The 144179-nt window shown below is 41.1% G+C and overlaps 6 protein-coding genes and 1 long non-coding RNA gene across 7 annotated transcripts; 2 read left to right on the forward strand and 5 right to left on the reverse strand.

Annotated features, from left to right (window-relative positions):
* Window positions 1–863: 863 nt before the first annotated feature.
* On the reverse strand, window positions 864–23085 carry reps2 (RALBP1 associated Eps domain containing 2). Its single transcript, XM_062395192.1, has 19 exons — window positions 21054–23085; window positions 14107–14230; window positions 13462–13631; window positions 12621–12726; window positions 12359–12465; window positions 12122–12263; window positions 11941–12004; window positions 11318–11486; window positions 11180–11233; window positions 10938–11016; window positions 10326–10400; window positions 9193–9241; window positions 8923–9059; window positions 8548–8609; window positions 8359–8448; window positions 5194–5280; window positions 4945–5078; window positions 3671–3764; window positions 864–2011 (listed from the first exon to the last, which is right to left on the reverse strand). The coding sequence occupies exons 1-19, from the start codon at window positions 21231–21233 to the stop codon at window positions 1943–1945; spliced, it is 1992 nt and encodes a 663-aa protein (XP_062251176.1). The 5' UTR covers window positions 21234–23085; the 3' UTR covers window positions 864–1942.
* Window positions 21311–27839, forward strand: cltrn (collectrin, amino acid transport regulator). Its single transcript, XM_062395193.1, has 7 exons — window positions 21311–21327; window positions 23300–23517; window positions 23977–24035; window positions 24229–24314; window positions 24493–24609; window positions 26099–26293; window positions 26389–27839. Exons 2-7 carry the CDS (start codon window positions 23451–23453, stop codon window positions 26510–26512), a joined length of 648 nt encoding a protein of 215 aa, XP_062251177.1. The 5' UTR covers window positions 21311–21327; window positions 23300–23450; the 3' UTR covers window positions 26513–27839.
* Window positions 27840–28677: 838 nt separating this feature from the next.
* On the reverse strand, window positions 28678–44621 carry LOC133960842 (cadherin-24). Its single transcript, XM_062395685.1, has 13 exons — window positions 44037–44621; window positions 39325–39619; window positions 38077–38196; window positions 37539–37706; window positions 35439–35620; window positions 34595–34851; window positions 34369–34505; window positions 34100–34221; window positions 32952–33069; window positions 32536–32844; window positions 32201–32390; window positions 31672–32074; window positions 28678–30250 (listed from the first exon to the last, which is right to left on the reverse strand). Exons 1-13 carry the CDS (start codon window positions 44619–44621, stop codon window positions 29381–29383), a joined length of 3756 nt encoding a protein of 1251 aa, XP_062251669.1. The 3' UTR covers window positions 28678–29380.
* A 6943-nt stretch (window positions 44622–51564) lies between these two features.
* On the reverse strand, window positions 51565–52731 carry LOC133960843 (uncharacterized). Its single transcript, XM_062395686.1, has one exon. The coding sequence runs from the start codon at window positions 52729–52731 to the stop codon at window positions 51565–51567; it is 1167 nt and encodes a 388-aa protein (XP_062251670.1).
* A 636-nt stretch (window positions 52732–53367) lies between these two features.
* LOC133961314 (protein sel-1 homolog 3) lies at window positions 53368–65012 on the forward strand. Its single transcript, XM_062396410.1, has 24 exons — window positions 53368–53521; window positions 54410–54935; window positions 55036–55162; window positions 55568–55689; window positions 55869–55984; window positions 56286–56335; window positions 56515–56638; window positions 56731–56866; window positions 57029–57169; window positions 57250–57455; window positions 57557–57736; window positions 59763–59885; window positions 60053–60193; window positions 60336–60398; window positions 60480–60656; window positions 60744–60871; window positions 61228–61311; window positions 61423–61504; window positions 61728–61803; window positions 61893–62011; window positions 62196–62317; window positions 63597–63711; window positions 63948–64011; window positions 64183–65012. The coding sequence occupies exons 1-24, from the start codon at window positions 53465–53467 to the stop codon at window positions 64428–64430; spliced, it is 3327 nt and encodes a 1108-aa protein (XP_062252394.1). The 5' UTR covers window positions 53368–53464; the 3' UTR covers window positions 64431–65012.
* A 5988-nt stretch (window positions 65013–71000) lies between these two features.
* slc34a2b (solute carrier family 34 member 2b) lies at window positions 71001–77403 on the reverse strand. The gene is made up of 13 exons (XM_062396379.1): window positions 77371–77403; window positions 76914–76961; window positions 76695–76823; window positions 76484–76612; window positions 76053–76196; window positions 75624–75735; window positions 75317–75512; window positions 74712–74807; window positions 74283–74394; window positions 72954–73121; window positions 72571–72687; window positions 72352–72476; window positions 71001–71982 (listed from the first exon to the last, which is right to left on the reverse strand). The coding sequence occupies exons 2-13, from the start codon at window positions 76957–76959 to the stop codon at window positions 71446–71448; spliced, it is 1911 nt and encodes a 636-aa protein (XP_062252363.1). The 5' UTR covers window positions 76960–76961; window positions 77371–77403; the 3' UTR covers window positions 71001–71445.
* A 10896-nt stretch (window positions 77404–88299) lies between these two features.
* Window positions 88300–95128, reverse strand: LOC133960328 (uncharacterized). Its single transcript, XR_009921911.1, has 3 exons — window positions 94987–95128; window positions 93957–94061; window positions 88300–88592 (listed from the first exon to the last, which is right to left on the reverse strand). It is a non-coding gene; the product is annotated as an uncharacterized LOC133960328 (long non-coding RNA).
* Window positions 95129–144179: the final 49051 nt, after the last annotated feature.

Below are 144179 nucleotides of genomic sequence, written 5' to 3' on the forward strand. Positions count from 1 at the left end.
TGATCATGCCCTCTGATACATGGTTAATGCATCCACACTACAATGTCACTGTCTTTTTGAGAGGTCTTGAAGATAATGTTTGTGGGAATTTTTCAGTAATTTAATTGAAATTTTGTCTGTAAATCTGTATCCATAAGCCTGTCAGTGTGAGTAAGCTTCATCCACAATGATATGTTTTTTTGATTTAAAACACATCATCTCTGCATCTGATACCCCTGGCATCGACACTACTTCTGAGTTGTGCAGCTGCTAAAACTGAAAAGTGCAAAAAAAACGCTGCTGGTCCCGTTCTAGTTTGAAAACTCTGTGGCTGCGTCTTAGTCAGGAGGGGCAGACACTGAGATGTATGGAAACATAGACGCTCACACCCGCTTGCTGATTGGATCTTTTCGGTATTGACGTCAGCTTGGCTGAATCGACAGGCTACTGTCACATGATCGCCTCCAGTAACAAACAACCAGCTTTTGCCTCAGCTACCAGTGTAGAACGCAACATGGGTGACTACGTGTTGCTGACCCTGTTCTCTTTTCTAACAGCTGTTGTGCAGTTACATTTTTACAGTGATACAACAATGATACAACTGTTTGCAAGCCGTTATTCACGCAATATGCACCAATTCTGCAACTGAAACCCATATGTCTCCTGTTCACACCGGCACACGTATGCCTAGTACACGAGATCCACATATGAATGGGGATTAAAACTGATGCAGAACAAAAATGCTCATGTGGACAGAGATAGTTGTGCATGCAAACACTTTTCAAACAGAAACTATGGATGTAGCCTGACATACAAGTAAAAGGGTAAAACAATGTAGATGGAGTCCTCTTGCACAGTCGTAGAAATAAGATGACAACAAGCGATAAAAATAGACAATTTTATTGATTCGTTCGATTATTGTCTTCAGCCCAGAGCTCAGTTGTGCATGATTTTCAGTTTCATTTACAGTACAATGCTGACATCGCTTTAGTAAAACATGCAGTTTCAAGCATGCCATCATTTAATTCAACCACTTCATTCATCATCATTAACAATCCACATGTTTGGGTGACCAATGGTCTAAAGCAAGCTTCAACAGAACCACATCTTTGCATAGATAAAATCAAAAGCACATCTGCTTCTACAGACATTCGCTGATATCTATCTATCTTGCAAAACATGAGAGGAATGTTGAGGAATATTGTGCTTTTTTATCAGTTAGACTAATATACTTTGTTGAGATTTTTATTTTAATAATTACCTTGATACTGTGGATGCAGGAATTTAGAAATCCAGCAGTTTATTTTTCTAACAGACAGGGAATAAATGAAAGATAGAGCCACGAGGGTCAGTGCTACAATCTGAAAACAGACTTCAAGTTTTGTTTGCAGGCTGGAAATGTGTAGCTAACTCAGCTCTAATGAGGTACTTGCTACCATACAGCCCCACCAATGTTTAGTTAAACAAATTTAAGTGCAAAAATTAAACAAATTCATGATGTAATCTGTAGTCACTTGCTTTAGATCATTAAATAGACAGTGCACAAAAGAACTTTAGTTCCCATTATTAACACAGAACACAATAAAAGTCGTGAAAATATGTGCACAAAACTGTTACATGATTTATAAGTAGGGAACATTTGATGGGGATAAAGTAATGTGAACTCAAAGGAGAAAAATAAGTTATAATGTCACAGTGAATAAACAGGATATTTTACATGTGCATGTCACAGAATGATTTAAAGAATGCATGGATTAATCCTGCAAAACTGCACTAAAAATAATACAAAGGAAGCTTTGGGCGTGGAGCATAATCAGATCCCTATGGGTCCACAATGCACCGTTGTTTCCACCGTCAGCCCTTTCACATTCACTCAGTATACATCACATGGCTCAAACATTGAGACATTGATGTACCTTAGTGAAACACTGGGATCGTGGTTCTAACCAGACTTGTGGCCCAGTCACGTCGAGGCCAGAGGACGCAGAAGCTCAAGCTGGGACTCCAAGGTGACCCTGTCCTGGTGAACCACCTACAGACAAACAAGGGAAACATGACCTATGATCACTGCGAGCCCAACAACACCTTCAACGGGAAGAAATAACATTTGTGCTGTGGTAACAATGGTCTAAATAAGAATAAATCCCTGCCTACTGAAAAGATGTATTTCTCATTTCACCCAAAAATATGATAGTGTTGGACATAATAAAGTGGAAAGTCGTGAAAAAAATGACATTTTGACATGAGGGCAGCGTAAAACGACTGGAACACTCACAACCAAGTGTTTTAAGGGATATATATTTGCTAGATTAAGTGACAAAATGACTTAAAGTAGTGGTCAGATTTCTGAGGAGCACAAAAATTATAAATCATTTGTTGGGGATCAGAGCTTATAGTAAACCATGTTAACCCTTTAAACAGGTACCCCACTTTAAAGCCATTAAGAAGAGCCTTCAATAAGATGCTGTTTACACTGAACCAAACAAAGCTGGAACTGTGCCGCCCCCGCTTTCGGGCTTAGGTTTCTGAATGCTGCTGTTCCAATATCAGTGGTGCAATGTGTGCCACCATCCTGGCTCTACCTTTTACACAGGTGTTAGAGAACAGTGAGGTGGAATAAATCACATTTTAACCTTGAACCGTCTGTGTTAAAGAGGCTTTTAACAAACATCTTCATGCTGAGCAAAAAGGGATCAAAAGCCTTTATGCAAAATAACATTCATGTCTTTGTATGTTCATGAGAATATTGACATTAGATAACCACCAATGTTGTATTAAAGGGAATAAATGTTATGATGTCGTTATCTACATTTTCAATTTTTTTCATTATGACTTGCATGTCAGTGAGGAGTCATCCAGCCTCCTCTCCCTTCTCACACACCCTGCTGTAGTTGGACTCTTGACCGGCCTAAACTCTATTTCGAACAAGACAGTTGTGAATGCCAGTGGCTGTTTGGTCTTTCAACAAGGCAGGAGTCTATATAAAGATACATATGCCTTTCTCTGCAGAATTCCTAAGATGCTTTGAGGAGCTAGCAGAACTAGAGTGAATAAATATCAGCCTAGAATACACCGTGCTCATGGAAGAAGAATGATAATAAATAAAGTCTTAGGACTTAAAAAACCCTCTACCTATTTGGACTTTCGCTCTTTTTTTACTCCCACGTCTCTGTATTATTAAAACTATAAAAGCGCTGCTTGTGCGTGTGTGTGAAAGATTCACTACTGGATCATTTACAGGGGGAATGACAGGCATGCAGCATGTGTTCCGAATGTGAGTGCGTGTGCCACAGGCAGATCCCCAATGCAAACATCCAAGTCTGTGCCATTAGTTATGCTATGAGTGATGGGTAGGGGAGCAAACAGTTGATCTCTGCCCTTTTCACCACTTGGGACGAGCAGAACCTCTGACGATCCAGGAGATACCGTCTAAACAGTATTAACCGTGCTCTCTTGGTTGTGGTTAAATGTCGTGTACAAACTCCCAGCCCTTTGATTAAGCAGCCTTAACATGTGTTTTCTGGGAGCTGCAGGGCTGGTTTTCCCCTTTTCAGTGTCCCGGAGGAGCCGGGGGGCAGGGAGGGTCACGCAGCTCACATGGATGGACATGCAAAAAATACAACGTACCAAGTGGTATGGTTGCATTTAGAAAAAATGCTTTGTGCTCTGAAAAAATAGAGGACGGGCTGACCTTGAGTTGTTGTTGGAGCTCACTGTTGAGGCGTGTCAGCACCGCGTTGGTTTCTTTATTCTTACGGATCGCCATCTGGATCTCCCTCTTCTGTCTGGAAAGTCGTTTGAGAGAAACTTTTATCAGGTATATATATTTAATATAATACAAGCCTAAGGCTACATCCATACTACTTAATTTTTGTCAGCTACAGATACGTCTGCTGTCCACATTACTCCTGGGCTTAGAAACGCTGCTGGTCCCGTTTTAGGTTGAAAACTGTGGTGATACATTTTAGTCTGGACGGGCAGAAACACTGATGTTTGGAAATGATGACGTAGACACAGCTCACTGATTGGGTCTTTTCGGACATTATATAGCCTTCGTTGATTCGTCAGGCTCCTATCACATGACTCCCCTCCATAAGGAAACAACCAGCGTTGGACTTTGCTATCAGTGTAGAACACAACACAAATAATCGATTACAAGTTGTGTTTCCCAAAAGCTGTTGGGAAACACAACTTGTAATCACTTGTGTGGAAACTTGTAATCACTTGTGTGGAAAGAGAGTTTTGGTTTGAAAGGGGCCATTTTTAAATGAAAACATGCTAGTATGGACTTAGCAGTAGATCAGTGTACAAGGCCCAAAGAGTCCCTTTATGAAAAAACATTTAAATTCACTAGATCTGGATTCTTAAAATGGATGGTGAATCCTTTGCCCAGAGCCAGACAAAAACTGGTCCTTTCTCCCCCCCCGTTCAATATTTTTTGTGTAATCCAAACAAGCAACCAAACAAACAAACAGCCAAACAAGCAGATAGGGATAAAACATAACCTTCCTTGGCGGAGGTAAAAATAAGCCGCATTTAGAGATGGAATAAAAATATCTGAGATAAATTGAGAGAGCTCTGAAACAATGAGTCACTGTGCTCAGAGACAGTGGACACTAAAAGGATCAGACCGAGGCTTTTAGGAGCTTTACATCACTCAAGCAGCCACTGCCAGCAGTCGCCGCTATTATTGATGGCCGCCCTCTCCTGCACTAACCGACAGATTCACTGAGCTGTCTGGTCAATACGGAGACAGAAGCACACATGTTAGAGTCATTATGGTAGGTTAGGGTGTGCCTGGACGTCCTCTGAATTTCCCCTTTCTAGATGGCTGTCAGAGGTTTATGATCACCGCACAGTGGATACTTTTGCAGCACAGATAGTAAATCTAGATAGTCAATAAAACTTTACCAGGTTTAACTGAAATGTGGAATTTTGGATGAAAGAGTCAAATGTTTGACTGACTTTTGAGAAGGTTTGGCTGGGTGAGGAAACGACACAGCGGTTAAAGATGTGGCCTCTGGGTTCTGGCTCTCTGGGTGGTACTTCCTTCGAACTGGTTTCTGTGGAGCATGACTGGGACAAACAGCCATAACGTCCTGAAGGAAAAGTAACGGAAACAAACGTCAACCTCCTCACTGCGGCAAAGACAAACAGACACTAGCAAAAATAAAACGAGCATGACCCTCCCAAATCTATGGGATGGGTTCTGACCTGCTTTGGAGCATTTGTCAAGTCTTCAGTATTTGGACCAAATCTGGATCGTAAACTCTGCTCCTGCGGTTTTACTCTGCTCTCTTCCTGCAACACAGAAGAACACATGACAACAACAGAACAAAAGAGCTCCAGAGCGTCGATGACATTATGAGGTGGAATGATATTAGGGGAACGCTAAAGAGGCAGGATGAAATATGTCTGCTCTGACCGTAGCTACATCAACAGCTTCCCTACAGGGAGTAAGATGTAGTGCTCTGCAGCCATGATGGATTAACCTGCGTTTATTGCATCTCCTTCCTGCATTTCAGCCATTACTCTCCACTAGATAAAATGTATAATGTACCACCACCTGTTTTTATTCAGCAGAGAGGTTAAAAGTGCAAGAGTGTGAAGACTGGCCCTCTACTTCTTAATTCTAGATCATAGCAAATGCTGTAAGATTCATTAATTGGAAAGTTTAAGGCATTTCTTAGTAGGCATCCCTTCGGGTACCTTTTGCCCTACAGCATTTCCCATCTGTTAATGTTGGACTTGGTGAATTTGATCCACTAATTTCTATGGGCCGCTGTCTCCGTTGTGGTGGCAGCTGAAATGCCTGGGCTCTCCTGATGATTTAAACAGGCTCAAGCTGCTCCTGTGCCCAGGAAACCTAAAAAACGCATTACGCTGAGCAATGCGACTGAGTCGCGAGCAGACACAAATAAACGGCCCAAAGATTTACTTCACCGTCCAATGTGAAACACAACCACAGCATGGAAACATTAAAAAGTTACTGTAGTAGCTGCAACAGTGGCAATAAACCACAGGAGCTCTATTAGCAGTACGTGTGGTCACATCAGCCGTGGGACATGGCTGTTTCACTCCAGAAATGTAAGGGCTGAAGAAGTAACGTCACTCTCTCAAGAGGGAGAGATTTTCTCAACTGGTTTAACTTAAATGATTTAAATTAGAGCAAAGCAGCAAGAATTATATCCAAACTTGAGCTGTTTTTACAATCCAACAGTCTGAATGTGTTAACTTGTCCGGTGGTTCGATGCTGCCAGAGGGCAGATACAGGGACTCTAGGCTCAGCTGTGACCACCCAATCAGCCGACTGGACCATTAAACTATCTGGTCCAGTCTGTTTCTTTCCTTCAGAGAGTTCTCCTAATGGTTTCCTGCAGAGGCTTCACTTGTATCAAGTACTCCCCTTTAACTTCGACATATTTTACAAGTATGAGCTATTTTTAACTTTGCTTACAGTTCCCTCATCTCGAAAATATTTCTCTCGGGGGTTTGGGCTGGTGTAGGTTTCAGTTTGTCTTACTAAGTGAAAAACATACACACAGGGTTTATCCACCTTTGGGATCGTCCAGTCTGCTTGCTTTTAATCAAGCCTAGGTAAAACATCTTGTGGGAAGGCAGAGAAATGGTGATACTGCACAAACAACTGTGGAAGGACTTCAGAAGAGTTACACACACAAGACCAGAGCCAGTATGGAGAGGGCACTTTAACTCTAATAGTAAATGACACCATACTGAAAAGACAGCATGGTAGGATTTGAGTGACTCTTCAACATTAAAGAGGAGATGGGTGGTCTTATGTTATTGAGGATTGGAAACACTATGATCACAAAATTCAGGTGCTGCTGTGCCCTTTGACCTGAAAACGACATCACATGTGTCAAATTAGATCCAGAGAGGTCGATGTCAAAAAAGACAAAACCCCTGAACCCTTCTCTCTGTCTCCCAGGACAACAGACAAATAAACATAAAGCTTTTAGAAAGATTCCACACTCAATTCCACTAAATTAAGCCAAATTAATACATTATTTTAAAAAGTACATATCCTATACATCAATACTGAATACACACTCACTAATGAAGTGCAGTAGAATATGTCCATCTGTGTTTTGTTTAAGTTTTTGAGGTTTAGTCATACTGCTACAGCTTAAATAGTGGGACAAAGTACACTGTGGAAAAAACCTCCCCCTCAACATCAGATTAGCAGAATCAGTGCCGGCATGGCATTTGAAGCTTGTTATAGATTTTATATTGTTTATTGTTTTGATATTGTTCTTTTATTCAATTCAATCTTATTTGTACAGTGCAAAATCTCAATGTGCATTATCTCAAGGCATTTTACATAGTAGGTCGACACCTTAAAAATGATAGAGAAACCAAACTGTTCCTAGTTCTGTTTTTGTTTTTGCATTGCTGGATCCTACTTTTCGATGATTTGCTATAGATATAAGGTTTATTGTTGGTATTATTATCATTGTTATAATTACTATTATTAAATATACAGCATGTGTTGGATACGCTTTATTCATCTATTCATAAATTAAGCTAACCCAAGACATGAATTGGAACTTGATAGGATCTGGAGTAAAATCAGACGATAGTCCAAAGTTAGCGGCTGAGTCACGGAAAGTTGGCTTCTGGCGGTTATCATGCAGTAAACGTTTACGTATTTCAGGGGCGTAGCTTTGACGAGAGGGCCGATGGGAGGGGCTGGGATGTCTCTGTTGTACCTGCTCTTGCTAGCTTTTCCAAGATTACAAACCCCAGCTTTAAATGTTGGGTTTCACTGAGAAGCTGCTAATATAGAATAGTGAGTTTTATCTAAAAACTAATCTGGGACCAACAGGGAGCGTCGCCTCGAAACTGCACCAAATATTAGGCAGACACATTTCCATTTCAGCTTTAAATGTCAACTCATGAACATGAACTCGATTGTTGTGTAGTGTATCAGAACACAAGTATCCCCACTTGATATCATAGTGTCAGGAATAACAAATGAAGGACAAAGAGAATGAGGTTGAAAAGGCCTCGGACTAAATGCATGACCTGACACTTGAGCCATAAATAAATCTCTGATGCATTCGCTCCCTTGCCGTCCACAGGAGAGCAGCCTTTGATTAATTCCCACTGTTATAACCTTCCAGTCTATTTGTGTCTTGAAATAGAGGATCGTATATTTGACAAACACGACCCTGGTGATACATTTATGGGGCTGTGTATGAGATGGGAGGTGGAAAAAAGGAAAGTGGAAGACACAGAATCTTGGATGGAAATTTATCTGCTAAATTTTCTTCCCATTTAAATGGAGATTATATGCTCCTTTAAACATTTCCATAACCCAGGGACAGATAAAAATAAGGAATGAGTTTTTATGTTTACCTCTTTCTTAAAGTGACTGAAGTCTGCAAAGTTTGGCTGCTGCACTTTACTCGAGGGAGGTTTCTCTGAAGCGTTGATAAAATGAGGAACCTGAGAGATGATACATACTGATTTATCAACTAATCACATTAATTTATGTTAATCTGTGAGAACACATTAGCTTGATTGCCATAATTTAAAAAATCTTACCTGTGAGGTCAGTGGTCGTGGAGGGAGGGCCGGAGGAGGCATCAGCCATCCACTTTTTATACCTAAACTCCAGAAAAACCTTCAGCTGTAAGTTACTGTGGCTATATTTCTTTGTTCTTAGCAAACATCATACTTCACTAATATACTTTGACATGACCGTAACCTTTCAGACTGAACAACTCAACCCTACCTAGCTCCATTTCCTCCTTTTGTTATCTCTTGAAAGAGGAACTGTCGTAAACAAAACACAAAAACTCGGATGCAAGAGGCACCGTAGCCACAGGCAGTTCACACTTTCAGGATCGGTGTTAGAAAACTTAATACTGTGAGAAGAGCTGTGAGAAGACGGGAGCAGTCGGTGGAAGTGACTTCTACCTGGAGCGCCCTGCTGGAAGAGCTTGTTGAGGTCCAGCGAGGAGGCTCTGGAGTGGGTCTTCTGGGGTCGAGGTGGGGGGGTCGGAGGGTCCTCTGCCTTCTTCATTGCATCTTCAAAGGAATTGCTAGAGTAGGACCTGTTGATGAGGTCACATGGGTGGGTGGACACAAAAAACAAACATTTTAATGAGCAAGAGATAATTGGCAATTTAGGATATTATTAATTTAATGTCTATGTGGTAATGAATGTGTTGCGATTGTGATTTTCACCTCGGCCTAGTTTTGGTCCTCATTTGTGGATCTAGGTCCTGAGGCAGCTCTGTGAGGAAAGATAAGTTCGATTAGCAAAAGCAGTTCAGTCTTGTCGGAGTTGTTGTAAATGAGAAGCAGAGACTTCCCTTTGGAACCATTGTAATTAGACTAAAACAACTGCTCGAGTGGCAGCAGAAAACATGCCCTTGTTTTTATGTCGATTTGGTGTTGTGCACTAGATCTCTCGCGCAGCTTCATTGAAAACAAGTCCTTAAAAAGGCGTATAAGATTAACAATGACCCCACACATGTCCTCTATGATGACATGTCAGCAGGAATGCATTTTAGGTTGTATGTCAAACAGGGTGGCAGGGTGGTGCAGTGGTCAACACTGTCGCCTCACAGCAGCAAAAAAGGTTCCTTGTTCAAGTCCTAGTTTGGGATTCTGAGGTCTTTTTGTATAGAGCTCGGATGTTCTCCCAGTGTCCGCAGGGCTTTTCTGCGGGTACTCCGGCTTCCTCCCACAGTCCAAAGACATGCAAGGATTAGGTTGATTGGAGACTCTAAATTCCATTTGTGTAAGTCTCTTTTATCTTGAGTTATTTGCACACATAAATGTACTGCACTTCTGTAAGTCCTGGGGTAGGGATCCCTCACAAGTGGCTCTGTCTGAGGTTTCTAGGTTTTTTCCTTGTTAATAGTGTTTTATTTTTATGTAGTTTTTCCGTACTCTTGCTGAGGGTCAGAGGCAGAGGATGTCGCACCCTGATAAGCCCTATGAGACAAATTGTGATTTGTGAATATAGGCTACACAGATAAAACTGGAGTGGTTGACTGATAAATTCTATGTAGGTGTGAATGCTGTATTTTGCATTGAAGTGTATTCATCAGCACCACACACTATGTAATTTATATGATGTGATATTTTGCAACAATTTTCATGAGTAAAATATATTAAATCTGACATGCCTGGATAATACCATGTAGTATACTGAAACACTGTGATGCAGAACTGCACTCTCAACTAAATCAAAAGTCAATAAACCAAGCAGTTCCACGGCACAGGACAAAAGGGGAAAGAGAACATCCTGTGGGTATTGGGGTCTTTGTATCCTGTTCCATTTTCTCATGATAGAAGAGTTTCATTATCACCTGGCCTCTCAGGAAAAGCACCGAGCTGTAGACCACGTTTCTTTTCAGATATTGTCAGCCGTTTCAAACTCGCTTCTGTAGACAAGATGATAAAGACATCAACAGCAGAACTCACAACCTGACATGAAAACTTGATTAATTCATAAAAACATAAATAAAGTGTCACATATTGACAATATATAATCTTAAGTATAGAATAATTGTGGATTGTGGCATTTCGTTTTATTCTTGCAGTTTGAAGCACTTCTCTCCCTTGTTTCTTTTTTTAGGCTTTGGAGGGATGATGGGTATTGTATATGCTTCGGCATACTTAGATTTTACAATATGTGTATATGCCAAGGCAGCAGCATAAGAAAGTCATACACCGTATGTCTTTATATCGTATGTTGTTATCCTGACTGTGTTGTTGTTTCAAAATAAAAAAGTAAGTGGAAAAATTGCCCGAAAGATGTTTTTGTTCCTGTCCCAGTTAATGCTGTTGTGTTGTTTAGCAGAGCTCCAGATTACATCAGAGGAACTGAATGTGCCTGCGTTTGATCTTTGAATTGAATGTTTTTCACTATTTTGGGGTCAATTAGTCGAGTACATCATGAAAAAAGTATCTTATTTTACCTTTTTTACAGGATTCATCTTTCATGTCTTGTTTTGTTGTAGCTAAACTTGGCTGGATTCTCTCTATAATGCTCAGATCCTGAGAAAACAGAGAAAATAATTAACTGCGAAAACATTTAGAGCACTACAACATACAAGCTTATGCACTTGGGCCACTAGGAGTTGACTCATGCTCAGCTTCCTAGTGCCCTCTACAGGCAACACAGAGGGACTCCATGTTTAAAAGAGTATCTAAGGATTACCATTTGACTGGGCCTTGGTTCAGCATCCTCAAAGACAATGAGAGGCTCTGCACTCTGCAAAACAGTACAAACAACCCTATAAGACATTACACAAGGGATGCATGTTTCAGGTAACAGATTCATGTGTGTTTGCCTCACTTCAGGAGTATCTGGCAGGTCGTCCTCCTGCTGCAGGAACCCTGGCTGCAGCGTGGGGGGAAGGCTCTCTGGGAGAGGGTAGCCATTCTTGCGTGCCACAATCAAGTGAAAGGCTGTGCAGAACTCAGAGAAAGTGAGAGCTCCATCTCTATCCACATCACTCAACTCCCTTTAAAGAAGAGTTAAAAAAGATGACAAATACAAAATGATGGCGCAAACTATAATCCTGATTAGGTTTCAACCTTGGTAGTTAGAAACAGTAAAAAACGTGTCTGTATAGAATTGTGTTACTAATAAAAAAAAAACTGAATTCAAACCCCAGTTTATATATTCATTCTACTCAAAGACTATTGTCTACTTATAATTTGGAGCAAACACATCATTCTTTCTGGGAAACTTCATTGGAAATTACTGAGAAATGACATTTAAAATAAAGTGCCACCACAATTCTTACTTGTGTTATCATGTATCACTTAAATGTATTTTAATAAAAGCAGGTATTCTGTTTGGAAATTAATGTTTGGGGAATAGATATGCTCACAATTATAGAACAGAACCGAACAGAACCGACCAGAACAGAACAGATCAGATCAGATTGGACGACACTGTGAGTCAGCACTCACCAGATGTGGGAGAGTTCTGGTATTGGGAGCTTGGATTTGGTGAAGAAGTTTTTTGCCACAGTTCCTGGAAAATTCAAGAGTGACACTGATGTGAAATAGAGTGAGAGTCATTCTTTAGTGAAGTTAAGTTCTATGTGAAGCAGCAGTGGAGGTGTTTTGGGTGGTTGCGGGTTGTTCATACCCAGGATGAGAGCTCCCAGGTCAGGCTGGAGGTTCCTGAACTGATTTGTATAATACTCCAGCTGTTCCTCTGTGATCCTCCAGGGGTCATCATCAGAATAATCATCTGCAGTCTGCTGGGCCAGCCTCTCCGCTGACACAATCTGGAGTGATACACAGAAATAAAAATAAGTAAAGGGCATAATGTAGACTTGAAGAAAATTAACTTGAGCGTCGGCTACAAAAACTCTGGTTGTACCCGAGCCATCGCAGGATGCTCTACACTTGGTTTGGTCCCGTAGTTACTGGGAGAGAGGTGCTGCTCCAGTTTAACGACCTGCCGTGAGGATGGTTTGCTTTCATAGACTGAAGGATGGGAGAGGAAAACACAGCTTTACTGAAATTTGAATGTTGATGGTTCCTTTTTCTCTTGCCTGTACAGTAAGACTTCACAATAATAATTGTATAATGGTCATTATAACAATTGTAGTGCTTGGTGCTGCTATGAGACTGGAACTTACACATTTGTGAATCAGCTCCATTTTTGTTGGTGTATGTCTGGCTGCGGTAGGTCAGAGGAGAGTGGGGGGGTGAGGTGCACGGGGATCGAGGGGGGGACCGGTGCTCCTTATAAAACAGGGACAAGGTATTGTTATTTCACATACATTTATACAAACACATACACATACAGCTTCACATACACACACAGACATACACATTGACGCGTACACATAAATATATACAACAAACAAAGACACTCCAAGAACTGACAAGTTGCTGAACAGTCTCCCACTAACTAAAATGTCTTTACGACTGGTTTTTGTTCACCTTCAGTGGCATGTCATTAATGTTATGAACAGCCTGTTCCAACATAGCAAATTAGCCCATTACATCCCAATATAGAAAAGTAGGTACATTGAGACTGATATTAACAGGCCGCCATGGTCAGAAATGTTTAAAGTTGTTGATCATGTTCAAGCTCTTCCTTCTCGTTTTAAGCTGATGCAGCACGTGCATCGACGTGGCATCCAAGTTTTTATTAGGTGTGTCTTTGAGAGGCCCCACCATATGAATATGTACATACTTGTGACTGGTCTAGCTTGTCCTTCTTCTCTAATCTCTCATCAATGAGGCATTTGTGCACTGGTGATTACAGCTGACTGGAATGTCTTTGCTCACTGCACCATTCTTGGCCAGCTCTCAACATTTCTTCAGCGTGGCCTCCACTGAATGTATCTTAAAAGTGGTCCATGGTTTATTCTGAGCTCTCTCTATCAGGGAGTCATTTTTACAGTCCTTTGAGCTGACAGAAACCAACACATGATATTTTGGATCTTCAGAAGTTGTTCTTCAGATGCTCACCTTCTTCTCTCCACTGGCCTCCAGGTGTCTCAAGGTGTCACCTGCTGTCCATGACACAGAAGCAGGTGCAGTCCCACACTGAGCCACCTGACCCTCTATACTGGGAGGGACGGCTGAGTATCGCATCTCTGATTCATTCTTCAGCCCAACAAATCTGGGCAGAGGTAGATCTAAAGAGACGTGACAGCATAATTCTTTATGAGTTATACATCTTATTCATCACTGTGTTTTCTTTTTGTGCTTTCCTTGTAAATAAACACAACAGTTTTCATTGTGTCTGATCAGCAGCCTCCTGTGTGATGACTGTTAATACATTAAAATGAAAGTGAGGGAACGAATCATGAAGAGCCTCTGTCTTTCTCTACTGAGGTGAGCTACTACTACTAATGCACAGCATGGTGAATTTGACAATCACATACCTCTTCCCATTAATCCGTCAGATTATCATGTGCTGTGTAGAAATCAGATTTTCTCTTTGGCTGGGGATTGACTGATTTCACGCTCTTATAATAAGGACAAACCCACTTAGCCCTTTCCACACGACTCCCCTTTTATCCAGATTAGACCAAATCCTGCCATGTTAAGATAATCTCCTGATCCCCTTTTGCTCTGATAAGACGCCTCCACCCTGAGCAGTGGACTTACTGGCCGTTACACTCTCCAGCCGAACGGGCAGACCAGACTGGGCGGCGGCGAGCAGCTTCAGGGCTATGTAGAACTGAGGTGTACCAAAGTAGCCCAGTCGCTTCGCCCCACACACCTCGGTCACCTGGAAAAGACAGAAAGATTACAATCATTTTCAAATCAAAGCGGCAGTTATATGCAAAATTAAACCCTAAACCAACCCTGATAAAACTCAACTTTATACTTCCAGTCGCACAGTGCCTTCCTATTTTCAGAAACATAATCTAGCCTTGATCAGAGTATACTTGTACGTGACAATTTTATACCTTGTCAACATAAAAAAATTAAGATAAAGACAACAGTATGTCAGGGATAAGCATCTCGGTGGGATCTGCTTATCCAGTCCTCTTTCGATTAGAGGTACAATGATGGCTTTGGGGGAGCAAAGGAGATTAGGATTATGTGGGTCAGTTCAGAAAGAAATCCTCCAAATATAACTGAAAGCAAATTCAGTTAGAGGCTCGTGAAAACAGTTAACTGTGGTGATGTGAACTGGAGCTCTACTGTGACTCCTAGTTCATCTGGCTCTTAAATACCAGACTGAAACAAAAGGGACCTAGAGTAATTACAATCCCCTTTTGGCCTTTAATGGTATTAAACAATTAATTATCCATCATTTCTGGTAGACCACGCACAAACACATGCTCCATAGATACCAACCATTGTTTCTGCACTGGAATACTCAAGTATAATCATAAAATCAAAAGAAATATTAGATTATCCTCCCCCCAGACATCGAGGCCTGATTAGTGGGTACATGTGCAGAAAGGAATAGGTTCAACATGTTGGGAAAAGCATGCCTGCCAAGAGGAGAAATTCAAACACCAAAATTTGTATGTCAAGCTTTCGTCAGCAGACTGGTAGCTTAACCCCAGAGAACAGAGAAGAACTGCTGGTCTGGCCCAGATTAAAAGTAAATGTCCACCTACAAGTAGCCCTGTTAAATGTGAATGTTATGTTGTAATGTTATAATACTAGAATACTAGTCCTGTGTTAAAGTTCTGCAGCTACTTCAGAATTCTCCATCTTCATTATTGAGTCCTCCTCAAACAGTTCTACAATATACTTGCTGGACGATGAGTGCAGCGTTTTTATAAACAGTCTGTGTTCATCCTACCAGGTTTATAGTCAATGTTTTTTATGAAATTAAACAGAATTTGCCCCCTTTTTTACGTGTATCGTTTATATACAATTTTAAATGATTTATTTAACTGCTGTCATTATTAAGTACATTGCACATCAGCTATTTCAGACGTCTGTCAAGCACATCTTCAGACCCAAACTGTTCAAAATAAAACCTCCATTGTGGCAATAAAATGAGTACAGCGCTTGCCAAATTGCCAAACAGGAAGTAATTCTTTGTATTATGTCATGAGAGAGATCAGCACCTGTCCAGAGTCAGTCCGTCTGTGTCTGTGTCAGGCCGATATGGTGAAAAGAAAAGAAATCGGATTATCATAATAATCTTGCGAGTTTGACAGACCACTGCTCTGCTGAGGACGTAGAGTATGACAGGTTCAACTCGGTCCACAGACTGAAGGCCCTGCCCCACCCCCACCGACTGCGACAGAGCCCTGGTCGCCTGTTTATAAATGTTTTATTAACACATTAACGTTGAACCCATCATTGGTTCAAATGGCTCCAAATTTGACACTCCGACGGACAGACAGACAGACAGACAGACAGACAGACAGACAGACAGACAGACAGACAGACAGACATAAAGACGTTAGTGGAATTAGTGGACAGATTAAGGAGGCTGTTTATGCTAGCTAAGCAAACTGCCAGAAGCTAGTAAGCAGAAAAACTGGTAACAAGGAAACAGTTTCCCTGGCTCCTCTACAGTAATAACTCACACCCACATCTAAAGCTCACTAGTAAACACCAACATGATAGATTGGTTTAATCACAACAAAAAACAAAGCTTCACAGGCTAAACTAATGAGATACTGGTGGTAGCTTCACATATGAAGGGAAAACATTTGTTCTAAATTGGCTATAACTGTGTTCTTAGTTGTACAAAACATAAATTGTGTCCAAGCTCCTCTCGTGAATTGTAACCATGATCATTCCAGCATCTCAGTGGAGGCGACTGCCTTTAATCTGCAAAGGTCCTGACACACATGCTGTGAACAAGACTTGTGATGAGTTTCATTTTATACAAGTCACTTTACCGCATGAAGGTCATCTGGATCGTTTTAGTTTCCCTATGTCTGACAGATGGCACAACATCCATCTTCTTGTGGCAACAATGGATTAACACCAGGCATCAAACACGAACAAGCTATTTCATAAACATTCAACGATCCAAAAGCCAAGTTTGAAATGAGTCATCCGAGTACAGTAAGAGAACAGAGACTCAACCACATGGACGCACATTGACAGTTTTTGTGCCCCTCAATTAACCTTTTTCTGCCAAGTGTTTATAAAATAAATGACTGTTAATGTGTGCTGTTAATACCCATGGTCCAAAGAGGTTGTGGGGCATGTGGAGTGCATGTGGCTCATATCCCCTTTTGAGACATTATTTCTAATTGACCTATACACTGCACTCATTCACCAGCTTTCACTTAGACACGAGATTCCAAAACAACTACGGGCCAGAGAAAGGCTGAGCAGACAGTGAAGGTCAAGTCTGCAGTGTGTGTGTGTGTGTGTGGGTGTGTGTGGGTGAGAGAGACTTTTTCAGAATCACCGGCGAGGGCCTTGAGGAACCAGACTGGCTGCACAGATCTACGGCCTTAAGCAGACAGTCAAGAGGGAACAAAAACATTTTCAGGACATTAATGAATCATATGCCTCGTTGACGATGTGAATGAGAAACTCAAGTCTGGGTATAAGACATGCTGGATATCTGAGGAACATAATTATTTACAGACACATCTTCCTTTTTTTATTTTACAGTAAAATGTTCCATTCAATGCACTACCACAGAAACTACAAACTACTTTGTAAAATAACAACATATAGGTTAAATCAGACCATAGATCTAACACTTCAAAGCACATATTTAGTATATTTCTAACTGATTGTTGAAATTTCTAAAATAAAGAAACTATATGATTCCACCATGGCCAATATGTATTTTTGAGCAATTTCAAGCTGTACTCAAATACTGTTGTTACGAGGGTATAGTATGAGGATAGTACCAACGAAATAGTAAATTAGTCATTCAAGAGCAAAAATACCAAATATTAGAATCAAAATATTAATGTTTTAGACCTGCTCTGAGAAATTGGGAATTGTGTAATTTTTTTTTTAATAATGGTACATTTTCATGACTGAATCGATTGTAGTAGTTGTCACTGTTTCTTTTAAGTGTGTTTTATATTATATATTGAAGTCTGTGATAAGTTACATTAATGTTGCTGCATCAGCCCCTCAAGACACAAGTGGTATTCACTATAGCCACACCACATTTGGGAGTCACAGGTGAACACAGGTTTTCAACCGTCTGTTTGTTTTTTGTCTTAATCCAAATCGTTCTTACAGTGCACCCGCCCTTTTTGTAGGTGTTTTTAAATGTCTCAATTAAAATTTAATCAGAGATAGACGATTGTGTCTCTTTTATGTGATTACAGAAATGACTTAATAACTCAATTGTTTATTTAGTTGTTTGGCTGCCTCTGTAGACACTATATTTCAGAGGAATTATTGCACATTTTATCTGCAGGATACAGTTAGGTGTTGACCCTCAGAATCGATTTTACATTAGAAAAGCCATTAAGAAGCTCATAAGGGACTAGAGATTAAACGAGTGGTTTAAATTTCAAATTTACAAAATGAAAGTGTACTTAAGACCTTGTGTCTCAGTTAAGTTGCTTGTGAGTTGTTAGCTGCTCCAAAAAAAGAAACGTTTGCCCTCTAAACTTCTCAGATGGTTTCATCTAAATAGTTTCAATAAGTTTCAATACTTTTAATTGTTATGGAGTAGGTTTGCTATTACTTTTTAAAGGATCTATAAGTACTTCTTCCACCATGTTACACTGGCTCTAGCAGACATGAGAACTCAGGCCGCACCTTCTTCAGACAAACTGGTTCTGCAACCACCTCAGTCAACACAAAATTCAGTCAAGAACAGCCCTAACCAATGTGTGCACTCTAAGTCCTTGTGATGAGCTTAACAATTGATTTCACTGCACAGTGATGTATGGGAAGGAGTATTTCCCTGAATGACTGCTGACTTCACACACATCAGTGACAGCTCAGCAGGAAGAAGGGTCGCCCTTTTACTACTTATGTGCTTTGAACATATCAACATGCTTCCTCTGTTAATCTGGTCAGTCTATTTCCAGAAACGTCTGTCAACTGAATAAACAGGTCACCAGCACTTTGTAGCAGTCTGTAGACCAAGTTAAGCATGACTTCTTTTACATCTTCAGATATACAACAGCAGAGGTCGCCAACTGCATCTAACCGCTGGACAAAGTCCACACTTGTATTGAGGGAAGTGCAATACTTGGGACACTTGTAGGCACTTAACATTATAGCAAAATGCCTAGAATGTTCTGACCAATCAGAATGAGCAGTACACTTCTAGGCACTTATCATAGTAGAAAAATGCCTAGAAATGTCCCACACTAGTGGTTACGGAAGTGCAAAACTTGGGACACTTCTAGGCACTTAACATTATAGGAAAATGCCTAGAAATGTCCCGACCAATCAAAATGAGACAGACACTATTAGGCACTTATCATTGAGGCAAAATGCCTAGAAATGTCCCAAACTTGTGGTTAGGGAACAGACACAGAGACACAGACACTGAGAAATGAACAGAGCTTTTACTTTGAAATGTTGTGAAGTCTGAACTTGGGTATGAAGATTGTGTTGGTTGTTTAACAGTCCTCTGAGATTACTGACAAGCAATGTATATCAAATTATGTGAACATTAATTCAACGAATTACATTAACTATAAAATCTTCATTGTGGATAAACCAGGTAGGATGAACACAATGTTTTTTAACTTCACTCTGCACCATTGACTGTATATAAAAAGCTCTAAAAACAACGTCCAGCACACAAACAATAAAAAGTGACAGTATATTATGGAACTGTTTGAGGAAGACTCACTAATAACAAGGAATAATTCTTAAGAAGCTCCAGAACTTTGAAACAGGACAAGAGAACAGATAATTTCAGACAGACTGGTTTAGAATGGGCTCTGCATAAGTATAATTAATCAGTAAACACTCCCCTACATACACTCCATAGGGGAAAAACTCCAGAGTATATCTGCAATGGAAGAGTCATAATACAGCTTTCTATATGTCCCATGACGGCATTCTGGTAAATTGGTCTCAGATTGTTGGACCTGCTGTTTATCGTGGAGGAAACACTCTCTTACGACTCTCAGATACCGTGACATAATGACCCAGAAGTCAGCGCTGAGTCCTGCAGCAGGCATCCTGCAGCCGGGCCAAGCACGGTTTAGAAGCCTGTGTGTCAGTCAACCTTGAGTAGTGGCGGAGAGCCAGACCGGACAGGAAAGTAGCTCAATGCCTAACTTCCTGACACCCACACAGACACACAATGGGCCGCGATTGCCGGGAGCCGACCCCAGGGACAGAGAGTGGCGTGAATAGAGGCGGTGACCTGCTGGGTTTTTATCTGAGCTGGAAAAATACTGTTTATATTCCTGTGATGGGTCAGCGAAATGACTGTGACTAAGTAGTTTTACATTGCAGCCAATGAAAACAGACTTACTGGCATTGTTACTCTCAAGCTTGACTTGTGTCATCAATTAAAACAAAATAAATGAAAAAGATAGATCTATTTAAATTCAAGAGCTAATGATTTTCATTTGTAAGAAGAAGATTTCATAATTTCTACTAACAAAAGCTACATAGTCTGTCTTTCACAAGAGTGAACAATTAGATTTTCATTTTGTATAAAATGAATGTACGGCAACAATTTAATGGAACGGTTGGACGACTACAATCATGATTTAACATTGTGTGTTGTAAACCTGAATCGCTTATCAATGAATTGATGAAATTACTGGAATCTATTTTGATATTTGATTAAAAGAACATTTGAGTTATCTTCCTAAACTTCCTAAACATTTCTCGCTTCCAGCCTTAAAAATGTAGAGATTTGTTGCTTTTATCTGTTTTTTAAGTCATGGTACATCCACTAGTTGTTATTTGCTGCCTGGACAAAACAAACTGTGAATATGATCACTTTGAGTCTTTGAAAACTTGGGTGGACATTATTCTCAGATTTGGAGATTCCCTGAGTACAGAATTGATCAATAGAGAAAAAAATGACTTAATAGTAACATGATCATCAATAGTAAAAAAAGTACTTTGCTGTTTGTTCAAATGTTTGGCCCTGTCGAGATTCGGACAAAAACACAAAGTAACTGTTAAACTTCTTAGAAGAGAAATTATTTTTCTCTAGGTTGGACACTGAAATTAAATTTGTTACTCCAATCAAACACAAACCTAGACCTTACTTTAAGCCTAATAATATATTTAATATAAAGCTAAAACTGGATATTTTACACACACACACACACAAAACTAATGCAATCAAATACATTGAGTAATAGAACTGCCTTGCTGAAAGAGAATGCAAATGTGTGAATCCCCCTCACAAACACACACACACACACACACACACACACGTACACACACACAAAATGAGGAGTAAAACGACTGCCTTCCTGTTTGGCAGAGGGGTAAAAGAAAGGTGTATGAAATATTTCTCTCCCTCTCTCTCACACACATACACACACATAAACCATCCATAGCCTTTAATAAAAACCCTAGTATTAGACCCAGATCCCTGACTCCCTGCTCCTCCTGCGGATCGGAGCAGACCCTCCCTGCAGCAGCTCTCCTCTCCTCGCCTCCTCTGACATGTGATGACCCAGGAGGCGCAGACGTGATGCGGCGGACACACTCACTTTGTGCAGGGCTTCAGGGGGGAGCTGAGACGCCTTGAACAGCTCTGCCACTTTGCTGGAGGACAGTGTCCCCGGGGTGTCAGCCTGACACAGGCTGCGCAGACCGGAGTAATACCGCTGCTCGTGCTCGTTCAGGGGGATCGAACTCCCTGCAGACGCCGCACCGCAGTCCGGCTCCATTCCCCGGAGGAAGCGCTACAAGCACACGGATCGATACATCCTGCTCCGGACAGGGGCTCCTCTCTCAGCTCGGAGGTCTGGCTGGAGGAGGACGGTACGAGAGAGAGAGAGACACACACACACAGACAAACACACACACCCACACACACACTGCTGCTGCTCGGCTCATCCACTCCTACTGTCCATTATGACTTAGTATAGCAGTACCGGCCTGTGCCTTTAGGGGGCGGTAGAGCACAGGAAGAAGGGAGGCATTGTCTGCTTTATTTTTCCGACCACTCATTATCTACTCACCACTGGGCCGGTGGAGGGGTGGGTGGAGGGTTTGAGTCCACTAAACACTTTCTGAGTTTCAGGGTTAAACAGTGTTGCAGAAAAATCCAATACAATTGAAGTAAACGGAGACTACTTCTTCAGACAGACAAATACATTAGAAAAAACTATAAAATGCCTCCATACTGCTCCTGTGATAGAGTTTTATTAAAAGAATAAAGGTGGAGTCACCTAAAGATGTTATTCAATTTCAAAAATATGTTGTAAATCAGTCATTTTTTTAAGTGGTTTGAAAGAGATTTATCAATGCGCTTCTTTAAAGTTTCAACAAAATGAAATGTGGATCCTACACTTTCCATCATCACATAATAAATATAAATGAGTAAAGTGGAAGAGTTGATTTGACTCCTGATTGGACCGCAGACTTTTATGTTGTGTTTTAATTGTTGAATTATTTTTTTAAAGTTGTAATGATCACTTCACACTATCTTGCTATGTTGTTGCATTTTGTTTCCACCTGTAATATGACTTCTCTACTGCAGATATACTCTGGAGTTTTTCCACCATGGAGTGTATGTAGAGGAGTGTTTGTTGACGGTGGTGTGTTGTTTCTGCTGTGTCAGGATGAATGGATATATTGTGCTGCCATAAACTGCTGTGCAACACTGGAAAACATGTGCAGGTGCCTGTGCGTCCACCGGACCTCTACTGCCACCGTCTGTTCAGTAAACAGACGTGCAGTCAGTGGTATAATTGATAAGCAATGTAGGTAAATTGAGAAAATACCTGGAAGAATAAGTTATCAAAATAAAACAACAGCTACATTTTCTTTATATCATTTCTCCCCCTCTTATTATGAATGTTACTGGAACTGATCATATACAAAGTGCTGGAGTAAGGGAGGGGTGTGGTTTCACTGGCTTTCAGCTGTGTTGTGCACCTCAGTGAGTAATTCTCATGTTCTTTCAGCATGGGTGTTATCTGTTTTATAGGAAAACAATTATGACTTTTTACGGAAGCAATTTTATTGGAGGCCACAGTTTAATGTGCTCAGCCTTGGTGGGAATTCTGAACGGTAAATACCTGCTTGTGTCACGTGAAACAGACACAAATAGTGAAATTGACAGCAGACTTTGCTTCGGGGCGGCTGTGTCTATTACTTAGTTTCTCATTAAAGCCTTAGTCAGGCGTCCCTCACTACATGTGGTTGAATCATTCACTGAATTGCAGGCATCACTGTCAGGGCAGAATAGATGATTAACCCTGAATATACAGAATGATCCCGGATAGGAGACATTTTCAGTTTGTCTATTTAAGGTTTTCACCACTTTGCCTGATAGAACATGTTTTTTAGAAACTGTGCAGAGAGGGAAAATAATGAGCTTACCAGAGTCTGCCATGTACTGTATGCCAGATCAGGTTTCAAGGAATCCAATTATATTATGCTTATCTTAACTATTGAGTCAACTTTTGCTCACCAGGCTGAGTGATGTCTCTGAGCATTCTTCTTTTCACGGCACAAAATAAGGGTCGAAAATATGGCAACCTAATAAAAAGGTGCTGGTCATTCTGAATGTCAAGGGAACAGACTGTGCTGTGCTGAGTACAGTGCAGACGCACACTGAGCCGTTGTGCTTTTCTCCGTCGGGTCTGCCTCACTATCTGTCTTCTTGCAAGCTTGAACAAACAGTGGCACTTTGGCTGCAGCAGCTCCCACTGAACAGTTTCCATGGTGTGAGCTGAGGGCGAGCTGCCCCTCTGACGGCCATTTTTATCATTTCTTTTTTATGCAGGGGTAAGATGTGTCAGTTCAGGTGTGTCCTGGCTTAACTATTAAACCCGGACTCTATCCAGTGAAGTTCCTCTGCTCACCTCCTCAAACCACTCCACACTGGGACTTTCACCTGCAGCTTTTTACTGTGTGGCTTCTCGTTTCCTGCGAAAATGTTGGAAAAGACCTTTTTCCTGCTCTGTTTATCATCCGCTCTGGGAAATGAACTCTGTACACCAGGTAAGTGATCACAGAGGGACACTTTCATATTTTTTCCCTTATTGACATGTTGTATTTCTACGTTTTAGCTCTCATTGAATATACAATAAGTTAACATTGTTATTGTAAAAGCATCAGTCGGGTTCTGCGGTCAGTGTGGAGTGCAGTTTCTAATCTCTTAACTGAAACTGAGATTGGAAACATAACTCAGGTGTTTTCCTACCACTGGCTTTCATTGGGCAACATTGAAATACATTCTATTTGACAGACTTTTCTAAGAACTTATAAAGAAATCACTGCTGAGGTTTAGTTGAAGTGATGGTAAACAGATCTCACCAGAAATGAATGTCATTGGATACACACATGGCAGCTCTATCAGCAAGACATAGACATATTGAAGCCTTACTCTTTAATTTAAACATAGAAAGACATACATTGATAGGATGTACAGGATCATTGACATATTCTTTATCTTTATAGATGCTTCAGACGGCTACAAAGTTCGACTCAGCATCAACACTGCTCTGGGAGATGAAGCTGTACGTATATATTTTTTTGATTTTCATCTCATAAATATCCGTTTGCAGTTTCACTAGGTCAGAGGCTAGTTCAAGGTATTGCCCTCATGAAAAGCAATACACTAAATATTATCCAGATTTCACCACTCATTTGAGGAAAGGCCCATCAGCTTAATCGTGTTTACTGAAAACATGTCGTGATCCATTGTTGCAGTATCCCTGGAATGCAAATGAGATGTTCCTTTTCCGAGCCTCTTTGGCCTTTGCCATGAGGAATCACATCGCTGGACAGATATTTGAGTAAGTCCACATTGGTGTGTTTTCTTTTGCTGTTTGATTACCAAAATCAATCAAAGGATTTAAAAAAGACCCTAACAGTAATTTAATCTCTTTTCACCATAATGAAATCAGTGACTCACGGTTTATCACCATGTTAGGACACAGATGTGCTTTTTATTGTCTTGTGGAACTTCACCAGGGTGTCAAACATTGTTGTGTGCGATGAGACTCCCAGAGTGTCCTTCTGGTTTGTGGTGACCTCACCGCTGAACCCTTCAGAACTCGTCAATAAAGGAAATGTGGAAGAGGCCGTCAGGTAATCACATGACACAGTGATACTGTCATTGTTTAAAAAACGTTTTCTTTCTCTTGCCCTCTTTATAAAGGAGTCAGTTGTCATATTCAACTCTGAGTCAGTTGTTCAATTTGATGTTTTGTGTATCGTATGCTTAGTTTGGGTGTAATATATTTAGGTTGGTGCAATACTCTTATTGTCTTAATAGATGCAGACTTTTATCTCTTTAGGTATAATATGTACTAAAGGTTACATTTTGTGTTGGCAGTGACAAAATGATAAATAATCGTTTCAAAATAAATAGTCAATAATCTCTCAGCAACACAAACGCAATTCCTTGAGCTGGTAGTGACCCAGATAGTAAACAGATGTGGGTCGCTTCTGTCCATTGAGGCCTTGACAAAATGGATGTGAGCCTTAAAAAAGCGTACTTGTTAAAAAAATAGATAATGTGGCCTAAATATCTGAAAACAAATGCGGGCCACCTATGGTGCCTTTTGGTATTGCTGTGGTTTACTTGTAGCCCAGACCGCCCCAGGTCCATCATCCCACACAGTATGAGGCCAAGGGACAGTGTTCTGTTTGACAATGTGGGCTGGGCCAAAATAATTTTACAGAACATTTAAGTAGCTTGGGTAATATTGGAAATAATAATATGAGTGAACGACAAAGCAATATCAAGTGATGCAAACCAAGCGGGATGGTTCAACAAAATAAAAACAATCGAATTTACTTAGAGAGGGATGCCTGTATTAGGTGTTTATTTATTTTTTTATGAATCTGTTATTTAATTAACATTAGTTAAAATTAGCCGCAAGTAGCTCCCACCAGGTAAAGTTAGCAGCAAACTATATTGAGCCAAGCAAGGGTGTGTTGTTATAGTGTGTTATATGATAATATGTGTGTTTTGTTTTGGTAACTTAATGTAGAACTAACTACAACTAGCTTATAGCAAAACATCTTAAGATTAAGTTCGGCATTAAACATTGACTAAGCAAGGATGTGTTGCTTATGAATCATACTTGTAATTTTAATGAAGAACAGTGTGTTATATGCTGACGTGAATTGGTTGTTTGGTTGATAATGCTCTCATCTCATCATCTCATTTTCATCCGCTTATCCGGGGTCGGGTCGCGGGGGGAGCAGCTCAATGATAATGCTATCGTGTGTAAATGTGTTGGTTTGCCAACATTTGCAAATATTTGCTGCCTTTCCATTCGCAACACAAACCTGCCGCCAAAGGTAAAATTTCAATGTCAAAACTTTGATAACAACAAGGTGGATGCTTGCAAGTTTGTATTAAAGAGCACATGAGCCGTCTTATTAACTAGCACATGTCGTATACATGTACAGTATATTTTACTGTGTTCCTCAAACACAGGTGGAATGGAGGAGGAGTTCAGGTTTTATTGTCTTAGCGGTAAATTACTTTCAAAAACCTTTGGCACTTCCTGAATGTTACTCAGTAGGTGTGGTTTCTTGTTAATGTCCATTTTTATGTGCTCATTAGAAAGTCCAGGAATCGAATCAACAGTGCCTTCCTGCTCTCCGACAACACTCTGGAGTTTGTGGGCATCCCTGCCATCCTAGCAGCACCCGTCAACCCTGACACCCCCCCGTGGCTCATCGTGTTCGGGGTGGTCATGGGTCTTGTGTTTGCCGGCATCATCGCTGTGCTTGTATTGTCTGTGGTCCAAAAGAAACGGTAGGCTGACATCTTCACATGCATTTCCTTCTTTTTAATTTCTTTCTTCTAACATGCGATTTTTGATCAGTTGTGTTTCTGGCTTCTCATTCTAGCAAAAAGAGCGGGAAGATGGACGACGAGGACACTGAAGTGGAGATCCGGCCGAAAGCGATGGAAAATGGTGACGGTGTTTACAACCTGTCTTTCACAGATGATGAGCCGATCACACAGATGTAAAGTGCTTGTGTATAGAAAGTCTTCCATGTAAGCAACAAGGGGGGGAGACGTTATTGAGCTGCTCGATGTGGATTATCAATACTTTCTGTTGGTGATTATAGTTAATGATAAGTTTCAAAAGCAAATATACTTTTTCATTGTTTCCTTTTTTAAGCAAACATGCACGTTGCTTTAATTTTCCAAATTGATGTGTAAATGATTGATAAATCTAATTTGTTAATATTTTGCAGAAGCCTATGTCTGAGGACATTCTACACAATCATTTACTGAACTGTACATTATTGATTTGCTTAGCAAATAACATTTAGACCAAAACTAATTACTAGCTCAATGGCCAAGCAAATGTATGGCTGAGATTTATGGCAAAAATTGTAATCTTGCTATATGCAAATCATTTCAGGATTCAGATACACATGTATCTAAATGTTTATCTAGTTGCGTACTATATCTCACTCTCAAAATGTGACTGAACTTGATCACAGATGAAAATGACAGCCCAGAGGAGATGTCAGCTGTGAGCTCATCCTTCTGCTCTCTATTTGTTTGCCATCAGTCTCCCTTTTTCCCAGATTACACGGTGACAGTGAAAATCCCTCTAAACTCAGTGACGGGTTTAGCTGCAGCAGGCGAGGCAGCCCTCCAGCTCTTTATCACGATGGTTGGCAGAAATGTAGCTCGACACAATTTTCATATTGTTGGCATAGAACAGAGCAGCTTCCTTTGAACACACAGATTTGTGTAAACAATGGATGATTCAAAATAAAAGTCCTGCATTGGGGCCAGTGTAGGTGAACCTTTTCTAATTCTAACCATGGAATTAGAAAAAGGGCTTTTCTAGACATTCCCTAAATAGTTAAATAAAATAAAAATAGTACCCTACCTTCAGCAAGTACAAAAATAACCTCCCTGCTTTATTTACATTGTGTCCCTTCACATAAGTACGAGCCAGAAAGTCTTAGGGAATCTCCTATGGCAGCATCATTCTTTACAAACAACTTTTTGTCATGATTTTATAAAAGCTATGGTCTTTTACTGAAAACTGAACTTCAATTTCCTGTGTATTTTATTTAACATATTGTTCTCCAACTGTGCTGGGATCATTGGATACACTACACGGATACAGTGCATTTATTGACCTTCAGGTGGCACTGTTGCACTGCCAACTTGCCTGAACACGCACTGTAGTCCCCCTATCTAGCTGTCTTCATATTGGCACTATTTTATGTATGTGTTTTTTGAACATTTGAATTTCAAACATATTGTAATTCACTGTTGTTTTATTTTTGTCGCCCTGTCTGAAGTGATAAAAGTGTGTGAGTCCGTCATATTTCATAGTCTATATTTAGGTCATTGTTAAACAATTGTCAGATCCTGATGTGTCTTCTTTAACATTTTGTGCTTTGATATTTCTGCAGCCCTTTGTGTTACGCTAGAGGACATCCACACTATCCTGAAAAATTGTAGCGCGGTCAGGACTAGTTATCATTTGGCTCTTCATGTCATATTCCACTCCTCTTTCCTCTGCGTTTCTTTCTCTCGCCCGAGGAGTCCGGTCTTTAACAACTCATTTTTCTTGTCACGGAGCCAAAGATTTTCTGTCAAATTTAGCCTGTAAGCATTGCAATCTTATAAGACCGGCAGCTGATTAAGACCTAAATTCCCACTGCAGAGGAGAACAGAGCGTGGGAAATAATTGCAGAAAGTCTAAATCATTTCATCATATTGTTGAAAAATAATGTAATTATTTTTAATGACTCCGTCTTATATCTTCTGAATAATAAATGTGTTTTGATGTAGCGAGACAAACGAGCCAAATTACAGATTGCCTGAATAACATTACACAATCTAAAAGTAAATGATTATTTTGCTGTTGCCTGTGTTTTTCTGGACTAGAAAAAAAATACAACAATGCTTGTGTGTACAGCTTCTCATAATGACTTTTGCCTAAGTCTGTCTCTTTATGAGGTGGGAGATAAATAAGGCTGTGGAGATAATTCTAGACTAATTCTATAAATTGTCATCTTTTGCCTGCAACAGTTTCATAACTGCAATCACTTCATTTCCTGCATTTGAGTAAATATCCCCCTCCCAAAAAAAGAATTGTCCACTCTTGAGCAATAACCACTGAAGTCAAGGTCTGATGTATATCTACATATAGACATTATTTACTCACCGTTCACAACAGTGCACAAGTCTTCAACAGTGACATTCTAATCATTTCTGTGTGCAAATTGCATAGTGAGCAGATTCTGCTACAGTAATGGAGAGTACACTCTGGAGTCGTACCCTCGCTACAGAGCTCCAGTATACAAACGTAGAGAGTCATGTTTCCTGGAGAGTCTCGGTGAACACATGGCGGAGTCGACCCACAGAGCTGAGCGCTTGTGTGGTTCTAACACTCTCCCGCTCAGATGCAAATGTTCCATTCAGATTCCAAAGAGGCATCGTGAGTGGGCCCCTAATAAACTATCAATATTAAATTTCACAATTCCACTCCATTTTTAACGAGGCCTATTTTCTAACAATGCAGCTTTCAGGGCTCAGAATCAATATTTAAAAAAAAAAAAGTTAAATTTTCATAACATCCGCTTTGAAAGCCCAAGTGCATTATTAATATCAGTTACACAAGTGTGAAAAGTGACAGATTCCATATGCATCTTCTAAACATAGTGGATGTGAAAACTATACGCTGTGCACTGATTCCACCGCGGCTCCTCGACCTACTGTCAGCCTCATGGATATTTCCTGGCAGGGAGGAAAAACAAGAGGGTTCCCGTCGGAGGACGTGTACTTCTCCCCTCCTGCTGTGTTTAAAATCTATCACTGTCAACAGAGCGCTCCTCTTTCAACCTCTTCCTTTTTTGCAGACTAGAAATCCCATCTCTGTATTTCCTTTTTCTGGTTCTCTGTCTGTTTGTGAGGCTCGCTCAGAGCGGCCTCTGCGGTCTCAGCTTCCTCAGCCGCCCCCATCTCTCCTCTCTCCGCCTCCTTCTCCCTCTCCCTCTCTCGGATGATCTCCACCAGCCTCTGAAACTTCTGGTTCAACTCCTCCATCCCTCCCACCACCTGCCCATCGTCCTTTTCCCTGTCGCTCTCCAGCGAGCTCAGTGACTCAGCTCTTGAATCACGGCCCTCAAACTCATAAGTCTGCAGTGAGTCATAGGGAGGCTGTGACAGGTCAAAGGTGACCTGATTCAGGCGGAAGTTCAGGAGGTCCTCCATACAGAGAGGCTGCGGGTTGGAGGCTTCAGCCGTCGCAGGCTCCGCCCTGAACGGCCAGCCTCTGCTGCTGCCAAACACGCCCCCAGGTAAGGGCAAAGGTTGCGGGGTCAAATCCTTTCTCTGGAGACTGCACGTGTTCAGTAGCTGCACCCCCGCTGGGTACAGGCCGCTGCTGCTCGTCCCATTCATACACGTCCCCCTGCCGTTGGGATTGAGCGAGCCCACGATGCTGTACGTGTCTGATGTCAGGTAAACAGGAGGGTTCACAGAGTGAATCTGACTACCGTTTGAATAATTTCTCTCTGAGACCGAGGGAATGGAGCAATCAGTATCAATGTCATCCAGGGTGCAGCTGGTGGCTCCCGTGCTGATCTGAGTCTGCGATGACCCCGGCCGCCCCTCATGCTGGTTTGATGAGGAGCTGGCTTGACTTTGGAGAGAAGACTCATTTGGGTCGGAGTAGGTCAGATTTGCAGCGTCGTCGGCTGGTGCCAGCACTGCTTCTGTTGGGTCTGTCTGTTACAGGAAAGGAGAAGGGAGAAAATAGACGATTCAAAAAGACACGCAGTGACAAATATATGGAAGCAATTAAAAGTCAAAAACTATTTTCATTATTTTTAGAAACAAGACATTATAAGAATGTTATCACCGCTGAAGTGCCTGCATTGGGATATGTTTTTCTTAACTCATGTGGTTTGAATTTGATCTTTGAAGTTTAGCTATTAGTCAGAAAACCCTTTTTTTGGAGGAGTTGACACATTGATATTTATAATTAAAATGCTTGAGGTTTTCCAGGCGCTCCTGTGAACTTCTCTTTCTTGGATCATGTGAACCTAATGTGTTTGGACAGATTTGATTTCCCTCGGTCAGCTGGATGTTTAAGCCTGAATCTTTTATCTTGAATTTCGGTGTCTTTTTTAATTATAGTTTAATTCTATTCAGAACTAAAACATGTAAACAAAAACACAAGCATGAGATGAAAACACGCTACATGCACGTCAAAAGACCCTGACAGACTTTCTCTGGAGTTCAGAGAATGTGTGAGAGCATCTTAAATTTGACAAGAGAGTTAGATTATTCCAACCGAGCCTTCTGTCAGTTCCCTCAGACAGATTGGGTTACTCATCCCTAACAGACATATGTTCCATTAGATCCTGTGGTGTAGTACCACAATGTAAATAAGGCTTGGCCATATTACCTCCACCAAGGAGGTAACAGCTTCCATGATATTTTGTGCTGGGGCTTAACCTTACTTTTTTCTCTTTCTTTAACAATGTGTGATGTGGTTTTTGTATATTGTCATTGATTTCTCAGATAATAATTGAATGAATCTTTATGAAAACAATCAGAAAGGTTGAGAGGACTGATATTTTGTGCAGATCCAGATATAAAACCATTGTTGGGCCTTGGTGGGAGTATGTGCTACTGAGTGGCATTCTAGTTGTGTTATCATTGACACATTGGCACGTGTAAGCCAGGGCCTCTCTCTCTCTCTCTCTCTCTCTTTCTCTCTCTCTCTCTTTCTCTCTCTCTCTCTCTCTCTCTGTATGATTTAAAGGGCAGTTCAAATATGAAATGATTTGAACTACCTTTTAAATCACACTCATATGCAGCAGCTACACTCAAAGAGGCACATGCATCAACAAACACTGCTGAGATCAAGTCCATTTGCCGACCTTAACCCTGATATCATGAATAGAAGGAAAACAAATCTTCCGTCATTCAGTTTCAGATTCTTTGACCTGATCTGACTTATTAGAGCTGAAAAGATGAATAACGGAGTTGGAACGCTTTACAGGTAAATTAGGACTATTCAATGTTTTGAATTCAGTGGTGCTTGGATCTAAACACAAAGTGTCCTGCTGGGACCCCAATTTTCAATATTCATAAGATGGTTTATACGATGCTTATAGAAATGTTTGCTTTGTTTTTCTGACCTTGGCCTGATCCAGATTCTCTTTTGTATCTGCTTCTTCATTCGCTTCACTGCTTTCATTTCTGTCGGTAATATTGCTCTTCGCCAGAATGTGTTCTGCTTCATAACTAGCAGGGCTCGTCTCAGGAGACTGCAGCAGCGGCTCAAAGGTGCTCTGGTTCTGGATGACAAGGGAACTGCCAATATGACCTCCGGTGAGCCCGTGGGTCAGCTGTGTTAACTGCAGCCCTGCCTCCAGTGGCCCAGCTGGATAATCTCGGAGAACAGGCAGCGTGTGGATGCCGTAGCAGAGGCGCCCGTAGAGCGGGGCAGAGCCCGGCCTCTGCTGAGGGGCCAGGCCGGGGCGCGGGTTACGGCTCCAGCTGTACGCCCTGGCCCTCGGCGGATTCTGCTGGGTGTACCATCTGTGCCAAGAGATAAATGTCAGAGAAGCACACAATCACACACAAACACGCACACTCTCCCATAAGCCACCACGGCAAGATAAACTTTTCCCCCTTTTTTATCTTAATTATTTGGGCACAGCTCACATGTTTCTGTTGTGCATGTGCTGCATTCTGTGCATGCTCTGCAGGGCTGTAATGTCAAAAGCTGCGGTGTCCGCTTCCCCTCCCCCCTCGTCATCATAGGATATGATGTTCTCCCTGACATCATCCTCCTCGAAGGGTGAGTGGGAGTCTCGCTTCTGATGGCGCAATGACAGCGAGAGTGCACACACCACTAAAGGGCAAAACAGAGACACACAAACACATTCTCTTTAGACATTACAGGAGCGACCTGACACAAGTGCTCAGCGTCTTTCACAAAATCACAAACAACATATTTATAGGGCCTTGGAGGGAACCACAGAACCGACCCAACCTACCCAGCAGAGTGGTGGCACAAGCCAGCATGGCGAGCAAGGTGACCAAACTGAATATGAGAGACGGAGAGGCGGACGGCATGGGCAGACAAACCATGTGCCTCTCCCATCGCCTGTCCCTCTGTCTCCCCCTATCCTCCGTCTGCATGCCCCCTCGCAAACAGGGGCAAATGGTCACAGTGACGGTGCCAGTGTTGGTCAGACCCGAGGCGCCGTCACGTAGCACGACCGGCACGTAGAGGGTGAGTAAGGATGAGGAGAAGCCAGGGAGGGGATCCAAAGCTGACTGGAGCACCAGGCTGGCTGTCACACCTGATAACGTGGCAAAAAAACACACACATCCAACATGGTCACTGCACAAAAATCATGCCCCGATTTCTGTTGGTGGTATGTTTTAAATGAAAAGAAACAGTTGCCACCTCCAGATTCCCTGATGGTGAGATTGAGTGCAGAGCTGGACTCTGGGGGGATGTTGAAGTGGATCGGCGTGTCCTGTCCTCCCTGGTCCCTGTCGATGGCTCGCAGAACCTGAACTACCTGCAGAACAGGATGCTCTATTGTGATGGTTCATATGGGCATATAAACAAAGCTGTGGTGGAACTGCTGACACATGCAACACATGACTGGAAGAAATTGTTTTAAAACAGTTGGGATAAACACCTCTATTTGACTGCAGCCACAAACTTAGTTTACAACCCTTTTGATTTTCATGAAATCCACCCCAGTTTCTTTTCCATCAATTTTATGGCTGGGATTTTCTCAGTAGAAACCATTCAATGTAATTTTCATTCTATAATTACCTCTGCGATGGAGTCCACCACAGGGGATTTAAGGGAAACAATGAATCGTGTAATCCAGCGTTACTGTTTTTAATTTCACCGTTCATGGTTCAGTCTCCTCATGCTGCGTCAGAGCTGCACTTAGGTGCCGCTCATGCAAACCCGACGTCAGTGTCTGCTTCACTGTAAAAGCATTCAGCTGGCAAAAAGACACGTTGGCTTTTATTGTGAAGGAGTTACAGAAGATGCGCCGAATTAGTCACTGAATTTGTGAATCTGTTTATCAAAAATGTGTCAACAAAACAAGTAAAGGTTATTTGGGGAAATTTGATTAGTCTTTTAATTCTCCAAAGAGTGATGGAACCAGAAAAAGCACACAATTAGAACGTGGTTGTAATTATTTTTGACCGACTTCTCCTTTAGAACAGTTTGAGTTTGCTTGGCTGCGTCGTCGCAGCTTACGAGTGTTTGCTATGGTGTTAAAATGCACTTGCTGTTACCAAGGCAGCCACATCAGCCTGGAGTGAAATCTTAAGGATTAGTGTAACAGGAATAGTAGTAGTGGGTAGTTTATTTCAATGATCCTGACAGGACTTTCTTACAATCCTCCCTGACTGATGGTACAGAGCTACCTCTCTATTCCGTGACATAATATTTGGAAATGTAAAGCTGGGGTCATTTTGTCTCCACTGAACCAGTTTGTCGAAAAGGTTTTAACAAAAGGAGGAGAAGAAAACACAAGAACAAAAATACAATATAAGACAAAAACAACAACAACAAGAACGGACCTGACCGGGGCCACTGGAGTCACACACAGATGTGGAGTACTGCCTGTCCAGCTCTGGGGCATTGTCATTCTGGTCTAGTGTCTCTATGGCCACCACAACCCTTGACACAAGATTGGGATTGTCTGAAAGAGAACAGGGCACTAATGTTGAAATCATCACTGAATTTCTATCATTCACACGCCGCGCACTGTGCCGCCGACCCCGGGCGGTTTCACTTTCTGTGAAATATGACTCTGATGAGCTCTGCGCCCCCGAGGGCAGAGACGTACCCCTCTGTGTGGCGATGACGGTGATGTTGTGCCACTGCTCCAGCTCGCGGTCCAGCTCCATCACCGTGTTGATGGAGCCCGTGTCAGAGGCGATGCGGAACAGAGCCTCGGGGTCCGACTGTGGATCAATGGAGTACCTGGGATATGGAAAGAGCATATGAGCAAAAATAAAGAAAAATCATAGCGGGAGCCAGAGAGACAGAATGAGTGATGGTGTATTAACCACCTGATGTTGGAGCTTTGTCCCGTGTCCGGGTCGACGGCAGAGACCCGGCCCACAGAGCAGATAGGGGGGCAGTTCTCAGACACGTCCAGATGGTACCGAGTCTGGGAGAACTGCGGGGGCTCATCAGCGTTGAGGATCATGACCCGGACCGTCGCCTGGTCCTTAAAGGGACCTTTCCGTAGGTACCGGGCGTCCACTATAGGGTTGGCAACTTCCACGGAGAAAGTATAGGAGTTGCGGGTCTCGTAATCCAGCAGCTGTTGGGCGAGGGATAAAGCCTCTTCAATCTTTAGGCTATGCTTCATTGAGGGCCTTTCATTTATGAGCTTCATATTTCTTCACACATGGAGTGCTTCATTATTCATTTACAGTGAGACTTACTTTTCATCATCCCTCTATGTAGCTTACATATTCCATATTGGCCTTTTGGGCAATTACTGACCCAGCTCTGTTATTTCCTCACCCTCTTTATTCTTTGATTCAAGATCTCACTGCACGATAATCATCTTTGAATCAAACTCTTAAAAACAAAAAGACTAATTCATTCACATGACCAGCTCTCTTCATACGAGCAACAGGTTTTGATGTTTTTGATGATTGGTACTCTTTAGTTGTCCAGTAGAGACTGAACCTGTCAGCAGCAGTTGGGGTTTGAGTGGAGGACTGAAGTGTTTGATTCACCAAATAAATGTAATTTAACTTTGTTCATAATAGAACTAAAGCTGCGCTACATAAAGTCACTTATTAAAATACTACACTACTGACATTGACCTTTTTTGATCTGCATATATGAAAACAACGCCATTGAATCCCATGGTGTGTGTCCCCATGTCTCGTCTCTCACCTTGTTGAGCTCGATGATGCCCTCGCGGTTTCTCGCTGTTATGTTGAATATCTCGGCCTCCTCCGCGTCCAGGATAGTGAACTCCAGCTGGGCGTTTTCTCCCAGATCGGGGTCCGCGGCAGTGAGCCGGCCCACCTCCACACCCGGTGATGCCAGCTCAGACACAGAGAACGACCACGCGCCTGCACGGAGGGAAAAACCACGGATGTAACGGGTTTGACAACTGGCACTGAGTGATGATCCCACTACATGACGTAAAGCATGAAAGTGTCTCAAATTGTAGTCATTCAAATTCAGGTTATTCAAACTGTAATTGTGGTTACATGTAATACCCAGATTCCTCATGTCTATATCATCTTAGTGGTGCGCAACACAGTCCACAGGCTTTGCTTTGTGCAATAATGTTAAAGCTAATAAAGCTCGGATGTCGAAATTATTTAAATGAAGTGTCATTTTACACTTAATCCGCTTCTTTCTGTTTGGCTTCTCTCTGCAGAGCTGCAGCACAAATAGAATTTTGTACTGTGAAGCCTCAGATCAGCTTTGAAATGCAATTCTCTTTCGTGCTGAAACAATTAGTCGATCCATTGACAAATGAATTGACAGAAAAATGACGAACAACCGTTCACAATTACTCGTCGTTCATCAAGAATAAGTGGTGAACATTTAACCACTCGAGCAACTCAAATGTGAACATTGATTTCTTCCGTCGTCTAATGTGATCCCACTTTAAAAGATCAACCGATAGATTACTAGAATGTCACTCAGCAGAGCACTTAACTCCACCAAGCCACAGCAGTCCCCTTATAAAACCATGACAGATTTTTTTCATCAAGCTCTATGAAGATCTGTTCCCTGAGAAATCAAAGAAAGTTTTAAAAACTATCTCTGATTTTAAAGTGAAAAAAAGATTTAAGAGAATATTAGTTACAGCATCCTTCCGCCAAGTTTTTCTGTTAAACAAACAGTAAATAAACTGGAAAGCCACTAACTAAGTGATGTGCATTAGTCCCATTCAGTTATTAATGATTGAGTAGTGCATTTATTAAACTGAGAATCGTAGCTGCTGCTGTAGCAGTCTGTCCACTCGGCACAGCATGGAGATGAAGCCAGTGATGTGTGGCAGGTGGTGTCATTTCACCGGAGCAGCAGAGTGACCCCTGTGTGCTTGTCATGCAGCGTAACAACAAGCAGCATATTCAGAGAAACGCATCCCTTTTAACCAGAGAAGCCGAGCTCGCTGATTGTTAATTATTCAAATCCTTCACGTAATAAAAAGAATATGAAAATCACACCCCTCTCATTCAAAGAGCATGTTCAATCAGCCTTTAGCCTAAATCCTGGCGTCATTGTCCAACCCATGCACCGACTGAGAGCGAGGTGGCGAGGTAGGGACGAGAGATCATCAGATACCAGTCGATAAGTTGCCCCTCGGCCGGCACTTATAAATATGAAATTGCGTCTATAGAGAATTGTATTGCAGCACAATACGTCAACATGAGGAAGAGGCCTTTAAACATTAAGATGAATGGCAGTAAGCAGAGAGTGTCAGGGGGGGAGGAATGGAGGGGGAAATGGAAACAGTGGAGAGGTAAGATATAGAGAAATGCAGTATATGTCTAAGTGTTAGAGATGTTGTGCAGTGATTTTTAGTCTACTGAAGTGGAAAGCACTGAACTTTAAGATGAAATATTAATAGCGTGGAACAGGGAAAAGCTTGGAAAAAGAAAGAGTGGACATGGTCTTTCACTCTTCAGCGAGGGCCCACAGTCCATTTGAACCACAGGGGTGTTTATGAATGTTAATGCCCGTCATCTGGCACAAGAGGTTGCGTTATTGCAGAAACAATGATTAGAAAGAGTGGATGGAAATCAAAGGGGCAGATGGTTCGCTGCTCTAAGAGCTTCTATCACATTCTGAGCGTGTCGAGGCAGCCAGGACCCGAAGGAGGCGGAAAATATCGGGCTGCTGTCATAAGTGCCTTTACAAGATATTTCATCATTTTAATCTTTGCTCACACACACACACACATTTCTAAAGCTATATAGAGATTGAACACAACCGACAGTTAAGTGGTGATCTGATAACGGCAGCGCTTACTCCGCCTGAAGTGAGGGGGGTTGTCGTTGACGTCGCTCAGCTTCACGGTGACGGTTGTGGTCCCGGATAAACCGCCCAGATGGCCCCCCATGTCTTTGGCCTGGAGGACGACCAGATACTCATCCCGGGTCTCCCTGTCCATGTCGGGCACGGCTGTTCGCAGGACGCCTGGTGGAGCATAGGGCGGGTTGTGGAGGGAGGGGTTGGGGTGGGGGATCACACAAACGACAGATTTCAGTGACACAACGTCTCTGGGAGTTGGCATCAAAGCGAGTTAGATGCGTATTTCTTTTCGAATCAGGACATTGGGAAGCATGTGACTCCAGGCCGCTTCTGCTTCGGAGCGAGATCATGCTTAATGTAGTTAAAACGTTCTTCATCTGTTGGACTCGACATATGGTAGAAAAAAAAACACAGCATATGATACCTAACAGCACCACAGGGATTTACTGTATGAAGTGTAATCATCAGCTGGAGAGGCGTGTAATGGTAAACAGCTTTGAGGGGATATGTGGCACTTTCGTCAAAGCTACCCGACCTGTCTGAGCATCCACAGAGAAATAGTCCTGTCCCTGAGTGATGGCGTACACCAGCCGGGCACTGTTTCCATACGAGGGATCGTCAGCATCTCTGGCAGTGACTTGGATTATGGAGGTGCCTGTGAAACAGAGGAAAGAACGCAGGTGACCAAAGTGAAGAGCCTCCTCACAGAAGCGGAATCTGGTTCACAAGCAGCGTAAAGTGATACTCCTCTCAAAATGTAGCTCCTGAAATACACTTGTATCAGCAGGATTAAAAGGATTTATCGACTTCTTCGCTGCATGTCCATATGCGCAGGGTGTTCAAAGCAATTATCTTCAACACGAATATGGATTGAAACATGAAACACTGGAGCTGTGCCAGGAGAAATGTTTTCAGACACATGCTGACAATAGTCTTTGGTTCTTTGCTTGTTAAAAACACATGTCGGTGGAGTCCCCGGAGTCCCAGGAACTGTGACGGCTGTTTTCATTCTGCTTCTGACATTCACAAACACAACTATCATTCATGCTCTTGCAAGTGATTCAATGATAAAAAATAGAATGGTACTCAGTGGAGCGCGTAAACCTCCACCAAGGCCCAACAGCCTCCTCAAACTCAATCAAGCTGCACCAAATTCATCATTTATATCAGTTTGCCTGATTCCACAATGCAATGCTCCATCTCTGCAGCTATACAGTGATGACCCAATACGATGCATCCAATTCATTATTGTGTTAAAGCTCTGGAGAGGCTTCAGAATTATTCCTTATCATTAGTGAGTCTTCTAAAGCAGTTCTACAATATTCTGTCTATTATTATTGTTTGTGTGCTGGACGTTGTGTGCAGAGCTTTTTATAACCAGTCTGTGGTGCAGAGTGAAGTTAGAAAACTTTGCTTTCATCCTACCTGGTTTATTTTCAATAAAGATTTTATGGACACTGACTGACTGTTGGCACGCTGTCCCATCTCCTCTGACTTCTACAGAGCACTGGTCGCCTGTTAATTGAATTTTTAATTGAACGTATCAAAATTATGCTGACCTTGGCACTGCAACTCCCTGGACCACTAACAATACACGTGCCAAGTGAAAAGCCAATAAGATGAACTGTTTGCATCCCATACACAGACAGGGGTTTGTGGAATTTGTAGATTACATAAATTCAAGTTGCTGCTCCCAATCACAGACATCACTACCATCATTGTACAGCCCCCTTTCAATACATTTTGATTGGAGTTTCCCTTTATTGTTGTTTTGATGATATACCAATGTTGGCCATCTCCGGCACCATGGCGACGTAGGTTTGACTGGGGAAGATGGGCGGGTTGTCGTTGATGTCCTGCACTCTGATGATGAACTGGGAGGAGGGCTCCAGGGCTCGGCCGGTCTGTCGGTCTGTCGCTGTGGCGACGAGGCGGTACTGGTCCTTCTCCTCGCGGTCCAGGGACTTGGTGACATGTATGTTGCCCGTGTTGCCGTCGATAACAAACACGGAGCCCACCCCCTCTCCCTCCAGCATGTACTTGGTGTGCCCGTCTCCGCTGTCCATGTCCGTGTGCAGCTGGAGAACAGAAACACACAGAGTCTAAAAACACAAGGTCGATCACCTTCCTCTTTATCAGGCTGCTGATGCAGGTATCGCTCATTAACGCTCATCCATTCGTCTGGCAAGCCCGGCAAAACATGACGAGCGTGTGATTTATGATAAGGCGGGATGTGCTTGGTGAATCGGAAATGAATGGCACCAGGTGTGGAAGAGACATATGGGACCAGGATGAGTACTGATGCGTGCAGCTAATCAGCTCAGTGGACCAAGCGTGCCACTGGGGGCCTGTCGGGGGCAAAGCCACATCGATGTGGACGGTCGCCCTGCAAAATGTCCTACATGTATGTTCACAGATGCAATTTTAGATCACAGTGCGGTATCCATCTGCAAAGCTTCCTCTCTTTCCTATCCATCTGTCTCTTTCTTTCCCGGTCTCATAAATCCATCTGCCTCTCTCTCTTCCCCGTACCTTTCAAACCAGCCCTCTCTCCAGGCTTCGTGTCTCTTTCTTCTCGTCATGTTACCTCAGTTACACAGGATGCCCATCTGCTCACATTTCTTATTCTCCCCTCCTCCTCCTCCTCTCTCTATCTCTCTCTCTTCCCCTCTGTTTTGCTCCGTGGTGCAGAATATTGGTTCAGTATTTAATGGCAGAGAGGGTATTAGTGAGAGCTAAATAGGTAAAAGGCCAAACACACAGAAATAGAAAGCTAAAGAGATTACTCAGCCTTCATCACACTGAGCTTTCTGACCAGGAGCCTTCACATCTCTCTACCCTTAAGGCGCATCTGTACATGTTCATAATCCACGAGGGCTTACTCACAACCTCTGCTGCGGACCCTAGATACTCATGAGAACTAAAGCCTTGGTTTCAAAATTCTGCTGCAACAGTGGCTGTTTACAAATGTTCAGAGATGGTTTCCAGTGAATTTTGCAAAGCGCTTCCAATCTGTCACATGCAATTTGAGGGAGCAACTGACAAAGGGAGAAATGTGATAGCCGGCACGACGATACACGCAGAATTAGTCAATGTGTGTTTGTGAGATCTGCAGGCGTGAATGTATTTACATATTCCATCATAACATATGTTCATGCTCACACAGTGAACAGCATTCAGGCAGAGACCAGGAGAATATGTAAGATTAGTGCACATATGAGTGTACATTCTGTGGGTCTGCGTTCATGTGTGTGAGTGTGTGTCTGTGTGTGGGGAGGATAAAGTTAGGGATTATAGAAACTCATGATAGCATACCCTACAAATTGCAAGATAAGGGACTCTGTTTTTTTTTAATTCATCCCTACATCCCCTCATCCCACTCACTCCTTTCTTCCTTAAAGCGGACTTCAATTTTGATCCCACACTTCGACAGGAGAGACATCTTTGTCAGAGTCGGTGTCTATCTCACTCCCCTGCCTTCCCCCTCCCTCCGTCCTCTTCTCTTTCTATCAGGCCCCTTCTCTCCTCACTCTGTAATTGCTGGCTCAGTCCCGCTGTGCTTCAGTCAGCATGGAAAAACACTCTCACGGCGGGGAAGAAATTTATCTATTCCGTAAAAACAAAGCCAGTTCCTTTGTCACATTCCCTCCTTCTCTGTAATCCAAATTTTCTCCTTCTCTCACTTGCCGGTTCATCCACCGACAGGTTTTAACCGTATCTGCAGCACACGGCTCTCGCCTGCAGACTGTTCCTCTCTTTTTTCACTCGGGTTCGAGACACCTGTGATTGGAACAGTCGATAGCTCACCTCAGACCTTGCACCGGTAATGGGTTTGACATGTTCTTCTCTCTATTTTTGGTAGACAAAATGATGTTGCCTCAGAGCGAAAACACTTTGCGTTTAAACCTCCTCGCAATGCAGGGATGCTTTACTACAAGAACATCCACATTAAGACTCTGTGCTTGCAGAGGAGTGAGGCGTCTTGTGTGTCTACTGATTGCTTTAACACCCCTCCACTGACTGTATCAATAACAACCAGGAAGATTAAACATTTATGAGGTGTATACTGCACTGGTGAGAATCCAATCTAGACTGTCACTATAAAGTATACTACTAGCTACAAAGTGGCTGGCAACAGTCCCTGTTAGCGTTACAGCTGATATAATCCTACAGTGAGGATACTGTAGCTGCCAGCAGCTGCATTAGTGAGGAGCATCTGACTGTGAAATGCTACAAGTAAACCCCCGGGACATCTGTGGTTCAGGTGTGCTGCGGATTAAATCACCTCCGGCACTTTTTCATGCAGCGACACCGACAGCAGCTGAAGGGTGCTGGTGTGGCGTCGGTGAGGACTCAAGTATGTGACACGACAAGTGGGAGCACAAACACCGCAATTAACTCGAGTTACATTAACGCCTGATTCCTGAGCCTATGAAGGAGGATTGAGAGCACAGAAAAACACAGATTCAAATTTGTCTGGAAATGATCTTACAGTTAAAATGTTGAATAATGTAAGCAAACAACATTTTTGTTTTTGTTTTCAATACATTTTTTATATTCTCATGAATGCATCATTTTGTCTTTTGCCCTCATTCAGTTATCTAACCTTTGGTTCTGGGCAGAAGGATTGGCCCCAGGAAGCAGTGGTCCTAAATAAAGGAAGAGGCTGTACCCAGTAACTACCAGATTAGGAGGGAATTAAGGTTATTAGCTCCCCCCAGGGAGATAACATTTACACCCCTGTATGTTCGTTTGTTTGTCAGCACGATAACACAAAAACTACTGCAAGGTTACATTGTCGTCATAGAGTTCTGTTTTATGAGCCAGAACAGAGGATCAGTTAAAGCTAGGGTTGGAAATCCGGGAGAAGCTCGCAAGAGCAGGCTCAAACGCAACTGATACTTCCCATCAGCCCTCTCGTCAAAGCTACCCCCAAAACACACATGAACACACACTGCATGGCTACTTCAAGAAAACTACTTTTAACCCTAACCCTGACTATTGGGATGTTAAAAGGATTTCAACATATAAGATAAACATTGTTTCAGAAAATCAACCCTACCTTTAAAATGCCATTACCAACATTAATGACCCTAATGCTTTTGTGTGCAAAACACCAAGAGAGCAAACCTGATTTAATAGCCATTGCTTTGATAAGAATTTAACTAGCAGTCTACAAACAATGCTGTGAGTGTGCAAATTAACACTAAAAAAGAGATAGCTCAAAGCTCCGTTTATAAAGATTAAAATTAACTAGTTCACGTTGACAGTGTTTAGAATTTTGTCCTTAATTCACAGCCCCAAAAAGCAAATAGTTCACACTCTTCCATCTTTTAAGCACAATTCAAACCCCAAGTAACTAAATCAGCATGTCGACAAAACATACAATTTGTACATATCCACAAAGCTGGTACCTATGATCCTCCAACTTATTGTTAAACACAAGCCGAGACTCCAGACTATATTCCTACAATCAACACTGACTGATCCAGCAGCCGAACAAGAGCAAAAAATAAAGCTCAGATCAATGAGCGCCGTAGATAAGATATACTGTTAGTTTTTTATCAGACCATATCTCTGGTAAAACCGGAAATCTGTGATCCTGTGTCACTCTGAAACAACTCCAAGGTTTATACCGCCACCTACTTTTTCTTCTTCATTGGGTTAACTGGCAGGACTTACTAACGGCTCACTAACTCTCTGACTCGGCTGTAAAATGAGGCACAGATAGTGTTCAGATGTTGCTGTAGATGAACAGATGTTTTGCATGATGAGGGATATTCAGTCTGTGTTCACTTAAAGTTTAACATTTCATTAGGTAGATATTAGGTTTTTCATTTTACGGTGCTGTAACATGAGAGTGGAAAAGCCCTAATGACACAAAACATATTTGAGGAAAATTCTTCCAACATGCACTTTTACTTTTTTGCTTGGCCCATGTCCCAGTCACCAACATGGAGGAGGCGGGTTTTATGAATTAAAATGCAGCCAGACACCAGGGGTGGATTTGGTTTTGCTTTTGAGGGGCTGTCATATCGTCCATCTGTATTTACAGTCTATGTTTGGAGCCTGTGTAGCTCCATAAAGCACACACGTAAGGACAGATTTTAATTAAGGTTCATAAAAGTAGGTATATAAAGAAAGAGTGTTGAAACCTCTTATGTGTGACTGTGGGGCTGATTTCCATTTTCTAAGTGCTTTCCACTTCCCATATGACTAATAACCATAAGCGTCAATGGGTTTCAATAACACACCAGTCGAATTGCAAAGCAGGGGGAATGAATCAAACTGACAATGGCAAACATGTAAATGCATGTGTTAAGAGCAGAAGAGAATTTCTGTTGCTCAAATTAAATTATTCTCTGTGAGATAATAATTTCTACACAAATGTTGTTGCTTTGTTTTCTTGCTCCCTGAGAAAAGAAGGCGAAACTCTTATAACACAGATACAGGGGATTCACATGTGCATGCTGACAGGTGTCGACAACAGCTTACCCGTCCGATGAGCACGGGCTCCGGTCCTCTGTACTCCTCGATCACAAAGAACTGGTTCCACAGCCAGCTCCTCCGGCGGCGAGAGCGAGGCCCCGACCCACCGACCTCAGATTCGGTGAGCCATTTGGGGCGACCCGGTGTCTTCTCAGGCAGATCCTTGCCGACATCCGTCTCCAAACGGAGCCCGGGCTGGAGAGAGTGCTCCTCCTCTGAACTCGGCACTAGGCCGTGATCATTAATTACACCTTCCACCTCTCCATTAGTCAAATTGCTCCTTTCCTCTTGGTTCACAGTGAGTTCAGGGCGATGTTGAGGTATTAAGGATTTGGCATCAGATCCAGGATGTTTCAGTGTGACTGTTTTCCTCGCTGAATTATTCTTCAAGTCAAAATCATTAGGTTCTTTGTCGTTAATTTTAAAAGACACATTTGGCAGGGTTCTTATATCGTCCGTTTCATTTTGAAGCTGGCTCCCCAGTGTTTTGTTTCTCACAGAGTACGTGAACCTTGGATTTGCTAAAGCTTGTTGTCTTTTGTCTTTTGTTACTTGCACATCCTGATCTTCCTCTGAAAGGTCGACAGCCATGCAGTTTCTTTCCCCTACACGGAATAAAAGCAGTAGAAGCAGTATGTGTGCCGCCATAGCTGAGGTTCCCAGATCAGTTTGTTTCAAAGAATAATCGGAGAGCGACCAACTCCAACTGATTCATCTTGTGTTCTTCCTTCTCCCTCTTCCTGAGTCTTCATTCCACCTTCTCCCCCTCACGTTCTCCAATGCAGTGCACATGCTGCAATCAGATCACACGAGAGAACACATAATTAGTGTGATCTTCGCTGTATTCATTAAAATTGGGAACAGGATACAAGACACAGGAGTTAAGTGAGCGGGATTCTTTGAGTTTGTAGGGATGTTTTTCCTGCTGTTTCGATCTGATATTTGAAAACGATGTAGAAAACAGAATTCCCTTTGTACCACATGCTGGTGATTGAATCTTGCTATTGATCACTCCGTTAAGTGAGCTCTTTGAAGAATTTTAATTAATTCGGAGCCTGAGGTCCTGGTGATGAGATGGAGCTCAGCTACTTTACTGTTCCTTGTCGAACAGAACTACCTGGACACCGTGTGATTTATGTCATCCCTAAAGATGGTCGCTTCTTGCCTCAGCGGCCGCTAGACAAAGAAGTTCCCCTTAAGAGATTAATTAGACTCTTAAATAATTTAATCAATGACTCGTCCTCCTTTTTCCTAAAGTTTAATGATCTGAGTTTCGTTAGTATTTGAGTCAGAGGGCGGCCATTGATCTTTGAAAACTTGATGTACTGAGAAGTGTCCGCAGCTTAACAAGACTGTGTAATTGCAGTTTTTCCATCCACGCTCCACCTGCATTCATCACTCTGCCTCGCTATTTCCCGCCATGAATGTACATTTTCCCACATCTGTTCTCACCTTTATGCATGCATGGAGGCCCACATTATCACACACACAGATATGAATGCGCACACACAGACAAGCTGCAACAGCGCATGAGTCATGGGCGCACAGGGATGTGGTCGCTCCAACCCATTTAAGTAAAGTTTTCATGCATGCACTACTCATGAACAGATTTACAGTGAAGGAGCACAACCAGCTATGCTCGGAAAATTGAAAGACCATAAATGACACGGAGCTCAGTGATAAACCTAAATCCTCTGGCCTCAGTCAGACACGTGCATTGATTAATTTAGGTTCAAATAAGAGAGAGGAGTCATAATAATGCTTGGGGCTTTGATGGCCGTGTATAAAACCAACCTCCTGAGTGATATGCTACATATCAAAGGAGAGACACATAGAAATGAAACCAATGTTCTTTTTTGCACTTCAGATACTGACCTAGTTTCTGAAAAGCAGGCTGGAGAACAGAGTCGATTTGAGAATTTGATCATAGGCAATATTAAGTAATTTCTTCTCCCTTTCTCTTTTCCTCCAGAGGAAACCCACCCTTGTTTTTTGTTCTGCACACCACTTACTCCAAGTCATCCATTGGTAATGCTCCATGTTCAGCATCTGCATCTGTTTGCCATCATCTTAAATCTAGCAAAACACAAGAAGTGTTCCCTCAACACTTTTGTCTTCCTCAGCCATTGTTTAGCAGCTCCAGACCGAGCTCGCAGCTTACATCTCTCTCTCTGCCAGCTTTGCTCCGAACCCTTGTAGCCAGCGGTACGTGTCATTCACTGTTTGAAGTCTTTAGAGTACGAGTGCGAATGAGCTACAGCATGTGTGAACCGTACGGCAGGGATAGAGGATGAAAGCGTGAGGACGATTTGCTGTTGCTGGCTCAGAACGGAATGATGAGTGGTGACATAGCTCTAAATTGCAAATCGCTGTTTCAGTCTCACTTCACTCTGCACTGAGTCGCTCCACTGCAACAAGGCTATTTCATTTTTATTAAAAATAGCCTGTGCATGTCAGGCCTTTTACATAGGGAGAAAATGGGAGATGGGAGACAGAGAAGCAGGGAGGGGGAAGCTGGAAGTGCTCTGGGAGGAGTAAGAGGAGAAGGGGGGGGGCTCGCTTTAACGTCCAGGCCGTGGACTGACTCTGCTCCATTTCAACATCCCTGGCCTCTCCCTACCTCTCCCATTCGTCTTAATGCATGCAGACTTCTCATCCGACTGTTCTCGCCGTGCACGCTGAGCGCACACATGCGCGTGCACAAAAACCTCTTCAGAGTCCCCCCGGTGCATCAGACCTGCTCAGCACATCAGTCACCTCATTATTGTCAAGGTTTTAACTCTCGAGGAGGCAACTTAACCTGAAGTGATGGGCCCCTCCGCTGCAGAGGCATGTGTGCTGAGCAAGTGTGGGACCGTGCTCTTGTCTGTCATGTGGAGATGCCCCCGTGGTTAAAAGGTGCTCTGTCTGTGAGAGTGTCAGAGCACTGCCTGCACGATAAGTCCTCCTGTCACATTACACTGTAAACACAGACGGGGCATTATAATATTTCTATAAGCTCTTGATGCCTTCTCAACACAAACAGACACACACACACACACAAACACACACACACAAACACACACACACACACACACACACACACACACACAATCACACACACACACACACACACACACACACACACACACATCTGGACCTCTTATTAGCATATCTAGTAGGAAAACACTAAATAGCCTGGAGCATGACCTTGTCTTGTTAGAGGAAGCCAGAAAAACTATGCACATTAATGTGATTTACACACTTGGTCTGACTATAATGAATGGAACGTCCCAATTACTCCATGTATATACATATAAATATGAATACAGATCAATATATATAAAGGCTATGTAAACCTCTGTGGGCCACTAACCCAGGTCCAGGTATATATGTTTGAATAAGCGAGCGTGCCCCCTGCTGCGCGTGAGGTGCAGGTGAGTGGCGCGCACCAGACACAAGCGTTGAGCACTCTCGCGCACACGCACGACATCTCTGTTAAACGAGAAACCAAGGCAGTGCATTATTGTTAAAGTTATTATTATTGGTAATGTTATTGCTGTTATTTATTATTATTATTAATACGGATCTCAGTTCACTCACCCCAGACCTGGCTCTAGACTATCATACGCACCCCGCGCGCTGCCCAACATCATTTCACCTGAATAGCTCGCGCGTGCATGGTCACATCTGTCCAGCGGTTTGTCCGTGCTCTTCAACAGCGAACAGCACCATACTGACGGCGGATCAGTTGTGGAGCAAACTGAATGGTAAAGTACCGACGGGTCGGGAAGTTGCCTCGGCTGCGTAAAAGAGCGGTGGCTTCAATGAACTCGTGAATCGCGAAGATGGAGAAGAAAAAAGAAAGTGTTGGAGGAAGAGGAGGACGAGGAGAGAGGAGGACGAGTAGAGAGCAGGATGAGGAGAGAGGAGGATAGGAGGATGAGGAGAGAGGAGGATGAGGAGAGAGGAGAGCTTACCGTGGGTCCTCCCGGTGTAACGGAGCTGAAATGATCCAACGTGGGAGAACAACACATGCCGAGGTTCATCTGAGCCCAACGAGAGGTCTGACCACTCAGCCCCACTCTCTCTCTCTCTCTCTCTCTCTCTCTCTCTCTCTCTCTCTCTCTCTCTCTTTATTTCTACCCTCCTCCTCCCTTCCTCCCTTTCTCTTCCTCTCTTCCCTCTCTCTCCATCAGTGTTCTCATAAAAACAATACTCATGACCAGACACTCAGTCACTAACCCACACATTGGCTAACCATCCCATTTATTATCCCATGCAGTAGGTTTTCTCTTAGTCTGTATCATTTCCTTGAAGCCATGCAGTGTTTTGTAATCTGCTTATGTAGCTAGTCTGCACAATCCTCTTCAGTATAAGTTAGATTTTGTTCCCCTTCCTCCTCAGAAGCTGCACCAGAAAATTGCTCCTGGAGGATGCATTAAAAGATGAAATTCCACCACTGGTGTTCTCCCAGCTGCCCAACACATGTCTAAAATGTATGACTGTAATTACCCCCCACTCCTCATTTCCACTTTGATTGCATACTTTCAACGTGTGAGCTGAACAGATTGGTCATGACATGAATAATTTGTCTTGGCGAACAATGGAACAGTTTGATAAATGGCCCATTGGGGTAATTAAGTCGCCCTTTAAATTTCGACCTCAAACACATTTTATCACTGATTTTCAATTCTCTGTCTTTGAAACACTCATCCAAACAAGACACCTTTACATTTGGATTCATTTATTTGTAAAGAAATGCAAGATTAAATTATTCCATGTGTAGGTTAAATGAATTTGCTTGTATTGGGATATTACGAGCATGTGATATTTTTTACATTTTGATATATTTTTGATCAAATACGTCAGACATACTTTGAGCTCAATGCACTTCATCTACAGAGTGCAGGCGGGCTTTGTACATCAGTGTTTCTTGATCTTTCTTAAGTTCTGCTTTTCTCCAGTTGAGGACTGAGAGTGAACGTGTTAGTCATACGGCTAGAAGCTAACTCGCAACCCTAAGGTCACTCCTCAGATGTCTTGCGCCCAGCTGTGTATGGATGCTTATTAAAGCAAAAACTATACCATGACAGCACAATACAAACCCGAGCCGTAACTAGATGAGTCAGGATTTGAGAGGACATCGGGACAAGGGATGGATTTATAGGTGCAAAACATGTAAAATCTTCATTGCAGATAAACCAGGTAGGATGGACAAAGTTTTCTAACTTCACTCTGCACCATAGACTGTTTATAAAAAGCTCTTCACACAACGTCCTTCACACAAACCATAAAAAGTGACAGTATATAGTAGAAATGTTTTAGGAGAACTCGCTAATGACAAATTATCCTTTTGAAGTAGCTCCGGAGCATCAACACAGGACAAGAGAACAGAACATTCCAAACAGGCAGGTCCAGGCACTGCACTGGTTTCAGACAAACAGAGAAAAAACAATTGTATTGATGTCTCTTAGAAACCAGGGTGTGTGACATTTCCCTTCTTGGTCCAATCCTCTTGAGTTTTTTTCTCCTCTCAGCTGGAGTTCCCTTGTGAGGAGAGGAAATTGAACAAACAGCCAAGGAACCCCTACTGCTCGCTCAAATCTTTAGTCAAGGTTCGTCTTGGAGGCGGAAATACTTTGATTCAATACTTCTCTCAGAACTTGTTCTGTTACTTATAAGTCTGGCTCCGCAAGCTTTAAAGTGTGGACCACCAAACCGGGTTCCACATTTTGTTTTGTTTTTGCTGTCTCATTAATTCAGTCATTAATGAACTTCCGTAGATGGGAATTATGGATGAGGTTGGGGAGGAAGGGAGGCTTTCCTCTCTCAGCAGTCATCACACACTAGTTTAGGTTTGAGGAGACACTTTCTGAGTGTCTCCTCACACATCGTCATGCAACCCTGCATGTGATTATTCTTACATATGTTGATATCTTACAGATAATAACACATTTATGTATGCTCAATGCGGTACAGTACAGTGTACTCACACAGTAGCCTAAAACACTCTGTAACATTTTAATTAACAATTATAGTAACATAAGTACCATTTTCAAATGTTATAAAACCACACCCATATGCCGGATTACACAGCCTGTGCGTTTCAAAGCAGGCAATTGCCAGAGGCCCTGGGATGAGAAGTGACTATACTGGTCTACAGCAACAAAAATTTGCAGAGAACAACATTGTATTCTGATTGACTATGTAGGATTGTAGAAGATATTGAGGAGAACAACCTAAAATAAACCCTAAACAACATCCCATGCCAATGACATTATTGCAAAAGCTTTGTAATTTTTGGTTAGTTTAGGAGGGTTTGTTACAGACTAGAACATCTACATGTGTTTGCATGATGTGTTTGGGATGGTGCTGGAGGTTGGCTCTCAAATGTAACGTAACTACTTTACTATTATTTGGGAGTATGCACAGTATGCACTTCTAAAAGAAATTCTGTGAAGGTTAGAATGATGTGGTTTGATCCAGGTCGGGCACTGAAATGTGGTGCCAAGCAGGCCCCAGTTTCTGCACGACTGAATCACTATTCAGATAATGGGGCCTCATGTCGTTGGTATTGAAAAAAACTAAACTAAACCCAACCTTGGGTTTGTTTGGATTTGTATTGGTTTGATGTAGATCCCCGAGGTCCCTTTCGCATTGTCCCATGAAACACCACACTTTGCTTTCTTCATCCAGGATTCAGGACTGATCAGCGTAGATGGCGAACAGCTCTTTACCTTTTGCACTAATATCCTTTCGGACTCTCATAGTCACTTGAATGATTAGTAGTATGCATAATTTACTACCACACTGCACATACAGAACGGAACCAGCAAGATCAGCAGACTTTCATGTGTTCATTAATTTACTGACGTGTCGAAGAAACTTCAGAAGTATTTTGACAGCAGACACAAATCACCTTTTAACTCCTTACTGGCTATTGCCACAGCTAAATATGTTCCCTGCAGCAATACATTACGAGCATCCGCCCCCAGATCTGTAGAGTGTGGACGACTCTAGTCCCTTTTTTCTGTGTCACTTTTTGAACAACAAAAACAAGCATGGGGTAAGTGATTCTCTTACAACCTTGGAAGGATTCATAATATTTGCCAGCAGTATGCTTTTAGACATTTACATTTACTCATTTCATATAGGCAATTATCTAAAGCTATATTATAGATATTGAAAGAGGCACAACATCTCTTCTGTAAGACAAAGGCTTGGAGTTCAAGTGCACGCTAAGTGTTAGTTAGGTATGGGAGATGAGGCGCTCTCACAAAAGATGAGGCTCTTGAAGACAGAGAGGGACGCCCCTGCTCTGTTATTATTCTTCAGCTCGTTGCACCATCAGGAAATCACAAACTGTTAGAATAACCTACATTTTATTATCAGCACAGAGAAAACATCATCATTGTTTATTAGAGGGAACAATATGAGTGCCCAAACATTTAGAAAAATATGCAACTGGCTGTCCTGTTCACAAATTCAGTATCTGCTGCAGAGCTGCCGTCACGTCTCTCCAAAACACATCTACACGTTTGCCTTTCTTTTCTCATGCCATTTTTGTTTGTTTGTTTGACAAAGTCACGATCTGTCTCATCCCTTGCTCTCGTCTTTCCTTTTCTCTGTAATATTCCTCTTTCAAATCCTCCCTGCTCCTGCGAATCCATCCTATTGAGGAGATGTGATAGATATCGACATGGTTTCCTGAGTATGCATCCCTGTGTGTGGCTCTGTACACAGCCTCTCTGGCGATTGACGTGGCCTCATCCAGTGACAATTCCCATTTAACTCCTTGGTCCAGAACTGAGATGGCGTACGGGGATCCTGAGCCCACAGAGAAGAGATTTCCCTGCAGGCGAGTGCCGTCACTGCACACATAGAACATACAAGGTCCAGAGCCATTTCTTTTCTCTCTAGCTAAGGGCTGTTTACCACCAACAGATGAAAAAGAGCTGTGAGTCTTTTCAAGACTGGGGTCTACAGATTTTTCTATTTCCTTTTTTGTTTCTGTGCAACCACCAGGATCAGTCCTTGTACCTCCAGTGTCATCAGGGTGTCCATGGACCTCTCCCCCATCCCACCCACACATAATGGCAGCAACACACAACTCAGTTCCCTTAAATGGGTGAAGCATGTGTGACAGCAGTTTGGCAGCTCCGCTCGTGGACAACCGTCGGCCGTGGCGGAGTTGGTAAAGCCGCAGCTCTCGAGACAGAATCCGTTTCCAAAGGGCGCAGTCGGCCGAAGTACCTGAGGTGGTGCTCACCATGTGACTGTGAATGGGAAGGATCTTCTGGGCGGCGGGGCCCTCTACGTACCCAGCGCAACTGGAGCGAGTGTCTGCTGCAGCCAACACGCCGCCCTGAAAAATGAAAGCTAGGGTGGTGGTTCCATGAGAAATAGGAAAAGGCAAAGAAACAGGCTGAGGGGAGGAAAAAAGAGGATTTTCAGGCAGGGAGAGGGATGGCAGGGTGACATCTGGAGATAAGGGAGTGCTGGCGCTCTGGATGGGGCTGATTTGCCCAAACTCTAGTGGACTTTTATCTAAGTACTCTGCAACTGGTATGTAAAAATTAAACAGACTTGTGCTATTGCTGAAGGGCAAACCTCTCATATAGTTGAATCCAGTCTTCTTCCCAAAAGGCAGCGAAGAACATCGAGCAGTTCCTCTATCCAGAAAGATGTCCTGGAAATCACATATATCCTGTAAAGCCATGGGAAATAATGACTTTATTCCTTCAAAAAAAGTATTTGAAATCAAGTCAAATCTTAAATATAGAAATTAGCTGTATGATAAAGGTTTTAATAACATCTGGAGTGGAAGCTGATGTCTGTTTTGGCAGCAGTCACTCTTTATATAGACAACAAGACCGCTCTCGTCTATATATGGTCATCTGAAACAGCCCATCAGCAACAGTTACCAATGCCTCATTCAGCAGACTTTGAAGCGTAAACTGTCAGTAGCCCACGGGTAATTAATTTTTGGCAGTAATATCAGGTTGTTTTTCAGATCAGATTTCTTCAAAGTCTTGCGTGGGCGTAGGCAAAAAAAGGACGTGGGGTGATGGCAAAGCCTTGGGTCGAGCACAGCTAAATTAAGTTAGACTCTGAGCTTTGATGCATCACTGCCCAAAGTTCCCTAATAAATAAATCAAACAGCATTTGTGTCAAACAGCAGAGGTACGTTTGCGCCGGCCTTTTAGGTGCTGTGATGTACTTAGCCCTTTAAATGCAACTCATGCACACAGATGAACCTGCAACACCAGAATATCCTGTACTCCTGCATCACACAGGGTGTACGCCGCGTGCTGAGCCAGTCTGTAAACTAGGCGACTGAGTGTCGAGCACTGACAGAACCAAGTTTACTTCACACAGACCTTTTTTTGTATTAATCAAATTAACTCAGGGATTCCATATTTATTCTCATACTTTAAGCCAAAGGACTCAAAATGAATGTGTTGCATGCCTTCATGTTTGGATATGTCCTCACTGCTGCTATTACAATGGTAAGAGACTTATTACATTACATATTATACTTTACCATATCACTTGTTGAATAAGACTCTTGGTCAGTTATATGAGGTTTGTAACAATAATAATATATGTATATATATATATATATATATTTACAATGTATGTGACAATATGAAAACAATGCATTGTAAAGAATGTGAAAATGTTTGCTCATAGTGATGAACATACAGAGAATGAACACATAAATTAACAGCTCCCCCACAGCTTCACTGAGCTCTAAAGCAAGTTTCAGGTCATAAAGCTGTCCGGACGTTGGCAGCCTTATTGTTTTGATTCACACCTCTAGCTCTCATAGTGGCATTTAGTCCAACAACAGGCAGATATTTTCATAAAACTCTACAACAAGCTGTATTCTGTATAAAATCAGTAGACACATATAGTGGAGCAAAATATCAACGTTTTTTAATCAGGAGTTGGTGGAAACCAAAACAGAGCTGAAAGACAGTAAAACCTGGATTCAAATTTGTAATAATGTCAGAAACATGACTCAAAATAAATGCGCTCTCATAATGGCTGCTGTTTGCTAAAATTAGATTTGCTCCCTCCCTTCAAATGTTGGTTGGAGCCAAGTTTTCAACCACCTAATTGTATTTTGCTTTATGGCAGCCTTTAGGAGGATGTGTGACAAATATACCTCTGTAGAAATGTTTACTATTTTTGGATCTTTGGGGATATCTTAGTGAATTACTTCTTCAAGACCATTGAATACATGCTTCCATACATCATTCTTAAATTCGTGGATGACCAAAAAGTTCATGCAAAGCCATTGAGTTTCGTATTAAAAATACACTCTGTCAAAAACATCTATGTTTCCTGTCTGACTGACCCAATTTTATTTATGTATCTTCTACTTCACCCAGGGAGAGTGTGTGTTACAAGCCATTTCATCTGAGAGCAACGAGAGCCTGCCTGGCAATTTCATAGGGTTTAAGTCAGCCCCTGACAAAGTGGTAGATGGCTCAGTCGTCCGTGTGCGGTATCGATGCCTCAGGCCATGTCAGCTGGCAGTGGAGGTGGTGGTCTCCACATCAAGGGAGACAGATTTAGTGGTCTTCAGAAGGAAATGGATCAGCGGCCGACTCGGAGTCTACAGGATCCACCAGGTGCAGCTCAGACTGCCTCCATCCATCTTGTATCAGGCTGACTTTTTCAACAGGGATGTTTTGGAGGTTGATAATGCGACTGTTCGTGCTTGGCTAGTTCATCTGAAAAATGGCACCGTACCCAGGAGACACCGTGACTCAATGTTCAGTATTTATAGAGTGCTGGAGATAACGCCACTCACAGAGCGTCCAGCTAAGCCTCCCACAGAGTCTTTATCATGGTTTGCTCGACTGATGTGGCAAATGACCAGAGACAGGACCAGTCCGTGTCCACATGAGTCAGGTCAGAACCTTAATCACATGACTTTCTTGTTTTTTCCATGTAACATCTTTAATATTACATCTTAAAAAGTAAAATCTTTTGCTGGTCTGCTGGTTCATAGACGTCATTGAGGTGCTGAAGTTCCCCCTGGCAAGTACTGGTGAGACCTTCGGAATGGTCCGCAGGTTCCAGCCTTTCGTGGACCAAGCCCTGGAGAGAGGCCGTCTTCATGCGGTGACACAGCCCAGGTTGAACCTCAAGCTCTCCACACTGATTTAGTTTCTCCCAGTTGGGTTAGGGTTAGAAAAACTGGAAAATAGCTTATGATTTAGATGTTAACTGTTAGGATCTACTCAGTCAGTGGTTTGGGTTATTATCAACAGATTGACAGGCCACAGGTCAGTGATTGTTTCCTTTCCGTGCTGACAGCTGTTTAAACACACTCTTTGGTTTGACTTCACTTTCACTGTCAAGTTAAATTACTTTATAAGCATCATGACGCCTCTTCACCAGAGCATATAAGCTTTTTATTTATGATCCATGACATAGAGCAAGGTCAGTCATTTTCAGACAGCGCAGCGTTTTAGATTCAACCGTTTCACTTCAGCGACCAAAGAAATGATTTGTCATATTTTTTCACGCTTGGTTTTCAGCGTAACCATATCTGTGTGGATCTACCTACTGAGACGGTGTCACCACAGCCTCTGTGGGATCATCCATCATCTCAATAGGAGAAATGAATACGACTCTGTTCTGATGATGCTTACAGACACAGGTGGGTCACGGCATATTGTGTGTACACCTGATACCAGTCCAGGGGATTAGACGCAGGTATCACGGGATGATTGTAAGCGATGATGTGTGTTTTGTGAGGCTGTGGAACAGACTGTGCTATGTATTAATAAAGAGCTCTGGATCTCATGTGGTGAAATGACTGTCATGTCTCCTGTGTAGGGGACATCATAATTCAAGCCCGTTTGACAACAGGAGAAGAAGAAGCTTTCAAAGTCAGTGTAACGTTGCCCCTGCGGAAATGGATTAGATTAGACTGCTCCATACAGGACTCAAAGGTACGGGACCTCATTGTGTGCCCCGGGGTGGTGGGTTAAAGCACAGGAATTAAAATGGCTCGGGGCAACATGTTATAGTCACCCATTCTCTTCTGAGCCTCATTTGGTGCCGAGGCTTTGCAGTGTTTGATTCCTTTTTGGAACAGCTGGAAGATCCTGAAAGATGGTTCCTTTCCAGCTGGGAAACTCCAGGCGATTTCAGGGTCTGCTGCAAATTTGAAGTCTTTCACAGCTGAGTAGCTTCTTTTCTTTTCTCGCACATTGCTAAGTACTCTTATGCTTTATTATGTCTGGCTTCCAGGTGCTGCTGTATGTATCGTGGGATGATGAAACCCAAAGACATGTTTATGAGTAAGAAGTTTTATGGATTCCTATTTAAATTCTTTATGTCTTTTTTTTCCCCGGGAAATAAGCAAAACACAACCTTGCAAAGCAGCCATTGGGTCAGTGGCTGCAATAGAACAGGGATGACTAACACCTGCACAGTGATCATGACATTGTTGGTTTGAGCGGTTTGAACTCTCTTACAGTTTTTCTGACAGAATCCATTATGATGACACGGAAGGATACTTTGTGATTGGAGGAAGCAAATTCCTGCCAGGCATCCACGGGTATTTTGGGCCGATCAAATACTATCGTTTTGGAACTGAAGAGGTAAAGTCCCTGCTCGCTTATCACAAGTCAGTTGTTTGCTTGTTTTATTAATTGTAACCCCGGTTTGAAATGCATTATTATTCATATCACAGATAAAAAACCAACTCCACCTCAAGACATTCCAGAAGCTGGATAAGACTCATCACGAGTGTCAGGAAATCAAAGCATTCACAAAAGCTTTTCTAAAAGAAGTAACAGAGAGTCACAACTTGTCAACAAACAGCAAAGGTGAAATATTATTTTGACAACTCCTTTAAATCACTGTAACAACTGTTCTACAGAGAGCGACCTTTCGCTGATCTAATATCAAGCGTGTCAAAACTACTACTGCGCACCTATTACATGCGGGAAGACCAGTGTTGACAGATTTCTCTCTGGTTTTTATTTCAGCTCTCTGCACCCCTCACTTCACACGACTCTGGGTTCAGCCTGGTGAAAAAACCTGCTCACAAACATGGACCTGGGAAACACCACTTAAACATAGCTCACTTTTCCATCTCCTGCAAACAAAAGAGGAGCAAGTCAGAACAGGTGTTTTGTATTGGCTGCACTCTGTATCATCACATATTAAGGATGTATGATAAAACTCACCCAACTGTTATTTTCTGTAGGATCTTTGGACATGAAGGGCCTCAGGAGGACTTTGTTTCAAGAGGCAGTCGCTGCAATGTTCACTGCGGATCAGACGCAGATCAAAATCACATCTGAACACATGTCTTTGCTACAAGCGTCCTCCTGCTTTGGAAATCACGAAGCGTCACTCTTGTTGGCCTCCATCCACCTCTCTGGCCTCGGACATCCAGTTGATCACAACGAGGTAGTGAGAGTTTTTTCCTTGTACTTTCATTGTTCATTTACAGCTAAAGTCTTAATGCTTCTGTCAGGATGGCTGATGATATTGACTCCTGTGTGTTTCAGGGTCATGTCTATAGTTTGATTGGTGCATCAGGGGATGGCCGCTTCGCCCTGATGCATGCAGGGTACAAACACACACAAGGCATTGATGGCTTTCCGAAAGACTTGGACATGGCTTATAGCTATTACTCCAATGCTGGTTTACAGAGCCAATCTGACGCGGCGTACATGCATGAAGATAAGGTGTGTTTAAATTACTGGAATCATTATTTTTAGCCATGCTAGTGGCATTGCCCGTTCACCAATTTGGTTCTGAAGTAAGGACTAAAAAGGACTAAACATGTAATCACTAGGTCAAAACTTCACTTTGTCCAATGCTATAGTTATAACTTTGTACATGCAAAACTCGAATAGCCTCAGCCTTACTCTGTGTTTTCAGCTAATCAGCAAGTTACTATGCTGGCTCATCGAACTAAGATGGTGAACAGGTTTAACATTGTATGTGATCTACATAAGCATCCAGGTTTGTCAATCAATCAATCATTCAATCAAATTTTTACTTTGGTAGAATCTATAGACTGTATGTTGAGAGGGACAACGCTTTTCCATATAATCCCACCATTCAGAAACAAAAATCGAACTGTTCCGGACACAAACGTGGCATCTTTCGCCAATAATGTATTTTGAATTCTGCGCAGTAACAGTTTGACGAGGGAGCGATATCGAGGTCCTATTGATACACAGGGACGACCAACTGAAAGTAAATCTTAGCTCTAATGTGATTTATTCCCGTTTTTATAGCATCACATAACTAATTCGAACCAATCACACATAAAACATAGCATTTGGACACACTGTGTAATGAGAATTATCTAAAAAATTATTTCATGTGTATTTTGACTGTTTAGTTTAGTCTTTGTTCCATTCACGAACAGAGAAGAGGCGGGATTTATGACCTATACTGCAGCCAGCCACCAGGTGGGGATTGAGACACTCTGACTTCACTAGTCACCAGAACCAAGCCAGCGGTTTCTCTTTTTTGGTCTTTACAATGAGTTAAGCTCAGCGGCTGCTGGCTGCAGGTTCACGTTGAGAGAATTCAGCTATGGCAAAGATCATCAGTTGAACTTCTAGCTGTGACATTTGGATCAACCTGGCAACTCTGTGAGAACAAGGGCAGATGACAGTACAACAATTTATGTCCAATCTGAAGTGAAGCCCTGAAAAATCTATTGATGAGCTTCTCACTTTAAGCATTAGGATCCTACATGACCAACTACGTGTTCTATCAAAGTCTCTACTGTTGATCTCAGCTCTTCAGGCTGGTTTGCACTGGGTGAGACTCAGTTGGAACAATGCCCTCATACAAACAGGATTTGAACACATGTGTTATTGTACCACACCCACACACACGGTCCTGATGAATCAGATTTGTTGAGTCATAAGCTGTAAATAGATTTCACCTAATCCAAGCTAATGGTAACAGAAGCAATAACACTAATAGCGATGTTTTAGAAAAAAATAGTTGAGCACATACCTGCGTTAAGGCACCACCGTCCCCTTAAATACAATCAAGCTGTATAGATATCATTTCCCACAATATGAACAACAATCCCATTAAATCATCTCAGAACATCCACACCACTTTCTGCCTCATGCAACCCAAGCAGATATGTTGGCAAACAAACAGAAAACAATGATTTTACTATATTTTTACTTTGAGGATGCAGATACTGCTACAGAAAAACTCCAATCACTACCATGAATAATTTATCTACTGAGAATTCTGCAAATCTGATCTAAACTAAAAATTAAAGAAGTGAGAACACATTTAGAATGTGTGACCGATCAAAGACATAAAATTCTATTTTTTTCCCACTTATGATCATGTTGTCAAAGGTGCACAAGCCATTGGGACTATCAGCCTCACCCATTGTTGGAAAATTACAATAAAGACATACAAGCACAGTTGACACCAGTTCACCAGTTCTATTTATTAAAAAATAGTTTTTATTATTTAATATATCCAGTCCAATTAAACAAGGTGATGCACTTTGACTTGCAGGTTGTGTGTGTTCATGGCCTGGTAGCCAGACCTATGTATATTACTTTCCTATCCAATAGCATTGTGAGGCTAGACAGAGGGACCCATTGACTATAGTCTTTAAAAAACATTTACAGATGAGTTTTCATGAGAGCTAAATGTGATGTTGTCATTTTACAGCAGGGGGCTTCACAGGGTTAATGAGTCTGTTTGTTTCTTCTAAAGCAATACATCCTTGAACACATCTATCTCAGCAACCAAGAGGATTTAGACAGCCTGACACATGAGGAGAGTGACTTCTTTCAGTTTCTGAAATTCGAGGCAAAGAGGGGGCACGCAGAATCTCAGGTATATGTTGTATTTTTTGTGGACTTTTGTAAAGATGAGCTGGTCAAATAGGGGCCGTCTTAAGAAGATGCATAAAACCTTTATAAAGAGGTAAATCCAACTTTTATTTCTCCCCTGTGATCAGTCACGTAGGCAGTTTTAGTACTAACAATGACTACTATCTTTAGGGACACCTGGGAACAATGCTATACTGGGGACAGAACGGAGTCTCAAAAGACATAGTGAGTGCAGCGAAGTGGTTGCACAGAAGTTCTATGCAAATGAAGGATCCCTTGGCGATGTACGACTACTCCATCCTACTGATGAAGGTGCTATAAGATTATAAAGACTCAACCTGTTTTATGATGGAACTCTGGGTTTTTTTATGCCTGCTTTTTATTGTGTGTATATATGTGTGTGCGTGTGTGCTTTGACAGTTATTGATTTACTGATTGATGTTGATTCCCTCAGGGCCTGGGAGTGAAAAAGAACCAGACCCTAGCTCTTCAGCTGCTGAAGAAAGCTGCAGCGATGGTACGTGTGTGTAGTAATCAATCCGTGTGTTTACATCATGAGCCTTCAATATGAATTCTGCTGTCTGCTTCCTTACTTCAGGGCTCAACTGAGGCCTTGAATGGTTTGGGCTGGTACCATGGGATCATACTGGGCGACCACGAAAGCGCGGTGAAATACTTTGAGCAAGCTGCGCTAAATGGGAGTGCTGACGGCATGTACAACCTGGGAATTTATCATCTCAGTGAGAAAAACCCACGCATCCCACGGAGGAATGAGGTTTGAGTCTGCCACTGTGTCAAAATGTTATTTCAAGGCTGATATAGTGTGATTGATGAGCTGATGTATTTTCTATATGATTCACAGACAGCTGCTTTCCAGTACTTTGTGAACGCGTCTCGCTTCGGTCATGTTGCTGCATCGGTAGAGGCGGCTTGGTATCTTTCGACAGGAAGCCTGGGAGGGGTGTCTCAGGATGCAGAGAGGGCTGTGATGTAAGAGGCTTTCATTAGCTTGGTGTAGAAAGCTTTGTTATGGGCTGTTTCACTGTAGCCTGCAGCTCAATGGCATCTCATTTCAATGATAGTGGCTAATTCAAGGTCAGAACCCACTATTTGCATATCTAAAAATACAAGCCACTGTCGCTGCATTATTGTCATGCACAGAGGAATATGTACCAATGTTTCTCTGGTATCTTATGAATTTAAAGAGGCTCCTGTAACAGCTGTAGGGGCTTTTTTTAGAATGACCTCAAGGAATCAGAAGCTATTTTTAGATCATATATTTTTCCATTTTTTGTGGCGTAAATTATATTCCATAATTCATCAGACATCCCTCACCCTCCCTGCAGAATGCTAAAAAAGGTCTGTGAACTGAACGGACACCTTGGATTTATGATCAGAGAGGCTCTGCAGGCCTACCTCCAGGGCTCCAGGTCGGGACATTCATTTCAATTACTGTCACTTGTGTTCATTTAATCATGTTGTCTGGTCTTTACTGTTTGTTAACAGGCTTCTTCACACAAGTTTCATTGTGTTGCCAACAGGCAGGAAGCATTTGTGAAGTACGTCTTGGCAGCTGAAACTGGTCTGGGTTTGGCCCAGAGCAACGCTGCACACCTGTGTGAGGTATGTTTCTCTGCTTGTAACCCTTTGTGTCCACCTCCTCTTTCAACTGCATGTTGAGCACAATTCTGAAATCAATATGATTTAATCGGAGGTCTGAAGTTCTTCTATTCTGGTCCCATAGAAGAAAACTAAATCTGGAGGGGAATTGTTAGCGATTGACAAAATAACCGCCATCATTGCTGTGCTCTCTCTCTCCCACTCCAATCATTCTCCCAAAACACAGGAACTGGATCTCAGTTATGATTGTCAGTGGAGATATCATAACTTCTCTATATTAAACTATAATTCCCATCCGTCTGGTGAGTTCCTCTCATTTAATTTGGCTTTAACCTCTCCTTCTCTCTGTCAATCTGTTCAATGAACAGCAAGTATTTATCATCTTTTATAGCTCTGCTGAAAATGGGAGACTACTATTACTATTCCTCCGGCGCCCCAGAAGACTCATTATCCTTGGTTGGTCAGGCCCTATCGATGTACAGCAGAGCAGCTCTCGCAGGCAGCCCTCAGGTGAAAGATTTACTGGGGCTGTAATCTCATCACCCAATGATAAACTTAATTAAAGTTCGACGGGCTCAGGCAAACGGCAGTAAAAAACACAAACAGAATTATACCGTGTTATTATGTCTCAGACCTTCTCAGTGAATTACTCATCAACCTGCTGTTCTTGTTTTATTTTTGCATCGACTCACAGGGAATGTACAACTTGGGGATTTTGGCACAACAAGGGCACGCTCTTCCACAGAGCGTCCGCGGCATGTTCAACGTGACACATTATGATGAGGACGACATTGTGGTGGAGAAGGTGTTAAGAAGGTGCTTTTTTTAAAAGAAAATTCCTAATAGGACACTTATTTGTGGGTTTTGAGCTTGTGCAATAATCCAACGTTTTTTATGGTTCCTAGAAGTGATGATAGTAGCATTTTAACAGCAATATGTTGGTGTGATATTTGACAGGACCTGTCTAGGGAGTAGTGTAGGTGTAGTATTAGTGTTTTTCAGAGGGGATGGAGTTTTATGCCTCAGCAGTTGAACATTTCATGGAATACCTTCTATTTGACTGTTGGATGAGTAAATAGACCACCAGCAACCGATAAGTTTAGCTAGAAACGCCAACAAGATTTTAAATTGTCTTTACATTTTTTATTCTTTGTATAAATAAACAAGACATTTCTTTTTACATTTAAAAAAAATCTTTTGGAAAGAGCTATGCTAGCTGTTTCCCCATATTTCGAGTTGTTGTGCTTAGCTGAGCTGCTGGCTGTGTTCTGTCAGTTGGTGATATGTAAGGGAATAAGGAGGAAAGCCAAACCCTTGAAAGCCAGTTTACCAAAAAAACCATCCCTGCTCTTACCCTGCCAATTTCGCCATCCACTCACTGTCATCTCCCCGTCCCCTATAGAGACAGACGGCTGTGAGTGCAGGTAGAGAATCTTTGTGAGGAAATGCGCATCATGTATTAGCGCTGCAAAGTAAACCCTGGGATCACACTAATCCCCCCCGCCACACACACACACCAGAGTGGGGACAATTCCCTGCTGCGTGCAGGGTAATGAAGTATGACTGAGAACCTTTTAGAATTAACAATTCTCGCATTTTAAAATCGATTTATACACAGCAGTGGTCTATAGTCCTCTCATTACAGCAACGTAATACGACAACAAACTTAAATTGAGTATCTAAGGCTCTGTTCTCTTTCTGTTTTTCCTACTGTAAAATTCCCTGCCTTAATAAACACAACCAGGCACAGATGTTTTAGGTGTATCTTGTTGCTTTAATACGTAGTTCAATTTAGTGGTTAGACAGAAAGATAAAATGGAATGCAGGAAAATGGAAACTTTTGGGAGTCATAATAGAAATTAACAAATTGCACAAGACTACTGTTTACTATGCAGACATGGAGTATGTTTGAAAACAATATTCACTCTTAGCAATAAAGTGGTTGGAAACACTTGGAAAAGCCAGTTCTAAAATTTGTCTAAGCTGCACTTACACTTATGGATATAATCCTTTCAGCGATGTTATGTCAGCAACAATATGACGGGCTGACATCACTGTGATTGTATGTAACACAGTTTTTATTGCTTCTCCTAAGATGTGTGGAGAGTGAGCACGAAGACGCAGTAACACCCTGTTCTTTAGCTCTGCTCGGACTCCAGATGGGAACAGCCTGGAGGAGAATGACTCAGAACGGTGCACAGCACCTCTTGGTAAGCACAAGGAAATCAACTTTTACTGTTTGTAGTAAAAGAGATGTTCAAAGCACAGTAAGCTGCACTCCTACAATATATATTATCCTGCTTTGATAATTTGATCTACCTTTTAATAATTGAAATATGTATGTGTCTTACTCATCATGAATAAGACATTAAAGCCACTATAGATCGCTATTTTAAGAAAGAAAACGTTATAATTTATTGAAATCATTATTCTTATTTCTCTATAGGCATATGCTTCTCTTCTTTCTGTCTGCTCCCTTCTTGTCTTTATACCACTTCAGAGCTGTCTCGGTAAGTGATGACCCATGTACATGTATTTACCACAAGATGGTGTCATTTGCCCACATATTGTTTTCCTGCCTCTTGCTCTGGCCTGCGCTGCAAAAGAAAATCTATATAATCAGGGCTGACACAAAAAGAGTCCTCACCTCTTCATCATTTTCTATCTGCAAATCAACACAGGACAAAGGGTTTCTGGTCGGCGTCCAGTCCCACTGAGGGCGAGGACTTCACCAGTCAGCCAAGAAGGTGTCAACTTGAATAGGGAGCAAGATGGCATCATGGGAGGAACCCATAGAGTGGCAGGGAATCTATGGCTTACTGTGCTGAATAGCGAGCAGTGGCTCCGACAGACCAGCGATTTGGCCGTGACACTGTCGGGTGTGTGCCTGTGTGCTTTCTGGACCACAATCTTCTATCATCTCCTATGACATACAATACCCAGCGGAGTGACCCAGTAGCCACAGTCAAAGCCCCAGACACAACAAATTGTAACAACATACATTAGCGGATGACTTAGGGCAGTGGTCATGTGACACATTTGTGCGTTGGATGCATGTGAGTCATTTTAGGACGGGAAGGAGAGACGTGCTGATCAGAATGTGTGTGCTACTCTATCAGAGTTTTATAATGTTTCCCCAGTAACCATTTTTACATTGCTTTGTTTGTGGGACATAAATAAATACTTATTGTGCATTTAAATTGTTTGATGCAGAATCTGAACTACTGCTTATATTACATTACATTTCATTTAGGTGACGCTTTTATCCAAAGCGACTAAGAATAAGTGCATTCAACAATGAGGCATAAACCAAGAACAACAAAAATCAAGAAAAGTATTATTTCTTCAATTAAGTGCCATTTAAGTGCTACTAAATTGTTAGTTTTTATTCAAGGTATGGTCGGAAGGGGTATTTTTAGTTTGTTTTGGGGATGTGGTGACAAGGAAGTAGTGTGAAGCGTCTGCTATGAAATGTTTAAGTCCAATTAAAATGGATTTCAATGTTGAATAATTCTTTGAGGAATCATTCATTTATCTTGCGAAATGAACGTTGTGATTGCTGCACATTTAAGGATCATCCTCAGTGATGGACGCGTTGGAAGAGACGTGTTTTAATAGGTCAGCTATTAAGGCTTGTCCCTATCGCTGATGATAAGCGTCGCACAGGAGACTGGACATGCACCGACAGCATGCGGGGCACTTTAACATTTTGTCCAAGGCCGGAGCAATGGAATTACAGCAGTTACTGATTTAGTCTGGCCGGGCAGGTGCTCCTGATCGATATGTAAGATAAGACACTATCAGTGTTCACTATCGCTATGGGAGAAGAGTTTGGATTGGAAGGAAGAGTTACCATAGCAATGGTCGACACCTCAAACACACCCTGGGAGTCCCTGTCGGAGTCTTAGTCAGAAAGTAATGCCCCTCCCGGGTGCTGTTGTTGCTGTGTTCATAAAAATCACATAATGAGCGATATCCTTTGAGGGATTTTGTCTCTGTGACTGCCAACATGGGGAATAAGCGGTGTTAGTCAGTTCTTAACAGTTATTTACAGCTCTGGTTGACTGTTGTGATGATGTGCAGTTTATAGCAGGGAGTGTTTTCGCCTGGTGTCCATGGAGCTGTCATTTACTAAATAGGGAGTTTCTCAGTGTAAACAACAATGTGGAGCTCTTTAGTTGGGTTTGAAGACTGTGTATAATTTGGAGATTGTCTAATGATCTCCCTCTTCCCTCATCTGTCTCAGTCCCTTATGTCGTCAGTCTTTTCAACAAAAACATTAAACACTGTGTTAGACGCTTTTGTGTGATGATGTTTTTTTAATAATTTTCTTAATGACAGCTCTAGTCTAACATTAAAATTGTACGTTGAGGCTTATGTTCATCCTTTCAATCAATGCTGTTATCCTTAATCTATATGTCAGATACGATTTATATCCAGCATTGAAACTTTTCAGTTAAATAAAAACTTACATAGTCTTATAGCTTAAAGTTTATAAAAAAATCTAACCCTGTGTTTGAATTCTGCCTATACTGAGCTTTTTTTCTTTAAATCGTGTTCTACAGTAAAACTAACCCCACCTAAGTGACAAAATTATCCAATTGGTTTTAATGTATGTGGTTGATGGTCTTGATTTCCGTTTGATTATTTAATAAGTTTAAAGACGTTGATTGATTGCTGTGACCTTGATTTGTCACACTGTACTGTTGCTCATAATGAATAGCCTTGTGATAGGCCTTTTAGCCCTGAAAAGTGCCATAAAAATGTAAATGTTATTATAACTTGATCAGCATTGTTGAAATGATCTCAGTTGATTGTGTAATTTGTCTTTAGGGGTTGAATTAAAATCGTACTGAACCCTCTCAAATATTTGATTAACGTGAAGGGAAACAAATACAGTAGACATTCCTGTCAAGAAAACCTCCCACAGTTTCCTTTGGTTTCAAACCAACTGTGTTCATGTGTTCATGGCATGTGCACAAATGCCAGAGAATCACCCACAGCCATGCGTCCACTTTTAATTTTCCACACCCTTGTGGAGTGTGTACTGTAATCATTAATCAAAGAGTTTAGTGATGTGACATGCTATAAAATCCAACGTCTTGTCATGTGATCCGAGCACGCGTGCGCTGCAGACTGACTTTTGAGGTCCTGCAGCGATATCTATGGAAGTCATATTAAAAGAAGCGATGCACTGAGTCCAGAAACAACAGTTCTGAGGAACTAAAGCGGTACTAAAGTGAAATGAGGTCTGTCATTCTCAGCTGCCTGACGATAGCCTGCCTAGCATGGTTAAGCTGGACTTTATCTACCCTTTTATGAAGCGACCTGGTAAACACTAATCTCTGCCAGTGTGATAAAAAGGATATTAAAACAGTAAATCATAAAGATCAGCTACTTGGGGATTGTTATCATTTTACTTTCCATTAAGTTCAGGCTCAGTCGACACACTAAGGCCTGTCTGCTTTTAACTGCAGCCATTTCACCATATAATTGTTTTAGCAACAAAGAGACCGGCTAGTGTTTTAGGCAGATGATTCATTTAATTAGTAACTTGTATCTCGGAATCTCTTTGTTGAAATAACACAACTCAAAGAGGCAATCTGTTATTTAGTCTTTCTTCATAGAAGAGTACATGGAGTGAAATAAAAAGGGAACCACAAACTACCTCCAAAAAGGCCATATATACGAGTGTATATACAACAGACCAAGGAGAGTATCACTAATAGCCAGTGCAGTGGATCTGAGAGGCTGCAATGGCAACTGCACTCAGAAGAGAGATTTATTTTGTCAATCTCAATAACTCAATACCAATAGTCGTGATTTTTACTAGTTTACTAGCACACTAATCAAAATAATCAATTTAAATATAACAGTGGAGCTTGAAGGTACACACACACACTCACACAGATACACACACACACAAACACACACACACACACACACAGACAGACAGACAGATACATAGACACACAGACACACATATGCAAACACACACACACAGTCATGTTTCACCTGAGGGGACGTTACATCGACCTACATTTATTTCCTGGAGACTAAGATTAACTCTCACCCTGACCATAAATCAAGTCATCTCTCAAAATGTAATGATTAACATTATGGTAACTCATTTTTGTCTGGAAAAGTCCCAACAATGTCACAGTGTAAACCGCTTTAGTCCAAGTCCACAGTTACATACACCCACGCACACACTAGACAGTGTATGATTATATAATGTACTTTAATTTATATCGCCAATTTCCAAGTCAGGGACCACTGGCCCTCAACTTTGGCTGTGGGGCCTGTGCAGGTCAGACGCTGCTTGCTACTGGCATGAATTTGATCAATGTAAAATATGTGTGTGTAAATTGAACACTTTGTGAGTGAATGATTGACAGAGCAATAAGTCAGGAATGTTATCAGGTTTTCTGTTGCCCAGCAGAACAATCTCTATTTTTACACAGCATCACAGTTTATACAGATGCAGGCCGAGACTGCTGACTGATTCAACGTCAGAATACCACTTAGCCCAGAAATAACATTGTCTATTAAAAGCACTGAATGTTTTCAGTTCTCAGTGTGCAGACCCGGGGCATCTGCACATCTGAGCTGGTACTGGAATCCTTCTGGGGAAAACACACGTCACCACCCACTTTGCTAAAGGTAATGACACGCTACCTCATACCCTGGACAGGGACTTGGTCTAGACTGTAGAAAAGTGTGATGCTTTCATCGCAATAACTGGTTGTGGGTACAATGGACGGTATACTAGAAATGTATAAAAAGCTGTACGAGTATTAGAAGAGCGTTTGCCAGGAAGTGTTGTTTTCAGACTCAGTGGGAGGCTGTTTACTGGCACCAGTTCATACCACTGCAGAGCTGGTAGGTTTTCACTTATATGTTGTTGTTCTAGGAATTTTATTTGAAGGATTCAGCTCTTTAATGACAGCGAGCAGATACTGCACCTGCATGTTGTGTTGATGGAGGGGTCACGGTCCAGATCATAAGTATTCAGGCTATAAGCTTCAAGATATTCATTTCAAAATAAAATAATGGATGGCACATGTAAGGTCCAAGTCTTAGTTGCAATATACTTATGGTAACTTATTATAGATAGAACTGTGTAGAAGATATAACTTTTTTAACACACAAATTTCAGGGGTTCATAAATAATTGGACAGATACATATGAAATCAAACAAAAGGGTTTTTATTGGTGTCTCGATTCCTTTAGTCTGGTCTTCAGCAAGTAGCCGGATTGAGATCAGGTAAAATCTCTGGGGCCTGTAGAGGGTATACAATCTCTACCCTGGAACGTTTTTTAGATACTCATTATCCAGGAGGCAATGCTGTTAAATTTGTCATGAGGCATTTCGCGGAATCTGAACTCTAAACGGATGGCTTGACCTGCTTTCCAGTGTCTGATGTCAGATGGTTGTGATGATGATGATTCTATTCACAGCTGGTATTAGCTACAACAACCTGCAGAAACTAAACCTCAGCTTTGGTAGAGCCTCACATGGCTTACAAAGAATATAATTCCTGTCCTATAAGAAACTCATCAGTGACCTTATACACAAAAATGAAACAACTCCCCCTCCTGTATCTGCAATGGAAAATTAGAACACAGCATTTTTATACTATGTATATTGTTAGATATTAGATTTTGGCAATATATGAATCTTGTGGATCTTTTATGCCGTCAGTGGTTTTGCTGGATAATCAGTAATTTCAATGGGTGACATTTTAAGATGGCTAAGATTAAATAAAGCTACAGATGTAGTCAACATAATTGATGAATCCATTTCATTAAATGATATTTACAAAAGGGTTGTAAGTGACCTAAAAACTCGAACCTTGGGAATAAAGACGTGTTCAACCACAGTCTGTGTGTCCTCACTTGTAGTCTGGTTGGCGTGGACTTTCACCCTTCCGCAGCCAGTAAGTACATTTCATGTTGGCTGCTGCTGTAAAATCATCTGTATGACTGTGAATATTCTGATTAAGTCCAATTTCCAACACTGACTGAAGCTGATAATGTCAAGATCAAGAGAATTCACTGCCACCACTCATCTGTTCTTACCTGTGCATTCACATGAAATCTTTCAGACATATCTGCTGAGGTTTGCTACGACCAGTCTGACTTCATTATATGTTTTGAATTTGGAACTGAAACATGAACTCTAGACACAGTAGATAGGTATTAATTTGACTTTCAGCGTGTTCTGTATTGTATTTTTGTATAATACATACTATCTCCACCTACAGCATATGCTAACATACTTATCTACCGAACCAGGATAATATAAAACTCCTTTTTGATGTCCTTTTGTATGTTTTTTCATGTTTACATCTGTCTTGTGTTAGGAGCATCATCAACCCCCCATCCACTCTTGGTGAATGTAATGAGGGATCTCACATCTGGCTCAGATTGTGTATCAGGCAAAACCTAGTTTAAACTTTCTCTACAGCAGTATCCAGTGTTGGCCAGCAGAGGTGAAAGCCCAGTCAACCAGTGATATCTTTGGAAACAGTTTTGAACCATTTTTTGAAAAACGTAATGTCGCACACCAAGTAAGTGGCAGCTTTTCTAGAAGAAGGATCCTATAGAGGATTCTATCATCATATAAAAATTGTCACTTCCAATGCTCCACTTTTCTCCATCTTTCCTTTTGAATTATGCTGCTGCTACCTGAAGATAAAACTGGGTTACAATTTATATGAACTCCACAATCGCACACTGTGATGACAGACAGTTTTCAAACCAGTCACAATGTATGGCACATGGATTGTGTCAGTTTATGACATGTTCACAACCGAATTAGAGCCTCTGAGTTATCCAATAAGCCAATTTTATTTATACAAATATTTGAAGGTACATTAAATACTACTGTATTTAACAACTTTCCTGAAATCAGTAATGTAACTTTGACAGCACCTTGTGAGCATTAAAAATTATTCATAAATAAATAAAACTATAAAAGATGTGATAAAAGTCTCCTTTTGATCAGAGTGCCCTGTACTGTACAGTCCATAAATGCTCCTGGATGTCATTAAATACAGGGAGGGCAGTTTCCATGCAGTAACAGCCGAGTGGGTGGTGGTGCGAGGAGCTGATACTTTGATTAGACTCACATTGTCCGACAGGTCAGGTGAGGCCATATATAGAGGAACTTAATGATTTAATTCAAACAAGACCCCTCCACCAAACCCTATCTCAGAATCTATGAATTACTTGTTCTTTTCCCTTCAAAAAAATCTTACAAAAACATGCATACATTTTGTTTTTTATACAATATGTTTGAATTCAGATGAGAAGTGAATTGAGAATCTATATGGAAAATTCACCCACAGGAAAATTCTTATCTGTTAGCAAGCAATATCATCGCTGAAGATCAAATGACTTATTGGCTATTATAGATAACATTCACTTCAGGCTCTAGTTACGAAGCCTGTGCAAACTACATATAATTTATGAAACACAATGAAAAAAAACGCTCTTTAAAAATAGCAATTTTTTATTTACAAATATTATAAAGTCTTAAATAATGAAGGATAACAAATTTTACTTCTGTGATAAACATTTGAGTTTAGATGTTCAATCTAGAGGTCAAAGGCCTCTTATAAAACCGCCTGTCATAAAAAATATATAAACACGTCATAACATTCAGAACCACCCACAGTTAAGTCACAGCAGACAGTGAGTCTCAACAATAAATTTAAGACATCATAAGATAAACATCACATGCCCAGAAACAGCAGGTTCATAATAATATGTCCAGCACTTCTTTTCATATTCCCCAGTGATTGACAGTGTTAACCATAGTGCAAAATATATCATCCAGTACAAGAGAATCATCAACATACCACAACCTGAGAAGTGACAAACATTAAGTGTTTCACAAATGCATCACTACATTGAGATACAAATTCAACTTAACGATGTTACAGATGTGTTGCTTTGACGGCCTCCTTCGTGTCCTCGTCTTTCAACATGGAGGGGTTATCGTACATCTCTAGGCTCTTAGTGTTGTTTTTCATCATCGTCTCATCTTCAGTTTTCTTGCAGCAGCAGCAGCAGCAGCAGCAGTATTTGCCGCAGAACCCTAAGGCCGAGGTCACCACAGTGTCCCAAGGCGCCATTGAATGCAGAGGTCGGGGCAAAAAGTCCCAGTCTTGTAGGAGCTTGGGCAGGAAGCGAGGGCATCGAGACTGCATCACGTTGACGATTATCACAAAGACGACCAACACAATGAATGGCACACCGACTCCAACGAGGACCTGCCAGCCAGCCATTGACAGGCCGAACACAGTCAGAGGGAAAACTAAGAAGCACAGGATGAGGTAGAGGCCGGCAAACCAGCGGTATTTAGCTGTATGGTTGCCCAACCCTCTGGCCAACCTGATGGGCACCCGCGTGAAGGGGATCGGATAAAACAGTAAGATACCCATGATGTTGAAGAAGAAATGGCAAAGTGCAATCTGGAAGAAAATAAAAACAGTTAAATTACATTAAAACAGGATTATCAAAGCTTAACGAAAACAACATCAATGCTTCGACCTACATGCTAATTTCAGCCTACCAATGTGCTCTCGTTGATGTTAAACAAACGGTCTGTTTTATTAGTTTCTAGTAATTGCTCATCCTCTGGGGAAAATGTAAGGGTCCCCTGGTAACCCATGGTTTAGATATTTCACAAAAAAAAAATGTAAAAGTAAAATACATCATAGCACTTAAGAAAAAGTGAGGGATCACCAAAGTCATTAGGATTCAGCCTAATGACTTTGGAAGTCATGAATTTCGGAGTATTTGCTGAGATATTTCTGAATAACCCAAACTGGTGGACTGACCTGTAGTGATTCTTTTAGTTTTTCTGCAGGACTAGCCATAGCAGCAAGTATAGCAGTGGTTGTTGTACCAATATTTGACCCCAGGGTCAAAGGATAGGCTCTCTCGAGGCTAATAACACCGATACCTGGTGAAAGAAGAACAACAAGATATAGATAAGTCCTGGATTCCTTCTCAAAAAAATCAAAGAGATGCACAATTCTTTATAAATGTCCACTCACCAACAAGAGGAGTTATAGCTGAGGTAAACACAGAGCTGCTCTGAACGATGAAGGTCATCCCTGCTCCCACCAAAATTGCAATGTATCCAGTCACCCAACAGAAGGGGAAGGGGAAGTCTGTAGCCAAACAGAAACACAGGAGATGAACAATAAACCTGATGAAGTGAATACAGAGTGACTGTACACATAACGACCAGAGCAAGGGAGGACTTCATATCCAAACAGTATTTGTGCCTGTGCTTCCCACCGTCACACAGCAGGACTGTGGGGACAGCCAGGTGAACCTGAAGCCACAGGAAGGCTGTGCCTGTGTTGCTCATCAAGCATCATCAATAAAGCAGACTATCAGACAGGCTGGCAACCCCTAAAAAGGAGAATTTTACCTGTGTTGATCACTTTCTTGATGACCACAGCCACCTGACCCTTCAGCATGGAGTTGAGCAGCTTGACAATGAGGATGAGGCATGTGCAGAGGACGAACAAGGACAGCGCCAGAAGAATGAGGCCCACGGCCAGGTCGGGCAGTGTCGTACTGGCGAAGATATGTTTGCCTGCAATGGACGGTGGAGGACATAACTGGCATTAAAATATCCACTTTGAAAACTGCAAGATGTAACTTCGACCACTAGGGGTCTTACAATCAACACAATAAAAAAAGGATAGTTTGATGACAAATATACACATCTACACATTCACTGAAGATGTGACCAAAACAAACAGTGGAAGGAAAAACAGCCAATTGGATAGCAGTGTGTTTTTCCTGAATCATTAGGTTTCTATGCTTTACATTACATTACGTTATACATATTATTTATTAACAGTTCACTCTCTTGTATCATTAGTAACTACTTTTACTTCTTCTTACGATTTCGCAATTATCTCAACTTCTGTGTAACTCTATTTGATAATTTTTCTTCTTAATTTAATTTTTACTCTACACTTTACATTAAAATGTTTCTATTTATAAATGTTTCTATTTATTTGTATTTCAATTTTACTACGCTCATAAGTCTCAAATAGTTTTTATTATTCAATTATTAATATTACTAAAGCGGTGAATAAAGAAAACATGAATAAAATGAAAAGTCCCTTTACCTTAGATACGATTTTGGATTTCTGTGGGTTTGTACGTTTTTTGAAAAATTTTGAATAATGTAAGAACACGTATATTTCGTAGGTATAGCAAAGCTGTAGTAATTTTTTTGATATTTTAACAGATGTTTTAAAGCTAAGAATAGCCTTGTGCGTGTGACTCACTTCAGAGCACTCTTTGATCAGTGGAGCTGATAAAACTGCAAGGATGTTTTCTGTGTGAAAGGAAAGTTTAAAGTGCGTAATTAGAAAAACAAACTGGTGCGTTATGACTCAAGTCTAGTTGAAAAGTGTGTGTTTGTGCCTTTTAAAATACTAAAACTGTTAAATGCATTTGAGGGCAAATTACTTTGAAGAAAGAACAAATTTTATGGTCACGTGGCTCAGGTGCTTCAGCGATCCACCATGAATAGACCTATTGAGCAGGTAGGAGGGTCACGGGAGGGTTTTAGCTGAGTCACTGTAACGACTCAAAGGTAGTAATTGTCAGAACATCAGAGACGGGTAGCATGAAGGAGGTCGTTGTTGTGGAATCTCGCGTTTCACTGAGCTTTGGTAGATCAGGTAATCCTAATTGCTTCGTAAATGTTCTTTTTCCCCCCAACCCCGGGCATGCTTACATCTCTGTAGGTGATTTATCCATGTCCTGTTCATCATGGTCCAGGTCAGGTTTCCTTCTTCCCAACAGAGGGCACCGGCTGTGCAGTTCTCCACTGTCACATTCCAGAAAGTCTGAGAGAAATAGCACAGATAACAGCCTTAAATGCAAGAAGAGACAGTATGAGGGTTAAGACGTAAATTTAGCTTTACTATGATAATCATGACATGCTCGTTCACAACACCGCACCTTTTACAAAATGACACACCTTCATAGTATGAGCTAACAGAATCACAGTGGTCATAATACAAGAAGGTGAATATCAGTCATTAACACAAAAAGCAGAGGTGACCATCACTTAATCATGTGGTTTTACTGTTGTTGTGTTACGCTCAGTGTTGGCAAACTGATAATTTGATGCACATGATGCATGTTGTTGTTGATTTCTTACCACGTTGGTCTCCGTCTTGCACCACACTTTGATCAGACTCATGTTTTCGGCTGCTGCGTCATTGGTGGCGATGAGGGAGATCACATTTTTGTCCAGCTATGAGAAAAGACAATTTTATGTTTAAAAAAAAGGCCTATCTTCTTAATGTCAAATATTCTACTTCATCAGACACTAGGGGTCTCCACTTATTCAAAACAATAACAAAAGACCTATTTTGATCATGAAGCAGTGTGGGATCATGGGAGTTGTCCTTACCAACACTGAAAATCTACCTGACACTGGTCCCGGATGAGGTCATGAATGGAAGTTTTATTCATGTTACGCAGCAAATGACAATGAATAATCATGATCAATTAGGATCAATACAAAATGTGGTAGGAACAAACAGCCTATTGGCTAAGTGGCTCCTTTGTCACATATTGTTTGTCGTGGAAGTTAGAGTAAAGACAGAGAATATGACCCAATAATAGGCTTTTCTTTGAGGTTCAAAATTATGATGATATAAGTAAACAATTCAACAAAAATATATAACACAGGTCAAGTCATTTTTTGACATTTTAATGATGAATTGTTTCATATCACATGTTTAACATTAGCACATCTACCTGGACGATGGAGTCGGTGAGAGGGTCTGTGATGACGTTGAGCAGGTCGGGCGCGTCCTCTCCGCCCTGGATGTTGAAGGATTCGATGATGAGGTGGGTGAGTTTGTACAGGACGCCTGTAGCTACCTCCAGCGGGAGGAGTATCAGCACAGCGAGCCAGTTGAAGAAGTCGTGCACTGTGGCACCGGCAAACGCCCTGGAGGAGAAGCCAAGAAAAACACTCTGTTTACAATGTTTGTGGTTTGACTAATGTTGTCTTTTATCAACTGCCACACGTGTCACAGGATGGAAATGTGCTCTGATCTACCTGCGGAACTCGTTTCGATCTCCTGCCTGCATCATAGCTACGATAGTGTTGGTGACAGAAGTTCCAATGTTGGCTCCCATGATGATCGGCACTGCAGACTGGACATCCAGCACTGAAAATATTAAGTAGCAATACATCATGTGCAATACAAAATAACAGAGATTCCAAACTAGACTAGTCATAATGAGAATATGCACTTCATATAATTAAACACTGTGCTGTTTATTATTGACAGATGCTGTTAAAGTAGTAGCACTTGAGTTCATTTGATAAAGCTGTGTGTCAGTAAAGGTCGGAACCACAGTACAAGCCATTAAATGGATTAAAATACAAATGGATGCAACGCATTTTCCATATGATAACATGTGTGTATTTGTGTATTTGTGTATGTCTGTGTTTGAGTCTGTGTGTGTCTGTGTGTCCACTTACGTCCAGAGGACACCATGCTGACCACAATGGAGGAGGAGGTGCTGGAGCTCTGCACCATCACTGTGACTAAAACCCCAATCACTAGCCCGGCCACAGGGTTGGCCAACACAGCATTGTCCTTGAAGATGTCACCAGCAGCTTTGCCTGTGTACAAACACACACACACACACACACACATACACACACACACACACACAAACACACACACACACACACACACAAACACACACACACACACACACACATACACACACATACACACACACACACACACACAAGTGGAGACGCACACAGTCAGCCTCAGGGCAAAATAACAGCATAATAGACATTCCATAAGCAGAACTTTGTTGTACCTAGTATTAAATAGAAAATAACTTGTGGTGATAATGATATTAAAGATATTGAATGTAATTCAGTGGATTGGTTTTTACCTCCGACCAGCTGGAAAGCAGAGCTGAGAACATCCAGAGAGCAAATAAAGAAGTAGAGAAGACCCAGCAGCGCAACCATCTTCAGTAAACCTGTCAGAATTCTCATCATCTTCCCTTTTGTATCCAGCTCTGTAAGAAAAATAGCACTGAATCAGAGTCAGATTGTGCAAAGGCATCCACGCAATGTTGCACGAAGGACGAGCCGCCTCACCTGACCACTTGATCCCATTGTCTATGAGCTCCGGGGCACTCCAGGGATCTGCATCTGGATCGTCGTTCACCAGGTCCAGAGTGGAGTAAGCTGGCGGGATGTTCCCCACTGGAGTGTCATCATCTGATGCTGGGCAATGAGCGGAGATGGTTCATAAGAAAAGGTGGCAACATAATAACACACTTTAAAGGGAGTTGGCTCTTCGGGAGCAGAACATACCAGGTTTAGGGGAGGAATTGGTCCCCACTTTCTGTCTTGGAGCCATGGCTGTGAGAAAAACAGGGAAAAAGTTAAAAAGAACAACAGATGATTAATTCAATTACTAATTATAGGCGGTTACATTTGTTATTTTTTTATAAAATTTTAAAGTTTAAATAATAAGTTGTTCAAGTAAGTGTATATGTGTTACCTGTGCCAAGCAAGTTTTTCAAATACACTGAATATAACAATTCAATATAATGCAATATCTGTACAACAGCCAAGAAAAGACAACAACTGCAGCCTCAACTACAAACTCATCACTCTAATGTCAAGGAAATCTGCACACAACTACTTTCAAACACTGCCTCTCTAAACATTTCTCACACAGTCTCCCTGAAACAACCTGACTTTCCTTAACATGATTCAGTGTGCATCAGTGTGTATCAGTGTGCATCAGTGAGGCCAGTGAACGCACCTGCTGCGGAGCTCTGAAGAGGAGAAGGCTTCACCTGCTTCACCTGTTACTCACTGAGGCTCAGTGCTCCTTTTATACTCCCCCCACAGCACACACACACAGACACACACACAGCTCGGTTCAAAGGCCATGGACATATGTGCAGCTCACAGGTGATAGGAGGGTGCATCTGAATGTGGGCCACAGCTTCTGATCAAGCCAACATCTGCAGTCACATGAGTTTTTCTGAGGTATGGGAAGAGAAGGAGACAGAAAGAGCTGAGTGAGGAGAAGATGGGAACTTGAAATGTCTTCTTATTCTTATATGGAAAATAGTAATTATAAAAGTATATTTAAATTGTATAAAACTTTTCAAGAACTCAAAGACACTGCATAGCATTAATCAAGTTAAAAAGATTGCCTAAAAGAGACACTAAAGATAAAACCTCAAATTGTCCCACATTGAAAGCAGTTTTACATCTAAAATATAACTCTGGCCCCAATATGTATGTAGTTACAAAAATGTATAAGGTAACCTGGCTGGAGGCTTTGGTCCGAGCTTCAGGTTTGACACAAGGCACAGGTCCTAGACCAGTCCATAATGCATACTGTAAGTGCCATCAAAGAAACTGCCTCCTGGTGGCTGTAAATAGAACACTGCCATTTGTTCTCAGATCTCCTCAGTGGTAGGTCAGAGGTCACAGGATAGTAATGTATATGTTATTTTTCTCTACTGGTCATTACTTCTGCCAAGCAGGTGATGTGTTTGTTTGTGAGCAGAAGAACAAAAAAAACCTATGGTTTCAATGGAAATTTGTGGCAGTATGAATACCGTCTATATTTCGCTTGATTTTTTAGAGTGTAATTTATGGATCTTGACAAAACAACATATTTTAATGTATCACTATTATTAAATCTACCTCATCTTAATTGTGTCTAGTTGTGCACTTTGCCAACATTCACAGAATCTGGTTATGTATCACACTGGAGCTGTTTCACTATTTGTGTCATTTCACCCAATATTTTGTATAACACAATATAACACATCTTAAATCAAGTAGTTTCAGTAGCTCCAATCGTTGTTGTTGCATTATCTACATCTACTATGCAGAGGCCTGAATATGCATTTTGCACACACACACACACACACACGCACACACACACACACACACACACACACACACACACACACACACACACACTCTCAATCTCTCTCTCTCTCTCCCACTCACACGTGCACATTTGTGGTTTTATTGCTCCCTAGATTGCACACGCATTCAAACACCCTTGTCTATAAACACATTTATGGGTTATTAGCCTCATTTTATTGAGAGTGATATGGCTAAAATACGACTGTAACAACAGCACACATTACATCTGAAATCAATGGTGTGAATCTAAGTCAATGATTAATCGTGGATCATGCATCAGCTCCTCCCAAACTGCAGTAAAATAATCACAACAGCTTTAATGCTGTACTTATAAAAGGACGGGTTCACAGAGTTGATGGCAACGTATCAACTCTGAAAAAGCAGATCTCTATAACGTATTTAAAAACTATACTAATACTTTATATAATAAAATAAAGTATTAGTATTAGTAATATAATAAGAAGAAGAAGAAGAAGAAGAAGAAGAAGAAGAAGAAGAAGAAGAAGAAGAAGAAGAAGAAGAAGAAGAAGCAGAAGAAGAATAGTTGTAATAGTAGTTATAATAATAATAATAATAGTAATAACATCAGTATGAATTATACTAGTAATAATGATGGTAATAATATTGTTAAGTAGAATGCCTATTTGTTCACTTAACTGAGTTACAGCAACAGACACTTGCTGTGGGATTAAGGCCCAGCAGAATCAGTCTGAAACGTACCGAGACGTTTTACTTTCTTCTGTTACCAGAATGAGTTTTATGCGAAATTTGCTCCTAATATTTTGATCCCTCTGGACGATCTCAAGGATTGTAACTGCTGGTGTCTAAAGACACCTGTCATCCTCTTCTCTTACAACTTTCATCACTTTATGCCTCTAAGTTTATATATTTGCTTTCTCTTTTAACAAACATCTAAATAATATTTAATCAGTTACACACATAGTTTTACGCACTTCAAACATCATTTTTCGTCTTCTTTAATCAACTAAATCGATATGCACATACCAATACAGTTCTATGATAAAACTAAGCAATCAGTTGCATTGCACTACTGCATTTGAGCCTTCGAAAGTAACAAACCCTAAATAACTCACTCACAATAAAACGTTTAAGAGGTATTTTACTTCATATATAGCAAGAGAAGATCAATTCAAAGTTAAATTAAGTTAAGTTGAGTTGAGCATTGTTTTTCTTTTACAAGATCCATGATTTTTTTCCCTTTCTTTCCTCATTTTTTGCGCATTCTGAGAACTAAAAAATAAAGTAAAGACGAGTAGAGCTACATAAAAAACTGTGAATTCTCCTGTTCTGAATTTGACCACATTAAAGTCCTCTGCGTCTCTTAAGAGTTATTATGAAAGGCAAATGTTTTCCTTGTTGTGATATTGCCCTTTGGAGGTAATACATAACTATTACATTTCAATTATTTATATGAATATATAACTGCATTTCAGGAGGAGTGATTATTTGCAATTATTTTGCAGGCATAAAAGCAGCGTGATAACGGATTATTGATTAAATTTCTATTATCTCAATTGTTACTGATTACTAACAGTTAGTGCTGGCGCCCACAATCTCAGCTCCTGTGCAGTTATGACCAGTAATATTATTTTATTTTTGTTTTTTAACGTGCACATAGTGATACAACCCAATCTATGATGGAGACAAGTGGGTGAACAGACTCCAGCAGAGGGTGGTTTATGTGAAGTAGCCAATAAGGAAGCAGATTAAAGTGGCTACATTTTACAATTGGCCTGGTCATTTATTGACTAACCCATTTGGTTTGATCCAACTCTTTCACCCGGTGTGACTTCAGGGACCCACAAACGATGGAAAGATCAGATGAGGCTTACCTTTAACCTTTGGAATGCTGCTTTCATAGTGCCTCCACCCACACGCTAATCAAAATACTTGTGTAACTGCACTTTTTATAGAACATGCCAAAAAAAAAAATTTTTAATAATAGGCAAAACAGCTTCAAACTCATGTTCTCTCTCCCCCTCCTCCACAACGCAGCGTACACAGCCCCTCTCTCATATTTTCCTTCTTAAATGTAATCTTTGCTTTTCTTTATGGGATTTCTTGTGATATCACAGTCAATCATTTGCCTGCAGGGCCACCGAGTTGATGCCACAGACCTGCCACAGTCCACTGAGGGTCAACCCATTTGCCCTATTGTTACTGCGGGGGCCACCCTGTAGTACAGCAATGTTAGTGGGCTGTGCTGAGCTGTGAAGAGTGTCCATAAAACCATAAAGCTCAGCTGTAAGACTCCTCCTCACTGGTTGAGTCACTGAAGCAGCCACACCATCAACGCTACGACCAAAGTGACACTGCAGCGTGACGTGATGGAAAATCAGTGTCTTTTGATCCTTGAAGTCAAAAGGCCTAGTTTAAAATAATGAAACAAAAATAATATTACATATTCAATTTTCCTTTTATGTGTTTCCATAATGATAAGTCATTATCCAATTTGACCTTTAGCAGCTTGGAAAGCCTCCTCTGTGTACGATCTGGGACAAAGTTTGACATCTGGACATTAAAATAATGTAGAAACACAAGACATCACATCAAACTACTTTCAAAATGTATGAATCCCCCAAAAAAACACGAAGCACATGAAGGGTGTCTTCTAAAATATAACCCACTTGTTGAGAGAGATCCTGCTGCCTCCACATGGTCAATATGTCATTTTAGATACTGTCGACTATTGTCAAAGACTTGAAACTCATCAGCAATGGTGCATTAAAGAAAATTGCATGGAGCATGGGCCTGTTTACTAAGTTTATTGTGCACTGAAGCACAAAGGTGGTGCTGAGTGGCACAGTGCCCTCTAAGCCTCTTGAGACACTAAACCACCGTGGGAATAATTAACATCATCATAATGAGAATATATAACAAGGTTTGTTTGCTCATAGCATTTTATTGGTTTCAATTGTTTTACAAATGCTGATCCAATCTGTAACTGTTAAACCTTTTACCAGAAACGGTATCAGTTCATTATATTGTTTATTTGAATGGCACAATAACAGAAAATAAATACTATTTTTATATTGGCCGCTTTTAGTTTTGAAACCGCAAACCAAAGTCCAAATCAACTTTATTGTTAATTCTAACATGTGCATGGGACATAGATGGGATTGACCTGTTGTTTCTCGCTGATCCCCGGTGTAAACATTGACGCATAAGTACACCATGTATAAGTAACAAAACATTTAAGTACTCAAACAACATATAGGTACACAACATATAAACAACACTCAATGTAAGGACTCAAGCGACACATTATGCAAGATGAGAGCAGAGTTTAGAAGATTCAAGATTTAAGATTTTTTATCGTTAAAAGCACAACAATAACATTAAGCAGTCGCTGGCAGTGAAATGCTTGAGTCTCAGGCTCTCTTCTAGCATGCTCAAGTAATTACAACCTATAAGATAAAATAAAATAAAATCGAAATAGTATAAAATAGAATAAAATAGAATATCAAAATTTAAAATAGAAAATAAAGTATATATATATATATATATATATATATATATATATATATATATATATAGAAGGCAATAAAGCTACAGGTAACAGCACAACAGGTAGAGAGTAAGAACTCTTTATTATTCCAGGGTTGTATCTACAGGTTTTGACTGAACGTGTATGTTGCCTCAACAACCTGGACCAATAAGGGGCAAAATAAGGTCAAAGGCTCATCAGATGCTTCTGCTTGGTCAAATGAGTTCTGTGATAATGACTGAAGATAACTCAGATTAACATTTTGTATTAACTTCTCTCTCTCTTGACGATGTTGGCAGAGTTTAGTGTGTAGCTGATGCTGGAGAATGACAGACTTGTTCTTCACATCAAGTTTGAATTAGACAGATTAAATTGATGAGAGACTTTTTGTAATGTTATTATTATCTTTATTTAATTAGAGTTCATGTCATCATGACTGCAGCCATCAATGCATTCGAGCTCCTCTTCTCCACTGAGGGGAGTTGCTGTGATGCTGTCAGGTTCACACATCCTCCAGCAGGTGGCGATAAATAAACATCTTAAGGTTCGTGCTCATGTCGTGATTTCAAGTGGAAACACATCTTTGCACAGCAATGATGTCTACTTTCATTTCTTTATCTTAAAGAAAAGAAACCAGACCTCTGATTAAAGGATTTGTTTAAAGGCTGATGTATTTAATAAAGAAAGTTTGGATATGATAGATTTCTCACTATCAATGTTCCAGTTTTCTCTTTGGCATTTGGTCCCTCACTAATATATTAAAATTCTAAAATGTTATAATGTATAACAATTCACACATTTACATATATATACACACAAACTGAGGACATACACTTACAATATTTTAGAACAGTATACTAGTTCTACTAGTATTTCAATATTCTTACATGTTGTCAGATGTTAATATTTTTACTTCTTACTCAACAGTTTACAATGCACAACTTTTTTCCTTCCATCTCAATAAACACTAGCTTGTTGCAAACTCAGCCATCTGCCTGCATATATTTTAACTTTGCACTTTTAATAAATAAGCCAAACGTTATACTAAATGAATTTCTTTGCTGTCAGAAAGTGAGCCTGTTTCCAACCACTCAACTCACAGCTTTCAGTAAATAATGTTTTCACACTCTTTGGGGGCTGATCACTTTCAATGTAAATGCAGCCCCTCTCAACCTTCACAGATGGTTTCCATCCTGTGCTTGTGTGTTATCATATACTATCTAGCAGAAGACAACCTGGATGTATAGATGTTGGAAGTTGTTGCAGGCGCTCCTGTGATGCAGCCGAGGCTGTGCATCAAGGTAAACTATCGCTGCCACTCGTCTGACGTGAAATGCTGCTTTCCAGCTCAGCTCCCACATGGGTGCATCAGACTGAGTGTTCGCCGGCGTCGACACTTGGCCGACCTTGGTGATGATTGATAGGAAACACCGATTCATAAGTCGTCCACACACAGTGATGGGCGGCCATTCCTCATATCACACAGCAGGAGAGATGAAATATGGAGAAGTGGAGCTGATTTCCTTCGATTCAAGGAACATACAACCTGGAGGACATATCTACACATTTAGACCTGTTTGAAATGACATTCTTATAACTATTGCTCTGAACATCAGACTCAGACGATTTCTTGTTGTTTCAGAGGTGAATTTATTTACAGCGCTCACAAATCTCAAACTGCACGTCAACAAAACAGGTCAGAGCAGGGAACACATTTTCACCTCTCTACTCCCTGTGGCACTGCAGACTTCAGCTGTTTATATAGGGTGTTCAATTCACACCTTTGGTCAGAACCATCACCAGCAGGTAACTAGACACAGTATTCTTCCTGCAAACACAATCTTTCTAACCCTATTTTCCCACTGTAGAAGCTAGTTCAAATCATTAAATTGCTCTTTAAAAGGAATATATTGAAAGATAACAAATGCTGATTAGATATGACAAAAGACAATGTTCCTTGGTTTGTCCCAAGTGACAAAGAGTATTTCAGACCAGGAAATGCAGAGCAGCTCCCTGTCAAGCCCTGTCCTGCAGGGTGGGTCAAAGGAACACATGGGGAGTATGAATAACAATCAAACAATGGTTCAACCTGCATAATAATAAAAGGTGACTAAACTAACCGAGGGTCTTGTTTACTTTCATATACTCATGTACTCTGATTTAAGTGATGCTATGTAACATAACTAATAGCATATAATAGTAAAATGAACATGTGTAGAGACTAATGAGTGCAATGTGGTCAGAAGATATGAGAACCTTGTCACAGGTACTTGTTATTGAGATGGGAAACCTTTCTACTCTTTGTGTATGCTTTGAAGACGCAAGCAGTTTTCTGTGACAATAAGTAAAAGGCATCAGTGAGATACCTGGGCTAACCATTTTAAATCCAAGAAATGTGTGCTTTATTTATCTGAAAGTGTAAATACCATTATTTACTTCATGAATTATTAAAATTAGTAAAATCAATAAAGAAATAAGTATATAACAACATTTTGATTGACAAAGCCAACAGAGTTGCAGCACATGTATTGAACTTGGCAGATCTTCAGTTATTCAGTGACTCAGCACTAGCAATGTGTTTCATAGTGACAGTTGTGTTTTACTCCCTAAAGGTCCACGTGTGGAGACCAAGTCAAATCCTGGAGAAGATTGTGACTAAGCAGGACCGAGACAGACTGGAGGCTGGAGGTGAGCAGGAAGCATGTATAGACTCGAACAAACTGAAAAGCATTTCTGTCACACCTCTGAGCTGCGAGCACTTGGCTTCAACTCATTGTTTGAAAAACGATTTGAGGAACACCCTTAAATCAGTGAGAGATCAAGGCCCTAGACAGCGACTAAACCATTGATGCCTTCACTCTCTACCACAACAACCGACACATTTTTTATCGTTATTATATATCAAAATACTTTTTTGGTTGAGGAACACATGCAAAGATATTTTGTTGCAAAACAGCTCTGCCCCTTTGACAATGTAGTTTGTAGATGTAGAAAATAGTCACACATGTGAGGTCACAGAGAAAATGTTTTTGTTAATAGCATCAACTAACCAAATTAAAACCAGCCTTATACAAACAAATCAATATAAGAACAAACTAAAATGACAGAAACTCTCTTTGATCAAGTGAAAAAATAATTGCATAGAAAAAAGCAACTTAACAAATCAATTTTAAGCAGTTAAAAACAAATTATTGAAAAACAATAAAGTATGATCATTCAGGTTAGCGTAGGGTTCTGGGACACAGAAACTAAAAGCAGATACTTGGATCAAGACAGATCAGGTCCAGATGACTAAACCAATAATGAAGTAATGTAGGGTGGAAGACCTCCAATAATGGCTTTATATAAAAATCCGACCACCAACCTTGTTTGAAGGACACAACGGTGTAGACCACACATCACCAATGATAAATCTGAGGATGGAATGAGGCGAAGAATCCTAGGGATTGGGAATAGAGGCAGCAGCATTACATCCAAGACAGACATGAAAAGTACCTCAGCCACCGAGTTTCCTGCTGATCATTGGAAAAATGGATCTGTTCCTCTGAAAGTTACTAGTGTTTCTGCCGCAGTTTACTGGCAAGACTGTGGACATGATACTTAAGTGTACGTTTCTCATCAAGCCACATAGCAGGATATTTCTAGTCTGTTACTCTCCCGACAACTGTTTCCTTCATTGTGGTTAGACGCAAACTATTGAAATCAATACTTCTGGCTCTAGAGAACAACATACATTAGCCTTATTTGGGTTTAATACTAAGTTAGGATCAATAAGTGGGGCCTGTAGGGCATCGAAAGATAATTACAGGCTTTCAAAAGCAAGCCTCGGTCGGCAACACAATACAGGATGATATCATCCACATTCAGATGAAAGTTACAATTATTTAAGGATGATGAATAAATAAATTAGATGATTAATGGATTCTGACCAGTGCTGATCCCTTTGGGAGACCCTGTCTGAATTTTATAGATACAAATGTCATGAGCTGCAGTTTATTTCTGTCTTTGCTGCATTTACAGTTGTGGTGTTACAGATGAAATAAATCACGTATGAGGATTATCTTAACATTACTGAGTCAATTGGTGAAGGTGTTGAATAAGACAGTGGGCTTCTTTATTTATTTACACCCAAGATACAAACCTCCCTCTGTACACAGTGGTGATCAAAGTACTCTGAGGTTGTACGTATATTTATATATATATATGCATCACAAATTTATCAAGCTCATTTCCAAATGCATTATCAACTGATTTTTCCCATGCATTTCAAAAAATACATTTTAGCAAATGATCTACTATCTTCTCCCAAAGACTTCAGAGGACTGCAAGAGTTTCCCTCGGAGAAGTGAGCGAAGTAGAGAGGAGCTCAGTATTAAGCAGGCTGACATTGTTCACAGCAGGTAGCTCAGTTCTGACAAGTACAAGTTGCTTTCCCCTCGGTGCCTCATACATATTACATCCAGCTATGACACCTCCTCCTGCACCGATCACAGTGTCTGAGACATTGATGTACCAACAACTGCTGCGGCTGCAAACATTATTGCTGCGGGTCATTAGGCAGAGGGACACGGACTGAAGCACTGAGAGCAAAGGGCAGATCAACAACACACGAAATAATGCTCTGTAAGCGACTTGAAAACTATAATACGAAACCATAATTACTCTTAATATTATACTAGTCTGTTTGGAATTACCTGTTTGTTTGGGAATTTACGGTCAATGTTTTTCATAAATTGAAACTGAATTGGCCTTATAATTGTTTGTGTGTAGTTTATATATGTTTTACTGATTAACCTAACTGGTGTTAATTTTTCATATCTCACGTATCTGTTCATTAATAAACATAATCTTCAAACTCAAGTTCACAACTTTTCACAATAAAAGCTCTGTAATTCAGCTAGATATAAAGCATTGCAGCAACAACATGAATATTGTGCTTTTACTTTTACTTACAAATTCACTCGTTCTGTGAGTTATATTGACATGATGGAAATCCGCACCTGATGTGGTTCAGTCCCTTACGTCTAAATAAAAAAAATCTGTTCATCAAAATCATTTGGCAGTTATTTTCACCTGAGGTTTGACCCAGTCGCTGATCGCTAGTGTAGTTTATGTTGAAGAAGTCAGTGCCCTTATGTTGGCTCATGTCGTGTTCTCCCAACTCCACACGATGCTCATCTCCTGGCCGGTCAGACAGTTTCTATTTACGCTGTGCTACGTTGTCAGCTGCAGTGGATATCTAGTTTATAATTAGGACATAATTCACAATAAGAGAATATTCCCGTTAATTTAAAATGTCGTCCCCAGTCAAGGTCAGCCACGAGGGCAAGCATCCTCTCCATTCACTACAGTGGTTTTTATCAGGCTTGACTGCAGCCTACAAACCCATAATATTGGATTCTCTAACTGAGATTAATTTAGTGATAAATCCTGATGTCTGACATCTGTTTTTATGGAATAACTGTGCTACTTCTTGATTCAGTGTGATGTCTCCAGCCAAGCCAAAGTACTCACCATATGCTGCCTGAAGCACCAGTGACCAGTTTCTGCAGCATGAGGTCAGTCTGTGGAGGAGACGAACACACACACACACACACACACACACACACACACACACACGCACGCACACACGCAAACACACACACACACACACACACACACACACACACACACACACACACACACATACTGGTTTCCATGGTTTGCGGGGCGTGCACTTTTTATCATAACCTGTGGGGACCACCCTTTCTAGAGGTTGTGGAAGTATGAAAAAAATCAGGGACACTAAGAAAAAATCAGTTAGTACATACACACCTTAAAATATCTAAATTCATGAAGTAGTGTTTTGACTGTGCAAAATGGGGACCTTAGAAAAAACGGGTAGGTATGGCTGATGGGGACCTCATTTACATATCATTTGCATGACTCACACAACTTGTTATAAGACTAATGGGGACCATGCTTCAAAAAGCATTTTTATATACATTATTACTGATACCGTAAGTCCTTCCATTATTACATTTGTTAGAGCTGTTTGTTTAAAACTAATAAAGTCTAGCAAAAAAGAACAAAAGTTGTTGATAGAAAATGTAGAGATATAACATGATACCTGTAAATGGTGATAGGGATGCAAAGCATCACTTTGTACAGAAAATCTTGCTGTTCATGAACTACGCCTTACAATGAAGCAGAATTTGATAGGACTACTAGTGTAATGTGGTTGAAGTGAATATAAACTTATCAAACAGTGACGGGCTATCTATATCCCTACAAAGAATAATTCTTATTCAGTCAAATTTGTAAGATATTTTTAATTTCAGACAACCACATAGCAACCGCTTACTGGTGGTAATCTTCCCATTATTTACTTAATTTCCTCTTGTTGGCTGTAATGCGGTTATATATGTAGAATTTCACATTCTGCCAGCTCCGGTCCTTAAGAGCTTCTGGATCAGCCCTTAAACACTTCTCACAGTCAAACTTTGCTGGAGCAATACAAGATGTGATGAATCGATTCATGTGCCTTTCCACTGCCTTCACGTCTGTCTCCTTCCAGGGTGTTTTCTTCTTTTGGGCAGTTGTACCTTTAAGTGGTCGGAAAAACACATTTGTAAATACAAGGACTCCAAAGTGTGTAAGAGTTATAATCCAAAGTTACAAGTTCTATAAAGTATAAACTAACTTCTACAGTATAAGAAAACTAAAATATACAATTAGTCTGCCAAGAAAACACTGATATGTGCATTCTGACTGAAATTGTCAGTGGGAAAGAGGATTTTGATGCCATTTTCTTATAAGCTGAACATGCTGTGTTATAATAACAAATAAACTGTTCATTCTGATCAATGACATGGACTCACATTCACTGACATAAATTTCTCAAAATTGTCATGAAGAAAAAACTGTATTTATAAAATGTTGGATCTGTTGGATAAATAAATACAATGTACTGATTCACTCATTAGTCTAACTAACTATGGAATTGTGAGGACGTAGGACAGGTGTTTGGTATAGGGACTAGTTGTTGTTTGTATGTTTATACTATTAAAACTGTAACTGTTATGAGTCCTACTTTAAGCACCTAATAGACTCTAGAATCAGCCAAACAACCCTTTATCTGATTATTGCAGGCATGAATATACAGATAAAACTACATTAAATGGGGGCAGCAACAGTTATGCGGCAAAGGTCTGAAATGACAAAGTATTGGTGGCAACATGTTAAGTTGGCAACACTGACAACAGTCTCTGATCTGGCCTTTTTTTTATGACTGCTATCTAACGATGTCCTTTATAGTCTGACTTGACTGGGGTTCTTCTACTGCTCTTGGGGCTTCAGGTGTAATGTTCCAAAATCATGTTGTCTGGTGTTGTATAATCGCAGACAGTGGGGCCCATTGAGCTATCAGGATCATTAAGAGGCAGAAAAGTGTTCTTAAAGTTTAGTTGAACTGAAGCATCACTGTCACTGTCACTTTCGGAGATGGTATCTGGTACGTGATCATCTGCACTCTCTCATGACGAATCAAATAGTTCAGAATCTTCCAGATCTGTGTCTTTCATCTAAAAAAATTAATGAAGAGATTATAATTATGTAGAGCTGTAACAGGTAGATGAGAAATTATTCTTTGTGCTGTTTTGCAAGTTTTGTGTCATAATTTGATTATTTTAGCAGTTTATATTATAATAAGCAGAATATTTTGACTGTTCTGAAAAAAAAAAGACTATATCGAATTGCAGCAACTTGAAAAATTGAAGTGCAACTGAAAGTTATTGTAGGCCGTCTTAATTTTGGTACAAAAGTCTCAGTTTCATTTTTTGAAGTCTATAATCTGAAAATAAAGGCACATATGCAATAAATAATTTAGTAAAAGTGCATATAAGAATTTTTGAGATCAAAGTTGTGTCTGCTCTGCTAAACTAATTCTGAATTCACAATCTAGAAAAAACATGTTTCACACATTTTAGACACAACATTAGAGTTCATCGTGGGGACCAGTTTTATCTAACTTTTCAAAAACAGTTACTACTTGCACACTGTCAGAAGGTGTGTTGTGGGGACCACGTGAATACAAAATGTAGAGTGATAGTTTATCAAGAAAAAAAATACTGTGAAGTTTGAAATCGACCATGAATATACCTCTACCACTAACCTTCAAGATGCCATACTTGAAATGTCATTGTATACCAATTTACATAACTTCTGACCAGTAAAGCTATTTCTCATTCACACAACTTAACACATGCTTTGTGGGGACATTTTACACACAACATTATAGTTCATTGTGGGGACCAGTTTTATCTAACTTTTCAAAAACAGTTACTACTTGCACACTGTCAGAAGGTGTGTTGTGGGGACCACGTGAATACAAAATGTAGTGTGATAATTTATCAAGAAAGAAAATACTGTGAAGTTTGAAATCGACCATGAATATACCTCTACCACTAACCTTCAAGATGCCATACTTGAAATGTCATTGTATAACCAATTTACATAACTTCTGACCAGTAAAGCTATTTCTCATTCACACAACTTAACACATGCTTTGTGGGGACATTTTACACACAACATTATAGTTCATTGTGGGGACCAGTTTTATCTAACTTTTCAAAAACAGTTACTACTTGCACACTGTCAGAAGGTGTGTTGTGGGGACCACGTGAATACAAAATGTAGTGTGATAATTTATCAAGAAAGAAAATACTGTGAAGTTTGAAATCGACCATGAATATACCTCTACCACTAACCTTCAAGATGCCATACTTGAAATGACATTGTATAACCAATTTACATAACTTCTGACCAGTAAAGCTATTTCTCATTCACACAACTTAACACATGCTTTGTGGGGACATTTTACACACAACATTATAGTTCATTGTGGGGACCAGTTTTATCTAACTTTTCAAAAACAGTTTCTTCTTCTAACCAGCGAAGCTCTTTCTCGTTCACACAACTTAACACATGCTTTGTGGGGACATTTTACACACAACATTATAGTTCATTGTGGAGACCAGTTTTATCTAACTTTTCAAAAACAGTTACTACTTGAACACTGTCAGAAGGTGTGTTGTGGGGACCACGTGAATACAAAATGTAGTGTGATAATTTATCAAGAAAGAAAATACTGTGAAGTTTGAAATCGACCATGAATATACCTCTACCACTAACCTTCAAGATGCCATACTTGAAATGACATTGTATAACCAATTTACATAACTTCTGACCAGTAAAGCTATTTCTCATTCACACAACTTAACACATGCTTTGTGGGGACATTTTACACACAACATTATAGTTCATTGTGGGGACCAGTTTTATCTAACTTTTCAAAAACAGTTTCTTCTTCTAACCAGCGAAGCTCTTTCTCGTTCACACAACTTAACACATGCTTTGTGGGGACATTTTACACACAACATTATAGTTCATTGTGGAGACCAGTTTTATCTAACTTTTCAAAAACAGTTACTACTTGAACACTGTCAGAAGGTGTGTTGTGGGGACCACGTGAATACAAAATGTAGTGTGATAATTTATCAAGAAAGAAAATACTGTGAAGTTTGAAATCGACCATGAATATACCTCTACCACTAACCTTCAAGATGCCATACTTGAAATGTCATTGTATAACCAATTTACATAACTTCTGACCAGTAAAGCTATTTCTCATTCACACAACTTAACACATGCTTTGTGGGGACATTTTACACACAACATTATAGTTCATTGTGGGGACCAGTTTTATCTAACTTTTCAAAACCAGTTACTACTTGCACACTGTCAGAAGGTGTGTTGTGGGGACCACGTGAATACAAAATGTAGTGTGATAAGTTATCAAGAAAGAAAATACTGTGAAGTTTGAAATCGACCATGAGTATACCTCTACCTCTAACCTTCAAGATGCCATACTTGAAATGTCATTGTATAACCAATTTACATAACTACTGACCAGTAAAGCTATTTCTCATTCACACAACTTAACACATGCTTTGTGGGGACATTTTACACACAACATTATAGTTCATTGTGGGGACCAGTTTTATCTAACTTTTCAAAAACAGTTTCTTCTTCTAACCAGCGAAGCTCTTTCTCATTCACACAACTTAACACATGCTTTGTGGGGACATTTTACACACAACATTATAGTTCATTGTGGGGACCAGTTTTATCTAACTTTTCAAAAACAGTTACTACTTGCACACTGTCAGAAGGTGTGTTGTGGGGACCACGTGAATACAAAATGTAGTGTGATAATTTATCAAGAAAGAAAATACTGTGAAGTTTGAAATCGACCATGAATATACCTCTACCACTAACCTTCAAGATGCCATACTTGAAATGTCATTGTATAACCAATTTACATAACTTCTGACCAGTTAAGCTATTTCTCATTCACACAAATTAACACATGCTTTGTGGGGACATTTTACACACAACATCATAGTTCATTGTGGGGACCAGTTTTATCTAACTTTTCAAAAACAGTTTCTTCTTCTAACCAGCGAAGCTCTTTCTCGTTCACACAACTTAACACATGCTTTGTGGGGACATTTTACACACAACATTATAGTTCATTGTGGGGACCAGTTTTATCTAACTTTTCAAAAACAGTTACTACTTGCACACTGTCAGAAGGTGTGTTGTGGGGACCACGTGAATACAAAATGTAGTGTGATAATTTATCAAGAAAAAAAATACTGTGAAGTTTGAAATCGACCATGAATATACCTCTACCACTAACCTTCAAGATGCCATACTTGAAATGTCATTGTATAACCAATTTACATAACTTCTGACCAGTAAAGCTATTTCTCATTCACACAAATTAACACATGCTTTGTGGGGACATTTTACACACAACATCATAGTTCATTGTGGGGACCAGTTTTATCTAACTTTTCAAAAACAGTTTCTTCTTCTAACCAGCGAAGCTCTTTCTCGTTCACACAACTTAACACATGCTTTGTGGGGACATTTTACACACAACATTATAGTTCATTGTGGGGACCAGTTTTATCTAACTTTTCAAAAACAGTTACTACTTGCACACTGTCAGAAGGTGTGTTGTGGGGACCACGTGAATACAAAATGTAGTGTGATAATTTATCAAGAAAGAAAATACTGTGAAGTTTGAAATCGACCATGAATATACCTCTACCACTAACCTTCAAGATGCCATACTTGAAATGTCATTGTATAACCAATTTACATAACTTCTGACCAGTAAAGCTATTTCTCATTCACACAACTTAACACATGCTTTGTGGGGACATTTTACACACAACATTATAGTTCATTGTGGGGACCAGTTTTATCTAACTTTTCAAAAACAGTTTCTTCTTCTAACCAGCGAAGCTCTTTCTCGTTCACACAACTTAACACATGCTTTGTGGGGACATTTTACACACAACATTATAGTTCATTGTGGGGACCAGTTTTATCTAACTTTTCAAAAACAGTTACTACTTGCACACTGTCAGAAGGTGTGTTGTGGGGACCACGTGACTCCAAAATGTAGAGTGAGAATTTATCAAGAAAGAAAATACTGTGAAGTTTGAAATCGACCATGAATATACCTCTACCACTAACCTTCAAGATGCCATACTTGAAATGTCATTGTTTACCAATTTGCATAACTTCTGTACGGTAAAGTTATTTCTCATTCACACAACTTAACACATGCTTTGTGGGGACATTTTGCACACTACATTATAGTTCATTGTGGGGACCAGTTTTATCAAATTTTTCTGAAACAGTTTCTTCTTCTGACCAGCGAAGCTCTTTCTCGTTCACACAACTTAACACATGCTTTGTGGGGACATTTTACACAAAACATTGCATTTCCTTGTGTGTACAAGTTTTACCTAATTGTTCACACACAGTTTCTACACAAACTCGGAACAAAGAGTGATCATATAATGATAAAACAGTGATGGACATGAATTTACCTCTTCAGGTGGTGTCTTTGGCCCAAAGGCACAAGCCATCAGACTCTCTGAGTGGACAGGATCTGAATCATCCTCCTCCATGGTGTTAACAGTGATGCTGGTCGTCTGTAAACAAAAGTAAAACGTTCCCAAGATTTACTTATATTATATTCTAATATTTCTATTCAGATAAAGTTTTGAGATTACATCCATGTCATAAGCAGGACTGGATACATTTGGCAAATGACCCTGATTCTTTAACATATAAAGTGATAGCATTTCAATGCTTTTTAATTATGCCCAAACCCATTACCCTAACACTACCCCTTGTTTTCGAGGGTATTCGTTCCCCTTGAAACAGAGGTTGAAATCTTCCCCATCTAATTGGGACAGCCCTCCAAGAGCTGTTACATAACCAGTGGTCATCGCAAAAACCTGCAACGACATCAGTAGTCTTTGATGTAAACACAAGCGACAAAAGGTTTTGCTGGGTATGTCATTGTAAAAACATTATTGAGATCTCTAATGAACCAATGCTATTGTTTGCATTCACTAAAGTGACAAACCTATAATATCCTAATATCATCTATGCTAATGCAGGTGAATCAATGACTTTTCCATTCATCCAATGGAAGTTGAAAAGTTTGGACACTCTGCACTATTTCACATATAAATCAAAATCAGAGCTTCAGGCTGCTTGCAGAGGTTTGTAGACAACCCTGCTAGGATGCAGTGTTAATAGAGGATCATTCAGTTCAGTAACATAATATCTATAATGATCTAAACTGACCTTCAATAGCTTCTTAAAACTTTTGTAAATTAGATTCCTGTTTGTTATTTCATGTTCCTGTTATTTTCACTACACTAAGTGGTCGCTCATACATAGCAGCTTAAAGCAGGTTGTGATAGGCAATCCTGGTATTTTTTGTATATGTAACGTGTGCATGGTTATAACAATATTAATACAGCCAAATTAGGTCCACATATTTCTCATTCTACTATTTGTTGTGATACTTGACTCATTGTATTTGCTGTGTTCTGTGCTACATACCTGTGTTTGCCATGGGCAGTCTTCACCTCTATAGTTATAGGCGATTTCTTCTCCTTCTTTGATGTCATCCAGGGCAAATAAACAAAGGTGGGGTTCTCCATTAACACCAATTTTTTTCATTTTGGAGTAAGGACGTCTGTGTTCATCATTGAGAAAGAAATTGAAAATGAAAAAGAAAAAATACAAATGTCACAATATATCACAATAAAACCAGAGCCCCACTTAGTATAACTTAAAATAGTATATGGAGTGTAGTTTAGGAATTCTTAAGTTCACTTGAAGGCAAACATGAATGCAGCACATCAGGGGTGGTAAAGTTTTCTCCTTCTCTGGGATTCTGCATCACTTATTATATCCTTAAAATGCAGATGCAGATTAAGATGCATTTATTAGTCCCAAACACATGCACAGACATGCAAAGGCACACTCATGCAGGTAGGGAAATTTAATCTCTGCTTTTGACCCATCTGGTGCAGGATACACAGAGCAGTGAGCGACCATGTACGGCGCTCGGGGAGCAGATGTTGGGGGAGTAAGGTGCCTTGCTCAGGGGCACTAGACAGGGTAGGGAAACTCTTGGATTTTTGGACAGATCAATCCAGGTTCATCTTTTGTTGTTTCTCCGTGGAGACGAACCAAAGACGAACCAGAGACGAACCAGAGACCTTCTCTGCCCATAGTCCAAGTTTCTGCCGATAGACCACCGCCTCTAGACCTCCCCCCTATATATAACAAAGTCTCCTTTGCAAATTGTACCCTTTGCAAATATACCACATCCTGCAAACAATAAAAACATTTTCAATAAAACAGGAGGATCCATTAATTCTATTCCTTGACAATGAGTTTATGCTAATATATACTACAAAACAAACCAAAACTGACCACTGCAGCATTCTAGTCCCTATTAAATGTACTCTGGAGCTTTTCTTTTGATTTTAAATGATAATTATTTATTGATTATTTACAGCAGATACCACCTTACCTTTTGCTGCATAAATATACTGGACCTCTAATTTGCAGATGTGTATCATGTTGAATTGCTGATCCGTGGTGGCATTTCTGAAGGAAAAGATTAAAACAAATGAGTTTACTTTAAAATAATTGTTTGATTTGTTTGCTTAGTAAGATTTTGTGGTACTACAAATTGTTGTTGTTGCCTAAAACCTCATGAGGATTGTTTTTCTTGCAAAATTCAACTACAGAAACATTCTCCTTCACTCTCTGTCATGAGTAACGTTCCTGCCTACAGGATGATGCATACTCCTGTGCGTTGTTGCATAAACTATACACATCTACAAACATATATGCACCGTATATCTGTCTTGTGCATGTGTGAAAGCTAAACCGGGTCAAATCTAAAGCCAATTCTTTAGATTTTACCTGCAGGTCATGCCTGAAAACACCTTAAATGAGAGATGATTATGTCTGAATAATTATGAAGGAGTTTGGCTTTCACATATAAAGAACACAGCAGGAGAATTCAGACAGGAGGAGGCGCCTGGGTAGAGCAAGCCAGAGGCCTGACATGATGATAAATTCAGTATCAGAGAGCATAGTATTTTTTTTTACAGCACATCAAAGATGATGGCAAAAGAATGTAATTGTATTTAGTTTTGCATTTACACCAATGTTACAAGCATTTGAATATGTCCTCATTATCAACAAAGAGTCAACAGGGAGATTTTTCATGCTGAGATATTTTTATTATCCCAGTCTCACGTGTGTGAGCTGTTAAAAACACTATGAATTTGCCTACTCGCCGGCTCTGAATCCTCCGGATAATCTCCTACTGTATTTTCTCAATGGCTTATTCGGACAATCTGCAGAGTTTTTACTGGGGGGGTGACAGAAGAAACTCTGGATTATCTGGAGCGTTTGCGTTTTTACAAACTGCCCCTATCTGGATAGTCTCTTGGTATCATCCAGATTGCAGTGCATGTTTAAAAGCAACTTAAAGAGAGTAAAGTAAGAAGGAAAACAAAGCAGCAGCTATTTTTTGTTGTGATTTTATACGGGAAATAGATGCATCACTATTTAACTTCATTTAAATTCAACAAATGTGGTGTTATTCCCACATAATAACTGGTAGTGTTGAGACCTTTTCTCTTATCTACCAGGGCAACACAGAACAGAAGTGGGTTAAATGAAAACCATGAAAGAATTATCCATACTATTCAATATTATTAAGATTAAGATTAAGATGCATTTATTTGTCTCAAACACATGCACAGACATGCAAAGGCACACTCATGAAGGAAGGGAAATTTAATCTCTGCTTTTGACCCATCTGGTGCAGGACACACAGAGCAGTGAGCGACCATGTACGGTGCTCGGGGAGCAGATGTTGGGGGAGTAAGGTGCCTTGCTCAGGGGCACTAGACAGGGCAGGGAGACTCTTGGATTTTTGGACAAGTCAATCCAGGTTCGTCTTTGGTTGTCTCTCTGTGGAGTCGAACCAGAGACGAACCAGAGACCTTCTCTGCCCACAGTCCAAGTTTCTAACACTAGACCACCGCCTTATGAATACAAATACACCTTTCAATTACATTGACCTCATCACACAAGAACTTCTCTCTCCCCTGCTTTAGCTGTACAAACACTTTAACTTTCTATCTGCAAAAAAAGTAATATTCACAGTAAAATTTCTCAGCTTTTACCTGTTTATTTGCCTGACGTTAATAACCTACTGCTCTACTTTTCTATTCTAGACATTTTATCATATTAGTGACTTGTCATTTGTGATTGTAGCTAATTTAACTTAACTGCAGGTTTTAGATTTAATCTTCTATCATTTAATTCCAGATTTATGCCTCTGACCATGTTTCTTTAATAACCTGCTCTGCCTCTTCCACATGAACCTGCCCATGTTAAATAAGAAAATAAGTTAAAAGGGCCGGTTCATAACCAGCTTCCAAATAGAGGTTATCCAGAGCAGCCAGGTTACACTTCCTCTGTTGTTTAAAATTTAAAGCCCCTCAGCGGAAGCTACAGTCAGACTTAAATTATTCTGTATAATGGTACTGTGTAAAATGAGAACAGCTGTAATTTGAATTGTCTAAATATAGTCAGAACCTGTGCTCTATAATGTTCTCTATTAATTAACTTAAACATACTAAATATAGCATAACAGGGCTTATATTGATCTTAAGTTCATCATAACAAAATGAGACTCAAAACTCAGAAATGCTTGACTTGATTGTCTCCTTCAGTTTACATAAACTCCTACACATATGCATCATGCATGCAAGTAGTAATAGAAATGCAGTAAAACATTTGAGGTCTTACACTTAGCCTTTGTAGCTACTCAGAGCTATTAATCATGCTAGCTAGGTACAAGTAATACATGCAATTTGAGGATTCAACACTGCTTATAATTATTTAAGATACAACTGTGCTTACCTTATGCTTTACTTTTGCTCCTCTGCACATGTTCTTATCTTCTTAGCTAGTTTCTCCAGCAAATAATCTTCTTTTACTGTTGATAGCTACCTCTTGATGCTGAAAATGTCCTCGCTGCTTGAATCATTCCTAATGGGGACAAGGAAGTGGGTGGCACCCAACCATATTTGGAAGATGTGTGTGTGTGAAGCAGTGGGTGCAGTACTAACTAGAAACAGTAGGGCCACCAATGAGCAATGCTCACACACTCACACTCACCAAAAAACATGTCGTATGGGCCAATGCTTAAAACTTCACGGGCACCTTCAGAGTAGCTCTAGTAGTCATTTAAAAGGGTTATCCTCATGGGGACCGGGATTTTGGTCCCCAAAGCGCAACCGGTCCCCATGACGTGACTGTGTAAACAGTCAACGGTCCCCATCGCGTGATGATTACCAGAACACACGCACACACACACACACACACACACACACACATACACACACACACACACAGTTACATTTGTTTTGATCACTTCAGCTCTCTTGTACCTCCTCAATCTGTCTGTCGACCCAAACACAGATTACACTGAACATCTGTTATCTGCCTTCTCAGCCGATTGTGGCTGGAATAAAAACTCCACAGATGCATCAGTTCATCTGCCAGGATAGTAAAGATTCAGGATGTTCAAATGAATGTTTAGTATTGAGAATGTCAAATATTCTGTGGGACGTGAATCATGTCCTTAGGGTTTTTCAAAAAGAATTATAGAATTCTTGAGAATATACAGATGTATCAGTAACATAAAACGTTGCTAGATATTTAGTTTTAGTAAATGTAATAGCACAGAGGGAAAAGACTGTTAAAAGAACATGTCTGCACCCGGCAGAACAATACTGGAGTAAAAGTACATAATAAAGTCTGTCTGCCGAGGAAGATCATGCGATACAATCGAAAGCTCCAGTACGGGTACAGAAGAAGTTTCCAAGAGGGAAAATTATCTTTGGATATCATGTTTTAAAAGTGTTTAGGAGAGATCTTTCCATGCTGTTCACCACAGGAAGACTAACAGTCCTCTCACACAGATGTTGTGCACTTCGGTACTGTTAACATGTTTCCAGTGGTTAGGAAACATGGCTAGACAGTGAGATGAAGTTGTGTATTTTACATCTCTGCAGGAAACATTGAGAAGTTAGCATTTGTGTTGGAATGAACAAATCTTGAATATAAATAAGACCTCATTGCTGCATTGTTTACACAGTGATGTAAGGTCGGGCGTTGGAAATTAGTAGTTTATGCAACTGCTGTAATGCACTGCACTTTTCTTTGTAACATGCATGTTAAAATGAAAACCCCATCAAGAAAACCTTGGAGAACTGAGGGGGGGAGGCAGAGAAACCGAGACGAGGGCTCAGTGTCGTCAAATGTCTCATTGCTCGGAGAACTGCGAGAAATAACTTTTCTGCCTGCGACCACAGAACTGGATAGCTTTGGGTTACCTTCAAGAGAAACAGTCCTGTAACAACTTTCTCTCCTTTAATAACATGTTATACATTCACGGAGGGGCCTGCGCTCCTGCTGGAGCTGGACCCAATTCTTCACGCCTCACTCAGATAGTTTCCTGTCCTCCTGAGGGAAACTAATATCGCTCTCTAGAGAACATGGCGCACACATCTATAAATTTCCCCTTTTTTAGGGAGCAAATCAAATCAATATTGCCTCAACAGCTACAAGGCTTTGCTTGTTATCTCTCCGTGCTAAGATAATTCCCTACACTGGACACCGCATGAAGATTTATGGAGCAGACATGTGCTGAATGTTTGCATAACATGGCAATGACAGAACCGTGAATAATTCTAATGAGGGCTGCAGAAGTCCCAGCTCTCAGCGAAGGAACCACTGACGCCGTTCACAGGAGACCACTCAGGTGGGAACTGTCATTTATTATGAGAAAGTGTGTGTAGAACAATAAATTCTATAAAGTTAAACCGTGTGGAAAACAAATCAATGGCACAGTTAAATCATCTTAATGTGAGTAAAGTGATTTTTATTTAAGATGCAAATATTGGATTTTTCACCACCGCACCATTGCCTCACAGCAGGAAGGTTCTGCTTTTGAACCTGACGGCCGGCTGGGGTCTTTCTGAGTGGAGTCTGCATGTTCTTGTCATGCCTACGTGTGTTTTCTCCGGGTACTGCAGCGTCCTCCCCCAGTCCGAAGACATGCAGCTTAGGTTAAATGGAGAATCTGAATTTCCTGTAGGTGTTCACCCGAGTGTGAATGGTTGTCTGTCTCTGTATTCTGTGACAGACTGCCGACTTGTACAGGATGTACCCCCCCCCTCTCCATCAATGTCAGCTATTTGTCTGCAGCCCCCTTGCGAGCGGCAGAGGTGGCTTGGTGGTTTAACTAATGGATGGATGGACACCACCGCTATTTCATTGTGGAACTTTCAATTACAAAGTTATTGAGGAGACGGAATAGAAAAGAGTGAGACTGGTGGAGCAACTGACCAAAATACATAAACATATGTGAAGCAAAAGAAAACGTCAAGTCAGTTAAATTACTGCACATAACATTTAACGGCATAATATATTTAAATTTTATGATGAAATGATATGAGCCGTTCCTAAACCGCCTGCAGCCACAACCCCTCTTGGTGTTTTCTTTTTGGGAAAAGCAATCTCCATCATGGCATTGTTCTGCTGAACTATGTAAATCAATATTTCCAAAGAGAAACGCAGTGAGCCACAGAAGCAGGTCTGCAGTCTTTTCAGTGGGAGCTGGAGACAGAGATAAATGACCTGAGACCAGCCAGCGCAGTTTCAGGCCAAGAATATATCTCCGAAGGTTTTCAGATATGTCAGAAATCGGACTAGTGCAGCCTGCAGACGGAGGAAATACTGCCAATTAGACCTTTGAAACATAAATCACATTTTATTGCTCTGTCACATCAAGTGCCCAATATTCAGTTTCCAGTCAACGGGAAGGATATCAGTCATTAATAGAAGTCATAAAATGGTCTGTATAAAGTGTATGCAGCCTCTCGTGACTCCGTTCATGATATTACTTTTCACCACAAGGGGAACAATGTGAAGCATAAACATGAGATTTGGTCATAAGCACTCTATAGTCTACAGAGATTAATAATACTTTCCATAAGGCCAGAATAAGCCATGTTGAAGGGATAGTTTGACTTTATGGGAAATATACAGTAGTTTCATATTGTTCCATGACAACAAGTGATTAGCTTTCAGTAGCTTTAAGCTTAAAATGTGTTAATTTAATGGTATCTCTGTTAAACAAACACAAAAGGTTGACAAGTAGGACACTCGGAGAGCTCATACCTCCGCCAAGGTCAAACAGTCCCTCTGTGAAACAACACTAAATTCACTGGATCCAGATTTTTATTTGGATCTGCACCTAATCGCACAAATTTATATATCAGCCTCCTAATCAAGAGAGATTTGTTTTAATCAAAATCCACGAATCCCAGATCTGCCCTTTGATCCCACTACATTTTTAACGGTTATCAGTTGAGTAGGTTTTGCATTAACCGTCCAACGATCAAATGCAGATGAAAACAATTTTATTTTTTCCCACTTTGTGCAGAGATAAGCTTATCGCCTGCTAGCTTTAGCTCCATTCAGTATTTACACTGAGGACAGTTCTGACTCTTGATAAAATTGAACTCAAAGATTCAGCAATTTGTCATGAAGCTCATGTACATGTATTTGCATGCCAGGAGGTTTATGAGAGGATTGAGCTAACTTAAGTTATCTAACTTTTACACTATGGCTGAAAATCACTCGCTATATAATTATATAGTCCATTATTCAGTGAGTTTGCCATTTTGTAGAGGTGTCTGAATGTTTAGTGACATCTTTATACTATATAGAGTCCACTCATTGTTTCCCATAAGGAATCATGAAAAGTGTGATCATATCTACCATCATACATTGCAAGTTTATTTGTACATTTAAAGATTGTCACTCAAGGTGGTTAAACAAAAATCTAAATGTAATACTAATTGTTAAGTAAACATGAAAAATGTACTGTTGGATTTTACACAGGCTGACTTTGTTGTTGTTCGTGATAATCCTGCAACAGTGACATCGTTACCGGCACAGGGAAAATGTGCTGAGTAATGCCTGAAAGCGTATTTATCTTTTTCTGACGAGCTCACCATACAGTCCTCTGCATAGAAGACCCTATAAGTACGGTTTAGTGAATAAGTGATAAATTCAGACAGAGCCTAAGACTTAAGAGGAGAAGTAGCCAGTCGCCATCCAAAAAGAGCCCACTAGCACCTCTAACACAAACCAGTTAATCTGATTCTTCCAATTTACAGATATAGAAACTCTTCAATAAACCTCATATTTTAAGGTAAGCTAGGTTAATAGTCTGTGATATTAATAGTCTTATCGATTTCGCGCATTACAAGTGTCTTCCTTAAAATCTGTTCCTTTCATGCAAATTAAGCACATTTACAAGAGTTTCTTTTTGGGATAATTTATAGCAATACTGGACAGATTGATTACATTTGCTGATCAATAATTTCTGTTCCCCGGACTTTTCGTACCGTCCGCTCCCGCAACTCTTGCCCTTGCGGAGGATGTTAGCTGTTGATGGAGAAGCAGAGTGTCGAGGTGCCTTCAGGCTCCATCCGAGATGATTTAGTCTGCTAGTGCAGCCTCTGCACAAACTGCAGCCTTCGGGTTGCTTTTTTGACATGCAATCCTGTTTCTTATAACTGCTGAGGCTCCCTGCTCTCGCTTCTCTTTGCTGTCAGGGTGGATGAGATGGGTTTCATCTAATTATTGCAGCAGATGTTGGTTCTGAGCACTTTTTAAAACATTTACTCAGCCATTAAAAGTTGAGCGAGTGTAATTTTTTTCCAGCCACGGCCTATTTCACACTTAGCTGCACACTCTTCCTCGTTTGGCGCTCGCTCCACTGGAGGTTAAGTGCTTTGTTCAGTTTGCTGCTACCAGCGGAGCAGTGTTTAATTTAAAATGCATGTCTTACACTATACATGTAGAATTAGAGGAATGTTAAACATTGTCGCTGTTATCTGTGTGTTTATATATTGAGACTTACCTCTACATTTGGACTAACGTGACCACAGTTCTCAGATTTGGGTCACTTTAAATGTTAACAAATCAAAAGTGATATTTAAGCTTGTTGTGAGGTTGAAGCCAGGGCTGTGAAATCAAAGCCAAACTTGTTTTGCCCTGAAGGGTCTTGTTCTGATTGTAGCATAATCGCAGGGTCATTGTCAGGAGGAAGAGCGACTACAAAGTACATGTCTTTGTTGACTCTCATGGATCCTCAAGCCAACTGAACAAAAACGCAGTAGAAAATATTCCATTCATAACAAGGCAATTAAAACCTGTTCTGTCGGAAACCTTAATCCAAATACACCTTGTCGCCCTCTGGGCTGAGCAGACGGAGTGTTACTGGTTCTTTCCAGGAGAATCTATTTCTCTCTCTCAGTCTTTAATCATCGTCGTTTTTATTTCATACTTTGTCTGATGATCCAAATTTAACACCTCCGACCCCCTCCGGTCATTTGGAAAACGGTGAGCTTTGACTGTTAATCGACTCCATTTGGTCACCTTGAGGCTCCTGCGGCAACATGTTTCAGTTTGATTCATTGCCTCCCCGTGTCAACCTCCTCTTCCTCCCCTCTCTGCCCGCCGCCTAACTAAAACCTTGTTGGGCAAATTAAAAACAGTTTAGACCGCTGCACTGGCTTGCATCACAGGCCCATAAACTCAAAGTGCTTTGGTCATGTGAGACAGAGGCACTGGGATTATCTTTGCTCCTTCAACACACAAATAAAATGTGGGTGCAACTGCAGGCCCTGCTGTGATAGAAGTATTTTATTAAAAAAGGTGAAGCCTGGTGTTTTATTGTGGAGGACTCACCGTTCTGTCACGTGGACGGAGCATCTCGGCACACCGATCAGATATTGGTTGCTGTTTCAAAGATGGAAAGACAATCAATCACGTTTTGACTCTGCAAAAAAAAACAACGAAAAACCATAGTGACAGATGAAAATGGCTTCCATTCATGTACAAGCTGTAGGAGTAACACTTTTAGGCACTAGCCTCTCAGCGGTTTCTCAAAGTGCCACCTGGTTATTGTGAGATGAAATTGAACTGAGCAGATCCATAATTCAGGATCTGAGACATCAGAAGGAAATCAACATAATAAGGCTTAATCGCCAACTTTCTGACGGCTAATGACCCCGAAATTGACTGTCGGGTTAGATTAGACCCCTCAATGCCTAACGTTAACCTACTAGAGCTGAAATGAAATATGCTACTGCATTTTTTCTTTCAAAGAGCACGTTCAGAGAAGAATAGCGACAGAGAAACACCAGACGGGGAGAGTCGCTCTTTAGTCTTCTCTCCCACAGAGGCTTAAGTTTCTCGGCTGTGACTGATGGACAATAACAAAGAAGCCCTGCATATTCACAGTCCCTCCATATTTCCTAGTTATGTGTTGTCACTGTGGTGCTCTCTATGTAAGATCTGCAGCTTTGTTATTAGTCTTCACATCATTCAAGTCTCAACTCAAAACTCACCTGTTCAAACTGGCATACTCTTTATAACTGGACCCTGTGCCTTTCACTTGTTTTTATGTTGATGTTCTGTTTTAATGTTGTTTCTATCTTTCATGCTTTTATCTTGTATCCTTTATTATCTTATTGTAAGGTGACCTTGGGATGAAAAAAAACACACATGGAACCAGAATCATGTTTCTGACAAGTTTTGGTCGTCAACATACATTCAGATTTTGATAGATCAGAAATGCTAGCTAGTCAATATGTTAATTGTATTAACCCTGCATGCATCTGTTGATGTATCAGTGTGGTATTGCTACAGTAATTAGTGGGTATTTTAACATGTACACTTCAATATGTTGAATGATTTATTTGTACACCTCAATGGTTGTAGTTTAATCACGGCTCGAGGCTCGTTTTCAGGATTTATTTATCCTTTTACTTTTCCGAACATTTTGGGTTCATAATGGGGCCACTCACCAGCTTGGGCTCACCTCTCACGCCCACTGACACCTACAACACCCCTGCAAATTGGCAGGCGACAGTGGTTTAATATACGGAGCTCTGAAGAAATCATAAATCTCTTGCAACCTGGCTAATAGCCACTTTGACGCCACTGAGGAGAGGACCAGTACAGATGCAAAAATGTTTTTTAACTTAACTAATCTAAACTAGCTAAATAAATACATAAAATAATTAGATTTACTTATTGCATACCCTGTATTTAGAAATGGGTAACCAGACTTTTGAATGCACAGAGGTCAAAGGAAAAGGAAAGACTATAAAACAACTGTAACCTCCAACATGATTTAAAGACACAGTTTGGAAACTGTCAAACTGTTCCCCAGTGAAATATCATGTGTACAGCTTTACGCGTTTTTGCCCGTGAAATTAAAGCCTGTTGGTAATCACAAAGTGTGAGAGTGTAACTCTAGATGACCTTGGAGTCACATGGCTGGCAGCACCGACGTGTTAATGAAAGTGACGCGCACTCAGTTCAACCTGAAACCCGAGGCTTGAGCAAATACATACAAATCACTGCGCTGATGTGTCCGGCACCACCTCCACACAGCCTGGTCTCTAAGACAACATGGGAACGAGCAGTTAGCCGCCGTTCGTGCAGGTAAATACACCTGTATGTTTATAATTTTATGCAAACATTATATCAATATTGTCACAAAGTTGTTGACATCAAGTTGCCTGCTGACTGCTGGTGCCTCCAGAAATCCAGGATAACGCACAAAGAGCTCTCTGTGGGACATGTAAGCATTCACACATGCTCTCACACTTGAACACCATGTACTCAAACACACACACAGAGACATTGGGTTGGAATCTTGCTGCCATTAACATTTGCAGCCACATTCACAATTTGCGCAGCAGATCTGACCGCAAACTGTTTTCATAATCTACATAGCAGGCTTCTAATTTATCCTCTAAATATTTCAATAAATCTGGACTCATCTCATGTTTCCCAGATTGTTTTATTTGTATTATTTTAAAAGAATAGTGTGTGCGTCAGGGGTCAAAAGTGTGGCGCTGAGCATGCTATTTTTTCCCCAAACACAAGATGAGTGTGTGTTCGAGCCCATGTGCTAGTGATTTCACCACTCTCCTCTGTGTATGCTGGGATGACAGGGGCTGGGGGCTTGGCGGCCCGGTGCCGGCACCACCACTGTCAACAAGGACCCATAGAGTTGATAAAAAGAAGGTGCGCTGGCTGCTGATTGGCTGTTGTCCCTGCAGAAGGTCCAAAGCCGAACAACATGTCATGCTCTCCCCCCAGACTGAGGAGGTTATGCTGAGGCCAGTTCTTTGAGAGCCAAGTATTTCAGTCAGATATTTTTCAAAACATGCTCATTAGCTTTCTTGTTGACAGTCAAACGGGAAGAGTGAAACCACTCTTTTATCTGTCCATCAAACACAAAGCCACAGCTAAAGGGGTTTAGCTTACCTTAGCATAAGGAATGTAAACAGAGGGAAACTGTTAGCCTGGCTCTGTCCAATGAGTGGAAACAACTAAATCTGCCATACAGCGTCTCTGAAGCTCTTAATCTTGTTGTTATCATGGGGTTAAACCATTGGAAATTGAAGGACGTCACTGTGCCCAGCTAAGAAATAGTCCAGCACATGACCATGAAATATTGGGTTCCCCTATGGTGACAACATTTCGTTGGTCTTGTCTAAAGCACTGGGTAGAGAATAGACAAATGAAGGTGTTAAAATGTCCCCATCATTTAAAAATGAGACCTGTGAAGTACCGTGTGCTAATCGCCATCATGGGAACAACTTAGAATCACTTCCTGCTTGGCAATTTTTCTTCAAAGTAAAAGCTGTTTGTTTTGTTGCTGCAATGTTTTTATGGAGCTGAATTAGAGCTTTTATGTTGAAAAGTAGTGAACTTGGATCAGTTACTTAACAGACCTCTGAATTCAATGACATGCAATGTATGAAAAGATAACAGGAGTTTACTAAATCATTCAAAACTTATATAAACCACACATGTGACCAAAGCGTAATCTGTATCATTTCATTAAAAATACAAATATAAAATCTTCACTGCAAATAAACGAGGTAGGATGATTGCCAAGTTTTCACTTTGCACCACAGACTGTTCACAGACAAGGTCCAGCACACAGTCAGTATTACAAACAACTACTGGAAGCAGGTGCAGACTCTCTCCTGGACCTCTGGAGTGCAGGATGTTGCTGTCCGTCTGTACTGAACTGACTGTTCTGGTGTTTGTCTGGCTCATCCACACAGAATTCACATAAGATCTGATGTGGCCCATTTGTCTCCTCATAAATCCCTGTCAGGCAGACTCTTCCGGGGTTATGTAAGTCCTTGGGTGTGAGGAAAAAATATTTCCAAATCCCAGTGGATGTGCCTGGGGTCATCTGATTACGGAATGACACGCTGTCTGTCTGAGGAATGTTATGACGGGATCCTCAGCCTTTTTAGCGCAGAGCAGCTGTCCCATATTATGCTATGAGCAGTATTAATCTTTTCTATAACCAGGGGGGGGGGAGGTGTGAACAGCAACTTCCACAAAAACACTGGATTTATTATGATAGTAAAGCCACTCATTTTCTAATGGCTGTTCATATTCAGGGCAGTGACATCTACCATCCACAGATGTGCACCTGTTATAACGCTCTCGTGTGTTTAATTGTGTGTGACGTTACACACTGCGTCGCACACATGTGATGTGGCTGCAAACAAAGTGCTCCTCGTGTTTGTGTGTCCTGTGAAAGTCTTGAAGGACTTGGAGGATTTCTCCGAGTTGATCCAGTTGGGGGCACTGTCTCAAAAGACATTAGCCCTCTGAACACTACCAGCTTCTGTGTTACTCTGTGGCCTGTACAGTAATCAAAGCTTGTACAAAATGCATCACAAAAACACACATCACTTTAAGCCCACTACAGAGGATAGACAGTCTGGATCACAATTTGCTATAAACTAGAATAATATATCTGTAATAGGTTGCAGACAACTCTTGCTTTAAAACACATCTAGCTCCTTATTGCAGCTCCTAATTTTTTAGGCTTAAGAAGAAATCTAAGGTCTTATTTTTGAGGCCTGAGGAATTGCTTTTTTTCTTGACATCGTCAATAGGAGAAGCACCGAAGAGGCCGGACCTCGTCATAGTGAGCAGCTCCTGTGTTTGTGTGGCTCACATTTGCTCTTTTTATTCTCCGTCTGTTTTTGCCTTTTGGCTCAACCCGCTCACACAAATGTGTTCTGAGATCATATTTGGACGACCGGGTAACAATCCTCTTGAGCAGCGTGTTAAGAATGTAATTAGGAGATGCTTTCACCACAACTAAATGTCATCAATTTCTTTAAGGCGTTCTCTTTATTGTTCAGTGTGGTCTATGTTCCAGTGCAGGAAACTCAAGAAGGTCACTCAATGCAGGTGGTTATGACACTGTGGTAGAAAACACCTCAATGATCTCCAGTAGATGGTGGTAGTGGGTAACTCTACGTGAGGTTTTTGCACTGCAGTGAACGTTTGAATTTGCTCAGGCATTAATCAAGGTAACAAGCTTCAAATTCCTATTTAAGGACATAATATTGTGTTAAGTGGGGTTGTATGAATGTTTACGTTTTTACAGGGTCTCCTTTAGGATATGTACAGCGTCAAGAGAAAAAATACACTTTCTAGGTGACGACAAATCCTTGGTGTCCTTAAATGTGTGTCATCTAGTAGAACTGAAGAATGAATTCTCCCATTAACTTACTTCAGAGAAAACAAAGGCAAACAGCCGCACTTAAAGTATGCAAACACGTATTATCCGGCAACTCAAAAAAGTCACATGTTTACCCAGTTAAAGGCCATTTTTCCTGATTAGCTGTGAAAACAAGGTAAAAGAACAGAGAATATTAGAGTGTTAGAAATTCAAGCTACATTTCTGCTGGACGATAGAGGTATTTGTTTGCTAGCAGGTAATTCATAGCAACTTGCTGCCAGTGGAACTGTTTAAAAGGCAAATTCTGTAAGTTTGCTTCTTAGTTATTTTCGTCCCCCAACAGTAAAACATATCTTAATAATGACTAATTTCTTAATTACAGTATTTCTGATAGCTCGTCCCCTCTGACGACCTTCATTTTCTAGCCTCAGCATAAATTTCCCCTTTGCTGCAACAATCGTACAATATTACAAATCTAATTTAAATCTGCATTCACAGATTTTTTTGCCATTTGGAGGCAGCAGAAATAAGTTGTAAACACTGACATATTATCACCTCAGGGTAGATATGCAGTTGTTAAACATTAGCAGACGCAGGGCAGATTGTATTTTTTAGTAAGTTAGAACCACATTTCCTTGTTTCATTCTTTTGACCCCCATCTTTCTTCTACTATGAAACTTCAGCTTGCTGTGACTTCACTGCAGATAAAATAATACGGTTTGAACGGTTGCAAGCTGTCAAACCAAAATAATGATCCTCAACCATCTGTAGAACTGGAGCTGAGGAAGGTGATAATGTCTTGATTTAATCTTATGAGAAAAGAAGTTTAACGTTATATAGTGAGGACACAGACACAAGCAACCTACTAAACATACTTTTTTATTTCACAAATTAATAAAAAAGTCACAAATTCACAAATTTCGTGTCAAATATTTGGAAAATCGTTTTCTCTTTCACAGCTTTGATGCTCAAATAAAAAATAAATAAAGCTATTCTCTTGCCGAGCTCAGACTTTAGGGTCGCGGCTCACCTGTGACTGTTCAGACGAAGAAGTCTCACCAGAGAGCAGAATGTTTTCATAAGTTAATGATTTCCTCCGTGAACTAAAACACGCACACAGGAAACTGAATTCTTCATACCTGTTACCGGGCCCATGCCGCTCAAAGCTCAACTCCGTCTCAGGCTCATGTTCTTCCAATTTTCTCTAAAGGCAGCGAATCCAATTGATACTGTTCCTAACTCAGATAAAAGAGCCAGTTGTTTTTGCCTGATGTCATCTCTAACACTAATGAAATTGTCTCAGTGGGGGGGGGGGGGGGGGGGGGGGGGGGGGGGATCTGGCAAAAGTTTAGCACAGATTAAATTTACGGGGAGTAAATATGGGGTACATAGATGTTGGTTTAAATGTTTATAGGACAGATGGCCTCTGATGAAGGAAATACAACAGCATTTAATGGGTAAGATATTTAAACATCTTCATACCAGATGCATTTTTACTGGAGTTTTCTTAAAGCCATTAGAAAAGGCTCGGGTAAAATCATCTAGTAAATGTTTAATATCACCCTATCCTCCCTTTCATTTTCATTCATTCAGACAATCTTTCCACTGCACGTGCATGTGCCTGTGCGTGGGTGTAAGACCTGTGTCTAAATTGTCAACAGGATTATTTCCAGGAGGTCGTAATGAAACACAGATCATTTCATCACGGCGTAAACTAATAAAGAAGGACAAACAACCGCTCACGAACATAATCAAACCTGATGACAAGTGACAGGCGGGCATTAGCTGCATTTCACAAAATTAACATTTAACTCTCCGACGGGGCTAAAAGTCACATTTGAAAGGGCTGTGAGTAGTTCATGGAAGCGATTATGTGGCTGGCCTGTGGCCCTGCGAGGACCCTGACAGAGACACAAGGTCACAGGTCATGCAGACCATTAGCAGCCTCATTATGGGGTTTGTCTTCAGATTTACATGCTGTAGACGGAACAGAACCAGAGCTAGGAGTGAAACAAAGACGAGACCGCGGCCCTGGAAGTTGTCTGGAACGCTGCAGTAACACACTCCTGCATGTGGCCCATGTATGCATGTGTGGCTCTCTTTAAGAGCATTGGCCACTTGTCATTGTGCCCCCCCCCCCCTCCCTCCACTTCATTAGAGATCTATCTCTGTGGAGAGCGAGCTTTACGAGGCAGCTGAATACACCCCAGACTGAAATTCATAATAATCCAGTTGATCTCTGAGATGTTTGCTCGAGCTTTGTTGAGCTTGATTTCACTGATAACCCAGTTTGCGGAGGCTTAAACGTGCAATAGAATGTGTCGCAGAGTAATCTTAGGATGGAGCACTATGAAACGCTGGGTTTGAAGCGTTCAGTTACTTATAACAGCATCGGGACCATTTGATCCTCGTGATCTCCTGATAACTTCACAAAATGAGAGATTGGTTTTTGCAGTGTCCGGTGGCTCTGGTGGCTTTGGTGCCGATTAGGAAGCTAAAAGCTGTTTCATATTCATGAGGCGGTGGGGGATGGTGTGGTGAGAGGAATTTCACCCGCCTCACTTGTCCACCATTGCTTGTGTATTGTCACACTTTGGAACATGCACATATACTCGTGCACACACAGACACACATGCCCAGGCCCACAAGGACCGTGGAATGGTTTGTGACTCTAATGGCTCTTCCTTTGGGGGAACTTTTAATTGTTTGGTCATCGTCTCCATGCTCAGTGTGTCACAGTCAATAAAGCCACATTAGAGGAGACAGGAGGTGAGGGGTGAGGGGGCTGACACAGGGGGTTAGGACCTTGGCGTGGAGAGAATATAAAGCGACTGAAACCCTCCCAGAGTGGCATTCTCCCGCTATCACAGCTCCACGGAGGACAGGCTGTCACTGTGGCCCATTGTGAGGCCAATGACTCATTCTTACTCAGGGAACAACTTTAAAAGAAAATCGCTGGGATTTCAAAAAGTTGTGTGTGTGTGTGTGTGTGTGTGTGTGTGTGTGTGTGTGTGTGTGTGTGTGTGTGTGTGTATCTGTGTGTTAACGTGTGTGTGTGTGTGTATTTGCACATGTGTACCCCTGATTTTTAATTCTAATCGGCTCAACCCGCAAAGAAAAACCATTTAGCATTGATTTAGCCAATCAAACCAGATCGTCACATAATTCTTGATCTGATAACTATAATTTTCGCTGATCCTTTACTAATACTAATACATATACAAAATAACACAGAGTCTCTCAAGCAGAAAATGAAACAAGCAGAGATTTGATTTGCCTCATGTGTTTCAGTGAAGGGCTTTTACATGCATGGTCGCAGATCCTTATTTGACGTAAGTTGCCTTTAAGCGGCTGTCAGCGATAGCCATAACATGTCACCAGAACCTGGGAAGTGGGTGATGGTGACTGTGATAACCCCTCAACTGTGGCCCAGGCTCGGAGATCCCCGGCCTTAACTGTCACTCTGCATCTGCAGACCACCAAGCTAGTCCCACTGACCTCCCTGTGACCTGCTCCACCTCACTGTCATGACCTCTGCTCACCACACACCTACCTATCTGTCTAAGGCCGGCCTGCGGCTGCTCCACCAGATACTTCACACTGTTTCCATTGTGATTTCTGTTATTGTAGTCATGTTTGTAGTTGTTCCACTGTGGAAGAGGAAGTACATGGCAAAAATGTGTAATTATTAATACATTTTTTTATAATTGATTGCATTTAGTATGTGTATGGTCGCTAAAGCTCATGCATTTGTTTAATAAATTATTATAACATTAATTTATTAATGTGACTCAAAACCATGATCACATGGTATGGAGCACAAACAGAACACACACAAACTAAATAATGATATATAGCATATATATATATATTTTTGAATTTGATACTTTTGCAAATGACAGATATTACATTCTTACATTCAAACAGTGTGATCTCCCAGATGGTTGTCACTACAAAGGTTTTTATATATCTTCCAATGACCTTCTGGATTCTACTACTTTCGGTTTTCACACCACATATTCTTTTCCAGTTTGATCTCTTTTTTGAATTGTACATAGATATCACATGAAGACTAATGTCTGAGCTCAATCTGCCACTTGAATGAATTGATCCTTCAGCCTCTGTTCAATAGTTAGTTTCTGACCCAGCTCACCATAGACCATATTATTGCAGATTAACATTTAAACTTTTAAACAATCAATCCAACACATGTATGTTTGATTCCTATAGTAGAGATTTTTAAATGAATAATGGTTATGAATGATCATAATGTGAAAAAAGAAAAGTGGACAGATTTATAAGTCATAAAACATAATCATGCATCTGACCAAAGTTTAATTGATCTAACCCTCCACCAAATATATACTGTGAATCAGTTAATTAGTTTCTGTGTTATCCTACTGAGTAAATAAACAAACCCACAATAACACTAATATATTCATGCAGGACATTCAGAATATTTCAATGAGAGAAGGTCTAGCTATAATTTAAGTGATTTGATTTAAGGCAACATCTATGTTTTGTTCTTGAATAATGTGCTAAGCTGTGGACATAGAACTGTTTGCAGTTCAGCATGTGCCGTGAGAAACGGTTGTTTTCAGAGTGGGAGATTATACACATCCAAACAGGAGTTTTGTGATGGACTGTTGAGAAACAAAGAAAAGCCCATTTATAACCTCTTATGGTTAATACTTTTTTTGTTAGTTGTCTTTATATGAGTTAATCAATTTCTTTATATGTTTGGTTCTATTAAAGATTATTCCGGCCAAAACAATTATACCTGAGGTAAAATAGCAAGTCCCTTTTTTTAAGGAGACACTCTCACAATCATCTCCAATTCAACACTAACAATCGTTTAGTATGTTGTTTCATGATAAACTTCAGGTTCAGTAGAAGGAAATGAGAAGCACTGATGGTTTCGTTTTTTAAACCATGCATTAGTTTAATCCAGTTCTAATCAATTTCAGGTTGACCCTTCAAATATAATGATCTTGCGAATATTTCATGAAGGTCAAATATGAGAATGTGAGATATGAAACAACTTTTTAAGCTAAATAAGATATTTGTATGTTTCTAGTGTGAGTACGAGCTTTGATGATGATTCTTATTTGTCAGGTCAGGTAGAGCTACGACTCTGAGCCTCTGACTGGGACCTGAACTAACTGAACACAGAGCAGCTTATTGGATTTCACTGGTGCCCCTCCCTCCTCTGTGTCTGAGGACAAGTCTCTGTTAGATACATAACTCACAAGTGGTTCTTGGACATACTGTTCACTCCATATAAATCCTGCTCTTTTTATGAGCCCCTGGTTTACTAAAAACTGTCCCCTTCTCAGACACACACACACACACACACATACACACACACACACACACACACACACACACACACACACACACAATGTACAAAGGTCACACAACTCTCGAGACATCAAATATTTTGTGTAAAAAAACTAAAACCGACTCATTTCACGGACATTTACTCTTTTTTTAACTCAAATGTGCTTGGGTTAAAACAGTCTTGTGTACCTCCGTCACAAACTCACCACGATGGAAAGTAAGACGTGCTCCACGGCTGAACGTTAGAACCCACAGTCTCAGGTTGGTCCTTGTCTTGTGTGGCCTGCAGTTTAGAAACCACCTGTCAAAGTAATTTATGGTCCTTTTAAGAGAAAGACTGCCCCGGATCTTGAAGGCTGAATTTCTGGCCTCAGCACTGCTACAATATTTCACGATTATCAGGCTATCCCTGGTGGGATCATAAAACACCTCATATTACCACATTTCTCTCTGTCTGTCTCTGCCACGTCTTTTTTTACACCCTCTCTGTGGTGGGTCAAAATTGAAAGCATTGTCAGGAGGCTGTATTTTCTTCCAAACTCAAAATTGGTGCCTGCCACAAGAACGACGGTGGACCAGACGGCCCTATTTTAATTGTTTGCTTATTCTTGAGGTGTATTCAGTGCAACTCAGATTGTAGGTTTAGCGGACAGTTACGCCGGGGTGGAACGAAGGAAGTAAGAAGTCGCAAAGGGACTGCCCGCAACAGTGTTTCTCAGAGAAGTGTTTTACTGGCAGGTCTTTCACTAAAGCGTATAAAACTGCTGTTGATTTTAGCTCGCCGTGGACGAACTGCAGTTAGCCCAGTCAATAGCACTGTTCAAGGCCTCTCCATCACTCTCTGTGAGCAGACCTGCGACCAGCTCGTAAAGCCGCTCATAAACCGACACTAACAGAGCTGGCTCAGCCCAAATACATAAAGCATCCAAAGCAACACACAAACGCATTAACTGCACAGCATTAACAACAACTCAAAGCAGCAGCGGTTCGTTTCACCTGAATGGGGCCATCAGGGTTCACACGATTAAAGAGGCTTTAAAGTGAATGTTCCAAAATTACTGCATTAAAACTTTAAATTAAACCTTCTTTTTAAAGTTTTGCACTCATAATGTCCTTGCTGTAAGAGGTGACCCATGAATCACCCTACACTGATTTAACTGAGGACTCAAAATCAACAAAAAAGGAGTAAGTGGAGGGCTGAATTAAGACGTAAAACCTCTTTTGTGAGATGAATTATTATAATCTTCCAGGGTAATGGGAGATTGACCTGCCAAGTTGGCACTGTATTGAGCAAGGGCTCAATATTAGCTCAAATATTAGCCAACTCTGAATTAGTTAATCCCGCCATTATCTGCAGGAAGAACAACTGGCCAGACCCAGTGACTGCTTGGCTGAGAATCTGTTTTGTGTCTTTGCTTACGGTTTGAATTGTAACAAGCTGAGGGGAGAAAGCAGAGCGACTGAAATCTATTATGCCAGTGTCACTCGGGCAAGCATTCCCATCGGAGCATCCCAGCAGAAAGAGGTCTTTCGCTGCTGATTCCCACCAGAGACCAAGCCAGGAAAGCCAAAGGCAGGTCTAAAGAGAAACAACCTCATTTTACTGGAAATTGGTAAATTGAGAAATCTATGAAGCACAAAGATTGCAATAAAATGGAGCAGCAAATGAAGCAGACAAAAGGGGTCAAAGGTTTTTGTTTTTTTGCTGTGAATGGAGGCACGGTGACTGAGGAATGAAGACAGAGCAGCATTTAAGGGCCCACAAAGCTGTGCATTTAAATAAACAGGGTTACGTCCTTCTCCTTTGGGCCCAATGAAGTCCATCAAAGAACATGGTAATGCCCCACTGAATGGACGCGAGGACTCCCGAACTCCCGCATTTTCTCTTCGTGTGAAAGAATGTGACATAATAAACACAACCTCCCCCACACGAAAAAAACAGACATAAACTCAGCCTTAAATATTTGCAGCCCTGGATACAACTTTAAATCATTACTGAGGTTGCATGTGGGCCATTCTGCAGTGTGGCATCATTGTTTGTGGGATGTTAATAACTATTGTTGTGCCTCCAAGTAGTAAAAACAATGATATAGGAATCAATAATTATTGCTGCAAGGCAAAAACACTCCCAGTAGAAATTGTGTCAACCCTGCTGTCGTCAATAAAGTTGTCTACTCAGCTTCCAGGATTATCAATGTACAGCTTTTGATAATTTATTTTGTATTTTGACATAACAGAGCTGTGGAAGAAATATTCACATCCTTAAAATGAAATGCATATTCACTTTCATAAAGTTCTGCTTTCCAAATTGTACATAAACTAGCATTTATTGATTTTGTTACATGTTGCAGGCGCAAAAAGTAGTAAACCTATCACTGACATATTATTTGACCTCCTTAGCATTAGCCAGTAAGTATAAGTCATGTTATAGGGAAATGTCCAATATAGACTCTTCCTTTAGCTCTGCTTTAGTCTCCACCCATTGTTGAGCAATACAAGGATCTCTTTTCAACACAATTAATTCAATCTATGGCGATTTACGGGGATGCATGTACATGCACACAAAGCTCACTCACACGTGCAACAGACAATATGCACACTGAGTGAAAGGTAAGCTCTCGAGTGAGAGAAGGGACTGCATTGCATACCACAACTGCAGCTGGAGCTATGAGGTCTGACTGTCTGCATGGAGGATAATAGTCATATGGCCTAAAGAATGCTTTGCAATTCCGTTTGGTGGAACACAACTTGGCGCATAGTAGAGGGACGAGTAGATCAAAAAGAACTCCTGCACACTGTCCAACTCGCAACATTTTGGTACTAGACCTTAACATTTTTAGGAATGTGATTGGGTTGCTGAACTGTGGCCTAGTACCGATACTTTGCAGCATAATAAATCACCGATTGCAAGTATAACAATATGCATATAATGAAAAAAGTACAACTTCAAAATCTTGTTTAAACACAGTGCTTATGTTAATATACTGATTTGTCCTCCACCACTGCAGAAAGTTCTCTGAAATGAAACATCATTCTCACAGAATTTTTTTTGACTAAATCCTACACTCCAAAATGAGCCAAAACTAGGGAACAAGAGATTTTATGGCCTTGAGCAGATGTTATTTTTCTTGCTTATCTATTTATGTTGAAGTGAGCATGCACACACACAAGTGCTCGCTGAAAATCCTGTTTACGATGTCGGCTCAGAGATTGTGGACCAGTCCAGTCTGGAGACAGGTGTTCTCCCCGCCAGCTTGGTCCCAGCTGAGCTGCTACATAGATTCAGCTCTTTCACTCTGCAAATTCCAACTACTTTTAATTTTACTAGAGCCTGGGGGCCACTAGACCCGCTCTGGCTCTGGAACTATACGGCGCACAGTCCTGGATGCTCTCCATGGGCCAAAGTCTTACACACATATTATCCTGTGTAAATACTGCAAACCAGGCACAGCTAGAGCCAAATTGGGCAGCAAGGGGCTTCGCTTGTACTCAGACATCTGTTCATTAAACTGTTATCTACCATTGTGCCCTCAGAACGGCTTATTTGTCAAGCCACATTGTCCAAGCTGAGGACAAAGAGGTTTGATCCAGGGAAGAAATTAGTTAAGGCTTATATTTGGCAGTTAGGCATAAAAGTTACTGGGAATTTTGCCCCTTCGTAGAGGAAGTAAAAATATGGGGGAATGGGATGATAGGATGAGACTGAGGGTTTGGAGTGCGAATGCGTTTGTGGCATGTTTCTGTCTTTCTACAGAGACGTATCTGTTCCCTCTCTTCCTCCATATAAATGATTAAAACCTTCATTAGCGTTAGGTGATATGGCTGCAGTGGGAAAGGTCTGGGAGAGAGGCAGAGGATGGAAAAGACGATAGGAAGACGACTGGGCAGAGAGAGGGGGGTGGCAACCAAGGGGAGAGGAAAAAACAGATTTGGGTGAGGGAGGGGTGGAAAAAGAATGGGTGGTAGGAAGCAAGTGGGTGGGGGAAAACAGTGTGGTTAGACAGCCAAGGGAGCGAGATGAGGGATTTATTCAATAGATTGAGCAGATTTAAAGTAGATGGGAAAGGATGAGAAATTTCGAGCTTCTATACTTAAATGTAGCGTTTTTACGGAGCGGTTGTGTTAAATTTCATTTCCCTTGCAGTTATTCTGTAGATTTGTTGCGATTCTGGTGGAGAAAAGGAATCCGCTGTGATGTGAAGCAGAGCTCAGGGGTCTCGACCTACGGATGTGAGTCTCATTACCGAACCATCTTTAATCTGTCGTACAATCCTCTTCCATTAGCCCTTGATTATGAGTTCAGCTGTTCCTTAAAAGAGCTCCTTTCCTAGAGCTGGCACTTTCTGCACGGGTCCATTCATCAGACAGGGAGGTCCTGTTCAGATGAGCAAATTGAGGTTTATTTGCTTGACTGCTAAAAATTTTACAGAATACACTTCTCTAAATAAAGCCTGGTAAACTTTGCCGTCTGTGGTAATGACTCTTGTAGGATCATGTGTTTGTATGTGTGTACAAAAATGTGTTCGAGTGGCTTCTATAAAAGCACATTTTACAGCATAGTGCAGTGATAAATACAACAGTGTATTCCTTTAATCAGTGATTTAAATTAAACTACTCTCAACCAATGACACGGTTCAGTTGCCTGAGCAGGAGCTTGGCTTCCCTGTTATCGTTACCTGTGATAGTGTATTTATCTGCTCCTGGCCTGAAACGCCTTAAACATGGTTCCAAGTCCCAGAACAGATAAGATAAAAAGTAAATGAAGCCAAATATTTATTTGGACACTTGAGATATCAAGACCCAATAAAATGCTACCAAGATTGACTGATTGTATTATTTTGCTTACATTAAAATCCCATGGAGACTATCTTGAACTAATCCTGTTCGTGCTGGTAGTGCGACTCCACTGATGGCAGTGCTGGTCGGTCCAACACAAGCATCTCAACAGCTGTTTGATGGATTACCATGAAATGTTGTGCAGATATCCATGTTATCCAGAGGATGAATCCTTTGTTGATCTTTGGACAAACACAATAAGGGTGACAGTTTTTATTTTATTTTGTGAAATGTCTCACCGACTGTTGAATAAATTCTAATGAATTAACTCAGAACAATTCATGTTTTCCCTTTTTTTACAGAAAGCGACCAAACAGTAATTAGCAAATGATAGCCTACTAACAGGCTAAACTGGGATTTGAAAATGGCAAACATAAAGAATAAAGAACTTCAAACTACAACCCAAATTTTTCCTCGTATTTGCACAAATTTAACTGATTTACTTTTCTGGTCCCACCAATTGCACAGACATTACCTAACTTACAACGTATAACATCTGAGTGTGAAGTATACTTGTGGACTATTTGCAGCTCAGATTTTAACTCATAAGTTACCAGAAACTACATGGTTTGTTATTGTGAAATTTTGATTTGAGGTTGAACAATTCCACTTGCAAGCACGTGCCAACTTTACTTCGCTCTGCCCCAGGTGAATTTCTGCCTCTAAATGTCACTTGAGTTCTGGTTTAATCACAACTCAGTGGCTGTTTAGCATTTAAGCATGTTAGCAATCCAACATTTGGCTCATTTGTACTTAAAAGTAACACAATGTAACTTTTACTGAGCAACACCGCCCTCTTCAGCCACACGTGCCGATAAATTCTGTTTGGCTATATGTCCGAGCATTTCAGTGATTTTCCTGTAGAGAAAGAAACAAAAGAAGAGCTGCCACTATCACAAAAATATTGGCGATAAACACAGTTTTTTATTGACTACAGTTCAGTTGACTAGGAGATTATACTCGCTCACCAAAGTTACGTAGATCAAGAACAGGTCAACCACCAGGCTCATTTCGAAGCTGCTATTTAAGGTGAAAAAGTGGCTTTAAATTTGATAGATGGTCAGATAATAAGTTTTAATATATGTATAAATAACAACACTGATACAAATAGCACCAAGTCAACGTACTGACAGGAAACAAAGGTTGAAAAACTACCTGGAAACGCAATTGAATTGTTTGGGATTTTTTATATCTCTCTCAGACAAGATGAAATCTCTATCAAGATGTTGATGGATCTTCTGCCACTAATCAGCCTGTATAAGATAGGACTCGGTTATGACAGTTATAAACATCTATGATGCCATTGACCCCGGAGCTGCTGTTATGTAAGGCTGAAGACACACTCTAACACTCAGCGTGCCCCGGGTAAGGACATCTCAGTGTCGAGGTCCAACCCCTCCCTCCGCACTGATTACTGCAGGGCACTTGATAAAGTGCTGGAATATTTTTTAGGCCCACTCCTAACCCTCACCTCCCAGCTCCCAGCTCCCAGCTCCCAGCTCCCAGCTCCCAGCTCCCAGCTCCCAGCTCCCAGCTCCCTGCTTCCAGCTCCCAGCTCCCAACTCCCAGCTCCCAGCTCCCAGGTCCCCGACTCCACGACAGGTCCTGGTCATGTGCAGTTGTTAGTGGTTCACCACATAATTCATTCTCACTGACGGCTGCTCACTCGGGAAGCAGTTTGGGAATCTTTACATTTCAGGATGACAATGTAGCGCCTGTGCAGATGGGAGAATAAAAGGCAAAGAGGAGGAGATGATATCTGAAATGTGCGGAGTGAGCAGTTTCCCGTCTCTTCATTTTTGATAAAGAAAAGCAATTAACAAGCAGTGAGGACAGCATTACTCCTCATTACAGACCTTTGACAGTGTTAGCGAGGCACCGTACAAAAAGAGGAATTACACTGGGGTGAAGAGAAGCACCGACTGTGGGTCTCAGCTATGGGATGTAGCCATTTCAAATCTTTCTATGGACCTTCTACCAATTAACTTCTCTGTGGACTCAGCTATCTGGAGGAGATGGACACGATCAAATGAACACACAAATGATATAATGTAATCCAGTACAACTTTACATAGATACTAATACTATGGATTTTATTGTTGTTGAAATTGTGACAGTGATGTATTCATTTTACGCATTTTTATTGATTTGAATCATTGATAGGTTTTACAACAACCCTGGATGCGTGCAGAGCCGGGGAGCAGAACACATGTTCCCACAATGTCAGGATAGCTCGCCATGTAGGTGAATGAATGACAAAAGGGAATATTATAATGAGAAATCTCTGTTGGTAACAAGAAGCAGATCTTTTCTATTGTTCGACCGACCGAGTCTGAACAGCTGCCTCAGTCACAAACGGCCACAGTAATGGGTCTGAGCAGAGGAATGTCTCACACAAAATCCCACATGGCCTCACCTACGAGTGTACACAGAGCAAAGAAAAGAAGGCTTGGGAGGAAAAATGTCTCACCTCAGTAATAGGATAGTAAAGTTAGGTTTAGGAGCATGTCCTAAAAAGAACCTTTCTGTTACGAAGAGGTCTCGGCACTTCCGACAAAGATGCACCCAAATTGTTTGTGTGTGTACGAGTTAAATGATTTTCTTACATCTGCGCTGCAGTTCCTTTCCGTCTCGTGCACAGTATAGGTCAGATACAGCATTTAATCCCTGAAGAGTGAGAACATGAGCAGTTAGTTCTCTTTTGATTATAACCTTTCAGTCTGAGGTTTTTCACCTTCCCTGCTTCTCCCCGGGACTTTTTGGACTCCTGTCAGGCTTCACATGCAGGATCCAAAAGTTCTTTCCAGAGGTCTCTCCAAACTCCAGCTCATCCATCACCGTGATCTCTATTATGGAGCAAGCTCCCTGCCGTGGTCAAGGACTGGGATAACAAGACAACGTAGAAACAGATGTGTGTCCAGAGTGTGTGAATGCACGCTGCACATGGAAACACCTTCATTTATTGTGGGGCTTTTCATCAAGGAAAGGACTTTTGAAGTTTAGGGTTGGAGATGGAGCAAAGCGATCACTGGTCACACTGAGATCTGTACAGCTGCACCACAGCTAAACTACAATTACACTCCCCCTGTCCCCCTCCCCAGATTTGACTTCTAGCACATACAGTATTTAATCACACAGTAATGACCCTCAGGTTGTCTGTCATCTCTGGTTTGGCACAGTCATGCTTTTCAGGCCAATTCACAGCTGGATAGTACTGGCTCACCTCTTTACCCTCGGTGTAATTTATCTCTTTCCTCTGAGAATATACGACTGCATGTAATGAAGACAACCTCAACTATTCAACTTGCCATACAAATTCCTGCCTCTCTTGACTAATACCTCACAGGGATCAACCATCTCTGGGACGGAGCGGCCGTTCGTTTTCTCAGGTTGTGTGACCCTATTGTCTGCCTCATGTTTTCACTGCTGTCAGGAGGGAAGTGTGATAAAGTTGCTTTTTTCTTTGCTTGCTTCTATGTTTAACTGTCTCAGCCGTGGGCCGGTGGGGAGGGGGGACTTTGGGCACACAAGCGATTGTTTTACGTGAGGTTACAGGAAGGTCAGATCCAAAATCAATGAGGAAACAGCTCTGCTGCTCTAAACTCTATTTCTGCCAAGCAGGATCCTCTGAGAGAGAGCGGGGATATCAGGAACCCCAAATGGGACGATCGTTAACATGACGGATAGCGGGGAAGAGGAGGGATGAGAGCGAGAGGGGGGGGGGGGGGGGGGGGGCGCTGTTACTTGCTGTGTGAAATGTGAAACGCACAGGTGTAATGGAAGTACTGTGTTTTCCTCAAAACATTCTCGGTGCTAGGCAGAATTTTATCCTCTGGATCCATTTCAAACGTCAAAGTACACTGCACTGAAAATAACAAGTACTGTATGTTTGGTTTTATACAGAATAAAAACCCAGCAAGCAGGAAATTGCTCTGTACCACAAAATGCTTTAGTCTTTTAATGGTAAGGTAGGGCCCACTGATGCTGTAATTGCCAATATCCTGATAAAATGGTCTGACCAAAATAAAACAGCAGCAAACAAACAGTGAAAAGACTTTTAATCTGTTTCCGAAAGGGAATTTGAAAGGGAGGCACTGCAACTTCTTTTAGAAATATATTTAAATGGTTTTATGAGAAAGCACCACACAATGCAATAATATCCAAAGTCTCTGTGCCTTATAAGAAACCTCAGGGGGCTGCTTTAATGTTTCCCTCCCTCTCTGCTTCCTTGGAGCAGGATATTACAGATTGGAGGCATATAGTGAGTTGATAAAATCTCACACTGATTATGAGCAGTGTGAGCCCCTGGCTCCGAGTTATTTTGTTCAGGGAAGCAGAACCAGGGTTTGGAACAAAGCACTGAACACTTGGCTCCACTGCTTTGACGGCTCCAAAAACAGAGACACTTCTAGTACCGGTCAGAGACTAGTATACAGGAGAGACTCTGCAGTCATTAGAGCTGAACACTGCGGGAGATCTGATTATTGTCTCTCTTTGTAAGAGAAGTCAGAGATCGCTTTAATAACCAGTGAATGTGAGGCTGGTTAGCTTAGCTTAGCATAGTATGAAAGCCATACAAATCAGCTAATTAGCTATTCTAACTCTCATAAAGTTATAAATCTTCTGTAGACAGTTATTTCTTACTTAATCTGTACAAAAGCCAAAGACAAAAAAAAAACACCCCGACAGAGTCGGTTGATGGTTCTGTGTGATTTTGCTGTTGTGAACGACCCTTTCCGATATTAACCGTAGTATTCAGACCTTAGCAGCATTCTGTTAACAATTATACATCTCAATCACATTATTTTTGTATTTGCTCCGTAAAATGTCAATGGTCTGTATATATATATATATATATATATATATATATATATATATATATATATATATATATATCACTTTTCTAGTCTTGATGACCACTCAAAGTGCTTTACAGTACAGTTCTACCTTTCACCCATTCATACACTGCATCTATGGGCAGGACTTTTTTTATGAGGTGCCATTCAAGGTTCAGCATCTTGCCCAAGGACACTTTGGCATGCAGATGGGGAGGGATCAAACTGCCGACCTTCTGGTTGGAGGACGAACGACCTACCCCTCAGCCAGGCCGCCTTATGTAAACAGGAATATGAATGGAATATTCTAGTCATAAACTCAGCAGCATAATCTACCAAATGTCTTATAAAGTGAATAGTCTGATTATTGGTGTGATTTCTCTTAATATAGTCCCCTGATCCTTCGTTAATATCTGAGGATCTCTCATAGCAGTTTCAGAATGCAGTGGACAAACTTCATTATGTTTTTCTTTGCAGAGATCTGCTTAACATCATGTAGACCTGACTCACTGAGCAGAACATGAACAGGAGGGTGAGCTGATAATGAACTCCAATCATAAATGCAGCCGAGTTTAGTTACAGTGTGGTGCCAGCCCCACCTGCCTGTGAGACAGAATGGTATCATGTAATGTGATGCTTATGACTTGCTGTGTTTGCAGGATACATTTAAGTCTTAAGTTGAAGAAAGTGTTTGTCATTGGTACAAAACCTCAACTGTCCAGCTGGTTTCCCATCTCTGTGAATGGACAGTGGATGGGGGATAGATGCTTTCACTATAGAAGAATTAAGCAGGAGACTTTATAGTGCAGAGTATAATTGTGTTTAAGTGATAACACCCTGTTAGAATTGGAAATACAGTTATACAGTGTATGACCCCACATAAACCTCTGAGATCAAAATAAGCTGCAATTACTCTTCAACATGATCTGATGTGTTGAAGGATAAAAAATTTAAACCAAATGGTCTTTAGTGGACGATGTCTCAGTAAATGCTGACATGCAGGTGTGGAGATTTCATCCACACAGCACTTTTAGGACTTCATCCGTGTTGTCTCACAGGTAATGGTGAAATGTATTCCACACATTGGACAAAATATTGTGACATGGCAAAACAATTCTTGGAAGGGTGACTTTCTCCTCATTGTCAGAATTGTGAGACTTCTGCCCTTTTCAATGAAACTTCCAAGATCAAGCAAAAAAACAGGGTGCCCGATGGAGGGTTAATATCTTCATCATGTGTAATTACTTTGTCTCTTTCAGTTTTGGCTAAGTGGGTGCTATTACTTCATCTTGGGTTTATTCAATACAACAATACACCATAAAGTACATAATTAATATAACGATATGACCAGCAATGGTAATGATATACGATAAAAGCTTTTAAAACGTTTTTCTTATCACTGCTTCACATCTATTGTGGCCAAAGTCTATTATTGTGTTAAATTTTGCTATTGACCGAAATTCTTCTGACATTTTGTGAAGAATGTCATCCAAGTGTTTGAAGCTCCTCTGTGGTGATCCGGACGGGCTGCAGACGATTCGTTGAATTCATTTGGTGGTGTTGAGACTGCACTCTAGAAAACATCAGTTACAGCAGATTGTTCTGGTGGCATTTCAGTTTAGTGCGAGCGGTTTGGCTGAACCACCAAAGCGAAGGCTGTTTAGAGAGTTCTGACACGGTCCAGGGCTCGCTTGATCCCTCTCTATTGAATAAGCACATGTCTTTGGGGACAAGAAGATTGATGCTGCTCCCATTGAACTCTAGGATATCCCTGTTCTTGGCCAGGCAAGATTTCGGGGTTTGCGGGTAATGGGGGGAAACCACTTCCCTTGCTTGTTAAACAAGACCATTAAAAGGCATTATGAGCTGGCCTCTGGAAAGGCTTTTGCGTGTCATTGCTTGCATCTGTTAGAGGGTGTTTCTAAGGTCTCTTGTTTCTTTTGATTATTCTAAAATAATGTAATTCCGATCCCAAGCATTAGAGAAGCCGGTGGAAACATTGAAGTACACAGACAAACAAAGTGAAGAAGAGCCCGCTGACCTGGGACTTCAGACAGACCATCATCACGAAGCATCAACAACCTTAGTGATGCTTTTGTTTCAAATGTTATCTACCAAAACTGTCTTATGATTTAGATGGTACACAGTAGTTGAAATAATCAATATCATCGTAAAAATAAAGCTGCATGAGCCCAACGAAAATTTAGATCTGAACTGACTTCACAGAGAGACTTCAAAGCTCAACCCCGCTAACATGCTGCACATCCCATGAGCTGAGCCATTCAAAGCCATGTCATGTCTTCATGTATAATCACATGTTTTCCAGGTTGGATTGGTGGGATTAAGGTTCAAGTGGAGAGGAGGGGTTAAATGGTGGCCTCACAGTGCTGTTGCTTCATGGATCACAGGCTCTGAAAGGGGTTAGAAAGGAACTGTAAATCAAATTTTCTGTCTTTTTTTCTTAAAACCAAAAAGAATACTTTGCATTTTTCTAGCTTAGCCTTAATTTTTTTTTATTTAGTAACGTTGTGACTAAGTGGGATTCCAGGAAGCAGCTGCAGATTCATCAAATTAAAAAACTCTACCAGCAACATTTTTTTTTGTCTTCACATTACAATTACAAAACAATACATCTGTGTTGTGGGGGGGAATATGAGAGCGATAATTGACCACGATGGAGAAAAAAGGATGGTGAAAAGAGTGCCCAATACACAAACTTTTATCTAAACCATGCATTACTGTGTTTTTATTGCTGCTTTCAGAAATACACTGAACTCCCAATAATCTCCAGGCTGTTTGTGAGAACCCAAATCCCTTAGTGAGAGGCTCTAATGTTTCTGGACAAAAATTAGAATAGAGTACAACACAGCAGGAGATACGTCTAGAGAATTCACAATGGTTGAATGTGTGTCTTGAAGATGTTTCTAACACGAACCTTAAAAAAGGAAAAAATTTAAAGAAAACAAATACCTCAGAATGAAAAGCAGTGTAATATACGTAAAATACACAGATGAAGATGTCAATATAGCTTTTGTTGGTGAGGGCTGTGGACAAAGTTGTGATCTCCATAGAGGAATTCATACGTTAGGTCCTGTTTCTGCACGTTGCTCCACCCCTGACCTAAACGCTCTGGAGATTACTGTGTTGTTGTGAACGTGTCTGAGTGGAGGATCTCCTGCTGCGTTGTTCATGTGTGAAAGGCAAAGCAGAGAAAGTCTGGACCCAATTCTTTGGACATCCTCACAAGTGCATGTCTCAAAATGGCTTATGTCAACAGTAGCCGAACATTACAGCTGTTAACACTACAAGCATGTTATTACCTCTGCCAATGAGGTCATGTGTTTATCAACATTTGTTTGTTTGTTAGTTAAACAGATTACACAAAGCGACAGGACGGATAATCTAGAAATTGAGTGGAAGGATGTAATATGGGTCAGGCAAGAACACATTCAACTTTGGTGCATATCAAGATCTGGGTGCAGATCCAGGATTTTCTTTCCGATTCCTTCAACATTGCAAGATATTTAATATCATATTGTTGATTACTGCGAAAGAATTTAATGGATCTTGATGAAAAACATTAATTGGGGAATGTTGGGCCTTGAAGGAGGTATAACTCCAATGACTGACATTGTTGTAGTAATAGCATCAGTGCCAAGTTTCAAAAGCATCTACAATTTGAGGGAATTTAGATATTCACTGTATTTATGGTAAATAAATCATATTGAATCTGAGAGAAAGAAATTGGACAGTGATGTATTCAGGACTCAAAAATCGTAAGCACTTGTTCCTTCAATTTGGATTTCATTGTCAAAAAAAACAGGTCACACCTGAGCTGATTCAGTTCATAACGCCAAGTTGTGTTAGATCTCGACACATTGTACTTTAACATGTAACTAAATAGTTCTGGGTTTGGTGCCATTCAGATTAATGACACTTAACTCTTGGGCCATATAAAGCGACTCGGCTTCAACTATAAACATCTGGTTCAACTGGCTGGAATCAAATAATGAAAACATTAACAAGCCTATGTGCTTGCAGGAGGTTGTGTGCATGTGTGTGTGTGTGTGTGTGTGTTGGGGGGGGGGCGTGTTTGTGTGCTCTTGTACAGCTATTCTTGTGGGGACCAGTTTGAGTTTACAACTAACGGAGTGAGGACATTTTGGGAATTTGAGGACCTTTTGGCCGGTCCTCACTTTGTGGACCCCCCTTTTATTGGACTGTTTGGGGATTAAGACTTGGTATAAGGGTTAGGGTTAGAAATAGGCTTAGGTTAGGTTAAGGGTTAGGATATGGGTTAGGCATTTAGTTTGGATAGTTAGAGTTAGGGTAAGGGGCTAGGGAAGGCATTGTGCCAATGAGTGTCCTCACTAAGATATGGTCCAGACAACCACAAACAACTGGTGCATGTAAAATAACAGCAGGTTATTGATTACAAATACATATGAGCATGGAATGTGTACATATATTAACAAAGTAAACCTGTTTCTATATTGACTATATGATTGTCACTTCATATTGGAAATCTTTTTTAGATGTACATAACACAAAGGTCTTTTTTTTATTAAAAACTTGTTTGTGTAGCACTGGAATTCTTTGATGACCTCTGCTTGGGCTTCACCCAACGCAGCGGAACCCTGGAACCGAGCTCAAGCCGCAGGTCCGGCACAAAGTGGAAAGAAGGGGGTTAATATGATTAAGGTCGTGTCTGAATAGAGACTTCCCTGTTCGAACCCTGAAGAAGGAGGATTAGATGTGTCATATGCACGGAGGAGCCCTGGCTGTGGTTGTGTTCACTTCACTGCTCGGGAGGAATCCATGAAGCGAGTGTCCGTGCTGTTTGGGATGTTCAATGGACAAAGTAATATGAGGGCAGCGTCAGATAGACTGGGCTCGGTTCCCAGAAATAATGCAGTTGTGCATATGGATGTTAGCAGAATGCTTGGATAAGCGGAAAAAAAGCCACCTAAAGCAGAAGATGTAATTTAAACTGTGTTGGTGGAGTCAGATCCCAGTGTGTGTGTGAGGGTCATTAAGTATGCATGTTAACAGAGAATGAGACTGGCATTCACTGTCTCTCTCCCTCTCTCATCCACTATACCATCGTTCCAGTGGCAGTGGAGGGCCTTCTTATTAGGTCAACTGAAAGTGGAAAATTAGCACAATTCCCCCAGGCTGGGATTTATCCCACATCTCTTCCAATTAGCTTCCTGAGCTTTTGGAGATAATTGTGTACAGTGCGGAGACAGGAGCCGCTACTACCTCGCTGCTGCCTCTCTGTTCCCATCTCTGTGCCACAGACAGTCATGAGCTTCCTCACAGAGAAAATGAGAAAGCAAAAATAAAAAAAAAACAGGGAAATGAGAGAGTAACTATAAGACCAACATCCCATCCCTCCTGGTTAATCCAGCTTGGAGGCAGCCCCATCCCTTGAGCCTGGTTCCGTTAAGTACTTACATACGCTACCGAGAGTTTGGAGTTGGGAGAAGTTTTGCATGTGTCGTCATTTATAGCGCTATCATCTTTAATAACGGAGAGGGATTAGCGCCATTGCCTTTTGATCTCATAATCCGCACTCCTCAAAATCCCAAACTCTATCGGCTTCCCTCTATGCTGGACCCGCTGATCTGCTGGGAAAGACAGATATTGACCTCAAACGAGGCGCTGTCCTGTGAAATCTCCGACAGGTGACAGCAGTAATTCAGGGCGGAGAGGAGAACAGTTGGCCTAATGTGGCCATGTGAGATGAGCCTGCTGGCTCATGTGAGGCTGTTGTCAAGGGAGATTAAAGGACTTCATAAATATGCCCTTCCATTCTGCTGTGCTGTACATCACGGGGTTGCATTAATCAGCGCTGCCCATCCACAGCACAGTAATTGCATCTGAAGATGAAAGCCGAGGAAATCCATCTCTCCACCTGCACCATACATTGCATCACAGATTTGTTGCATATGATTCATGTCAAATATGGAAACAACACAACATATATCCTCCTCCCAGTTTCCATATACACAGAAAGAAAACAGATAACATTTTACAACTTAACTCATCGTTGGGAACACATAGAGGATCATGCGCCTGGTTTGAAACTATTGCCTGGAACAGCTTTGGATAAATGAGACAATAACACAATTCTAATTTGTTGTCGAGCAAACACAAACTTTTTACTTTTGCTTACAGTGTCAAATAGCCGTACAATAAAGTGTCACACTTAAAGTTTTAAAGGAATAGATAACAATTAATGGAGGATGTCAGTATTTCCATAGTCAGGAGCAGTGCTACAACTGGCGTCCCTTGCTCTCTTCATTAACGTGACATGGACTCCCTCCCTTCGCCTCCTCAGGATTGATGTTCCACTTTCATTTATGGCCCTCCTTTCTCCACCGCCGTGCCTTACACAGAGAGGGAGCGGGCTCATTTCAGCATCTGAGAGCAGCGGCTCGCGATCACACAGTGGAACTAATTAACGAGCCAGGCCTCCGTTTATGTTAAGCAATGTTTGAGAGCGGCAAACGACAGGAACTTAATTACATGGTGCTGGAGACAAGAATAGCCGCCAAAGGTTTCAGCGGAAAAAGTGTGCGCGGGGTTGCTGAGGCTCACGGCTTTGTGCGGCTCTCGGCTCACGCTCTCATGCACTGTCACTGAGTGGATATTTAAGTTGTGTGTCACATTGTTTCGCGCCGAGATTTGCGAGTGTCGTATTTCTTGTGGGACGTGAGCAGGGTGAGGTACATACAGTGGATTTATCCCCCCTCTTTTTTTAATCTGCATTCATAAGCTGCATGACCAAACAGAAATGTTGACTCTTGGCTTTGAAAGAAAACTGAAGGTTTGAATTAAGGAGCCTTTGTTATATTATTGCCAAAACACTCAAGATGTCAGACAGTTGTGTGTACATGAGTATGTGTGAATCTACCTGTTTGGCTGAATTTACTGTTCACTCGGTCTATTTAAATATGTTTCATGTCTTTGTTATCTACTGTAACTGTGTGTCCACAACATTGATTAAACAAATAAGAAGCGTTAAGCTGCTTTCAGACACGCACTGAACTGAGAACCTCCGCAGTTTCTCTGGAGGAGGTGTATGTGTGAACACAAATGTCAGAGTGAGACCCTCTGGAGTTTCTCTCTACCTGGCCCCTGTAGTGTAAAGTCAGCAAAAGTCCAGAGTAGATGATGCTTGAACAAAGCAGCAGTTCCTCTGATAGTGATCTCATCACTCTGTCCAGCTCACATCACTCCTCTCATTTGCAGGTCAAAAAAACAAATATAGAATAAGAACACAACAATATTGTAGATATCACTGGAGCAGCGTTATGGTATGGTCCCACATATGCAGATGTGAAGCGAATATCTCCGGTCAAAGCTGAACTCAACGCGAAGCTATCCTGCGATTTGTCACAGGAATCAGTTGTTTAATTTGCCTCAATGCTCGTGTTGATTGGAAGTGAACAGGAGGCAGAAGTTCGACACTGAAACATTTGGGTGTGTGTGACCGGGACCTTATTGTGTCAGGTAACATGAGGACTGCTAGCTGCCTAGCTGCTGCTGGTACCTGCTTTAGAACAGTTCCTTCTGATTATTATTTGGTGAAGCACTATCAGATCCAATCACCAAAAATGTTTTCTGATGTTGGTATAAATGTGTGAAGAGATTCCTTAGTTGTCTTTTTACATGGTGGGTGTATCTTCACAGCTGTCTGGCATCCACTGTAAAGAATGACCAGGTCTTTACTCGAAATGAGGCAGAGTGTGTTAGGTCTGCCCCTTCATGGCTTTCACTGTGAGTCGAAGCACTTATATAGTGCCCCTATAGTATAGTATATTCACTCATGTGGGCCTCTGTTGGAGGTTGTGTAAACCATTAGTTAGAGTAACAGAAGTAATGTACTAATAAGGTTGTCAAATCTCTTTTTGAGACGCTGATCACATTTTTTAATAACCTTCCCTAATTTGGGTATCACCTTTACCAAAAACATGTGTGACTCAACGTGATTCAAAAGTCATCATGATAACATATCTTTTTCTCTTAAATTGGTAACATTGGTTGAAGTGAAACATGTTATAATCATAGGTTGCATATAAAGATGGACGATGTGTCTCCACTTCCTTCCAGTATCCAGAGATGAAGTCAAAACATACAGGATGTGAACGATGTCCTTTTGCACCAACAACGTCATTTGGAGTCAGAATTCACACAGTAGCAATTGTGGGGTGGAGCCATGGTATCAAGGTCTTACCGATACACGCTCGACCAATCACGAGTCAATCTTGGCTGTCGATTCTTTTCTTTTTTATCATGGATGAAATGCAGAAACAAAAAAAATTGCATTTCTTTAGACTTTATTCTTAATTTCATGTCCCATCCACTACCATGGAGAAGGTGGGATTTATGACCTGTACTGCAGCCAGACTCTTTGGCTTCATTTTTGGGCAGCTGTCATATCGTCCACATTCACATACACACAATTGAATGAACTGGGCTAATGGTAATCTATAGCTGTTACTGGTCAATACTTCCAAAACTGAGGCTGGTTGCTTGTTTAACTGTAATGTATCATTTTCTATTTTTACATGAATACAATGTGTGATGAGTGTGTTTAGAGCTGTTTGAAGGTTCCTTTCCTATGCTGAGTTATGAATGGACTACTACTCCTTCTGTTGAGCATGTAGTAAAGAGGAATGTCAGGAGAGGTGGACAGGAAGTGAGGATGTGGTGAGCCCTCAAGAAAACATAGATGCCATAAAATAAAGCGACCGTCTGAAATACTTCACTGATAGATTTACAAACTTTAGCTAGAGTCAAGGTCAAGTTTACTGTATATGAGCACGGCCACGATATATGCAAGTAAAATAACGTTATGGCCATCATTGATTCTTCAAATTAAAAGAGATGAGGCTGAGAGTGAAGAGTGTTATGCCTGTATGGGAGGAAACAATGAACTGTGGGTATTGTGATTAACTGTGAACTCAGGGTAAAACTTTCTTATTATTTTCCCTCCACATTCAAAATGTACGGGACTCTGCACCTTTGATTCTCAACAAATGGTCTCAAGCTGTTTCTGGGAATCCTGGGATGCGCATGACATTTACAAGATCTGCAATTATTAACTGATTTATAAGGTTGAAAGGCAGAATAAATATTTCACATTTTCAACCTTTTGAGCAGAGCGTTAGCAAAGTAAGAAAAACTGCATCACACAGTGGGGTCAGAGAGTGGATGCTGACAGTTTAATCTACCCATGGAAACATCTTTGTAACTTTAACCCAGTGAATCCAATGGAAAACATACTCAGGTTTTTTTTTTGTGAGGATGTTTATAAGGGTGATATAGTGTATAGTAAAACGGTGTGCCATTACTGTGGTTTATGTTTAGCAGTAAAAGCTAGACCTGTTCATGGTGAAAATGGAATCAGTTTATGCCGAGGAATGTGGAGAACTCCACTTGGTCGCATGGTGCGGGTACTCCAACACGTTTAAACAGTCGATTATTTATGTTGGTGGATTCCAGGGCTTCAGCGCTCACCACGGCCTCACCTGCCGTCTGGGTTCAGCTGGAACCCTCAGACCAGTTTGGGCGAACCTCCGGCCATGTGTGACAGACGTGGAGCAAAGAACGGCCTCGCTGGTGACGACAGCTCGGTTTCGTGTGAATGCAGGGGGAGGGCATGACTTGGGCGTGTAAGTGCTGAAACAAAAAAAAAAGGCAGCTGAGTTTGTAAGAAAAGAGCACTGTGTTCTAGCTTTGGGAAGAGTGGTCAGCCTTTCCTCCGACTTCTCCTCACAATAACCATTCTGGAGAAGTGGCTGCCAAAGCCGCAGCTCTTATAGAGGAAACCATGACCAGCTGTGACGCAGCTGCCTGCACTTGACACTCCAGCATCACTGAGTCATTGCATTCAACGTTGTGTCCCGACGCCTCGATACTCTTTATTCATCTGCGGCCGACATGTTCTCAGCCTGTTCATACTCCCTATCTATTATTTGACACCGTTGTACCTTCGTGTCATGTCACCATTGTGAAACACTGAGCAGAAGAGATGAGCATTGTGTTAGTGTCATGTGATCCATGCCCTCTTACAACTGGCAACAGAAAACCACATGGAATTCCCCCGGTGCTTTGGTACATGTCACGTCTGAAAGAAGGAACAACAGACTACTGGATTTGTTGTTTGCCGCCCTTCGGTCCACAGGATGTGATGCGTATTTTTGTCAACCAGTGATCAGTGACCGACCTAATTACACACTAATCAATCAACTGTAATGAGTCTGTGCCTAAACTGGGTGTGGCCTGCTCCACCTCTAATCCACTGCATCTGTTTAAGGGTAATTCCACAATCCCACTTGTTTAAGTTCACACGCAAAACGTTCCTTTTCTCCGCTTCTTTCCCATACGATCTTTCTATCTCTCTGGTCCTGTGTTTTGACAGGGAGGAGTGTTTTGATCTGCGTTTGATGATGATGGGACAATTTGAGGATTAGCACAGGACAAAGAATATAGGACTACGTAATATCGGATTCATAATATATACTTTCGTTTAAATTTATGGATTGCAATCTACAGAATGATGTATTGTTTCTCACTAGTGCAGTGCACATTCTACACCTGACAGACAGGCAGACAGACATTTCAAGAATTATTAGACAGACAAGATGCTTTTGATGGTTTATGTTTCATTTCTTCTTTCCACGTTGTGAGTAATGATGTGTATGATTATAGAATGACAGTTTATATTAAAACACTCTGTCGCTACTTCAGAATGATTCCTTGTCATTGGTGAGTTCTCCTCAAACAGTTTTACAAGACACTGTCACTTTTATTGTTTGTGTGCTGGACTTTGTGTGCAGAGCTTTTTATAAACAGTCTATGGTGCAGATTGAATTTCTTTATGATTTACTGTACTTAATTTGGAACACGTTGGTTATTTCCAAGGTCTGTCAAGCAATCAACATAATCTTCAGATTCTCAAAACTTTCAAAATAAAAGCTTTGTAATTCAGCTCAACATAAAGCATAATAACAAAACAAAAAAATGTGCTTTTACAAGGAAAACAAATAGCTAAAGATTATATTAATTCTATTAAAATCGACTTGACCAAATCACGTCAAATTCAACACCGCACTTTCTTGTTTTTTACAATATACGTGCCAAAAGTAAGCCCAATAAGATGGAACCTTCATAAGATAAGAGGTCCACACACTGACAGACAGCTGTTTTTAGAATGAATGCTTAGATGACGCACACAAAGTAAAACTTTCTCTGAACCAGAGAACCATCCCACAGGGAAAGATCGATGAAAAAAAAGGGATATTATGTTTTTAAGCTGTAACTGGATCTTAGGGAGGTGTATATCTGGGAGCAATGAATGCATTAACTTCATAAAACATCACAGTCTGGAGTCATAAAGAAAGACAAGAGGAGGAACCGAGAGGCGGTCTCCTTCATATCCAGTCATATATCTCTGATCTTTTCCTACATTCTACAAATCTCTAGGAGACAACCTCTGCTACGTTTGCTTTTATTCTCCCTGTCCGCTCAGCTCCACTGTGCTGGTGTGGTTCTCTCATGACACTGCTGTAATTAAAGCCAAATGGCATATCCCTCGATTAGCCCCGCAGCTGCGTGCATTTAATTCCATACAATCAAAGTGTCCTGTTGTGCCGCTCACTGTCACAGCTACCAAAGCTATTTGTCACAACAGAGATAAAAGAAACATTTATGGGCAGTAAGGAAGTTGCTTGTGTTGTTTTACAGGGTAAAGACTTGTTTAAACAAGGGAGAAAAATACGACATATAACATTTTAAAAAATAGTGGTTACAGAGAATTCTTTCTTACCCGCAGAAACCACTTCTCAAAAGAAGTTCTATTGTGCGACGCTGCTGGAGGCGCAAAGCAAAGTGTTGGCGTCTAAGACATTCCTGTTGGGAACTTAAAGAAATGAAACCCTGTCGGACGCATTCGCTCGTACAAGAGCTTTACATTTCCAAAGTTGACACTTGTGGAAAAAATACTGCCCATGTGTTACCTGATATTCTGCACTCTGTGTCATAGGTTCCTCCAGATGGGCTCTTTTTCCAAAACCTTTTGACCTTTATAAACGCAGCAATGGTGTGTGATCTTGTGAACACCCCCCAAAAAGTCAGAGCACAAGCTTGTTTTTGTTTTCGGCCCCGTTTCCTTGTGTTTTGACAGGGTTGTGTTTGTATTTCACTGTGGAGCGAGCTCATAGTTTCACATGAACTAATCAGTGAAACCTATTCAGGCACAGAAAGCGCAGCGTACCTCTGTTGCACAGGAAGAAGCTCTTCACTTCTTACACCATGATTGTCCGTTCTCTGCTGCCGGCACATCTGCAGGATCACATCTGGATGTTTGAAACAGCATGTTCAGAATAGAGACCATTGCATAATATCGTAATATTTGTTCTTTCTGTGTTTCTGCCGTTATTTATTTTTTCTAAAACCGGCTGGCCATGAGAAACACAAGAATACAGGGGTTATAGGATAAAAACGCACATCACAGGAGGCCGGCCTGTGAATGAAATACATTTGTTTTCCTAAAAAGAGCTGTAATATAAAACTTTCCAGCCTCTTAAAACTGTCTCGTCTGTTCTCGACTGTGGGCAGTTATATTCCACTGGGCAAAATTGTTAAATTTTCTTGGAAACAAGTCTACATTTTTAATGCCATTTGTGAAACAAAGCCAACCTGATCCCATTTCTTAAGTCTTCTGTTTGTTCCTTTATTTTGGCCTCTAAGTTAAACAAAATATGCATTGAAATTAATGTTTTACAATTCAGTTTTAACTGATAATTGCAAAACAATTAAAAACACAGGACAGAGTTGGGAAACTCCTACAACTCCTCCAAACCCCAGGCTTGCCCTGTATCCTGGAGACAAGAGGCCTAAACACTTCAGCTTGAATTTAGTGCAATCGTTAAACTATTCTGAAGTAATCATGAGCCATTAAATGAAGAGTGGGATTGCACTGTCGCCGGTGGAGCAAAAAGTCACTCCACATGAAGGTGATTTCACAAGACGCAAGGGCCTGTGTGCTGTGGCTGCAGGCCGACGGGGTTTCCAAGTGGGCCGACCTCAAACACACACATACAGACACACACACACACACACACACACACACACACACACACACAGACAAACACACAGTGGAACCGTGAGGGCTAATGACATAAATGCTCACCAAGGCTGCTTAACATTCAAGCGCGGATACATGTACAGGCGGGTAAGTATCCACACATCGACACACATCACCCAGCCATCTCTGAGAGGACCAGTGCATCTACTTATCAGAACTTGCGAAGCATGATGATTTAGTTCAGTGTCACATTAAGGGAACTCGCTCACCCTTCAGTCAGAATGAGGGCATTAGGCAGCAGCCCAAACACACAGCGCAGGGCTTTTATCCTCATTGTACATTTTAGCAATCACACGTTGCATAGTTTGTAATTACTGATATGATCCCTGCAGAATAAGAACATGTGGCTCTGGCTTTGAGCACCGCAAACATCAACAACTCATACAAGGCAAAAAAATGACAGATGCACAACAAGAGCTCGGTTCGGAGAGTTAAAAATAAAATGTCAGCCTTTTCATGTCCATCACAAGGTTAAGATTATATGATTAAAAAACAGAGTAAAATACAGAGTGAAAATCATGGTAATCACAAGAACAGCTATGGCGAGGCCTGGGAAAGAGAAAGCCACCGGGGTAGATGCGCTTACCACACCACCACACACACATACACACACACACACACACACTTGCTACATACAAAAGTACATGCTGGTGAAAAGTACAGAAACGCTATGGCCAACAGTCCTGGCAGTATGACCTCATCCAGCATGGTTCCTACAAAGAGAAACAATTTAAAGTTACTGTAATATAATTTTTTCCAACAGTCAAATGACTGTAGGTGAAAGGTGTTTCTCCTGGTAATGAATCTACAGAGAGTTGCAGTAGGCCAGGTCTGCAGTTCCCCTCAGATCTACTTGAGGTGCTTGTTCAGTTCATTGTCATCGTTTTCTGACCCACAGTGGTGCTGTTTTAGTTCAGCCTCACTTCCTTCATATGTTCATCACCAGCCAGAACACTCAGTTCCAGAACCTCCCTGTCCGACACACACCCAGCACACACTGGCAGACGCAGTAAGCAACATGCTAGTGAACACAGTGGAGCATTTAGCAGCTGGAGACCTAGATGTATTGTATATAAAGATGAATGACATGACAGCTCCACAAATGGAAGCAGTAGTGTCTCAATCACCCCCTGGTGGTTGGCTGCTGTATGCGTCATAAACCCCACCTCCTCCTTGTTAGCGGATGAGACATGAACCAAACTAAAAGGTTAAAATACAGGGTATGCATTTTCTCATAGAAGGAATCTGTCACTCACGTTAGTTCTTATCACAATGATGTTTGTTCAAATGTTTATTTTTTCCACTCGGTTTCGATTTATTTGGTCTGATGCTGTAGATAATGTGTGAAACCTCCTCATTGACAGCTGGGACTGACCCGTGATTGGTCGAGTGTGCGTTTTGGCGGGACCTCTCCTGATCACTCCTGCGGACTCCAAATGAAGTCACTGGCGTAAAATGGTAGTGTTCGTATTCAGGATTATTTTGGATTCATTTTAGGAGAAGTGTCGCTGATCTTTATATACAGTCTATGGCCAACCCTGAGTGACTGACTGCATGTTTAAATTCATGTTGTTCATTTGAAGTGCAGCTCTGAGCCAAGACATAAAATAAAAACACATAACTTGATCCTGTCTCATGGCTCATGTAGAGCAGCAGCAGCCCTGGCCTCTCAATTAAAACGTCAGAGTCGCTCAGCCTCAGCGACATCTTATCTGATTCCTCTGTTGCCCCCTGTGTCAGACTCTTGGAGGCAGAAGCACTTCACTCTCCCTGTTTCACAAATGTCTGCTTCTCCCTGTGGAAACAGGGGTCTGCAGTTGGAGCTGCTGGTTCGATCAGCGTGTCCCTGTGCTGAATCGATGCTGGCTGCAGTAAAGCCAGTCCAGACTACTGGGCAGATGTGTTTCATTTGGCTTTATCTGTTGACACATCCTGCCTGCGTTGCATGCGAGGACAGCATTACAGAGTGGCACCGAGGGCAGAGGCTGAGACACCAGACTGAAACCTGAACTCAGTGGGGAACATTTTCTTCTGTCGAGCTCTTTTATTCTGCAGTCAGCTGACGACGCTCCGCTCAGTCTGCATCCCGACACTGAGCACAAGTGTTGCTTGTTTAAATGGTGGCTAAACATGGTTCGGGGTAGTTTGCAGGTGAATAGATATCAGGCTTTTGGTTTGATTTGGTTGAAAAGAAACATTTTAAACCAGGCTAGCAGCATGAACTGAAAACAACATGGAAATGTTGGAGCTCGGTTGAAATTTGGAACAGACATTCATGTTCCCCAGATGATGATCTCTTCACTTTGTAAGAGCCAATATTTGCTGAGTTTTGTCCAACAATTTGGTTTATGACCAAATACCTGAAATCATAATGACCTTTGTTAGGTAATATGAGTATATGCTACTATAATGATAAACATTATATCAGCTTTTGTTTTAAAACCCTCGGAAATTTGAGAAAAAGTCAATCATTCTTTTCACTTGGCTGAGTTGGAGGTGATGTATTTATGAAGGCAAACGTTAAAAAACAGTTCACAAAACTTGCCTTTATAACTTCATCTCTGTTTGAATTCGATCTTGGCAAAGTTGTTGAACACACAAACATCGCTCTGATTGTTAAGTGCATTTGTCCTCGCAACTCTTCCCCTTGAGCTGTGTTTTCAGATGTAATGACGCTGGAAATTGGACTTCCGTGAATTCAGCACACCAGCTTGTCTTTTACTGTAGCAACGTATAAATGATTGTCCATGTTTCTTGGAACGTGGGACATTCTGCAACTACTTTTTATTTCCCGACGGTTGCCATGATACTCACTCTGAGAGACGGGTTGTAGCTATCTGTGTTTCCATCATCCTGACCGTGACTCTGGCTTTTCTAGAAAAAAAATTATCAATGTCATGGAATTTATCTGGGTACTTTTTAATGATATTTCTTTTTTTGATTTATGAATGACCTCATGGGCTGGATGAAACTCTTGTGAGCTGTATTAGGCTCGGAGGCGGACGTTCCCCACCCCGGCTCCGAGCACTGCTGTGCCTAAGTACAGCTTTAAGAGCCATGCTGGCTTGGCTGACTCTTGTTTCAACTTCTGGGTTACATATAATAATGTTTCAACAACCTTTCAATAACTATATATCAGTTTAAACAACAACTATATGTAACATATGTGTATGAAAAAACTGAATAACGTCTCCAACCGAATGGATCTTTTAGCTGGTTTTCTGCCCTGAAAAATTGTAAAATAAATGATCATTGGGAGAAAAGTTCACTTTTATCAACTTCCATTAGTCACATTTATATACAGTATCTTACAGTATCTTAACAATAGTGTGTTCTTTCACAGCAAAAATCCTGTTTTCCTGTTCTTTAATTAACTTCCTCAATCCATATTCATTAGAAACCCTGCATGAACCTTTGGCTCCTCACTGCTCTGTTCTCTTCTAAGGAGCCTTGCATATGTATGGGAGCCTTTGGCGAACAAGAGCTGACCTACAGTGCTCTGATGTGGTGTAGGGAAGTGACCCGGCCTCCCACTCGCACGCCTCCCCTGCTGGTCACTCATGAATATGGCTCTAATTGAATTCGCTGGAGACAAACGGGTGTTAATTGGGAGGATAACGATGAGCGCTACCAACTATTCACAGGTTCGCCTTCAGAAAGGGGGAGGCCTCCTGCACACCGCGGGCCTGTTCTCCCCAGCAGGAGGGGGTCTGTGGGGGCCAGAGGAGGGCAGGGAGGTGCTGGGGGGGCAACTGAAGTCCTTTGTGCTTCTTTTCTTTGGGAGGAAGCAATAAAGCTATAAAAAAAGCCTTGGTAGTTGAGTTCTCTGTGCTCTGACTCCCCCGACTCCCCCAGTGTGAAAGAGAGGGCCCTGTGACAGATCATACCTACCAACAACAACTAGGCTGCTGTGTGTGTGTGTGTGTGTGTGTGTGTGTGTGTGTGTGTGTGTGTGTCTGTGCTGTAGCCCCTTGGTTCACATCCGATTCTCAACATGATCAAATCCCAGAGCAGTACTTCAATATGAACTCTCTATTTAATAAAAATGCAAAGCAGATATGGCGTAAACATATCCATTATTAAACACGCTCATGTGTCATCACCATCCACACCCACACACACACACACACACACACACACACGTACATCTGACTAAGGATGTCAGCTTTCACTCGATCCTCTATTTGAATTGGCCTCGAGGACCCCTCCCATCTGCCTTGGTTATTGCTGCCACTTCTTTTATTGCAGTCACACAGTAGACCCTCAATATTTAAAAAGAGCGAAAGCAAATGTCCTAACACTTGCTTGGCCTCTCCATATTTCATACTGCCCCGTTATAAATTCTTCATGAGGTAATAACATCAGAAAAAGTTAAACTGGGAAAAACACGTGGAAATAAACAAGTGCTGGGAGCTCTGTTTTATTAGTTTCTGAGTAGATTACTTTTAGAAAAGAAAAGTGTTTGAGGAACAAACATCTAAAAAAGGTAAAACATAAGAGAAGATTTATTCAAAATACAAATAATGGGGATTTGGCACAAGGTTTTATTCTTAAATAAAACCTTGTGCAAACTGTATTAATGCCTCTGCTTTCTAACATTGATGCTGTGATTAGTGCTCTAAATGGGTTGCCACTCACTTGTATACACCACTGTTATCTCTTCATGTAAGTGTCAAGGATAATGTGACTGTTTCTTGTGCACTAACACTTCACAAGTTGTGCGTACTCTTAAGCTCTTTGTATCTCAATATAGCTTTACTCAAACTACACTACCCAGGGTTGGCCATTTTCAGACATGATCTGTGGAGCCTCTCTGTAGAATTAGGTCACAGGACTTTCTCTGCAGTTTGCCTTTCACACTGAATAACAGCAACAATCCTAGGCAGGATTCAGGTGAGGGGGGGTGCAGTCGACAGGAGGCAGGATGTCATGTATTGTTTCCGCTGCAGAGATCACATGGTTATGTTTACGGCACACTGACACTGACGTCGCCTCTCATCACCACAAGCCCTCTTTCTCATTCAATTTGTGTTTGTATGTTTAGTGAAACTTAGAAGAGCATATTGATTGACATTGACCAAAGCATTATCTATAACTACTGCAACCACACTGTCCATGTTAGGACACTAGAGCTCCTCACATCGCTTTGGCAAACAGATGACAGATATGAAGATAATGCAAACTAGAGACTGGTCCAGACTAACATGTTTCAACAACTAGTCAAAGGATTACTGGCAAATTTTATGCAGATGTACAAACTCTCCAAACAATGTATCTTTGTTGATCCTATGACTTTTCAGTCAGTGTATTCACTAATACTTATAATATTTGGTTCCCAGACAATGAATCCTGTGAGATGTCTCTCAGGCCACCAGGAGGCTATTGAGTACCATCGAATTCACCATAAACATTCATGTTCCATTAAGGATGGAGGGTAATAAACTATTTTGATCCCTTGAATCTTTACACTAGCACCATCATCAGGTCCAAGTTTTATTGTTATTACTTTGGTTATAATGGTTGTAATATGGCACTCCCTCCAGCCTCAGGTACTTTGTGTTTCATCATACTTAGCAAATGTGATTGTTGGCATCTTTTGTAATTGTATAAATTCTAAATAAAATATAATACTTGCTGATCCCAGTCAACAAAGTTTTAATTCTGCTGTTTTCTGTGCCATTTTTTGAAGCTGAGGCCAACATGCAGGTGCACTTGACCTGGTACGTCCGTTAAGATCCTCCTCTTCCAGTCGGCTCATTGAAAGTGAGTTGTTGTCCTTTTTTCTCTCCTATGGAAGAACAGTAACACTCAATCACCCAACCTCCCCCCCAGCATGACCCTGGACTGTGGCATGAGTTCAAAGCTGCAGCATCACCCAAAATAATCCATTCAATCACCTCTGTGTCCCGGTGCCTCCCTCACTGGCATCCGTCTTCTTTCCATAGATCACAGGTGAACGTTGGCCATAAAGGGGATTACTCCACGGGGTAACTGTGCCTCCATTTCCACCATTAAACTGGATTCAGGTGCTGGCTCCCCTGCTCTCCATAGGCCTCCAGTGAGTAATGGATACCCCCGTGACTCTCGCTGCCCTTTCTTATCTACTGTACAGTCTGGAGTCGCTCACTGACTTACAAAGACACGACCGGCACACACACTTACCAGGAACTTAACAGGAACTCTGCGTTTTAGGCTTTAGGCTTTCTGGAGTGTTGTGCTGTTCATAAGAAAAAATTCGGATCATGATCTGATCAGTGACAGATCTGTCTCTGCACTATAGCATGTCCTTCATCCGCTGTCCTCCAGGGACTCGCTGAGACATAATGTGCTCTCCAGATATCGGCCATCATGTTTCATCCCTCCTTCATTGTGCTGATCTCAGTTGAGTTTCCTCTTTTCAAATAGGAGCTGCGTTCTAACTTTATCAGTGGTGTCTGAGTGTTGAGTGGCTGTGAACTCTCAGACCACATTCAGCAGCACGTAACGCTTCATTGGTCCCACAGTGCTAAAAGCCCAAGTCACAGGGCTGTGTCCAAACACAGGAATGATTTTCACGGCCGAGAGGACGACTTCCCCTTCGGTGGTGGAAGGAGAGATGAAGAAGAAGAGTTTGTGAGCAGAGACAAAGATCTAGAAGAGAACAGATTAAACAGTCTTCTGCCAAAACAGATTATAGTAGGACATTATTTATTAGTGACCTAAAACTAAGCCTTAAATGCAAGAGCCCTGCATAACAAGCTGCCAACTAAACTCTATCCACTGCTTTTCCCCAGATCTGCATGAACAAAAGCTGATTCCAAAACAGGATGTCAACTATTGTAAAAAGTAACTTAATCCTCCCCATAACTGGGTACATGGTTTTGTGCCAGTAGCAAGAGTCCAG

This window comes from Platichthys flesus, chromosome 9, assembly GCF_949316205.1.
Source record: "Platichthys flesus chromosome 9, fPlaFle2.1, whole genome shotgun sequence".
NCBI lineage: Eukaryota > Metazoa > Chordata > Actinopteri > Pleuronectiformes > Pleuronectidae > Platichthys > Platichthys flesus.

What these genes read in the sequence shown, in the direction of transcription:
- LOC133960842 (XM_062395685.1), bottom strand. Translation starts at nt 44,621, where the DNA reads ATGGCTGTCGACCTTTCAGAGGAAGATCAGGATGTGCAAGTAACAAAA. An exon ending in CTCTGTGGATGCTCAGACAG is followed by an intron (nt 37,707 to 38,076) that starts GTCGGGTAGCTT and finishes ATGCTCCACCAG; the next exon opens with GCGTCCTGCGAACAGCCGTG. An exon ending in GGACAAAGCTCCAACATCAG is followed by an intron (nt 34,506 to 34,594) that starts GTGGTTAATACA and finishes TCCATATCCCAG; the next exon opens with GTACTCCATTGATCCACAGT.
- LOC133960843 (XM_062395686.1), bottom strand. Translation starts at nt 52,731, where the DNA reads ATGGCTTTACAGGATATATGTGATTTCCAGGACATCTTTCTGGATAGA.
- slc34a2b (XM_062396379.1), bottom strand. Translation starts at nt 76,959, where the DNA reads ATGGCTCCAAGACAGAAAGTGGGGACCAATTCCTCCCCTAAACCTG. An exon ending in CAATTCCTCCCCTAAACCTG is followed by an intron (nt 76,824 to 76,913) that starts GTATGTTCTGCT and finishes CTCATTGCCCAG; the next exon opens with CATCAGATGATGACACTCCA. An exon ending in GCAAGACGGAGACCAACGTG is followed by an intron (nt 74,395 to 74,711) that starts GTAAGAAATCAA and finishes TATTTCTCTCAG; the next exon opens with ACTTTCTGGAATGTGACAGT.
- LOC133961314 (XM_062396410.1), top strand. Translation starts at nt 53,465, where the DNA reads ATGAATGTGTTGCATGCCTTCATGTTTGGATATGTCCTCACTGCTGCT. An exon ending in TCACTGCTGCTATTACAATG is followed by an intron (nt 53,522 to 54,409) that starts GTAAGAGACTTA and finishes TACTTCACCCAG; the next exon opens with GGAGAGTGTGTGTTACAAGC. An exon ending in GCTCCATACAGGACTCAAAG is followed by an intron (nt 55,985 to 56,285) that starts GTACGGGACCTC and finishes TCTGGCTTCCAG; the next exon opens with GTGCTGCTGTATGTATCGTG.
- cltrn (XM_062395193.1), top strand. Translation starts at nt 23,451, where the DNA reads ATGTTGGAAAAGACCTTTTTCCTGCTCTGTTTATCATCCGCTCTGGGA. An exon ending in CTGCTCTGGGAGATGAAGCT is followed by an intron (nt 24,036 to 24,228) that starts GTACGTATATAT and finishes CCATTGTTGCAG; the next exon opens with TATCCCTGGAATGCAAATGA. An exon ending in ATCGCTGGACAGATATTTGA is followed by an intron (nt 24,315 to 24,492) that starts GTAAGTCCACAT and finishes GAACTTCACCAG; the next exon opens with GGTGTCAAACATTGTTGTGT.
- reps2 (XM_062395192.1), bottom strand. Translation starts at nt 21,233, where the DNA reads ATGGAGCCGGACTGCGGTGCGGCGTCTGCAGGGAGTTCGATCCCCCTG. An exon ending in CCAGAACTCTCCCACATCTG is followed by an intron (nt 11,487 to 11,940) that starts GTGAGTGCTGAC and finishes TCTTCTTTAAAG; the next exon opens with GGAGTTGAGTGATGTGGATA. An exon ending in CACGACCACTGACCTCACAG is followed by an intron (nt 8,449 to 8,547) that starts GTAAGATTTTTT and finishes ATCATCTCTCAG; the next exon opens with GTTCCTCATTTTATCAACGC.